Source organism: Thunnus albacares, chromosome 5 (assembly GCF_914725855.1).
Source record: "Thunnus albacares chromosome 5, fThuAlb1.1, whole genome shotgun sequence".
NCBI classification, from domain to species: Eukaryota; Metazoa; Chordata; class Actinopteri; order Scombriformes; family Scombridae; genus Thunnus; species Thunnus albacares.
The window spans coordinates 16,147,590-16,289,031 of record NC_058110.1 but is presented as its reverse complement, the minus strand read 5'-3'; the positions used below and the strand labels follow the sequence as shown (position 1 = coordinate 16,289,031).

General features: G+C 39.6%; 12 protein-coding genes and 1 long non-coding RNA gene across 20 annotated transcripts in view; 8 read left to right on the top strand and 5 right to left on the bottom strand.

Moving 5' to 3' along the window:
• Positions 1–1,789, bottom strand: part of amigo1 (adhesion molecule with Ig-like domain 1) — an 8,079-nt gene extending 6,290 nt beyond the window's left edge. Inside the window, exon 1 of the mRNA XM_044352582.1 lies at positions 1,692–1,789. The gene's annotated coding sequence lies outside the window, so the exon portion shown is untranslated. The remainder of the gene's footprint in view (positions 1–1,691) is intronic.
• Positions 1,790–15,716: 13,927 nt separating this feature from the next.
• On the top strand, positions 15,717–18,632 carry LOC122983042. Its single transcript, XR_006403582.1, has 3 exons — positions 15,717–15,774; positions 17,422–17,529; positions 17,659–18,632. It is a non-coding gene; the product is annotated as an uncharacterized LOC122983042 (long non-coding RNA).
• Positions 18,633–22,774: 4,142 nt separating this feature from the next.
• gpr61 (G protein-coupled receptor 61) lies at positions 22,775–29,273 on the top strand. Its single transcript, XM_044352021.1, has 2 exons — positions 22,775–22,978; positions 25,149–29,273. The coding sequence occupies exon 2, from the start codon at positions 25,397–25,399 to the stop codon at positions 26,813–26,815; it is 1,419 nt and encodes a 472-aa protein (XP_044207956.1). The 5' UTR covers positions 22,775–22,978; positions 25,149–25,396; the 3' UTR covers positions 26,816–29,273.
• Positions 29,274–31,677: 2,404 nt separating this feature from the next.
• Positions 31,678–49,971, top strand: gnai3 (guanine nucleotide binding protein (G protein), alpha inhibiting activity polypeptide 3). The gene is made up of 9 exons (XM_044351217.1): positions 31,678–32,302; positions 40,954–40,996; positions 41,518–41,659; positions 41,784–41,941; positions 43,984–44,112; positions 45,234–45,363; positions 45,483–45,636; positions 47,090–47,297; positions 48,269–49,971. The coding sequence occupies exons 1-8, from the start codon at positions 32,185–32,187 to the stop codon at positions 47,278–47,280; spliced, it is 1,065 nt and encodes a 354-aa protein (XP_044207152.1). The 5' UTR covers positions 31,678–32,184; the 3' UTR covers positions 47,281–47,297; positions 48,269–49,971.
• Positions 49,972–50,794: 823 nt separating this feature from the next.
• On the bottom strand, positions 50,795–58,386 carry gnat2 (guanine nucleotide binding protein (G protein), alpha transducing activity polypeptide 2). Its single transcript, XM_044351219.1, has 9 exons — positions 57,910–58,386; positions 54,287–54,329; positions 53,564–53,705; positions 53,282–53,439; positions 52,992–53,120; positions 52,774–52,903; positions 52,529–52,682; positions 51,959–52,170; positions 50,795–51,558 (listed from the first exon to the last, which is right to left on the bottom strand). Exons 1-8 carry the CDS (start codon positions 58,013–58,015, stop codon positions 51,980–51,982), a joined length of 1,053 nt encoding a protein of 350 aa, XP_044207154.1. The 5' UTR covers positions 58,016–58,386; the 3' UTR covers positions 50,795–51,558; positions 51,959–51,979.
• Positions 58,387–67,718: 9,332 nt separating this feature from the next.
• On the top strand, positions 67,719–90,447 carry ampd2b (adenosine monophosphate deaminase 2b). Of its 5 annotated transcripts, none has more exons than XM_044352676.1 (19): positions 67,851–67,909; positions 74,783–74,919; positions 79,393–79,517; positions 79,633–79,763; positions 79,868–79,936; positions 80,036–80,135; positions 80,310–80,508; positions 80,938–81,079; positions 81,236–81,325; positions 81,542–81,671; positions 81,761–81,955; positions 82,093–82,224; positions 82,350–82,513; positions 84,267–84,393; positions 84,492–84,655; positions 85,634–85,754; positions 86,022–86,195; positions 87,868–87,978; positions 88,105–90,447. In XM_044352676.1, exons 3-19 carry the CDS (start codon positions 79,488–79,490, stop codon positions 88,318–88,320), a joined length of 2,295 nt encoding a protein of 764 aa, XP_044208611.1. In that variant the 5' UTR covers positions 67,851–67,909; positions 74,783–74,919; positions 79,393–79,487; the 3' UTR covers positions 88,321–90,447. The 5 variants fall into 5 exon arrangements, with proteins under 5 accessions (XP_044208608.1, XP_044208611.1, XP_044208609.1 ...); XM_044352674.1 differs by lacking the exon at positions 67,851–67,909 and adding an exon at positions 74,458–74,564; XM_044352675.1 differs by lacking the exon at positions 67,851–67,909 and adding an exon at positions 74,599–74,617.
• A 2,004-nt stretch (positions 90,448–92,451) lies between these two features.
• Positions 92,452–96,298, top strand: LOC122983010 (glutathione S-transferase Mu 4-like). The gene is made up of 8 exons (XM_044352688.1): positions 92,452–92,607; positions 93,879–93,954; positions 94,049–94,113; positions 94,203–94,284; positions 94,509–94,606; positions 94,692–94,787; positions 95,562–95,672; positions 95,873–96,298. The coding sequence occupies exons 1-8, from the start codon at positions 92,572–92,574 to the stop codon at positions 95,966–95,968; spliced, it is 660 nt and encodes a 219-aa protein (XP_044208623.1). The 5' UTR covers positions 92,452–92,571; the 3' UTR covers positions 95,969–96,298.
• A 145-nt stretch (positions 96,299–96,443) lies between these two features.
• On the bottom strand, positions 96,444–105,360 carry eps8l3b (EPS8-like 3b). 2 transcript variants are annotated; one of them, XM_044352683.1, is made up of 21 exons: positions 105,216–105,356; positions 105,053–105,105; positions 104,529–104,640; positions 104,131–104,246; positions 103,963–104,027; positions 103,717–103,875; positions 102,989–103,138; positions 102,701–102,786; positions 102,447–102,586; positions 102,113–102,243; positions 101,821–101,956; positions 101,599–101,669; positions 101,439–101,513; positions 101,165–101,310; positions 98,869–99,073; positions 98,481–98,524; positions 98,254–98,347; positions 97,324–97,437; positions 97,143–97,231; positions 96,902–97,034; positions 96,444–96,805 (listed from the first exon to the last, which is right to left on the bottom strand). In XM_044352683.1, exons 3-21 carry the CDS (start codon positions 104,564–104,566, stop codon positions 96,764–96,766), a joined length of 2,034 nt encoding a protein of 677 aa, XP_044208618.1. In that variant the 5' UTR covers positions 104,567–104,640; positions 105,053–105,105; positions 105,216–105,356; the 3' UTR covers positions 96,444–96,763. The 2 variants fall into 2 exon arrangements, with proteins under 2 accessions (XP_044208618.1, XP_044208619.1); XM_044352684.1 differs by lacking the exons at positions 96,444–96,805; positions 96,902–97,034; positions 97,143–97,231 and having other exon boundaries at positions 97,349–97,437; positions 98,254–98,352; positions 98,478–98,524; positions 105,216–105,360.
• A 355-nt stretch (positions 105,361–105,715) lies between these two features.
• Positions 105,716–110,827, bottom strand: atp5pb (ATP synthase peripheral stalk-membrane subunit b). The gene is made up of 7 exons (XM_044352687.1): positions 110,701–110,827; positions 109,225–109,261; positions 108,954–109,099; positions 108,188–108,351; positions 107,833–107,958; positions 106,854–107,033; positions 105,716–105,974 (listed from the first exon to the last, which is right to left on the bottom strand). The coding sequence occupies exons 1-7, from the start codon at positions 110,726–110,728 to the stop codon at positions 105,897–105,899; spliced, it is 759 nt and encodes a 252-aa protein (XP_044208622.1). The 5' UTR covers positions 110,729–110,827; the 3' UTR covers positions 105,716–105,896.
• Positions 110,828–112,337: 1,510 nt separating this feature from the next.
• Positions 112,338–118,897, top strand: LOC122983007 (TRAF3-interacting JNK-activating modulator). The gene is made up of 14 exons (XM_044352685.1): positions 112,338–112,504; positions 113,438–113,887; positions 113,985–114,126; positions 114,228–114,312; positions 114,419–114,446; positions 114,560–114,589; positions 115,189–115,284; positions 116,022–116,093; positions 116,338–116,478; positions 116,652–116,789; positions 116,872–117,007; positions 117,178–117,326; positions 117,795–117,911; positions 118,212–118,897. The coding sequence occupies exons 2-14, from the start codon at positions 113,471–113,473 to the stop codon at positions 118,410–118,412; spliced, it is 1,752 nt and encodes a 583-aa protein (XP_044208620.1). The 5' UTR covers positions 112,338–112,504; positions 113,438–113,470; the 3' UTR covers positions 118,413–118,897.
• Positions 118,898–120,245: 1,348 nt separating this feature from the next.
• On the top strand, positions 120,246–122,644 carry dnase1l1l (deoxyribonuclease I-like 1-like). The gene is made up of 9 exons (XM_044352686.1): positions 120,246–120,403; positions 120,511–120,670; positions 120,771–120,859; positions 120,970–121,056; positions 121,146–121,267; positions 121,621–121,733; positions 121,848–122,005; positions 122,196–122,292; positions 122,388–122,644. Exons 2-9 carry the CDS (start codon positions 120,530–120,532, stop codon positions 122,466–122,468), a joined length of 888 nt encoding a protein of 295 aa, XP_044208621.1. The 5' UTR covers positions 120,246–120,403; positions 120,511–120,529; the 3' UTR covers positions 122,469–122,644.
• A 64-nt stretch (positions 122,645–122,708) lies between these two features.
• Positions 122,709–126,612, top strand: LOC122983005. 3 transcript variants are annotated; one of them, XM_044352681.1, is made up of 7 exons: positions 122,709–122,841; positions 123,068–123,110; positions 123,218–125,002; positions 125,106–125,172; positions 125,251–125,320; positions 126,019–126,237; positions 126,316–126,612. In XM_044352681.1, exons 2-7 carry the CDS (start codon positions 123,068–123,070, stop codon positions 126,436–126,438), a joined length of 2,307 nt encoding a protein of 768 aa, XP_044208616.1. In that variant the 5' UTR covers positions 122,709–122,841; the 3' UTR covers positions 126,439–126,612. The 3 variants fall into 3 exon arrangements, with proteins under 3 accessions (XP_044208616.1, XP_044208617.1, XP_044208613.1); XM_044352682.1 differs by having other exon boundaries at positions 122,934–123,110; positions 126,118–126,237; XM_044352678.1 differs by having other exon boundaries at positions 122,934–123,110.
• Positions 126,613–132,606: 5,994 nt separating this feature from the next.
• si:ch211-150o23.3 lies at positions 132,607–139,861 on the bottom strand. Its single transcript, XM_044351551.1, has 8 exons — positions 139,392–139,861; positions 137,977–138,015; positions 137,574–137,882; positions 136,469–136,777; positions 135,455–135,769; positions 135,094–135,243; positions 134,912–134,984; positions 132,607–133,237 (listed from the first exon to the last, which is right to left on the bottom strand). Exons 1-7 carry the CDS (start codon positions 139,420–139,422, stop codon positions 134,941–134,943), a joined length of 1,197 nt encoding a protein of 398 aa, XP_044207486.1. The 5' UTR covers positions 139,423–139,861; the 3' UTR covers positions 132,607–133,237; positions 134,912–134,940.
• Positions 139,862–141,442: the final 1,581 nt, after the last annotated feature.

Sequence of the window (141,442 nt, the reverse complement as noted above, 5' to 3'; positions counted from 1 at the left end):
TAGAAAGCAGAAGCGTTTTGAGGGTTCATAAAATGGTATGGATGAAGATCAAAAAGTAAATATCATAGTTTAGATAATCATCATCATCATTATTATTAATCTATTATTATCTACTCTTCCAATGATCAGTGATTATGTTATTGATCTTATCCAACATCCTAATAGCCAGATTGACACGAACTGTGTAGTGCACTTTTATGCTCCCAGGAGGAAAAACATTAGGTGACCCCATGACCTTTCCCATTGTATCACCATTACTGTAGGTCAAATTATAAATCTTCATATCCTGAACCCTCACCCGTACAGACACAATAGTTCTTGTAATGCTCTAAACTTGGGTGAATATGATTTAAAATGCTTCTCATGTGTCCTGAACCAGCACATCTTCTGGTCTGATATAAAGGCAGCATATAGCAGTTCATCATAGCAGTTTCACAATCAACCGTATGTTAAAATTATTTTCCAGAATTTATGTGAATGTGTAATGTATAGATTTTTGGCATGTCATGGTGGATGTTCTTATATGCTCTCCTAAGACGCATATTCCACTTACATGTGGCTGAATGTGGCCCTACAAAGCTGTCACACATTTTCTCTCTTTCTTACACCCCATCATCACTGTACCATCTGACAGCTGAATATGTTAACAATCACTACATGTCCTGAATGCTGCTACTACTCCTATTTTGTCACCACACACGTAGGTTCCTATTCATTAAAGTGGATTATCTTTTGTTTATTAATTATTCTGGTGCCAAGAACGAGTAACATATTTATTGTTAGATTATGTGACTGATAAATTGGTGATTTTGGATGCGTTGGAGACTTTGCTTGTGCTCTCATTGTCATGTATTTAGGCCTCGTGACTGAAACAGACAATGCAGAATTTGAAAGCTTGATTATTCTGGTTTCTAAATAATGTCAAGTGTGACAGTGATATCATTGTGTGTGCAGGGCCTTCAAAGGCGAAGAGACATAAACAACTCCTTATATTATTGCTTTGGGTATTAAGTAGTTGATTAGCCTGGATTACATGTACAGACAGTCCCAACCTGTCCAGCTTTCCAACAACGACTTCCTCATCCAGCTCTTGCCATTCTTGCTCACTGTGCAGACTCTGTTTATGTATTTGATTAGGTCTGTTTATGAGTGCCAACTGAGCTGGGGAAACCTTGTCATTTTTTACTCAAGTGAATCCACCCACATGCTGCTTTTTGAGATTTTTTTTGGGTTTTCCTCAATTCACAGATCTGCTGCAGCGAGCCTGGCTTTGGCAACGCTGCGAGAGCCTGTGAATGCCAATAAGCTGCTGCACCCATGTAGCCTCCTACTCAGAATGCCACAAGAAATCATGTAATAAAGATTAGCAACAAGGGACACAAGATCATTGTTATGTCTTCTGAATTATTGTGTGATTACAGAATGATATATTAATGGATGCAACTCTCATCTGAGAAATTTGACATGTGCCAAGATATCTCACCAGGTGATGAGCTCCATGGCATCCCTGTAATTAGAATCTGGGAATATTGAATTTCAAATTACATCTTGTGTCACCTTCTCTTAACTGTCTATTCATGTTTCCTCTTTCGCTGATCTGAACCAAGTTTAAACTCATTTGACCAAGAGCAGATTTATGCTTGGAAGAAAATGCCAAACCACATGGGAAATTGTGACCTTCTGTGACTTACCGTGACTTCAAATGTCACTTAGATTTCATCAGTTTTGCAGACAATGAGTCCATCTGTTGGTTTCTATGGTGCAAGTCCTGGATCCCACCTGCGTGAGACAGATAAGCTCAGCATATTATTGCAGAAACTCTGTTGGAGATGGATTTGCTTTAAAAAAGATATGCTTTGGCAGGTGAAACAAACAGATTTGAAGCAGACTGAACTGCAGGCAGATATCCCTTCATGATTTGTTTTAACAATATTCAGCGCCAAATAAATTCTCCTGACACAAGATAAATTCTCTGACAGAGCTTTCGTTTGTTTCAAGGTAAAAAAAACAAAACAAAAACAAAAAAAACTGTAAACTTGCTCATTTGTTGGACTCTGACTTGAGTTAAGAAATAAAGTGGGACAAAAATGGACTAATATGATATTAATTCTCCGAGATGTGTTCCATTAATTATGTAAATATACCAGCTGGAGACGTCTCTTTTTTACTGGGCCTTGAGTCAAATGCCAGGAAATTGAGGAAGGAACCAGTGTGACTGAACATAGTGTGAGACCTCTGTCTGACCAGAGCATTGTAGGTCTGTGCCTCTTGTGAGATGGAGCTGAAAGTGATTAATGCTCTGTTCACTCTACTTCCTGCTGTGATAGGGATAGTGTTGCCTGGCAACTGCCTGCGGCCTTTCGTTGACTGTTTTGGCTCCGTGGCAAATCTGAGGTGGCCTCGCCTCCTCTTGCTCTTCTCTGTCTACCTGCTCAGATGGGGTTTCGAGCACAGATCAATGTCTCCATCTCTGCAAATCGACTTCTGGAGAATCAGTGCCTCTCCATGAGCACAGGGACTGACAGACCAACACCAGTTATCAAATGTACTTTCCCATTTCTTCATTTGTCAGCATATATTACAATATTTTAAAATGTTACAGTGCCTTTCTCTGCTAAGCTGTAGGTCAAAGCAGGAATAAATCCCCAACTATGTATAAATCATTAAGTGGCGGTAGCATTGTTAAGTGACTCTTAAAACAAGCACTTCAGCAGCCAGGAAGCCATTTCTTTCACCCGAGATGACCTGATCATATTTCACAAATGATAGCGTATAGTTACAATAGATTCAGCACTCTGAAAGCTATCGACCTCATTCTTTGCCTGTGAGGATTATCAGCTCAATCTCTTCATCTTTGAATCCTGATCAGACTGATGTAAATGATGTTTACATTCAGCAGGCTCTTTCTGCGCTTCACCTGGCTTCTCTGCTGACATGGTAAACACACACACTCTTGTCTCCAAGCTGACTGGTTTACACAACACACACATGATTGGATGCAACTAGACTCCATGCCGGCTGCACACATTAGACCTGCAGCTGGGAACACAACGATTTATTTTTGCCCATATGTGGTTACTCTCTTATTGTATTATTTTTTAAATTTAAATTAACTGTAAAATACTGAATGGTTTGTGAGCCCACATGATGATGAATCTCCAACTACACATTAAAAACAGCTTCCAGATAAATTTATGGCTCATTCTCTCACTTGAAGGTGTTAAAGGACAGGTTCACAATGTTTAAAGTCTGTCTTAAAACAACAGCCAGGTGCCCATATGAACACAAAAGAGGGCATTTTCACTAAAAAGACTATTACTCTGGAAGATATTAATTTGATTTGACTAATTTAGACTACTGAAACCTCATATTAGCTTCAGATAAACTTGGAATACATTTCTACACCGAACGAGGAATGTAGATTTTGTCCCCCATCATTTACATTGAAAGCACATTAGAGAAGGAACAACCAGTATGAACAGGAACAATGATTACAGCAAGAAAAACCTGTCTCAGTGTTCATATGGGCACCTGACTGTTGTTTTAAGACATATTGTGAACCTGTCCTTTAATAGGCCGAGGTGTAATTTAGTTCTTACAGTACGTGTGGTGTTAATCATCCAGGTAAAATACTAGGACAGCTTGTACCAAAGAGACTGTTAACAATGTTCTTGATCTAAAGATATCAGTCAAATACTAGTGTGTCTGACGCAAGTAACTGACTAAGTGAGGTGTTTAGCTCATTAGGGGTCAAGTTGCCCTTCTTGCAGTCTTACTTCCCTCCGGCTGAGACATGCGGATACATGGTCCCAACAGCAAATGTAAAGGCCTAAAGAGCAAACACATTTCACTGTAATCTTTGTTTAGCCTGCATCTGGACTGTTCTTGGTTACCATGGCAACACTTTCAGTTTTGTGTTTGATCAGAAATGTGGGGATGAGACAAGGTCACTCAACAATAATATCTAAGAGAAAAAAAGCCCACATTGATGGCACATGCTTCAATAAAAGCAAATCTGTTTGTAATCTAATCTTTTGCACGTCTTGTCCTCCCATTGCTTAGCAACAGGCCGTGCTTCAGCCATGTGCGCCTCGACAGCGGGGACCACTACTCTAAATCATGGAGAAAGGGCTGCAGGTGTCAGCCTACACTGAGGCGCTGTGAGCATTAACAATGGATGTACTCAGGCGGCAGGGCACACATTGTTTTCACTCTCTAATTAAAGCTGTCACTAATGCAGTTACAAGCCTTGCTGTAATAACTGGGCATAATTACCTTTGTCAGGTGAAACTGTCAAGCCAAGGACCCATTACGGATCTATTTAAAGCTATATATGGGAAATATTAAATCTCCAACTGAGCTGTAAAGACAGACAAAACAAAGCATATAATTTTGTTTTGTTGATATTCTGAATGGAGAGAGAGATATTGGAAGACACGCATTTCCCAGTCTGTATGTCTAATACCTGTTAATCCATTCCTCAGGGCAAAGATAAAGGAGTTGATGCATGCTGGCTGTTCCCGGAGGAAACAGATGATTCTCTACTAATTAACTGTGTGGGAAAACAACGCTAATCCTCTGTCTTTGCAATAAGAGCCATGCCCCTGCCCTCGGCCAATAAGATGAGGTCCCCTGGAGAAGGCAGAGTCGGTGACTCATTGCCTTGAAAATGTTTGGCTTGCTGTGTCAGAAACAAGGTATTTAGCTTGTTGAACATGATAAGGATGTATGTGCTGCTGGTTAAAAATTACCGCAGCAGTTTTTAGCCTACACATCTTGTTTTAAAGCCCTCAGCCTAATGTGCCTCTGTGTTTTCTCTACATGTTCAGTTTTTGACTCATTGTCTCTCATAACTCCCTGCTCTAGGACCATTTTGGGAGCGTGTCAGAGAGGTGCGGCAGGCGAGGCATTAGCAGCAGCAGCAGCAGTGAACACAGAGCCTGTTACTTGGCAGAGAGGACTTCCCGTCCCTCACAAATGACTGAGATTGAGTACAACCCGGAGTCCCTCTTGTTATCTTTGCTAAGAGCCCATCAAGTCAGAGTGGACAGGTTAAAATGCTGACCTGCAGGGCTTGTTTACTGAGCACTTGGCTTTTCCTTTTTTTTTTCCTCCTCACTTTCCACTTTTCAGTGCCTGTTTCTGTGGCCACTAGTGGCACATCAAGCCTGGATGAGGAGGTCTTCTCTACAGCTCTCCAGTCAAACGGCAATGATTGTGCTCCAGGGGAGACAGAAAATTGCATCTGAGTTTTGGAGTGGATTGCTGTAATGAGGCTGAGAGGAGAGAGCATGCATGGGAAGTAACAGGATGCACTTCTGAATATCTTTTCCTACCAGAAGATTATGGTGCCATATCGAGATGCAAATGTGTCTTGATTTTAAAAACCAGAAGCAGAGTATTATCATTAGAAATGTGCTACAGTAGTACAATGAATTATGAATGTACTGCTCAAATAACAGAATGTAAAATGGACGCTTTCATCCGATGTACGTGAATGCAATCCACTTAATGGCAGATCATTTTCTCTAAAACCTCAGAGAGCTAAATACGGAAACATTACATTAGAATGGGCTATATGATATAGGAAGGGAGTGTAATTGAGAGTCTGAGTGGCTATACCTCTGGAGTCAGAAAAGATTAAGGAGCCTGAAAACATAAATCTGCTGCACCCTCGCATGAAATGCTGATGAACTGTTCTCCGAACCATAAAGCAAATGGATGGATTGTGGATAGGATGGGGAGTGGTGTTTGCAAGGCCTTGAGGGAGCACGGCAGGGAGGAGAGGAGATGCAGGGCTAAAAGGGGAGCTCATTGATGGGAGGGTGACAGAGTGAGAAGGAGTTGGACGGAATGTCCTGTGGCTTTTCTGAGACAAGTGTCCTGTTGCATCACTGGATCAGGGGCCTTTATGTGCCTTTATTTATTCAGCTCGGGGCTGTGAATAATGGAGCGCACTAGGGAGGTTCCTCTTCAGCGGAGGTGAAGACACCGGCAGCTGAGGGGGAATCAATTCTCTATTTTTGCTCGTACAGTATGTGTGTGTCCGCTGGCCAGACTGGTCGCTTGTGCTTTTGCTATTGTAATTGATTTACACCTCTTCGATTAACGGACACGTAGACGCTCTCTGCTGCTTCTAAAATTAGCCGTCACTCTCAAGGCGCTCAGGCACACCTTCTCGATTCCCATCATTAGCTCGTTGACTATTATCAGATACTGGGATGAGGTCATCTCCCCCGTCGCTTCCTCTCATTCCCCTGAACTCTGGCCTTCACAGTGCCAGCCAAAACAAAACCTGACAGCCTGGATTGCATAAGACACATGCTTCACGCATGAATGTACTGCAGTGGCTCCAAAATGAGTAAGAGGATTTTAGAAACAGATTTTCTGCTCCCCCCTTTTCTAATCAACCCTCTTTCTTTTCTATCCTGCCAGCGTGTGGTTTGGTCAGTCCCACGATGCAATAGTGGGACGTCAGCCCAAAAAGCCAAGTCAGCAGGACAGAGCGAGACAGACAGACACACCTGTGTTGAGCTGGAACTGGCCTTTGCAGTTGTTATATAAAGGCTGCTGATGCCCGTGGCAGTATATGATGTGGGAATGAATGAGTCAGTCACTTTGGGGCCTGGAGGATGTATCTATTATTCAGGTGCAGGTTTGCCCTCAGGTGCTCTCCCATGTGCCCATTATCTAGCCAAGACTGGACACTCACTCAGCAGGTACAGAGATGCTGCCTGTGAATGAGCATCAGAGGTGAAAGAGCTCAGTGTGGCAGTGCAGCACGCCTCCAGTGTCACAAAGTTCATTTTCAAGAGTCAGAAATTGTTACACAGACAGAAAAAAATCATGAAATTTAAGAGATTCAAGTTTGTGATGCTCAATTTAAAAAATAAACCAGTATAGGCCTTTTTCCCGGCAGACATTTTGACTTGTGAATGTAGGAAAAGCACAGGTTTTACTAATAACATTAACAACGTCTCTTCTCTGTTCAAGTGTCCCAGTAAGTCATGACAGTGTGACAGTGAGCCAGCACGCACAATACCACGACCCCGAAACTGAAGCAGCTAAATGGATTTCAGCCATCATTCATTTTATTATTTACAACTGTGTTTTCTACTGTGAAATGCAAAAATGTCTTCCATGAAAAAAACCTGTTAGTCCTTTATTTAAACAGTGTTAAGATCTCTTTTTCAAGAGAACCTGTGTGCAAGACAACAAGAACAAAGACAAGCGAACAAAATTCAAACCCTGACTTTTCTCCAATTGATTCTCATCTGAAACTAAACACACACTCCCTTTCTATTTCTAGCTAAGGAAAATACATTAGTGAATATTGATCTTTACAAACTGAATCATCTTTGGCCTTAACTCTAGAAGACTAAAAGTAATCTTGTGTTTTAATTCAAGCTGAAATGGTAATATGTGAGATATAGTTGAATGAAATTAAATACTAACATTATGCATGTTTTCTTATTCAGTGTGATTGATACTGTGATATTTTAATAAGCTGTACGTACAGTTCCAACAATGTCTGGCTTGTGTGTGTGTGTGTGTGTGTGTGTGCGCAGGTGCTGATATTATCCAGAAGACCAAAGACAGACAGAGGTTACGTAAACCAATCATTGCCACTCATTCTGTGGGTTCTGTATTGTTTTCCTGTTCCAGTTAGTATCTTATACAGTTGATATGGTGAACTTATTTACACATCCAGCAGCAACATGAGAATTCATCTGAAGTTTTTCTGTCCACCTTGCAAATATACTTTGTTTAGTGCTTGTAGGTCGGGTATAGTGGGCTTTTAGGGAGCTTTTAAGTTAAAACAACTGCCTGCTGCACCTGGAAACGACGCTGGTGAGAGTGGAGTGAGTGAATCAGAACAGTAGTTTCAGGTCATAAAACCAAAACAAAGAGTCAAAAAATAGTACAAGTCTTTGTAGAGCTGAGATTAACTGCAGAGTCGGAGTTGGGTGATCATTCTCTGTGGGTTTGTCACTACCAGCGACACCTTTCACATTACATGTATTCATGTGATCCATTGTTAATATAAAGATATCAAATAGAGCATCTTTAAGAACATTTTTGAATGCAGGACTTTGACTTTCAACAGAATATTTTAACACTGTTGTGTTGTTACTTTTATGTGAATACTTATTCCTCTTTTGTTCCACTATTTTGTACTTTTCCCACTGATTAAATTAAGATTTCTTTGGCCTATGGAGGCACCGGGTGACTCATTTGCAAAGCAACAATGCAACTACAACCCTGGTACCGTCAGATTTGGTGCCTGACATCTGTGTCATGATAATGGCTATCCAGGGTCCAGGGGCATCCTACACACCGCAACCAAAACAACCGCAATCAAGAGGAAAAAGCTCAGTGTTCTGGGGAATCACGGGAGCGAAAGAACCACTGTAAATTAAACAGATTTGTATCGTGCTTGTGTCAGTCTGTAATAATCTTCTGCTTTGGGAACAGCCTTGTGGTGAGCTTTAAGGGATTTAAAAGGCTCTGCTTCTCTTGCTGTTGCCTCCATTAATCACAGCCCTCTGCTCTCTGTAGTGTGTGGACGTTTTCTGGGAAACAGGGTTTAATGCGGGGTCATTATTACAATTCCATCCCGTTTCTGCTGTCAGTGTCACAGAGCTGTGTGCTGTTTGACAAGGATAAATAATACTCTTCCTCTTACACAAACACACAGTAAAAAAAAAAAAAATAATGATAATAATCATGTTTCTTATCTGTCCCCTTTATAACCTCATTAGTGGATTTCCTCTTGAGTTCATTTTTATATCCATTTCAGCCATAAGCACAGAAAGAAAATGTCCCTTAGTTTGCTTATGTTGTCAAAAATATTTGTCCTTTCCCTTATCTGCTCTCCTGCTAATGAATACATCGTCCTATATTTATGCTCCAGTCCCTGAATACTATATTATTGTGTTATTAACTTTGTTGTCGATGCCAAGGCTGTAATCTCATTTGAAAGGTCTTTGGTTAAGCTCCATTTTTAATAATTTGTTGTTTTTTAAAAATACTACACTGAATACTAATACAGTATAATGCACATGGTGCCCTGAAGGATATAACCGGCCAATTAAAAATTGAAAATTATATTGCAGTTTTATTTCAGCATCATGATCGATCGTATATAACATTATCATTCTGACAGAAAGAAGGTCATTGATCATGTGAAAAAAGGAACATGTATGTAGTTACACAGGTGATACGTCTCACTTGTTCCAGGTTGTAACCACAAGGGGAAAAAGTGTTTCTCAATGCTTTTTGTTTCTTTTATTAATGGATGATGGTTGGTGTTTTTTTGTGAATTCATAATATGTACAAGCATATTTCTTAATTCCATAAATGACCTGAGGAAGACCATTTGTGGTTGAAACATTGTGTCCATGTAGAATAAGAGTTTGGAGCAAGAAATGTGTCTTTTTCTGTAGATTGTTGTTGCTCAGAACCTGCAAAGATTTTGTGGATGTGTGCCTCCTGCTTGATTATATAAATGGACGGCATTGAGCTAAAGAAAGAGTTTGACATTTTGTGAAATACTCTCATTTGCTATCAAGCGGAGCGTTAGATGAGAAGACCATTACCACTCTCATGAGTGTCTGTAAAAATATACGGCTTCAGCTTGCAGCCAGTTAGATTAGCTCAGCACAAAGACTGGAAACAAGCAGTTAATAACATGTAAATCTTGTGCATCTGCTGTTGTGGCAGAAGTCAAAATGTGTTGCAGTTTGTTGAACCACTGTGTTTTGAGTCTGAATGCCCGACTAGCTTGAAGGCAGCTTGGCTGATTTTCAGTTTGTCACCCTTGTGAATGCTGACAGCTGGCTTGCATTATTAACCGTGCAGCATCTCCTGGATTTAACAACATCACCCCTCCTCCTCCTCCTCCTCCTCCTCCTCCTCTTCCTCCTCCTCCTCGTCCCGCCTGCAGGACTGCAGACTCTCTGGCTCTAATGAGGACAGAGGACAATGTAAAAGATTGCAGTGGAGAGAAACGACTCAGATGAGGGATGAAGAGTAAAGAAGATACCGTACATACTGTATCATCCTCAGCCGGCCCTGATAATGTTAATTTCAGACGCATCAGAGGAGCTGGTTTATGTTGGACAGACCAGAAGCAGCACTTTGTGTCCCGAGCCACTGATTGAGCTGCCTTTGATTTGATTTGACTTGACTGGGTCAAAAGCTCACAACTTGTTCTACAGACACAGCAAGTTGTTTGTGTCAGTGTTTCACTTTTGCAGACCTCTGGCATTTATAATGTTCTCATAAATATGTATGTCATGACTATTTCTGTCACCTCATGTTCAGTTGGAAAGTTAGTGTGAGTGATGCTTTTTCATCAGCTGTCAAACTAGAGAGAATGGGTTGAACAGTGTGAGCCGGTGAGAGGTTACCACACAATAACTATCTCAATAATCACTCTGTGGCCTTTTGGCCATTTTAAAATGGATTAACTTCATTTAACATCCTTGCATCAAACAATATTACCATATAAATTAAAATTTAAGAGAGGGTAGATCACTGCAATGGAAGTAATTTAAATAATTTCTCTTTACTTTCAGAAATTTAAGATTTTAAATGTCAATTTTAGGATGATTAATTTGTTAAGATTGTTTTTTTCATAATCTTGGGAACCTCAAGCTCAAAGAAATAATTCACAGAAAGAAAAGAAAATATTCACACGGAATTTTTTTAAAAACTATTGGATGGATTGCTATGAAATTTTGCACAGACATTAATGGTTCCCAGAGGATGAATTCTTCTGACTTGGGTGATCCCCTGAGTTTTCTTCTAGTGCCACCAAGAGGTTAACATTAGTAGTTTTGAGTGAAATGTCTGAACAGCTGTTGGATGGGTTGTTGTTCCTGTCCCCCTCAGGGCCATCATCAGATCAACATTTTTAATTTGCCATCACTCTTAGTCACCCATCATTCCTCAGCTGTATTTTGAGTTTAGTGCTAATTAACAAATGTTTGCGCACTAACATGCTAAACTATAATGGCAAACATGGTAAACAATACACCCGCTAAACACATGAGCTAAATGCTAACACACAGCTGTACCAGTACAGCCTCGGAGCCACTAGCGTGGCTGGAGACTCTCAGTCTTGTTTTAGTGTAGCTAATATAAGAATAATCCCATCTAATCCAGTCTTTCTGTTCATGTTCTCTGGAAGTTGTTTTTTTATTGTGTTTCTGGAGTAAAATATAACTTAGTCACAATTTCTTAGACATTAAATAGATATTAGATAGATTTTCTGCTTTTCTGTCAGGGAGTAGCAGGAGCTGGTGGACCCAAATGCAGGATACTGTAGGTAAAGCAAGGCTGAAGTATAACTTCACTCTGAAGCCCATGCAGGTAAAACAAAAGCTGGCTGATCTGAGCTAAACAGAATACAGCACAAGACTGAAGAAACACAACAGACTGAACAGCGGACCCAACAAGACTGAACTGAAAACCAGGACTTAAATACAAACTGAACTAATGAAACAACAGGGAAAAGGTGGCAAGACACAAGGGCAGGCTGGGTGCTGATTGGCCGGGGAGGACACAGGGAGCAGGGCAAGTGTGAAAGGAAGAGCAGGCTGAGAAAAACAAGAAAAAACACAAAAGGCAATAGCTGCTCTGGACTGAGGACACATCAAAAACAGAACTTAATCCATAAGCCAAAGTCCACAATATAACCATTCACAATCCTCTTGATATCTAAACTGTAATTCATTAAACCGTCTTGGAATTACATAAATATAACTTGAATATGCACATATCACATTGAGCAAATAAACTGGTATTACGTTACCAACCTAGGAACCTTAACTAGAAACATAAAGTGGTCTGCATATTAAGGCTGCATGTAACATAAATTGGACTGACAGACAACTGTTGCTCTGAGTTATAGTTCATTTTTGTACTTATTTCCAATGAGAGTCAATAAGGAAAACAGTTTCTCAAGTGGTCCTTAAATATAACCTGCAACCTCTTATCCTTCCCACTCTAGTCTTGGGCAGAAGAGCCTGAGGGCATCTGGTGGACTAGTGGAGGGACATAGAGTCAGACTGTGACATAACCATGACATTTTCTGCCCTGCTATGATGCTGCTGGACTGCTAATTTTCAAACACAAGGCCTTTCAGCTGCATTTTTGTCGTCCATTTCACACAACAAATGAGCCTCTATTTTAATCAAAAGAGCTGTCTACAGGCTGTGTAACAGCTCACATTATATGCTCATGATATACACATGTAGGCATGACCAGAAGCTTATTTGAAAAGCTGCCTGTGTAGACAAGCCTTAAGCCATCAGAGGGAGATTTTTATTATCATCACTCCCCAACCTCCCAATCTCTGTAGGTTTGGTGTTTGTTTGCAGGTCGAAGGTCAGAGACCAGATGTTATATCAACTCTGTAAATATTCTGTGATATATTTTAAATTATTCCATCAATTGGCTAACTAAAATAGATTTAATCATTGGTTGCACAACCACTGTTTGTCCAACAGTGCTTCATGTTACTAAATACAGTATGCACAAATGTCAAAATAATCTCAGGGGACTTTTTTAAAGGAATGAGCTCATTTGTTATGTAACTACACATTTTCTCTGACGAGAATAATCCTCTTTATGAAAAATAAAAATTGCAGATTACGCCCACTCCCATAATATCAAAATGGGTGAACTAAAAAACTGAAAGGTGGACTAAATGAAGATTCAAGCGGACTCAACTGTGCTGTGATTTAGGGCGGATCCTCACTGAGAGGAAATGCACTTCCGTGAAAAGCTCTGAGTGCTAATATTTATAGTGGATACTAATGTTACATCTAATACTGCTGAGCTCAAGCTCACTTACTGATGTGAGCAAGGAAGGGAAAGATGGTCCAAAATGAAAATGCAAATATGTCTTTCTCATTAGTGAAGAAGAGATCTGTGATAGATGAGTAACCCAGGATGGGGCTGTGATGCATGGAGTAACTCTCCTGAGATCCCTGGCCTTGGTTCTACTTGATGATGCAGCCATTAATCAAGTGACTGACTGGTTTCTATGAAAAATTGCACTGCAGCTGTGTGACATCTTGAGTTTGCTGTTTGTATTTTGAATTACTTCAAAGTTTTGCTATCGTCACACAAGGCGTTGTTACAGCAAGAGACTGAAATACCAACAGCCGAATATTGAATTGTCATTACTGTTTGAAAAACAATCAGTAAGACAAGAACAAGGAGAAGTTCTCTGCTGGGTCAAAGTCTAATTAGTGTAGCTTAGCCTAGCATAAAGACAGAAAAACGGGGGGAAACAGCTAGCCTGGTTCTGTCCAAAGGTAACAAAATCTGCCCACTATCACCTCTAAAGCTCACTAATTAACATATTACATCTTGTTTGTTCAATCCGTATAAAAACTTAAGTATAAATTGTGGTTTTTCATGGGTTATGTGCCAGACTTTTTCTTGCAGCCTGCCTTCTTGGCCATGCGGAGTGACTCCAAGACAGTGACAGCTGGTTAGCTTAGACTGGCAGTAGCTTTACATATAACTTCCAGCCAGAAAATATTTCCCAAAATGTCAAACTATTTTTTAAAAACATGACAATTTCTGAACACCCCAAGTAAAACATGCTTTTAATGTAAATATATGGGTTTCTGACCATGGCTGACGATTTTCTATATTTTTATTATTGTCAACAAATCTCATAGCTAGCTTGTTATGCTATATATCACAACCTCTTGACTCTGTCCTAAAGTTCTGTGAGAAATTTACAATGTTGTACAAAGAGGTTGTGTTATATAGCACAACAAGCACATGACGCTATGTAAACAGAACAGCGTTCCAGCACATGCTCAGTGGCGTCTGTCGTGCACAGAACTACTCTCCTGAGACTGAAAATGTGATCACTGTTATTAGTCTTTGAAGCTGTTTCTAAGCAGACTAATGTTCCCAAAACTCTTCGGGATGAAGGAACATGTCGCTCAGTGCACCAGTGTGGCTTATTGACATGTTTTTAATAGTTTTTGGACAACAACGGACGTGTAAGGCACAGAGGAATATGATACATCAGGCTTAGATATACACACAATACTTCTAAGTAGCTCAGTTTATTGGTGGTTTGGCTCTGAATGTGAGATTTATTGACAAAAGGAAGCTTCTTTATCCTTTAAATAAAGGATTTCTTAACTTATTCATAGATTCATAGATTCATAGATTCATTTTTCAAAATGTGTTTGTAACACACCTTGAATGATTTAATGGAACCACACTGTTCTGGTGTCATTTTGTTTTATAATAGGCTATACCAACAACAGTGTGGGTGATTTTTTGAAAACAAATGTAGGTGTGTTAAAGGGTTTTCTTACAGGCAGAGGAATCATTCCTCCCCATTAGTATGTACACATGGTGGACAAAATAACAGGAACACCTTATCTTATGCAATCCAACACAACACAGGAAACTACAGCCTCAGGAATCTCTTTGATACAGCTCCAACAAAAACAGAACATTATGCAACAAGTTTCACAGCGGTGGTGTTTCTGCTGGAGCTGATGTATTAAATTGAATTGTACTGTACAGGTAATCATGTCACTATGTCCCCCACCTGTTTTTGGTCCACCAGGACGATTTGTGTGGTTTGGAGCTGCGTGTCCTAACAGAAGAGGTCATATCTTGCTGCAATGCAAAACTGCTAAATCCCTGAAGACTATCTGTGACACAAACATGGACATCTCACTTCATTGCACCACCTGCTAGATGCTCAAATCTAACTGAATATTCTTATTCATGGATGCTGTCACCTCTGGAGAGTCCCCAAATGTTTTAGCATTCGAGACTCTTTATTTACTTTTATGTGTATGATGATGATATGGTGTTCTTACATCTACTGATAAGTCATTCAGTTTGGAGTTTTTACGATAAACCTAAAAAACAGAAACTCAAAGGGGAATCATGATGTTCTCACAATAAAAAGTGTAACACTGAAAAGAGTCATCGAGCATCTGTGGGCTTGAGGCGATGGTGCGTTGTATTTTTCCAGTCAGTTATTAAGAAATAGAAAGATAGACGTGACTTATAACTTAAATCTGAACATGCAGATACAAGATATAGCATATTATATTAGCCATGAAGAATAATGCTGTAAATTTAGCAGCAAGAACTCAGACTCAAATGTTTGCAAAAGGCCATATCATCAGCATTTTTTTATATACTTTTATCACAGTCTTGGCTTCTCTTTTTGAGTTTCAGTGTTGTTATGTGTCCCCAGGCAGACAGTGGCCTGAAAGCGTCTGCACTCATCAGTGACTCAGTGTGTGCAGAGCGTGACAGTGCCAACCTGAAGCCAACAGGGAGTGCTAATTGTGCCTGTTTGGACTCCAATGCACGACTCTGGGAAATCAGTACTCTGTGGCTTCCTACAGAGGGCGGGCTGTCCCATTGTTTAAGTTAACTCTAAAAAAAAGGTAGATTCAGTTGTGCAAACTCAAATCTTTACTGTATCTGAATACCTGTTTCTTTAAATGATCTTTAATGTGTTTTTGGGTGTTTAATGGGTCTGAAATGATCAGGTGTTGTTTCATCAGTGCTGCAGACTAAATATTTGAAGCCAGGCAGGAAAGAACACAGTGTTTCTCTTACAATATGTTACATGCTCTAATAACTCTGAAGGAGTTAGTGGAGCATTTAGATCAACATTTGGTCACACTCTTTCTCTCCATCTCTGCAGATCTAAACAGACTGCCTCCCCTCACCACCTCCCCCGCCCCTCCTCTCCAACACACTGTAAGAAATCTATTTTGAGTCACTGCCCTTTTACAAACTCCTTGCAGCTACACCTGTATGAATAATAATTAATTTATTTGCGATTAGCAGTATAGCTGAAATATGTGAGGATGCACAACTTTGCTCCGAGGGCTTTATCAGCTCAGATAAGTGTGCGTGCCCTCCCCCGTCTGGCGAGATGTACGATTGGGTGTTAGTAATCAGTCTGATGTGACCTCCCAGGTGGATGTTGTTCTCTTAGGTACCGTGGGAGGATAAAACTGGAGCAAAGCTGATTTAACTCTGGTCAGATACTGGCTACCCACATGTTTTATACATGTTGACTACAAAGCATCACAGATAATGATGCAAACATCTAAATATATATATAAAAACAATAATATAATATTAACAATATGTGACATTAATCGTTTTTGCCATCAATTTGCTTTTGATAATAATATACATACTCACTTGCTGGTATGAACAATCATGAGTGTGTCAGTGAAGTCCTGACAAAATGTCTGAGTGAAACAATTCAGCTCTGTTTGAAATAATGCAAAAGGAGTTTTCAGATGAAGTTATCCTTGATCTCTTCTTGCTTGAACATTGACTTTTATATGCCTGCATGAGTGTGTGCACAAAGCTTGACTGCATCCTACGTCAAACTAAGGTGCACCGACAGACAAACAGATCCAAATGTTGTTTTCTCCTCACCTCCATCTTGCTTTTCTGCCTTTTGCCTAAGACATATTCATCTTAAAAATTGAAGGATTTTCCCTTTACTATTGATTAACTCATTTCTAGTGTTCCAGCTCTGTTTCCTGCAGTGAATGCACTTGGATGAGAACAAACATTTCAGTGTGAAACAGACATTGAATGAACATCATGATGACATAGCTGTGCAACTGTATAAATAACTAAAGGTCATTAAATGTCTGCCCTGTGATCATGAATCAGTGGGCTTTATGTGCAGAATAAGGATATTTTCTGAGATTTCAGGCTTGTTAAATGTGAGAGCTCCCCCTACTGGTGAAATCTGAGACCACAACAGAGAGCAATATTAGATCAGCAGTTGTAATTGAGCATAAATCAGCCCCAGTTCAGTTCAGTTAAATGGAGAAAAGGAAACTGAGAGAAATCACCATTCCACTGTGGTTGCAAAACACACTGAACAGTTCTCGTAATGGCTGATAATGTGTGTCGTGTGTATGAGAGTGTGTGTATTTGTGTGTGCTGATGTACTTTTGTTATCTCCTGTGGGTGTATAGGAGGGATGGTGATGTGGTGGGGGGTTGAAGGTGGGGGGTGTGGTTGGTATCTGCTATTTCCAACAATTATTCAACACCTCAGACACGAGTGCAGTCACAGGACACACACACACACACACACACACACACACACACACACACACACACACACACACACACACACACACAGAGCAGATTGAACCTGAGGAGCAGAGCATTAACAAACACAAACAAAGACTCTTCTATATTCATTTCCTTCTTCAAAATGGCTCAATAGTATCGCAAACATCACATCTTGTATTATCATACATAAAATTCTGAGGGTGTTATTCATCATTTTGTGCCTTACTCCCCCTAACATGGTTTACTCCTAAAACATATTTCAGGGAAAATATCTGATACCGTCTTTTTCCTACAGATCATATGAGAGACTGCAGCCTCTCAGCAGCAGCCTGATCATCAAACTATCCTCGCTACAAAATGCACCCAAAACAACTGTGTGAGAGACAAAGCAGGCTCATGTCAGGTAGCCTTTGTTGATATGAACAGTGACACAGTAATTGGATCAATAAATGATCATGTGCTTAATTTACCAATTGATTTATCAGTAAAAAGAAGCAATGACTCATGAACTAATCAGGGTTTTTGTTCTCAGGCATGAGGAGCTGCTCTTCTACTGATGAATGAATCCCTCAGGAAATACACTGTAAGGCTGCATGAAAGAGAGATGTCACATACTGATGTGTCCATTCATGCAAATCCTCAGGGAGGAATAAACAATTTTCAAAGCACCGGTTGACACAAGAAAACCAAAAATAAATCCCATGTAATGTAATTTAGATTGAAAAAAGAAGATATTCACAGTAAAATATAGTAACATGAAAAAAAATGAATTGACAAATACAACAGCTGCCTCCATGCATCAAAAGGTTACTTCTTATGTCCACAGCACATTGTTATTAAATCATCTCATTTGGCACTAACAGTATGATTCACAGAGAAGAAAGAGAAACACTGGACCAACCTGTTTACAACCTGTTTTAATCCCAAAATGAGATACTCGAGCGAATGAGATATTATGTTACAATTTAAGGAAAAAACACAAAATTACTCTCAGTCCTTTTCTGTTCCTCGAGAAGAATGGATAACATGACACTCTACTGTAAAACTACCTCATATCTCTACTCTTATTCAAATGGTAGGGCAGGGATCGATCCAATAATTACTAAACCTGAGACATTTTAGTCTGCTACTGCTTTTGATGCCAATTAGGTTGTGTATTGTAAGAAGGGTAGGTGTAATAAACCGTAGCTTCAGCCTCCAACTTTTCAGTCTGTAGAAAATCTTCTATGTTGTGTTATTGTGTTGTATTGTTGAAGGTAACGGCATATTTTATTGTATCTTTTTCCAAATTGTTTGTGTAACTACTCAAAAAATTTAATTTCATTAGATTTCCCATATATATACACAGATCTTAACAGATTGAATTCAGGTATCACAATAGACACGTTTTAATGGAATGATTGCAAACATTTAAAAGCATTATTGTGTTTTTATGACTCGTCTTCAGCTGCAACTAACTAATGTTTTCATTTTCGATTAACACGTTGATTGTTTTTTTGATTAATAGTTTAGTCTCTCAAAACTCAAAATAAAAAAGTGTTAACGTCTTTAAAATCAAGGTCATTCTTTCTCAACAAAGATATTCCAATAAATATCTAATATGTAAAATAATATAAAACACAAACAAGCAGTAAATCACATTTGAGAAGCTGGAACCACAAAATATTTTCACTTGATTAAACAACTGTGATGATTATCAATTATCAAAACTGACGAGGGTTAATTTTCTGTGAAAATAGATAAATCAACATAGTCTTTCATCTCAGAACCATCCACACTGATCCCAGAAGAAAAGAATTCGTCCACCATCAAACAGTTTCGCCAAATAAACCTTCTGAACATGTGTTGGAGCAAAGACTTGCAAAGTATGTGAAACAAAACCACTTCATTGATACGACAATCCAAAAGGCTGTCATAGCAGGCTTCTCATGATGCCTTAAACATACCAGCGTCATATGGCATCAAATCCAGACTGCTAAGAAAGAAGGAAAGGATCCGCATGTCTTGTTCCTTGACCTGGCCAACACCGATGGATCAGTTCCTCATTCCCTACTGTGTACTGCTTTTGAGTTCTTTCAGGTGCCTGCAACAATAACAAATCTGCTAAAACCCTTTTGTCTCACAATATCAGACTTCACCACAGCTTGGCAACAATTGGAAATAGGCATCATGGCAGAGTGCACCATCTCCCCATTGGCCTTCTGATAATGGCAATGGAGCTCCTTAACAGAGCCTCAAAATGGGTTGCTGGGAGGACGATGGCTACAGTTTGGTCAGTGGTTACCACTAATACAAGCTTATATGGATGATAAAACAACACTGATGACAACCATACCCTGCACCAAAAGACTTCTGAGAAAGCTTAATCGAAACATCACATGGGCGAGGATGAAGATAAAGTCCAGGAAGTGCAGAAGCATCTCCGATGTCAAAGTTCAAGTCACGAATCAAAGATTTCATATTGACAGAACAACTGTCCCAACTGTTTCAGAAATGGCAGTGAAGAGCTGGGGCTAAGGGTATGATGCAAAATTCAAGGACACCAAGCAGTTTGAACAACTCAAAAAGGATCCTATCATGTACATAGCTCGCATCAACAGGACCTTGCTGCCAGGAAAACTCAAGCTGTAGTGCTTCCAATTTAGCATACTCCCAAGACTCATGTGGTCTCTAACTATGTATGAATCCCGATCAAAAAAGTGTAAAAGCTGGAAAGAGTGATCAGCACACATATGCAAGCAGTGGCTTGGACTTAAGCAAGTCCAAGCCACTGCTTAAGCCCTGTTGGACTGTACAGGAACGGCAAATTGGAATTACCAATTGAAAGTCTTGTGGAAGAATTCAAATGCACCAAGGAAAGGTTGGTCATGACAAACCCATCTGAAACCTGCAGTGTGCTAAGTCTGCTCTTCACTTCAGGGATGTGGTTGGCTAAGTCCAACATGGGAGAGCCAGTCCCGGGTCTTACCAACAGCTCCTCAATGGCACAAACATCAACAAACATCAGTGCAGAAGAGACGGCTCGTGGTGAGAAGACAGGAGGAGGCAGAGCAACATGCCAAGGCTGTCTCAATGGCCAAGCAGGGCCAATGGACTAACTGAGAGAGCCTGGAAAAGAGGAAACTCAGCTGGCATGACATCTGGGAGATGGAGGGATCTCAGCTAAGTTTTGTCATCAGAGCCACTTATGACCTCCTACCCACACCCCAGAACCTGAAGCAGTGGTGGAGAGAAGACCCCACTTGCTCCCTTTGGCAAGCACCTGCATCACTGAGGCACATTTTAACAGGATGCACTGTGAGCCTCACCCATGGGCATTATACTTGGCAGCATAGAGACAGAGCACAATGTGTCATACTCTGAAGACCACGTCCAACGGATGGGAAAACAATAATATAATATGCAACCAAGGGCTGAAACACTAACAAAATGCCTGTAGCTAGCTAGAAACATTAGATTTCAGCATGTCAAAGGATTATTTTAGCACCATATGTCTACCAGAGAGGAAAAGGTAGTTTATAGCATATGCTGAAACCTGTTAGATTGTATATGCTAAGATGCAATACATGAATGCAAGGGCTAACATGACTCTACAGTAGAGATAGCACAACTGTATAGCAAACTCCACCACATAACAGGCTGGTATGACACTTTTCACAACTGATATGGTGACTACAGTTTGCACACACAAAGACATGCAATAATTTCCCATTTAGGCTCTTTTTACAGTTAGCATTTCAGCTGAATGCTGAATTGTTTTCCCCTCCGGGATGGGCAGGACTTAATTGCGCTCTGTCTCTATAACCAAGTTCTCAGTCAGCTGGCATCGATCTTGGAACAGGGGCGAACCACCACAAATGCTTTCCCACAAACATCGGCAGGAAATGTCCACATCACACCATTTGTACCAGCAGACCAACTGCCAGAGCACCATATAACATCAAAGGATGCAAGCATTCTGCAGGCTGCTCAGGTTTGGAAAATGGATGTGGACTTGGGAAAAAAAGCTTGTGTTTCCCCCCAGACATTGTGGCTACAACACTCTGGCCAGACATGGTCCTGGTCCACAACAGCCAAGCTGGCATATGTTGTGGAACTGACAGTACCGTGGGAAGATGGTGTTGAAGAAGCTTATGAGAGGAAAATACTCTGAACTGGCGATTGAAGCTGCCCAGAATGGCTGGAAGACCAAAATTTTCCTTGTAGAAGTGGGACACAGGGGATTTGTTGTTACATCTACGATCTATTGAGAAAAATGAGGGTGAGGGGTTGCTCCCACCAACAAGCAATCAAGTCCTTGTCAAATGCAGCAGGAAAAAGCAGCAATTGGCTTTGGATTAAAGGAAAGACAACAACTGGGCTGCAAGTTGAAGATAGGAGGATATGGAAATGAGGGGCGTGTGCCTAGGGCTCCAGGTATCACCGTTGAGCCCTCTGGGGATGTTGTGGGCTTATCAATAAAACGTCAAAGAAGGAGGGTGCCCACCTGAGGACCCCAATGATGTACCTAATCTTCCTTTCACCACTCCAATCCCACTACCAACATCAAGAGTGCTGCTTTACCACATAGACTGAAACATCAAGTCCTATTAGCTCTACTGCTCTGTTCATGTTGGTTGTCTGACTTCACCTTTATAATTTCTTATTCTGGTTGTGTTGCTGTCTTGTTGTAAATGTTATTTGCTCTCAAGTATTTTAAAAAAGACAACTTGATATCAAATTACCAGATTAAATAATACTAAAAAACAGAATACTCTATATTTTAAAAAATATCCTCAAATGGAGTTCAGACTTTGTTAAAACCTACATGTGAATTGCATAATCCATTAGATCCTTCATCTCACACACTCAAGTAGTAAACAAACTCATTCCTCTGGGCAGGAAATAGTTGACTTTGTGTAATATGTATGTTGTGTGGGCCGGGCTTTTGTAAATGTTAATCTCAGCTCATTAACATTAACCACTGGGATTCTTTTCCTCTCTGCAAATCAGTAATCCAGCCTCGTGAGAGGGCTTTTGCCGGATTGTGCATCGACGGAGATCTTGGTGAGCTGAGCATAAGGAGACAGAGAATTAGAGAAATGCTGATCCCAGGGGCAAAGGTGATTTCCTAATTATTGAGTACTTCAGCGCCTGTTAGGAGGACCTGAAGTGACCTGCGGTGAGATTAGTGGAGGAGAGAGTTTGGAAGGGTGAAAAGGATCCTTCCATGAGGAGCCCAGAGGCAGTGAGGCACTAAGACCCAGTGGAGAGCAGTGAGTCTGGGTGCTGCCTGCCCACCCGCCGCCTGCCTGTCTGCTCTGCACGGCTCTGCAGTTGCCCTGGGTGCGTGCTAGAGCCACTACATGTGTGTATGAAAGTGTGTGAGAGGTAGAAGAGAGTGTGTGTTTGCCTTCCACCCTTTGTGCATCACAGGCTGTGAGACAGGAGCCTTCTCTGTTTTTTTTTTGTTTTTTTTTGCTCCATCTCTCTCTTCTGCTCCTGTTCTGCCTCTCCCACCTGGATCGAAGACCTGGCTGTAGGAGAGCTGAGAGGAGGGAGGTGTGTGTTGTGTGTTTGAAGGGATGGGGAGGGAGGGAGGTGGTGGGAGGGGGCGGTCAGCTTGTGAACAGGGAGGGTTGGGTGGGAGGTGATGACGAGATGAAAGGGGCCAGGTGAGGAGGAGACACAGGAGTGTCCCTCTCCTCTCCCCCCCACCCCCCCTCCTCTCCCTCTCTGTGTGACGTGGTGTGTGTGTGTGTGGTGTGTCAGTGTGTGTTTGCTGTGTGTGTGGGAGAGAGAGCGAAACAGGTCGGCTTTCCTTCGGCAGACTGTGAACCTGCACAGGAGGAAGCAGCCCTCTCCAGACTGAGGTATGTCACCGACTTATCATCACACACATCTCCACACATACCTGCTCTGTTAACAGAGTGTGTGGGGAGCTGCGTGTGTGTGTTTTTTTGGGGGGGGTGGGGGGAGGTGGGGTGAAAGTTAAGATGCTGGAAAGGTAGGACAGGGGTGAAATCTGACTCAAGAGGATGAGATTAGGACCAGTGTTTTCTTTTATCATATCACACATCCGATTATATTTGTGTATTTATGTAAAAGAACAAAATAGATGCCTCGTTTCACTTGTGTTAATCCAAAATCTTGCTTGTCACTTGTTTGTTGTTCAACACGAGCTCTCCGGCTGCTGAGCAGTGAAAGTGCTTTGTAATGAAAGGCACAGTTGAACAACAGGCTAGTTTTCTCCTCGCAGTAAACACCATGTCATGTGCATATGATAGGGTCATATGGTTTCCAGTCGGCAGCTGGGGAGATTCTGCCGCAACCATTTATTCTAGCTCTGTGTGAATTTTTCACACAGAGCTAGAGACAGGGTTCAAACACATATTGTAAAACTCTTACTGATTTGATTACTTTAAATGGGAGGCCATGCTGCATGTGAGCCACTAGGTCCCTATTTCCTGCTCATATTATTTGAGTCGTTCTATTTGTGGTTTAGATTTAATAAAAATGACACTTTCAAAAAATTGCAAATTTCCCCACTGTGGGACTAATAAAGGATTATCTTGTTTTATTATCTTAAAACAGCTTCCTGGCCACAATTAACCAATTTGGATGCTTTTTTATTAGATTTTCTAAATGTGAAATAAAAGGCCCATTGAGAGACTAGACTGCTTCACTTCTGAGGGGTTATGGTAGTAATGTGTTTCTTTTGCAGCAAGAATTTCAATTTTGGTGGTCTTTAGAGCAACACAGAGCACCACCAAGTACAAAAAATCAATGCTGATTAGACTAAGATTCTCCAGAGGGTTGCTCCACGGTAGTTTCTACAGTACATCATAGTTGAGACGTTGTTTATAGATTATTTAATTGGGCTGAAGGTGACTGTAACCCTTTGACCTATTCAGTAAAGGCCACCTACCTAAACCTGCGCCTGTCAGGTGATTGTTGTGCTCGATGTGCGTACGTGGGCAGGAAAAGAACAGACGCCTTGCAGGGATGAAGCTTGTCACACTTTTGAAATGGAAAACTTGCACATGTAGGCGTGAAGCATATGGAAATGTACCAAAGACTTGGTGCTCGTTCCACGGCTTTTACAACGTGCGGGGTTGTGTCCAGGTGAGGTTGTGACAGTAAACACAGCGCAGGGCCTCTTCATTACTCCGCTGGTCACACAAACACTTGTGCTCTGCCACCATTTATTTTTCTGATAATTTAATGTAGCTTCATGGTTTTCATTCAGAGTGAGAAGTTTTTTTTTACAACAACAAAATATTAATCATTGTAATGCAGAGTCCAAATCATTCAGTCTTATTTCTTCAGTGTTCAAATTGTATTTTCCTACAACTGATAAAATAATCATAGGAAGCTTAACTTTTTCATGTAATGAGGAGTAATAATATGCGAAATGTTTATCAATCTTTTCTTCCCATCACTCCAGACAGCAGGGAGCTCTGTAATGCTGAGTTTTGCAGTTTATCTCATCATCCAGTTTGCTTCTTGACTCTGTTAACGGGGACATATGGTCCACGCTGTGCTTTAAGCTTCTCCCTGGGGCACTGGCTGCCCTGAAAACACACATCTGAGGATGCAGATGTCAAATATGTAGCAAAAATATGACTCTGGTTACAAGTGAATACAGACTACATCAAATCTGACGGTTTTATAGCTAGCCAAAGGATCATGGCAACAGAAATAATGCCATGTATTACATACTGTAGTTCTGCATCTGAAAGATTTTTTATCATTTTGATTTTATAAGTGAGAAATATCTCATTGCTTACAGATCCTCTGTTTTGAATTCATTTGGTTTGTCTTTTGATGAGTTACCTTTAGTAAAGTTTAATCATTTTAGTGACCTACATATATTATACAACTTACAATCTACAAAAAACTACTATGTTAGTGTTAGTCAAACGCAAGAGCATGTTGTGAAAACTAAAACAAATGCTTTCCCTCAGTGTACAAGTCACTAAAAAGTCTATTTTAAAACGTGAGCCTACTTTAAACAGAAATATTTCTTTCGATTTCTTTCAGATTTTTCCAGTTGAAGGTCACATCGGAGAGTCTACAAGATAAAAGTTACTCTATCTTCAAGGAACTGAAACCTCCTGAGATCGTCTGCAGAGCTCTAGGCTAAAGTCTACGGGGTCAGGGCCTGTTCAGCTCCAGTTGCCATGGCAGACACCACCGCCTGAGCTTCTCGGTGACACCCTACGACAGGGGAGGATGGGTGATGGGCCCGTGAAATTCAGCGGACTCTCTCCTCCTTATCCCATCCTCTCATGGAGCGCCCTGTCACACCGAGCCCCTCCTGGAACACTTCTCTCTCCAGCGTCTCCTCATTCCCACTCTCACTGCACTCGAATGCCTCCAACGTGACCTCGCCGATCACAAGCATCCGAGGCGGGATCAATCTGAACCAGTCCTTAGCGCTGTGTGCTATGCTCATCATGGACATGCTGGCAGTGGTGGGGAACTTGGCCGTGATGATTGTCATCACCAAAACGCCGCAGCTGCGTAAGTTTGCCTTCGTGTTCCACCTCTGTCTGGTGGACCTGCTAGCAGCGCTGGTGTTGATGCCTCTGGGGATGCTGTCAGACCGATTCCTGGTGGATGAGGCGCTGTGTCGGAGCTACCTCTGCTTGAGTGTGTGTCTAGTGAGTGCTGCCATCCTCACCATATGTGCCATCAACGTGGAACGCTACTACTACATCATCCATCCCATGCGCCATGAGGTGAAGATGACAGTGGGCGTGGTGGTGATGGTACTGGTGGGAGTCTGGATTAAAGCTGTTGTCATGTCAGTGCTGCCTCTACTGGGATGGCTGCTCCAGGGGAACCAGACTCTGGGGACTCCGTCAGTCCTCACTCCCGGTCAGAGACACTGCTCCCTTCACTGGACGGGAGGCTGGACCACACGTCTGCTTTTCATGGTCTTCTTTACATTCATATATTTTCTGTGCCCCATGTTGATCATTCTGGTGGTCTATTGCAATATGTTCAAGGTGGCCCGAGTAGCAGCCATGCAGCACGGCCCCCTTCCCACTTGGATGGACACGCCGCGACAGCGGTCTGAGTCCATCAGCAGCCACTCCACCATGGCAGCCAGCCTCGGAGGAACTGGTGCCCGCACCACCCCTCAGAGGACCTTCAGCGGCGGGAAGGCCGCAGTAGTCCTGGTGGCAGTCGGAGGCCAATTCCTCTGCTGCTGGCTGCCATATTTCTCTTTCCATCTCTACTCAGCTGTGGTGTCTACCTCTCCTGCCTCGCTGGCCCAGCTGGAGGACGTGGTCACATGGATTGGCTATTTCTGCTTCACCTCCAACCCCTTCTTCTACGGCTGCCTGAACCGGCAGATTCGTGAGGAGTTGGGTCGCCACCTGACCTGCCTCTTCAAGCGGGCTGGGCCCGGCGAAGGGGAGCAGCTGCCCAGCCGTGAGGCCTCAATTGAGGAGAACTTTTTGCAGTTCCTTCAGGGCACTGGGTGCAATCTGGATCCCTGCAACTCTCACAGCAGAGCGAGCCCAGAGGAGCCAGAAACTGAAGGCCTTCAGGAATCAGCTGTTCAGCAGAACACGCCAGCTGACTTCCACATCCCGGGGCAGATCCTTGAGGAAACCTCAGAGTTCATACAGCGGCAGCAGCTGAACAATGAGCTACATGTATCAGAGAACTGCTGCAAAACTGTACCAGAGCTGTAGCCGCCTCTCATGTACTGTCTCTTTTTGCCATCTAATAATCCAAGTAATATATTAGTTTTATTCATATTTTCTAAAATTAGTTGAATTAATACATTCCTTGTTCATGCTACAACAGTGCTTTTAAGCTAAAAATCCAGTGAACTGCAAAACATGGTATTTGAAGAATTTAAGTTATGTAGCTTTTCAGAAAAAGAGCAGATTATATCGTGTGCATCATCTCATTCACATCCCCAGCAGTCATGATGCTGCAGCATTACATGTTTTGAGAGCCATACAGTGTCAGGTTGTTTTCTGTGTGATGTCAGCAGATGGACGCTTAACCGTTGTTGTGAAGTGACAAAAATCACATAAACATAAAGATGTGCTGAACCTTTATGTGGAATACAGTTTTCACAGATTATGAAAAACTATGAGCCATCAAAAAATAATCGAAACTGAAGAAAGAAAAGACATATTCTCCATCGGATATAAGGAGATAATTTTCAGACCATACTTTATTTCATCTGCATTTTCCTTCCCTGGATTCAGGTTTTGGGAAAAATGTTCCCTCATTTTTTGTTATTTAAGACTTGAAGAAGCCCCTCGACAATCAGTTGTTCAAACTGACTCTATGGCCAGACAGATGTTTCATTAGTTCATCACCACCGAAGTGTTATTAGCATGTAGAACTGCCTGCTGGAAGAAAAACTTGAGGAGGCGGTAAAAGTAAAGCCTGTCAGTTACTGTAGCCGTATCAAAGTGTATTTATTCCACTCACACCTCCTCATGCAACCAAGAAATTAATGCAAAAATGTTGTTTTCTTCAGTAAGAAGGAATTCATTTTCACAGCCATTAAAAAAAAATCTCTCTGTTTGAAATATTCATTGTGTTGAATAGGATCGTTTCACAGCTGGTGCTGCTGGTGGTATTTATAATAAACAGGCTGACACACCAGTGTATTTTTAACCATTTTCCAGGAACATTATTATCATGTTTATCTGTTCTTAGTCTTGTGATTATCACCTCCTCACCAAAATCATCTCACACTGGTAGACTCGTGATTTCACCCCCTTCTGCTCAAAGACAAACATTGTGACTGGTTTAATTGTATGACAGTGATGGTGTTAAGGATTAAGCTTTGTAAAAACATCGGCTACAGCACATTAAAACTGTCAGTTTTGTTGGAATAAGGCTCTATATGGATAGATTTAGACTTTGCAAGCAGTCCCCATTATCCTGTGATGTCTGTGCTGCTTACAGGTAAACACGGGAGCGGTGCGAGTGCTCTTGTGTTTGTGCTATAAACAACCAGGCTTGTTGTGGCTACACAGCGCACAGGTGTGACAATGCTTACACATGGCAAGCTTTGCCTTTGGCCTCATTTAGCAGACAAATGGAAGACACTGGCGATACTTTCTCTGATCTCAGGTGGAATACAAACAGTTTGCACAAGTCACACAAACAGTGACAAATGTTCCAAAGAAAATTACAAGGCACAAATCTCTTACTAAACATTTTTTTTGTCTCTTTTTATACTCGCTCTCTCTTGCTGCCTTCATCTATTTTGGACTGCCTCATACCGGACTGTTGGCATGATCACAAGACACTCAACACAAGGCGCACGGGGGAAGATTCATATTTTGCTGGGAGTCAGAACAAAAAAAGGTCCCTTTGTCAAGGGGAGACATAATGTTCTTCATTTTCTTGTAAAGTGACGTTGTTGCTGGCTGTTTTTTCAGATGGAGTAGTCATGTCGTCTTGTTTTAAAATTTGTGTCTTTTGCATCAAAAGATGGTGCAGTAAGGCAGGGCCCCAAATAAAACCAAGAACAACAGTGAGCACAAGACAAAATCACTGCCATGATCCTCAATGTTGTACAATTTGTACATATTTATAATTTGTTACTAGCAGTAGTGTGAAAACTACAAAATACAGTATCATATGATTCATTATTTTACAATTTTATGTGACATAATAACATAAAACTGCCTTGATTTATTACACTAGCGTACAGGAACAAGATAATCTGAGATCTTCCTCATGGAGCCCAATTGATCATTTCCTCTTTGTGGTACAACGTTGTAATAAATTCAGTGATATTTAACACAGTTTGGGGTCATTACAAAGCCCCTTATTTTCAGAGTGCATCAATCTACCATTCAATCAGCTGGATTTCTGTTACCGTAGCAGCAAAATTGCCCCGACCAATCTGATTAAATGCTTCAGGCTCTATTTCTGCCACCATCTGTTGATTACGAGGAAGACGAAATAAGCTGTTCTGAAGGTGAATGTCAGATTATATTCCCCGGACATTTGTTCACTACAGTTTTTTGTTCATTGTAAATCATCAATACAAGTCAATATTCTCATTTTCCTCTCTGTATCTCTTTTGTTCTTGAGCTGAAAAGACTGTTTGGATTGTTTTTTTTTCCCCTTGTTAAGATTTCCCTGTGTATTGGTTACCCATCAGTTGAAATGATTAAAGACAGCAAGAAGATTAACTCGAGTGTGGTGGTTGCTGTCGTAGTTACACACATTTCTGATCAATAACCACATCTATGACATGATCAATCCCCTAAATCATCTCTCTCTCTCTTTCTCTCTCCTGCCCTCTAGCTGCCTCCTTCTTTCTGCTTCTCTGTGTGTCCTTGCACATGTGTGTGTTTGTGTGTGTGTGATCGGGGGTGGGGGGTGGGTGGGGTTGCAGCATCACAGAGGTGAAATGAAGCACTAAGAACAGGATCAAAGAGGAGTGACATTTGGAGGGAAGGCAGGCTGCAGAGGCTCGTCATCGGGGTGGGATGTTGTGTATGACACTGTTACGCTCCATAAGCAAACACACACCTCACAATGACCCGACGTAATTAAGACCCCAACTCACACGCTGAAGGCACAAAAACATTGAGGACTCTTCTCAGTAAGTGCACTAAAGAGATGAATCCAGGCCATTGCTTCAAATCTAATTCTTAAATCTACTTCTTTCTCTGAGACAATTGAGCAAAGAGAAGGATTTCAAGACTATTTCTATTTGAATTGAGCAAATTAATACCAGGAAAATGCCCCTTTGTTTACATATTTAGTATTTCCACAATGTAATGCACATCTGAAGGGTGTTTTGGAACTAAAATTTCAGTTTTGACATGTATTTGTAGTTGCAGTTGTTTTGTTTTTTGTTTTATTTACCAAAAACATCTAGGCACAGATTCCATCATCGCCTGAGGCTCATCCTCTATTCCCTGATTATCCTAGTTTTCTTACCCTCTCCTGTGCTGCTCCCCAACGGACAGAGTGACTCATAGCTTTCATGTTGAGCTGTGGAGGGCGCCTCCCGCAGCGCAGAGAAACAGTTCAAACAGCCCGACCTTTGTGACAGGCTACAACAAACCCAGTGAAAGTGCTCAAGGACAGATCATGTCACTTTAGAGGGCCACTGGTTGCATTAATTCAGTCCCTAATAAACACCTAAAACAGACAGCTGTGTATCATTTGAGAGGCTTGTGGTTGCCAGAACAGCAACAGTGGTACCAAGAAACTAGGAAAACATGTTTATCTGTGAGTATGGAGGCTGTCTGAGGTGGAAACTCTCACTCGCTGGATCAGAGATGAACTAAATCACATGAATTTCTCACTTACTTCCAAATCCTGACTTCTCTGAGCTGTTGCCTTGGTAACCTGCACTGATAACAATGCTGAGGAGTTTGGTTGGCAGGAGGAGCAGGAGCTGTTCAGGCAAAAGGATAAAGTTATACATCACTGTTATAAGTACAGAGATGCCAAAGTGAGGACTAGAGACCTTCAAGGGCTTCTGATATAGACTATTAATTAATGAGCCATTAATATCAATGCAAGTTGTAAATAACTTTCCAGGTCATGGAGTCGGTGCTCTGAATCTACAACTTAGGTACTAAATTACTCATTACTAATTTAAATATGACTTATGTATAATATGATTTATATTTATATTATCTTTGGTTGCATCATCAATCAGAAAGCTGTATCAATTGTACAAATAAGACACTAAACTACTTCAACATGATTGGCAGGTGTAGAAGGTCACCAAACCTGTTGAAGCTGCATCGAAACAATTCACTTTGTGAAAATACAATAATGTTAAAATGCAAAGTTAATAAAGTTGATCTAGAATTACCTGCTGCTAAACTTTCCAAACAAAAACTAACATTATTTGTTCAATTATGTTCACCGACATTCATTTTAACCTGCAGAGTTTATATTCTAACATAAATACTGATGAGGTTAATCCATACCGTGGGCCAGCAAAGAAAATAATCCAGTAATCTCTTGTTGTTTTTGATGTTTGTTTGTTTGTTTTTAAATGCAATTGATTTTATTCATATGGCTCCATACTATGATCGACTGAAAGTTATGATTCACCCACCTTGAAGCTGCCACTAATCCGATATAATTTATAGTTTGTAATTACAGGCGACCATGCAGGAACAAAAAAGGGGGTTAAAACTGCAAAAATATATAATAATATATATATAATATATAATTTAATTTGACCTCTTGACTGTAGAAAAGTGTCGTTTATGGCTTTGTATGTTGTCATTAACAGCCCTGTAGATTTAATGCATTTTATTCACACCTGCAGTTGTGTTGTGAATCCACTGGAGACGCTCTCACACCACTCAAACTCCTGATACTGTAAATGAATGTTTACTGCAGAGCAAACATGCACAAGTATCTTCATCTCGTTTTAAACTACATAATAACTCAGTTCACAGAGGCTTTGGGAGGATATATTGATTTGTGCACAAATTTGAGCAATATTTGAGCTACACAGACAGAAATAACATATCTGGTAGTTTAGAGTCGACTACATTTCCCATCAGGCCTGTGCGGCGCATCAATTTTCCTTTTCCAGTACCGTTTTCTTGGTTTACAGCTGGATCAGCTGGATGAACGCGCGACTGCGCAGCAGCCAGTCTCATGGGGAAAATCCGGTGATTATTACTGAGCATTTTCTCTCAAAACGCTGGACTAAGCGCCTGGTTTTTCAAATAACTTTACACAGAAACTGTTTGTTTTCTTCTTTTTACGCTTTTGTTCTTCTAACTGCGGATAAGTTAGATTACATACATTTTTATAAACATCTACTTGGGGAGATTTTTCCGTATAAATCCCAGAAGTGAATCACCTGGGCAGACAGGAGTGTTGGACTGGAGCTGTGTGAGTTCAGCATCAGACTGTGGGGTTTAGTGGGACAGACGAGCCTCCGGTGCCAACGCCTTTCCCCCTCTCTCCGCTTCTCCCCCGGCTGGGAAACTTCAGCTCACACCGACCCAAGAGCTGTTTGACGGCGTTTCCCTTCAACTCATGAGCTGCTGAAACCTCGATCCGACACTAAAAAAGTTGTTCGAAGGCAAAAATGGGCTGCACGATCAGCGCCGAGGACAAAGCTGCGGTGGAGAGGAGTAAAATGATTGACAAAAACCTGCGAGAAGACAGAGATAAGTCCTCCAGAGAAGTGAAACTGCTTTTACTCGGTAGGAATTATGTTACTGGCTCTTTTTTTTTGTTTGTTTACATGCATGAAATCAGTTTCATTCATCATCACCAGGATTTGTGTGCTTTAAACTTTCTCATACACATAGTCTTAAAACACTCCTCCTCCTCCTCATTCTGTTGGTTTCATGCAGCTGTGGCTCATCATTTCTCCACTGACAGAACTTGCAGAAGTAAACCAGATGTTGGTGGTGAGAAAGCAACTGCAACTTATGCAGAAGGCAACTTAGGACTTGTTGAAAGGTAGAAAGTACCTCAGTTCAGAGGAGACTGTTTGTTGACAAGTGTCACTTATCAACAAGCACGTTGTAACTCCTGCAGGCCTGTTTCACCTCAGTGTTTAAACTTTACAGCAGCAGGGAAATGCTGCCCCTGTTCTGGGTCAACACTAAGAAAATAGACATAAATGCTTTTACAGTATCTGTGTTGGAGTTGGCAGTATCAATAGTATATTAACTGATGGGATATTTAATTCTTACACATACATGTGTGATTTTTATGCCTCCATGCCAGCGACAGCCATTATGCTTTCAGGTTGTCCGTCCCATTCTCGTGAACGTGGTATCAAAGGAACGCCTGCAAGGACTTTTATTACATCTGGCACAAACGTCCATTTGGACTCAAGGATGAACTGATTAGATTTTTGTGGTCAAAGGTCAAAGGGCAAGGTCACTGTGACATCATAATGTCCTTATTTTCTGGCCATTATTCAACACCATAACTCAGGCACAGAAGGAGATATTATGACCATATTTCACATTTGGTCGGATAATGAATTGGTGACACTAATCTTGGTTCCCACCTTGAAACTGTGGTGATTGTAAAGATCTTCTGTGCTGCCAGGTTGAAGATGTATGTACAGCATCCATGTCTTGAATTTGTTGTTTCTTTGCAGCAACATCCACATCTGAAGCATCTTATACTGTCACGGCTACAACTTAACGTTCTATCAGATTCAGTTTTATTGGCCAAACATGTGAACACATACAAGGAAAATACACTAAATACCTTTTATTAAATTCCTGAATTTATGAGTCTGTACAGACATGAAAGTAAACTACAACTTGACTGGTCGGCGGAGACGTACAACTGCAAGGTGGTATTTCTAGTTCTTATTGTACCTCAACATATTGTTCATCACAATACAGCCTGACTGATGTTTCATTATTGATTGATCTGATGATTATTTTCTGTTTTAGTCAATGAATCATTAAAATGTCAGAAAATAGCATGAAAGCCCAACTTGATGTCCTCAAATAACTTGTTTTTACTGACCAACAAGATCTTCAGTTTGTCATCACATCAGTCAAAGAAAAGCAGCATTTTTGAAAAATGACTGACAATACATTCAAAATTTTTGCGAATTAAGTTTTTGAGAGTTTTCAGGTTTTCACATCTGCCACATCTTTAGTTATTTACTTTAACATTTAGAATTTGTGTGTTTTTATTTGAAGCATTTAGCTGTTAAACTAAATTTAAGGCAGTTCAGTTTTGCTGGAACAAATTTTAAATCAGATAAATGACATTAATGACTTCTTGGATCAGTGTCATGCATTAAGTGTGCAGATTTCAGCACTTTCTCATGCTTCCACTGACCAACGACTGATGTAAATGCATTGCCAACCTGTATACTGACACACACACACAGACACACACAGTGGTACTGACACTCCGGGTGTGGACTGCACAGACGTGCCAGGGGGATTAAATGCTCCGAGTTCAGCAGCACTCAACATTTTTACACTCTCTGCACATTAGCAGGATCCTCGAGCAGAAATGTCCTGAACCAGCTTTCTAAAAGAAGTTAAACTCTAAATCCAATTTGTTTACACAATATGTTCAGTTAAATGAAACATTTCTGGAACAAAATCCCATGACACCACAGAGCCTCATTAAAATGTTCACTCTGCTGGTCTGGCCCAGCTCCAGTTTGTGATGTTAGAGAACATCCTCAGAAAAACTACTGTGTGAGAAAAAGCTGAGTGAGCTTCGTGAGGTGACATCACAAGTGTCAGAGCACCAACAATGACCAACAATTATCAAAACTTTTGAAAATTGGGTGACTTTTGCATGCTGATGCACCTGAAAAAGAAATTATAAGATCCCACTGTGTTAAGGACACAAACAACACCAACGGAGAGTAAACCACAAAAACGCTTCTTCTAATCTCGAGAGGCCATAATCTAAAGTCTGTGATTTTCTGACGATCAATGAAAAAGTCAATAATACTGTACGTGAGACTCCTTCCTGCTGTAGGGAGGGCAGCGTCAGTCAGTCCACCACTTTGGTCCAGACTGAAATATGTCAACAACTATTGATAAATAGTGCAATAGAAGCTTACTGTGTGGTCGCCTCAGGATGAATTGTTATAAATTTGGTGACCGTCATCTGGTAAATATTTTAATTTGTCCAAAACTTCAGTTTAGGGCTGCAACTAATGATTAGCACTTTCATTATAGATTAATGTGTGAATTATTTGTTTAATTAATCAATCAGTCATCTGGTTTACAAAATGTCAGAAAATGGTGAAAAATATTGATCACTATTCCCCAAAGCCCCACCTTATATACACAAATGTCTTCTTTAGTCCCAACCAACAGTCCACAACCCAAAGATATTTATTTTACTATCATATAACATTAAATAAACCAGAAAATATTCACATTTGAGAATCAGAGAATTGGAAATGCCCCAAAATGACTCAGAACGATTAATCGATTATCAAATAGTTGGCACTTAATGATTAGTAATTAACTAACTTCATTGCAGCTCTACTTGGGTTTATAACTAAATACCTGCAAAATTAATGATATTCCCATCAGCCTCAGCTGTAGTCTGTGTTTGGTGCTGATTGGCTGGTGAACATGGTAAACATTATACCTGCTTAGCATCAGCATGTTAGCATGTTGATGTTAGTATTTAGCTCAAAGCACCCTGTGTTTAAATACAGCCTTTACATGTTGTCACCCCGTGAATTCATGGACACATATCAGCTTTTATAGTTGTAAAACTGACATTTAATCCTGTTGGTCTGCTAGCCGCTAGCATTTTGTCAAGACTGGAACCAGAATTTCCATTATTGGTGGAAGTTGCATTACGTTACAAGAACACGTCTACTTCCTTGCAATCCTCCCTTTTTACCAGAAGAAGAGACAGACTAAAAATACTCTTTGACTAGTTCATCCCGTAATCATAAAAAAAAAGCAAGTTAAAGTTACAAAAAGAATCATAAAAAATTCCCCAAACAGCTTGCGTAACTTCAGCTATTTGCTGCAGCCAAAATGATAGAGTGTGAACTGTAGAAGCTGATTGTACTCATACAGTTTTGTCATGTAAGTTCACTGCCCTTGACCTTGTGATGGAGGCATTGCTTTTTCACACAAAATGATACTATGAAGATAAACAGACATCTGGTGCTGCTGAAATGTTGTATGTGGTTTTAAGAGATTGGTGAATCAATCACAGTTAAAAATAAACTATGCATCGACTGACTTTAAGTATGTGGAGTCCTCACTCAGGTGTTTTCATTTTGTTCTGTAACATAATCTCACACAATCTGATTAGACAGAAACATGACTAAGAACTTCATGAAATGAATCATTCATTCTCAGGAATTACCATGAAGTGAAATACATAATGCACTGATAGCATCCCAGCAAACACTGAGATGTTGAATGACCATCATTTGAACGTCCAATCAAGACGTCCTGTTATGGTTTAAAAATAGCTCCAAAATGAAAGTTGTGCCAACGTCCAGGATGTTGGACCTGGTCATCAGTTGGACATCCTTCCTGTTTGCGTCCCAACAACGTCAAAATATGTCTGTTATACATCGTAACAATGTGTCACATACAAGATAATCCTGATAATAAATGATATATAGACAAACACACAGCAAACACATCAAGTATCTTATTTAATACAAGATAGATGCATCATTTCTACACAAATACACTGAGTCACACAGACACACTGCTCTCAACCAATTAATGAATAAAAAAAACAAAATTGGACCAAATATTGATAAGAAGGAGAAATTGACACTTACACATTCATATCCGTATTCCAAATATGTGCACAAGTCCGCTAAACAACAATTTGACCCGAATGTCATGATTTGCGTGTCATGTCCATGTTGCTGTTTTTGCCAAGGACATGACATCACCGTCCGAACAATGTTTGCTGGGATATGATGCGCAGGGGGTGGCGCCTCAACAAGTTGCATCATCATAATTGATCGTGAAAAATCTCCACGACAGGCTTATTTCCTCATAGTGGAATGTTTTTTATCACCTCTGAACTCTTCTTATTTAATCAATCAGTCATGATGTGTCAAATGGAGAAATGATTTAGCTGACTATGAGCACTGAGGAGCATTATTATTGTCATACATCTTTTATTTGATATGGAGGGATGAGTGTAAAGTGTTACAGGCCCCTGAAATACATTTTGTTATCTTGAAGACTACCATGTTGTAAATCTTACACAAGTTTAAAATTCCCTAGAGAGATTTAAAATTAATCTTCCACAGAAATCCCACTTAAAGCTGATTTATATCTCAACAGGAATCACTATAACAGGAACTTCAGTATATTAAGACTCACAGTTGTGGATCAAGACTAACATGATTTCCACGCTTTGCAAATCTCCAGATATGGGATGGATTTATTTCTTCTTTAACAGCTTTCCTGCTTATTTTCCTTATCGTTTGTGATCTGGATCACATTCCTGATGGAGGCATTATTCCTACAATAGATGTGCTGCTTTCCTATTAGCAGGTTTTCCTTTCTGTTTGCAGTGATTTATTCTTGATCTAGAAGATATGACAGAACAAAACCATGCCAGTAAGCTTACTTCAGACTATTTCAGAGCTGCTAGTAACCACAAGTATGTAGTGATTTTTATCAGTCTGTTTCCACTGATCTGTTCATTGATTGTTGTGTGGAAGACAAGATATTTTAAGTAGCTGAGCCCTGATTGTGCCGACAGAAGTAAAACTTGAAATAGATTTCACATGAAGTCACATAGAAGTGGTTGAGAGGACACAGATGAATCCCACCACTGACTAACTGATCTCTGAGGATTAACTTCAGGCTGATTCGTGTGATGGTGCAAAACTACAATGCAGGCTAAAATCTCATTGTATGGAAACACTCATTTTCTAGTTCTGACCGCAGAGTCGAAGGGGAAGCAGTTTTTCCAGGCAGTGCCCTCCACTCCCTGTCTGTGCCGGGACAAGAGAGTTATAGGGGAAAAACAAAGAGGAGTTCGGGTGCTGTTCTTTATAGCGAACCACAAAGCTGGAGAGCCAGCGCACCCTTCCAATGAAAATGGTCTCCTTTTTGACCACAAATAGTGATTTATAAAATATCTGCATTTGAAATTCTTATTAAATGAGGCTTGGTTTGGAGTCTGAGTCCCACATGGGTTTGGACGACTCTGTGAATGCCTGTGTAAAGTTGGTTTGTGAGCTGGCGGGAGGCCACGGTTGATAATCAGCCAAAAAATGCCGTGAATGAGACAATTGGTGACTGACAGAACTGAGGAGAGGGATCAACACAATTTGTCCTCTCCTCCCTGTCTGTGTGAGCGGGCGTAAATCTCTTTTGCTGGTGACAGCTTAACCAAAGAATTCATGGATTTAATTCTTGTTGGCCGGCCGTCCGAACATATTACTCAACTGTAAGCCTCCTTGACAAAATTCATCTGTTCTGAAAGGATTCCTAACTGGCATCGGGAATGTGCCTCGCCACATTTTGGGGGAACAACTATATTAAGACAAAGTTTGCCCTTATTTTAAAATATTCCTCCATCAAGACTTTAATTCCGGGCTGTTTTAAGAAAAAAAGCTGCCATCCATATTTCAAATTCCAGCGCCGTAAAACTTCTTCATCCTGCGGTCGTTCATAATTACTGTGATTATATTAAGCAAAAGGAGGTTCGACTGCCAGTGTAAACTCACCCCAGATGTTTATGGAAATAATTTCTCACCGGTTGTCTGAGTTTGACATCAAATGTTTGATGTGCACACACGCTTTGACGCTTGTTTAATTAAACTCCAGCTATGAAAAATTGCTGACTCCAGGGCGAAGGAATGGGCGACACAAGGGGCAAAGTGAGCCCGCCACCACTGAGAGCTGGGTCCAAATCCATGCACTGATACATCTGGCTTGAGTGTGTATTCAATCGTTGATCTGTTAAAGGGGCATTTTGTGACTTTCTGTTATTTTTATACAGTTACAATGTATGATGTTGGATATCTGTGTTGAACACGTTCAAAGGTCCAAAACCTGTGGTGAATGTATGTAAAAGCCGCTGCTTCAGTCTACTCTAAACGCTTCTTCTGCAACCTAAACTATAAAACCTTTACCTCGTCCTCATCAGATTGTTCGCTTGTTCCCGCAAATGGCCGTGCGCCCCGTAGCCTTTGTTGCTAAGGTCGTTCCATGGGTTGTTCACGTTGTCAACGGGCATATTTCGGATTGGATTCGGGCTTGAACATCTACAAACGTATTTGAGAAATTGACATTTCAAATAAAGAACAACAAAAAGAAGTGAGAGCTAACCAATCAGAACAGAGTGGATCATCAGGAGGAGGTCTTGAAGAGACAGGAGCTAAAACAGCTCGTTTCAGATAGAGGCTGAACTGAGGGGCTGCATAAAGCCCCTCAGTTTGAGAGTTTTTGAACTGTATATCATGCAAACATATTCCAGTGGAGCCCAAGAATATAAATATATTGGAAATGTGCATATGTCCCCTTTAAGAGAGCTAGATTCAGCACAGCGAGTCAACCTTGCTGCCAATTTATCCAAGGGACCAACAATGGTACTGCAGCCCGAAAAGCATTTTCTCCACAGGCCGTTATCATAAAGATACATCTGCTCATCTGTTGACAGGATACCTCAAACAGCAAACAAGATCAATTAATTAGTGAACAGCCCCCCCCGTGCACAGCCAGTACTTTCAATCAGATGCTGGTTGTTTGCATATATATATGCAACATATTATATTTTTGAAAATCAAAATTAACCACCGCACACTGATATATTTTATTGTGACTTTATTAGGAGCGAACAACGCGTTTTGCCTGTAGCTTCTTCGAGTTTGCTTTCTTTTTTGAGCAAACCCGGAGAAGCTACAGGTGAAACGTGTTGTTTGCTACTAATAATATCACAGTAAAGTCATATCAGTATTCGGTGGTTAATTAGGATTTTCAAGGTCAATTAATTAATTAATAATATCTGTTTGTTCGAACCAGCAGACGGTTAGCTTAGCTCAGCATAAAGACTGGAAGTGGGGGGAAACAACTTGCCTGGCTCTGTCCAAAAGTAAAAAAATCCGCCCACCAGCACCTCTAAAGCTCACTGACTGACACGTTTTATCTTGTTTATTTAATCTGTAGATATTATCTTTGGGCTTTGGACTCATCTGTCTCTGGGGAGACAAAATAAACGATCTAAAGATGTCACCTTTGGCTTTAGGAAATTTACAGGCATTTTTCACTGTTTTCTACAAAACAATTAATTGATTAAGAAAATAATCTGCAGATCAATCAATAATGATAATAATGACATTAGTTGCAGCCCTATAGTACATGTACTGTTCAATTCCAATAAACACAATTGTTCACACCAGTGTCACTGCTGTAGCGACTCGTTATGATATGAAAGAGACGAACCTTTCTGATCAATGTCACAGAGGGGCATGAAGGTTGTTTTAATTGTTCTTTTGTCATACAGATCTACAAAAAAACACAAATACAGATATTTTAAAGACATGGTAAATCTGAAAAAGGCCGTCGATGTTACATCTAAGAGTTGTCTTTCGGTGCTGGTTGGGTTTGGGTCGGCGAGCCAGTTGGTGTGTTTGTTATTTTGGGGGGGCTTCAGATTGCTGACAGACTCTTTGGATCATTTGTGGTGTTTTTATGCCCTCTGTGCTCTCTAACGCCCAGAACAGCATGATATCTGGGATTGTCTCTGGAAAAACACTGGCTCAGCCAGAAGCATGACAACTGTTTCCTGTTTGGCTGATTAGTGTAGAAATACTGTAAAGGTTCCTCATGTGAAGTCATTTTCCCACTTATTATTGCAATACCCTTCATAACATTTGTTCCAGTCATCAGTTCATCTTTTGTGCAGAAGCGCACTGTTGAGAAAGATTTCAAAGCTCTCACTTCCTAAAGAGACCATTTCCCACGATGCTCTCTGTGCTTCGGGCTGTGGTAGTTTATACACTGTTGTATGTGTTGGGCAAGCAGCTAGAATATGATCCCTCCACATGACACTGATGTCCATGTGTCTTCCTATGGGCAACGAGAAATTAGTTTTATTTCTCATAATTCTGATAATACGCTTGTATGCAGGGGAGTGCTTCATGACCGTACAAACTCCCTCAGGCTCCACTTAAATGTCTGCCATTGAAATTCATCACAAGGCTCCTTTTTTTGGGCTTTTTGACGCAAACATACTGCACACTGTATGATGTGTGATTAACTTAGATCAAATTAAGTTCAACCCTTATGAAAAGCTGGATTGATCCGCCGTCGAGAGGATTCTGAAACTGTGAGATATTATGTGGCTGCTGTCGTTCCTGATGTGGTTGCATATAACTACTGTCCATCTTTTTCAGGTGCTGGCGAATCTGGGAAAAGCACGATAGTAAAGCAGATGAAGTAAGTTACAGCTTATAACTCATTTCTGATAACAGTGCACATGGCATGATATCAAGCCGCTACATCCTGTAAGAAACATTCACCCTATTTTTGTCTTAATTTGACGAAACACAGTTCCACTCGCTCACTCCCACTTTCAGCCGCAGCCCTGTTGTCAGAGGTTAATAGTGCAGTGAGAGCTGTAATCACAAACAGGGTTCATCTTTGTGGAAATGCTGTAGAAGCAGAGTAGGAGCCTCATTTTGCTCCACTCAGGCAGAGGAGGAAGCTCCCTTTTACACAACATGTTAAACAAAGGCCGCAGAGGCCAGTCGTAGCCTGGCAGGACCTGAATAGACTCCCCCATTTCCCACATTAGGCAAGCTGCATGCTCACTGAAGCTCAAATTCCAGCACTAATGACAGTGTTGCATGAAAAATCTTCAAATTTGTAATATGTCCCACATTTGTGAGAGCAATTGTTCACACCGTCATATTTATCTGAACTCTAAAAGCCTGTTTGGACTTTGTTTTCTGTGTCAGAATCATTCATGAAGATGGCTACTCAGAAGAGGAGTGCAAACAGTACAAGGTGGTGGTGTACAGCAACACCATCCAGTCCATCATGGCCATCATCAGGGCGATGGGACGGTTAAAGATAGATTTTGGAGATGCTGCGCGGGCGGTAAGCTAACCACACTTAAACATGACTTCCACAGAGCCACATTCTGGTAGTTAGGTACGCTTTAAGAAATGAATCACCACAGGAAGTTGTTTAAAATGACAGAAATGATTGTGTTTGTTTCCAGGACGATGCCCGCCAGCTGTTTGCCCTGGCGAGCTCGGCGGAGGAAGGGACGCTGTCGGCAGAGCTGACAAGCGTGATTCAGAGGTTGTGGAGCGATACTGGAGTTCAGGCATGCTTCGATCGATCGCGAGAGTATCAGCTCAACGACTCTGCTGCATAGTGAGGACTTCTTGTTGACTGTTTCTTTTGACTTCTCTACATACAGACACCCGTAAACTTAACAAAGTGCCGACTACAAGCTTATTACACGAGTCATATGTACATTGAAAGAGTTATTGTTTGCTGCCTCCTGTCCATAATGGTCCCTTCCTAGTGCTGCGCCAATGCAAGTGATGAAGATCCACAGTCCTCATTCTGTTAAAAAATTCTCTTCAAAGTTGAAATTTAACGACCTTTAAGAACATTTAAGCATTCCCTAACTTCTTTCAACACAATCAGCAGACAGTAACAACACAACTACACAAACAAGGAACAAGGAATTAATAAAAACAGTTACAGAATCATAAAAAACATCAGATAATAAAGCTTTAAAATCTCCAAGAAGAATGTAAGACTCAAGTTTGAGGGCAGTTTGCAGTTCATTCTTAAAGCCAGTTCTGCCAACATTGGTGCGTACATGAAGGATATCTGAGGTTAATTAATTACTGGATCGTTTACTGTAGTTACTAGATTTAAATGAGAGAAGAGATGTGAGGTAGTTTGGAAGCTTTATAGTAGAGCTTTATAGATGAATAACATGAGATGGTTTCTCCTTTTTGACTGTAAGGAAGGCTGCTGTAACATTTTTAATTAAAAACTCATCAAAGCAACCCCTCCTTAGGTCCGTCCATCAAGAGTCTCTCGTCTTCCCTCGCTTCTCTCTTTCCACATTTCGTCAACTGTCTAATAAAGGCATAAAATCACCAAAAAATACTAAACAAATACTCATAAAAATTCCTCCTTTGTGTTGCCATCCCTTCGTTGCAGCTACACAGTACTGTCCAGGGAAACACAAGGAGGGAATTTTGTAATAATAAAACGTAACTAAGATGACTCAGACTGCTGAAACCTCAAATTAGCTCCAGCTGAACTTCAGATTCTACACAGAACGAGGACTGAGGGTTTTGTCACATTAGGATCTTTTTACAGCCAGTATGGACTGGAAGAATGATCAGAGCGACCAGTAACTCTTTTAATGCACGGTTTATGATAAAATAGGCTTAAATCTCTTCTTTAAGCAGGGATTCAAGATAAAAAAACATCTTAGTTTATTTTGTCTTCAAAAATAAGAGTTTTCAAACTCAACTTGCTTATCTCATTTTCTGAAAATTCCTGGCAGAAGTGAAACTGCTTTAACGACCTGTAGTGAAATTTGAAATTTCGTCATCGGGCTTTGAGCTGGTACTCCGTAAGACATTGTTTTGTAATCATGTTTTCCTCATCACAGGGAGGATGACAACTGTTAGAGAGAGTTTCTGTAATATTTCCACAGGAGGACAGAAGGAGGGGCAAGATGTGTCTTGTTCTTCAAGGTCTTGTGTCAGCTTGTAAAGCTGATTGCATTCCTGAAAAGGGAGAAAGTCGAAGGAGAAACTGACAGCTGGAAAATGTTTCTATCCACTTACAGCTGCTTAGATATCACTTCATTTGACAAAATGGTTTCAGTTTGTTATGATAGTCAACCACTGGATAAAACTGTCTGATGGAGTTAAGTGAAAAAATGCAAACAAAGCCATTTGAGCTAAATATAGTCCAGGCTTGTATTACCCATCAGACACGGATAAAGCCCCTGATTTTCTGTTTCTGTAGCGTTTATATCACATTCACCCTGAAAGAAAGTAGCTCAGTGTGAAGGACATGTTCTTTGTTTTGAAAACAGCCGAGGTGTCGTGGCTCCTGGTGCTCTTTGTCCACACTACTAGACGGGAGGAACCAGTGGAGTTAGTCTGTTTTTACTCAACCCACAAGGAGCCAGTGTTTATCATCCACCAAAATATGAGCCCATATTTAGTATCATTCTGTTGAGTCCTTGGATGTCTGTGTGTAGAACAAGCCCTCCACTTCACAAGACAAAAGTGTCCAAAAAAACATGTCGCTTTGCTGTATTGTGACTTTTTCATGTATTAAAAGCCTGATAATCCTCTGGAATTTATTAAAATCACACGTCATATTTACATTGGATCTGGGATCGTTTTCACAAACTTGTGTTTCCTGTCTCTCAGCTACCTGAATGACTTGGACCGGATCTGCCAGCCGAACTACGTCCCGACTCAGCAGGACGTGCTGCGTACACGTGTGAAGACCACTGGCATCGTGGAAACTCACTTCACCTTCAAAAATCTCTACTTCAAGTTAGTATAGTTGTATTGTACTTCCTCATAAAGGCGCCCTGGCCTCAGGTGTGCTGTTTGTGCCATAAAAATAACTTATTAAGCTTTACTGGCAGTCGCAGCCAGCACTGGTTTATTGTATCGGTCAACAGTGAGATGTCCTCATTATAAACTTAACTCAGTGTTTCCCAAACTGGGGGTCTGGGTCCTTCAAGGAGGTTTCAAGGTGCGGTAGGAAACAAGAAACAACAAATTAAGCTGCACAAAATATTTATTTTTTTGACTTTTTCTACTCTTTTCCTGTTTGTTTTTTGTCTTGTGAAATACCAGGTTTACTTCTCCAGGCCTTTGAGATGTTGTCAGACTAAACTGTTTGGGAAATATAATATAAAGGAACAGTCCGTCCCTCGTCTGCAATAGCTCAACATAGAAAAAAGGGTCCATGTTGTTCGTCTCATTTTGTTTGTCATAATGTTTATCATTTATGGTATCATATTGATTTTTGCAGTGGGGTCACAGCAGATTTCACTTCTGTGCAGCTTTGTTAGTTGTCTCATGTTGCTTTGAAAAATTGCACATCAAAGTGCTGATTTTCAAACCTCTTTCGTAACCGCCAAATGCTGCCGACTGGCATTCAGCCTAATATGACCCACCCCTGTAGCAGTTAATGTAATTACATTGCTTCAGTCCTTTTACATTATTCTGTCTAGCTCCTGTACTTATAAATATTGGTGAAACATTAACTGTAATAGCCTCCCTGGCCTGCCTTTGTAACCCCATAAAAAAAACACACGTTCAGGGATCTGGAAATGTGTAATCACTGAATTGGTGTTGAAGCACACAGCGTTCTGTCATTTCATCTGTGTGTCGGTTAAACAGCTCAGTATAGATTCATTTTGCCTCAAAGGGCCTCAGGTGGAGTTAGAGGCAGCAGACACAAACATGAGATTACAGAGTGAGGTCACCAGCCTGCTCTGTGTGTGTGTGTGTGTGTGTGTGTGTGTGTGTTTGTGTGTTTGTGTGTTTGTGCTCTTGCCCTGGATTTTTAAGAGGAAGCTCATCCTCATAAAACTCTAAAATTAAAATGACATTAAAATGAGACTGTGTATTTATTCATGCTGCTGCTATGTCTCTGTCTCCAGGATGTTTGATGTCGGGGGTCAGCGTTCGGAGAGGAAGAAGTGGATTCATTGTTTTGAGGGAGTCACATCTATCATTTTTTGCGTAGCGCTTAGCGACTACGACCTCGTTTTGGCCGAGGATGAGGAGATGGTGAGTATAGCTTTGTTCCTCTTAGTGCATCTAAATATATCAGAGACAGAAGATTTTCCCTTTTCTTTTGAAAAATGGGATTGAAGTTACGGGTAAGTTGTCATCTGCTCTTTCCTCAGAACCGGATGCACGAGAGCATGAAGCTTTTCGACTCCATCTGCAACAACAAGTGGTTCACGCTCACCTCCATCATCCTCTTCCTCAACAAGAAGGACCTGTTTGAGGAGAAGATCAGCAAGAGTCCGCTCACTATCTGCTACCCCGAGTACTCCGGTGAGACAAACTTATCGAACAGACCAAAATGTCGTAAACTAACAAATATTCTAGAAAGCAGTGAGACAGTATGTGGGAGTTTCCTCCGACGCACCTGTCACATACTGATGTGTGCAGAGACTTTTTTTTTAAATTTTGAGGAAGTTTGTGTATCAGCAGTTTATCGAAGTTTATAATTATTTCTCTTTCTGTTGTATTTACTTTCTGGAAATGTATAATTATGCTTTTGATTTATTTCAATTAACTAAGAGTTTCACGATCGTTACGGCTCATATTGTTTGCAGATAGGATAGGACTATAGGATTTAGTTTCTGCAGCACAGCGAGCATGTTTATAATCATATACATTCTCTACACAGTAAACCAGATGCAGCCTAACTTGCCAGCATTTTGTCTAAAGTCTAAACAATTTACTGTAGCGCATTTTTTCCCTGTCAGTTTTATTAACCCAAGCTGTTCTAATGTCCATGATGGATTATGACAGTTGCATCTATTTATAGATCAGAAAGGATTATGTCACAGTTCATCATTTTCAACTTGTTAGAGAAAAAAAAAAGGAAAATATATTTCGTATTGGAAGGAAACAACAACACTAACAAATTACCTGAAAACAATAAAAACTCCTAAATTAAGAAAAGTCTTGACAATATACAGACTCAGTGAACACAGACTAGACATAGAAAAGGGTCGACATAGACAGAGCCGGAGGAGGACTCCCAGTGTGACAGACGACAGGTAGAGACAGAGCTACACTTTCTCACCTCGTGTCCAAAGTTAAACAGCTTTAAGGGAGAAATATTTCCCAAATATAAACAAAATATATAATGAATTTGAATCCAAAACAGACATTCAGAAACTCCCCTATTTACTGAGAGAAATCCCCAAATGTGAAATGACTGCAGTAAAATTCATCTGTTCATGACAACAACCAGTAGAAACTCAGATGAAAATAGAAAATGATCTCTGTGGCTGTTGTTGTTTGTTTGTTTACTCATACACCTGCCAAGTATATTGATTTACTTAATGATTGAATTCTGTTATCATTTATTTACATCAAAACAAGATCCATTGATAACTTAATTGTGATAATAATCACAATTAGTATTATTGTTGTTATTATTTGTCCTTTTAATGATTATTTCTTGCTAATATAAACACACACACACACACACACACACACACACACACACACACACACACACACACGTTTACTTAGGTCACTTTTGGGGACATTATATAGACTTACATTAATTTCTTACCCTAAAAGTGATTCACTGGCAGAGAACAGAGAAAAAGTTTGTTTGTAGCAGCAGGAAATCAGCTAAACGTGGTCACAGATTAATCTCATCTTTTGTTTAACCCACATTGTTAAAAATAAAAAGAGCTTTTTTTTTCCAGAGATCATGTAAATCATAACCAGCATCTTTCTATAACTAAGCTTTTATGTCCTGTAGGCGGTGACTCGTACGAAGAGACGGCAGCTTATATCCAGTGCCAGTTTGAAGACTTAAATAAACGAAAGGACACCAAGGAGATCTACACCCACTTCACTTGTGCCACAGACACCAAGAATGTGCAGTTTGTGTTCGACGCGGTCACTGATGTCATCATCAAGATCAACCTGAGGGAGATCGGGCTCTACTGAATCTCCAGGCCCTGCAGGTCAGCACATCCACTTTCACCTGAGAGATGTTTGAAATGTTGAAATAAATTTGTTGTGTTGCCATCTTCTTACATTTCTTACATATTGTCATGATTTGTTGTCGATCTGACCTTTTATAACCAAACCACTACTACAAATGTTACTCCTACTGGAGGAACTAACTCCTCCACAGCAGAGTCGACAGTAACATTATTTTAACTTTCAGCCATGTTTGTTGCTCCTGTATGTAATCATGACGTAAATATCATTACAGCATTTTGAGACACACTGTAGCATGTCCATGTACGTTTTACTTTAACAGCGTATGATGAATTGTATAAATTACATTTTTAGGGGCTTTTTATTCTTTATTTATTTACTATGCCTCCTATTAGTTAATTATTTCCTGTCGCCATAGGTTTTTTTTTTTAATTTAGAAAAGAACAACTGACTTGAGAAGAACATTTTGAGCCCCAGCACAACAGCACAAAAGTAAAAAGAAGAGAATAAAACAAAACCCAAACCCACCTTTTAATAACAATAATAGCACACATTTACCCTCCACCCCCCCCAACCAATGTCCCCTACAGACTTTTCCCATGTGAACACAAACATTTAAAAGTTCTTGCAAACACAGACCTACGAATACACATTCAAAAAAGAAAACGGACAAACAAAAATAAACTGTGGCTCAGATATTTGTATTTATGGACCAGGCGTCATTACTGTTTATTCCTCAAAAATAGACCTTAAAAGACGAGGCTGGGAAGCGGTTTAGTGCAAAAACATGAAAAACATGGAGAGTAGCGGCGGGCAGGCGGAGAACTGGATGTAGAACGCTGGTGGACTCATGTCACACCGATATTAGAAGATCTCTTTTGAACTAAGAGGCTTCAAATAAGTAATCAGAGGGTTCCTATGATACTAAAAATGATTTCAAGCTCCACATAACGTTAGTCATCATAAGTTTTAATGATCATTTTCCTTGCAGGTGTCAGGAGGAGAACCGGGACTTCGGGGCTGGCACATCTTGTCTGCAGAGGGCGAATTGGAAAGTAGGTGTTACTAAGGACTGAGCAGGTGGCCATGCTGCGTGCAGGACCAATAAATTCCACAATTTGGGGGACTTGCTACCATGATCACTTTTGTCTTAATAGATTTCACGATGCAGAGCATACTGGGAGGATATAATTAGTGAGGGAATCTTGAGATTTACATCGCTGAGGGGCCGGCAGGTGAAGGCCCCTCCAGTATCTCTCAAATCCAGCTGACACATTTATAAAATTTGTCTGCCATATGCACAAGGACCAAAGGAGACTGGCTGTTCATCAAATCCATTTCTGCATTTTACAGTTTAACAGCTGACATGTAAATCCAGTTCACTTTTGTTTTGTGTTGCATCTTCTCATAGCTGTAAGCCTGTATCACATTGCATTTACTGAATATTTGCATTTGTTATATTTTATTTGAATTTTTTTGAGTTGCGATTATATAGTATTTCCACTTTTGAATGTGTGAATGCCGTAACTTATGTATAGAAAAACGTTTTGTGTGAGCAGTTTTGATGTATATAACGTAACCTGTTGGGTCTGGGGATTATTTAGCAACACAGCTGTCTACATAGTTATTTTAATTTTAACTACACCACCTTGTATTGATTGAACAATATTTTTATACTTAAGAGACATCACTGCAAATCAATTTGTGAAGGGATTTTCTGATTTTTCTGTTTTTCTTTCCATAGGAGTTTAAATATGACTAATATTATTCACTTTCGATATAGAAGCCTCCCTTTTTTTCAAGGTATTTTTTTTTTATTCCTATGGATACCAGTAAATAAACAAAAACACACAAACATGCAAAGTGGGATAGTAGTTTGATATAGCCAGAGGTTGTATTTGTGTCCTTTGGCCGTAGCTGAGGAAGTCTGTTGTGGATACTGTATATACCGTAGTGGAGCTCAGTTTGGGTTAGATCAGTCACTTCCTGCACGGAGAAGGCCTGGTAGCTGACATTTACATACCACTTTAAATCTCTGCATTTGTATTGGTTCATTTTAACGTCATTAAATGATGGCACAAAGCTGTCTCCCCTTTGTTCTGTTTTTAAATGCCAAACCAATATCTTACCACAGGCAGCACCGAACAGTTGAAATCCACTATGACGATTTATAAAAACATCTCACTCAAACAGTACAAGGAGGTAATTTTAGGTAATTTTTGGGGGAAACTAATTTTTTTAGACTTAAGGGACACATCTGTATGTTTTAGCTGAGGGCCCAGCATGCCCCAGCTCACCAGTATGACCTTATTGACTTATATGTTGCCTCTGTAGTAAAACTACATGCAAGTTAAATACGTGAGTCGTCACAAAATTAATTCAAACTATAATCAATCTACAAGTCAACATGAGAGCATGTGGGGACAGTTTATCAAATGCAACAAAACCTTTGAGCCTAAAATCCTCATTTCATGCATGTTTATTGAAATCTTTCATCTTTTAAAAAGGGTAAGTAATTTCCTGAAACAGCTGGGTTCTGATGTTTTTTAGCGAACGTCTTTCAAACAGGAATATGTCGTCTATTTGGGGACTGTGTGTATTTTTAGCTGCAGATTGGTTGCACGTATTGAAGGCAGCAGGACGTTGTATGTGGAAAAATAAACGCCACCGTCTGTGTTCATCGTAATGAAGGAGTGCTGGCTCACTGATGTGTTTCTAATAGGTTTTGGACAACAACAATGGAGCTGAATGGCACAGAGGAATAGGCTATGTAAAGTAAAGCATTGGCTACACATGAAATACTTGTTAGTAGGATCAATTAATTGTTAGTTTTGGTCTCATCATGGGACTTGTTGACAGTAAGAAAAAGGCCGCTGACAGTTTTCTCCAGCTGATTTAACAGAATGTGTGTACTTTCTGTATAAAAGGCTCAAAAGCACACGTCTTATAAGGATAAAACTTCATGTTTTCACAGTTAAAATTTTGACAGATGGAAAGGCTAATGAACCGCTCTGAGAAGAAGCCTGATGTTATGAACAGAATGACAATGATAATGGATTTCTACTTTGTCCTGGCGTTTACTCGCTGGTGATAGAAATCACCAAAACTGAGAACATGCAACTTTAAAAATGTAAACAGAGGAAGCTCTACTTCTCGCTCAAATCTCATAATATAAATCCTCTCTAGTGATATAAATCTGCTCCACACACTGATTCCACTTTTAGTTCTGTCCTTGCTCGCCGCCTCATGAATCACTCACAATCTTTAAATCTCAACTCGCAGATTAATTACCGCTTTAATTTGTTTTGCTCTCTCAATGGGTTTATTGTTAATGAACTTCCATACGCTTCCATTTCCCTTCTGATAAAAACAGGGAACTTATATAACAGCAACATTGTCTCCAACAAACAGCCCACGGCAATCCCCCAGCGCTGACAGCCCCGTTTCCCCTAATTCGATATACATAATTCAGTGAATGACTGAGTGTGATTCTGCAGCAAAGACACAGAGACACAAGTGAAGTTAATGCATCTTTATTTCATGCCTCTACATTTCATAAGAAAGGACAAACTCAGTAGATTTTCATTCCCTTTTCATAATAAAGCATCATCCCTCTAATGTTTCCCTCACTCTTGTATTTCATATAGATTTATGAATTATTTATCTTTCAAAATATATTGAATTATCTACTCTTATGTACAAAGTTTCTCTACCATGTTTGACCTTCAGAAATTTATTCATCACATTAAAATGTTAAGTGAGTTGAATACATTAACACTATTTAGATTAGATACATGTACAATTTGGTTTGCAATCTGGATACACTGCAAGCACTGGGAATATCTGAGATATTTACTCAGGAACTTTTTACAGTTTTTATAATCAAGACACAGAGACTACTGTACTCAAAAAGAACAACAAGGTTGCAATGTTGCTATTCAAAATATTAATATTTTCTCCCGGATTTATTGTTTTGCACCAGAAGCTTCTGGTGTGGAACGAATGCTGTACTCAAGAAAATCTGAAGAATCTTAAAACTTGTAGAAACCTGTATGTCCACAACAATGATCTGGTGACTTTGATGGTTGTGTCAGCCCAGCTGGACGTGCGCTGTGTTGCAGGGATGTACTGTTGAAGATGGTGGTGTGCTAGGAGCAGTCAAGGACCGGGACTTGGCATGGAAGCGATGGCATGAGCGCAACAAACTGAGGATCCTCTGCTCCATCAGTACACTTCTCAGTTAATGCCAATATGTGAGGGGTTAAGGTAGGAAAGGGAGTTCTGCAAAGTAGAGGAAAATAAGAAATCAACATTAACATTTTTGCTAGATTAAGGGCTACATCATCTGCAGGTTGCAAGGTTCAAACTATTTCTAACTTGTCCTGCGGCTTGAAAAGGAACTGATTGAGACATTTAATCACAAGTCACTACAGGGAACGTTTTTTGCTTCTCATTATCTTCCTCATTCTTAGCAGCAACAAAGCAACTAAATTCTCTGTGTGGCTTGAGTTTGTGTTAGCTCGTCTTATGGCCAGAAGTTGTTGCTTGGCAACACAGGACAGCCAGATATGATTCGCTGTGTGAGGTTTAAATTGAATTGCCAAGAGGTCTGCCTCATCTGGACCCCATTACTCTGTATCAACAAAGTCCCTGGGAGAGATGTGATGTGGTCACCACGTACCTCTTTTCACTCTGGAGCTGCTTAGAAAAGACCGCAATCTTTAAGGTTTTCTTTGATGATGATGTCTGTCACAGCGTTGAACACAATCTCGACGTTCTTTGTGTCTGTGGCACAGGTCAAGTGGGAGTAGATTTCTTTCACACCCTTCTTCATGTTCAGTTCCAAGAACTGCAACTTGATGTAGTTGCTGGCGTCATCGTACGTGTTGGGGCCTAAAAGGAAATGAAATGTAGGGAGATGGGAGCAGATTTATGAGAAGGTTCATGAAACCCGGATCATCATCGATCCCTCTGTGCATGATGGGAATCACTGTGTCGATAAACTGACATTCTAATATAATTACTTGCAACACATAATTTAATTTAGGGGAATAACACTGAGGCTCAAACTGTCTTTTTATTTTGTCACAAGTAAATATGTTGTAGTTATGTTCATTCTAGTGCTGATCGGTTGGCTTTCAAATGAATCCTAACTATGACTTGTTGGCAGCTGACTGATCTACTTTCACCGCATGCCTGACAGATGTGGTGTCATGCTCTGACTGTGTATTTAGTCTAAGCAGGGTCTTACCGTCATAGTCTGGGAAGCAGATACTCAGATGAACTTTCTTGATCTTCTCCTCAAAGAGATCCTTCTTGTTGAGGAAAAGTACGATGGAGGTCAGTGCAAAGAATCTGTGGTTACAGATACTGTTGAATAGATGGAGGGACTCGTGCATGCGGTTCTGAAAAGGTCAGAGAGGAACCGGGTCAGTTAGTAGCTGACATGTCTGTCTTCAAATCCTTTACAGTCGGGTAACGGGGGTCCCAACTCACCACTTCATCGTCCTCTACGAGCACCATGTCGTATGCGCTGAGAGCTCCGCAGAAGATGATGCAGGTCACACCCTCGAAACAATGGATCCACTTCTTTCTCTCTGACCTCTGGCCGCCCACATCGAACATCCTGTTCACAACACAAAGTCAGAGCAAAGTCAGTCGGCGTCTTTCTTCAGTGTGAAGAAAGAAGTGAAGACAGACTTTTGTTCACTAACCTGAAGTGCAACTCTTTGCAGGAGAACTGTTCTTCAATGATACCAGTTGTTTTGACTCGAGATCGCAGCACATCCTGCTCGGTGGGGAGGTAGTCTGGCTTGCAGATTCTGTCCATTTCATTGAGGTAGCTGATGATGTCAGAACAAACAGTACAGCAATCAGGCTTCAGATATGAAATCATCTTTATCCACAAACACTAATAGACTCTTCCCTGCACCTGCTGTAAACTAGCTGCCTGTTTAGTTTTACACCACAACATTATCACTCCCAGTAGGAGACGCAGACTCACTAGCCAGCGGAGTCGTTGAGTTGGTACTCAGCAGCTCTGTCAAAGCCGGCCTGCACACCAGAGTCTTTCCACAGCTTCTTGATGACATCAGCCAGCTCATTAGGCATTGTGCCTTCCTCAATGGAGTCTGACAAGTTCTGCAGCTTCTGTGCATCCTCCTGTGGTTTCATGCACACAGAACAAAGATCCATCAGCAATGTCACAGTATCTTAACTGTTAATAGTAGGATGAAAATGACAAATTAGGCATGTGACTAATGAACATGTTGGTGTAATATGAGACCTGTCCACTAGGCGAGCCAAAATCAACGCCCAGCATCTCCATGCCTCTGATGATAGCCAGAGCAGACTGCAGGATGTTGCCATAGATGATTGCTCTAAACTCCATTTGTTCCTCTTTTGTGTAACCTCCTTGATGCAGAATCCTGTACACAAGTAAAAGAGTAGTGAGGAAAGTGTTTTAGTTAAAAGACTAAAATTTTAAAAAAAGCTTTGTCAAACTTAGTTACATTAAGCCTCTCCTTGGCTGAGCCAGTGGGTAATTTATATAGCATATAGAAAATAGTTACTGTAGGTAATTTCTGGAACTATTTGACTCCCATACAAATAAAATAGAAATACTATAATTCAGTTCACACTATATATAAATATAAATAACCTGGATATATACATAATCATCAAGTCACAGTGCCACCTTGTGGTGAGAGTCTTATCTCACTCAGCTCAGTATAACTAACTGCACAAAACAAGTGCTGACAAATCAGAGTAAGCGGATGTTTGCCCTGTTGACCTTTGTGAAAGGCTTCACTGCAAGTGAAACAGACAAAGACGGGGGAGGTTTAGGCTGCTGCCTGTATGCTGACCAATGAGATTAAAGAATCCTTCTGTTGCACTGTGATTGCTCGCCACTGACACGGTGTGAATGACACACACACACAAAAAAAAGATTTTACCACTAATTTTAGATTAATTAGTCCATAAGTTAAACTCCTGTGGGTTTACTTACTTCATTTGTTTTACGATGGTGCTCTTTCCTGACTCACCAGCACCTGGAAGAGAAGACAAAGTTCAGCACTAGCACCAAAACCTGCGTTTCTCTCCAACATGCCATCAAGTAGACACAAACTTTAAACCATAAACAGCCAAAGAATGTGCTTTGATGATGCAGTCAAAGGAGCAGTCTGGCCAAAACAGAAAAGATCATGCTGCCTGTTCTGTGGATAGTTTCACAGTGATTTTCTGCTGTTTGAAGACATCTGCCCTCACCACAAGGGAGCAAAGCTCAATTTGGTTTGTGGAATGAGTTACATTTAAAAAGAAAAGAAAAAAAAACCTCTCACATTGCTGCCTGATGTAATCCACAAACCTCACTGTGAACACTCTCATATGTATGTGCATGTGTCCACATAAATGTACGTATGTAGAGTTGTACAGAATTGAGTGTTCATTTGTTGCACGTGCCCACATTTAAATTGGTTTAAAATATAATAATGACGCATGTAAACAAGGAACTGCACAATTTACAGTCATAAAACATAAACAGACAGAAAGATACTGTATACTAGACAGCACACACACAGAATATATACAGTATGTTACAGTAGATGTGACAGTGAAGCCTGTAACAGACAACAGCTGATAGAGTTAAGAAAGACAGGGTTGTCTGTGGCAGAGGAGAGTAAAACTGCTGAGATTGTAACATTTATTTCTGTTAATGAGCCACATTTGCAGCTGGTCTGTGAAAAGATGACGTGCTCTGAAGTGATCTGGCTCTCATTTCTATATGAAGCCTTGTAATGCTTTAATAGAGAACTCTAAATTGGCTAAAGGCTCTGCTAATAGGAACATAATCTACTCACAACACTCATGGCTTTTTTTTTTTATCTTGTTGACCTTCTGTAAGATAATAATGTCAGATTATCAGCAGGTTTTTTTGTACATTGAGCACCTCACAAACCACAAAGCTGTCAGACAAAACTTTGACAATCTGGCAACCTGTGTAAGAGGAGAAACATGTTGTATTGCAGGCGGACGAGTCTCTTGCTCACTGTAAGCTAACTCAGGCCAGAAGGAATTTATCACGTCACAGAGCAACCAAAGCTGCCTGTCCTGTACTCTCTGAAGCCACATTAAGCTGCGTTCACAGACTTACTGCTTGAGCGTTTTAAGACTTCAAGCCTTGACTTCTGTGCCCTCATCAAGCTCTCTCAGGCAGAAAAACCAGCAGCGCTTACTGAATCAGTAACAGGTTTATTTAGCTAATTTGCAGTGAGGTGATAAAGGTACAGTGACAGTATGAAGTTTGGTTTTCATCAGCTGTGTTTTAGTGAAGAGTGTCTTTATTATTTTTATTTATGCTCATTAGCTGAATGTGCCTGTAGGCTTTACAGCGACATTAAATCTCTATATTGATGTTTATCCTGCGGACGATACTTGGTTGATGTTTTTGCAGGATCTACAACAGATGATTAAGGTGTTTGTGACGAGCCCCAGTAACGAACCCCATGAAAATACAGAGTTTAACTAATTGAAATGATGCAAATTTTGCAGACAAACATTTTTTTCACTTGTAATTATATGATGTATTTAAACTATGGAACCATCTCAGTTAATGCAGACTGAGAATATTCATTTTGTTGTTTCAGAGATTTGGGACCTACAGGAGGAAGACTTGCAGAGTGACAGTTTTTTAGTGCTTTATAGCTGACTACATTTATATTCAAAGAGTACAAAGGTTTATTAAGAGACATAAAACTTTTAGACACCTGCACACAAGGATCACTGGCATCAGCTGTAAATATTAGATGAAAACCTGCAGAGGTTTGTTCCTCTACAGCTTTATTGAGTCAGTTCGTCTAATCTAATGGAGGTAAATGTTAAGTCTCAAAGTGTTTTACACAGATCAGAATAATGCAGTGTTGTGAGGGGGAAAAACATCCATAAGGTAATCTACAGGGTTTTTTGTGTTGTTTTTAAAGTAAATGGTAACATTATGTATATATTAAATACTTGATTTCCAACATGTATCTCCAGTGCAAAGAGGGCACAGTACCATTCGTACAGTAAAAATAAAGTAGTTAATTTTTTTCATCTGATTTTCATTTGACAATAATATTCTTTTTTCATTTTTGTATCTATAATTTCACAAAATATAATCTGTTACATAAAATCAGTATCAATCGAGTAGCTTTATTTCTTAATCCTCTCTTCGTCTAACATTGTCTCCCAGATTTTTAAGCAAAATATTCACTGGTATTATGATAAATGTCGCTGTTAGCAATCACATTACTGTTAGTGACAACGTTAGTGATAATAAAACTCATTTTATACTTTTATGTGCAAGTCGAGGGATCAACAGAGACCTCACCAAGTAGATCTGCACTAAACCAGTTAGCTAATCGGATTGACATATCGCTGCTGTGCTGTGATTTGTTTAGACCAAAGATCTTTTAAGCACCAATGTCCTTCCATAAGAATTGAAAAGTCATCCTTATTTTTAAGGTGCAGCCAAGATAATATAAACACATTTTACTACCACTTTTTTGAATTAATGTATGTGTCAATTTTTTTTTTTAAGTTTGCAATGCTTTCATGTTTGAAGCCTTTTAGAGATTGATAGAAGTTCTGCAAATTCTTGAAAATAGCTCTGATAATGCTAAAAATCCAACTTTTAGCTGAGCAAGATCATGTCTGTGCTGTATTTTATATTGTGCAAGTAGTTAACAATTTCTTAATAAGCAGTTAAATTTCAATTTTTTAATTTAAATTAAAATTTTTATTTATATAGCACCAAATCATAACAAAAGTTATCTCAGGCCACTTTTCAAATAGAGCAGGTCAAGACCGTACTCTTTAATTTACAGGTTAAATCTATCACTAATGTTTTGTTTTTAATATATTTTCAAATTAAGAAAGTTATTGTTTTACTGTTTGATTTTTAAAAATTTATTTTCACATTTTATAGAAAGGAATTCTTTACTCTGTTAACTGCTCGCCTTGCAGCTTTATCTCTGCTGCCTTTACTTTACTCTCTAAGCTCTGAGCTCAAACAGTCCTCCCATCTTTCCAATAAATTAATGTAGGGTTTTATCTAGAAACAAGTCACCTGCACAGCCTGTAAATCCTCTCAGCACGCCATATCTTACATCTAACTAAGCAGTGAACAGATGTGCCAGAGCAGTTTAGCACCACCTCAGATTTAAGGAATATGCAACAAATTAAAATGAGACGTCCTTCATTATCTGATGATTACACGGTTATGAATTTCTCAGTTGCACAGTCTGTGACATAAATTAATTTCCATCCTGACATTTAGAGTCAGTTGTTTACATTCCAGGAAAGCTGACTAAAGCAAAAGTAAGTCATGTTTGTTTGTTTTTTTTATCTGTGCATGTTATCCTTCAGTTACACCTGTCGACTGTTGGTTGACTATAAGATGTTTGTTCTACTCTGCAGTCCTGAACCTCCACAGAAGTTTTGTTTAGTCAGAGATGGAAAGCTAAAAGTTAGATCTATACATTTCTGAATCTTTTGAAGCTACATACTGTCATCTGAGCACTTTTGCATCACCTGCAGCCTGGGACAAAAAGGAAAACTTTGTGCAACAAGACTATTTATGAGTCCACTTACCAAGCAGTAATAGCTTGACTGTTTTAGAGTCCTTATCAGCATCTTCTTGGAGTTGTTTTTCCAACTCCTTGGACTTTTTGTCCTCTGCGCTTGCTCCCGCACCCATGCTTTCTTCCTCCAGCGACTCAAGATCCTCAAGGATGGAAATTTTGACGGTTCTCTGTGAGCAGCTGCAGAGAATCTGGGTGCAGCACTAATCGTGCTGAAAGGTGATTTCCAAGCGGAAGGGGATTGGGAGGGAGGTGCTTGACCCTTCCTGGCTTTGTTGGCCTCTTTTCGATTAGATGATCAGATGGGACTCTCTCAAGGATCAAGTCAATTCAGCAGCTCTGCCCAGCAGAGATCCACCCTTTAATTCCCTCTGCTTAAACCCTGATTTAGGAGGTGCCTCTTCCTGATTGGCCAGTCAATCCAATTAGCCTAATAAGGGCAATAGTGAATGATGTAAAGAAAAGGAAAAAAAGGAACACACTCACATACTTCATCTCAGTGATACTGATATGAACAGTTCTTCAATATGGGGTTTATTGATTTGATTGCACATATACACAAAATATACATTCACAGGAACACTTGTGCAGTCTAACACAATCCAATACAACAGTTCTGCCATAAATTGTATATTTTAGCTTTAGCTTTTATATTTTCAGTTTTTGTTGACATTGTCAGAAAAGGTGATAATTCTACTTTATGTTTATTATTATTAAGGTCCCAGTAGGTGGTGGTGCCTCAATAACAAACATAAAGTAGAATTATCACCTTTCTGACAATATCAACAAAAACTGAAAATGTATAAACTTACTAAATGCAGAATTTATGGCATAACTGTTGTACTGTATTGCATTAGACTGCACAGGTGACTTTGATAAAGTGTCTGGTGAGTGTGTGCTCATATTGTACAACATGGGGTGTAAATATGCAGAAGATAAACACTATATTGTGGTCTCACTCTCTGTGTGTTTCTTCTTCTACACCTGTGATACATTTAGTACAACGGTTCACTCTGTATTTCCTGTCATCATAGAGTCTGTCAGTCTGTTGGTGTATGTATGATTATGACCATTTTTGAATATTTGACAACACCTGAGTGGGTTCAAATCAGTTTGAATAAAAGTGTGCTTTTGGACTCTGGGTTTTTTCTTCCGTATTGTATTTGCTGCCTGCTGGACTTTTGACTCTTGACACTGTCAGTCACATGGACAGAGCAGGGAGGGAGGAATTAAGGTCTCATAAACTTCTTATAGTTAAGACGTTTAAATCCCAGGTGGTGTGGTGCCCGCTAAATAAAGCAACTGTCACTGCATCACAGGGCCTCGGCAATAACATGATCTAAAGGTGTTTCTCAAGTTACATAACCTGCATCGATTTGATTTGGATTCAACATACTTTAAACCATCTCAAAATTATTCATGTTTTCTGTCAGTCAGAGTCGAGGTTGGATTGGAGCAGTAGATCTGTGAACCAGTCAGCCTCATGCGGGTGATGCGTGGAGGTCAGTGGGCCTTGCCTTCAGGACTGTAAGGTTCCCGCCCAACGTGTTAGAGGACTTATAATGAGATGCTGTACTTGAGGTTACTAATTCAGTCAGAAGATAAGTTGCCGCTCTGTATTTCGGCCAGCAAATTGTGTCAGAAGCCTACAGAGTGCTGTTTGATTTAATTAGGTAACGTCAGTGGCCCCAAAATAAGAAAGCTGATTTTGCACGTGTAGCAGATGTATCAGATGGCTTTCATGCATGCGCAGTAGTAATTAGGTTTTTTATGTTACAATGTTTTTATGTTTGCTATAATGATGGTACAGTATATTAGATTAACTTTATTATTTACCCAGATGGAAATTGGTTTGCAGTGTGTGCACAAAATGTAACATACACAATAAAAACGTACACATTAAGAATGAAAGATCTGCAGCAGTATTAAGACGTTGTACACACATGAGTTAAGGTACACAAAACTACACAGAACACATCCTGTAGTGCTTATTATGTACAAAGAGAAGAGTACAATGTGAGAAAAAACAAAACACATGTGAGGAAATGATTGATCATTTTTGATGAATGTGTATTTAAAGATATTTAAAATAATTTTAATTAAGAGAGGAGCTTAACAGTGGAGGGAAGGACACAGAAGTTTGGCTTATTTTGTGTTTTTGTAGAAAAATGTGTTTATGCTCAGTATAGTTTAGTATTGACAAAAGTATTGTTGTGGTAATAAAAGTCAGGAATTAAACCTGTTATTGAAGTATTATCACTGGTGAGTAGAGCAGCAATGATTAGTCGATTAATCAATTATTTGTTATCTATTAAATTAATCAACAAATATTTTGATAATTGATTTAAGTCATTTTTAAGAAGAAAATGTCTAAATTCTCTGATTCCAGCTTCTCAAATGTGAATATTTTCTGGTTTCTTTAGTCTTCTATGACAGTAAACTGAATCTTTTGGTTTTGGACAAAACAAGACTTTTGAAGATGTGACTGTGAGCTCTGGGAACCAATAACCAACATTTTTCACTGACATTCTTTTTGATTAATCAAGAAAATAACCAACAGATTAATCGATAATAAAGAAATTCATTAATGACAGCCCTGGTATGGAAACATTTGAATGATACTCAGCTCTAGTTCACAGTTGAAGTTTGTTTGGCTGCTGATGTCAGTAAAGTTCATCATCAGATCAGCTGATTGAACAGAGAGGCTTCTAAAAATAAAAGCGTTGGCTGCAATACACTAAACTAAAATAAACTAGACTAAACTCTGCTTGACCTTGAAAAAGTGCTTGATGCAGAAATGAGGGTGAGATCATGTTACTCTATTATTAACACCAGACTCAGAACAGTTGAAAATAATAAAGCAAAGCAAAACTTTATTCATTCCAGGTGGAAACACAATGTGCTTCACAGAGCGGGAAGTTTCAGCCACAAAAAATGATGTAAATAAAATACTAAATAAAACATCAGACACAAGTAAACACAACATATAAATAGCAAAATTTAGACCAGCGGCCTCGACTTAAAAGAGGCAAAATGTCAGGTGACAAATGAAGCCAGAGTCACATCTGTTTGCTCATAAATTGCCTCAGAAAAGTGTCATGGTGCTGTGAAGTTTTACACTGCATGACTGTCACTGTACTGAGGGCTGGAAATGTTTTTTGTCTGCGATGTTTTGAAGCTGTCGTCCTTCTCTTAACCAGACTCTTTAAAAACCTCTTTAATTTCAATATGGTAGAAGAAGCAGGTCACCACTTGGCTGTGATGATTTCCACTGATTGCTTTTCAGCTCCTGCTGCGTTAACTGACTTATTAATAAGGATGATTTTATTTTATTTATACTACTTCAAGTCTTTATTGCTTCAATACATGGAGGTGGTATTAACACAACCTGTGTGTTATGTGACTGCAAAGGACATCTGCTGTTTATGACATTAATTAGTTTAATTGGCATCCTGATTCTTGTATTTGTGTTTGAAGTTTCACCGTGATTATGGTGCAAATTATCTGTGTAATGAAATCACTGGTGTGTTTGTTCAACTTTAGCAGTGCATCAACAGTAGTACAATCTGTTAATAGGGCTTCAGTTTTGGAAACACACCTGGCAGCTGTGGGTATCTATATCACCCCATGTAGCTTTTTCATCAAATAACATCTTATAAACACAGACTGTTCAGCCTAAACAAGATGGCAATAACTGGATTCTTACTTTACTTTAATGGTCCCATATGTTTATAACCTTCTCTGTGAGTTTATTGAAAGGCATTTTTAACAGAATTGTCCATCCTTCAGCTAGTCAGACAGTCACAGATCCAATTTAGTGATGTTAAGATTGTAAAAACAGAAAAAAATACTATTTCAGGATTATAGCACTGCCTTCAAATGATGTCAAATCCATTTAAAATCTTTGTGTCATGTTTTAAAAGGTGCAAATGGAGCAAATTCAATCCCATCTGGGGAAAACTACATCTACACAGTTTCACTTTAGACCCTAAACAAACTTTGTAGACATAAAAAACAACTGAAAGCAAAGTTAGACATTCATGCCGTATCCACAGTCACTGCATTAAGAAACAAAGATCACTTTCTCTTTCTCACTGTGTCACCCTCAGCATCATGTCGGAGCCCAGTTCTGACCTGAGACACTGAGCCTCACGCTCACGTCACTCTGCCTAAGCATGTAGTGCTAATTGCCTGGGGCAGGGCGCTTGAGGCCTAAATCCCCCAGCGCTTCCAAGCAAGCTAATTGCAGTAGCACATCTACTGATGACGGCCAATCCCATTAGGCTGTGGATGGCGTAGCTCCGCTTTGTGCTCAGTCCCTACGTCTCTGATCTGTTGACGAGATTACCCGCAGAGCCTCAGATCAACCCGTGAGGCGGAGGCTTAACACATGATGGTCGTCTTTTTGGGCAGTGGGTGCAGTAGGGAGCAGGGAAACATGTGTAGCCTAAATATTGTTTTTATGGTGCAGAAAGGATGAATGAGGATGCAAGATTCTTCACGTTAATTTGTCAAAGTAGGTCAAGCTGGAGTCTTATTGATGCTTCAGTCACATCATAGTGAAATACACACTTTATCATGAATCTAAACTCATCATATTAATGTCACAAATACACAAGAAAGAGCAGTTTTTCCTGCTTATATCTGGAGTTTCAGTGCGATTGGACTGTAGAGCCTCCTTGAAGAAGCATATAAACAAACAAATTATGTAGGCAGGTACACAGGAAGGCTGATAATAGAGCAGATAGATAATAAAGATCTATTCAAATTCAATCACCTGACATGAACAAACCAGCAGAGGCCATTCGTGTTTGATCATTTTTACTTTCCTCAGTGTGTGTGTGTGTGTGTGGGCCTGTCAGAGGCTGCTTTCGGGGACAAATTTCTGACTTCAAAACAAGTTAATTGGGGAATGCTTTTACAATTGTCAAAAAAGTCAAGTCCCAATTGGTAAAACATGGATTTTTGGGTCAGTGGTTATGGTTTGGGTAAGTCTCCAGGAAATGAAAGTAAGTCTATTTAATGTCCCCAAAAGTGACCTATGACAACACGTGTGTGTGTGTGTGTGTGTGTGTGTGTGTGTGTGTGTGTGTGTGTGTGTGTGTGTGTGTGTGTGTGTGTGTGTGTGTGTGGTGATGATACTCTTTAAATTCACTTCAGGCTCCATTACAGAAAGTTCCCACCCACTGATGAGCTCATGCGGTTTAGTCTACAAGCTATTCTACAAGTCTGCAGAATAAATAGGTTTACTCCCACGAATGACGCAAGGAGAACCTGGGTGACACCATACTGTAGCAATTACACACAAGATGTTGTGATACTTGCCGGTAATCCTCTTGCACAAGCATCTTGCACCTCCATCATATATAGTAACTAACTATGTGAAATTACACAGGATGACAAAGCATAGTCACTTTCACAAAGATCATAAAAGGTATTTTTTATACAATAATTTACTGTCTTTTTCTTTATTTTGTAAGATTTTATCTTAATTTTCCAAATATATACCAACCTACATCATATAAAACCACCAATTTATTTTCTTACATAGGAACTATGAACAACCCATGTGTGTAAATATCTAAATAATGACCTTTCATGAACAAAGAAAACAGCAAGTTTTTATATTGTTTCTGTGATTTACTTTTAGTTATGCATCATACAGATGAACTGAACCTTTTTTTTAACTCATTAATGTTTGTAGATTTTGATTTGAGTGAATTTCCTCAGTAATGCTAAAGCTAAAATCAAGAGACAAAATTAAAAAGATAAGAAGTCGATGACAATGAGACAAACCGAAATATACAAGTACTGAGATAAAGGAATAAAAAGCAACTAGAAGCCAAAAGTTATGTTAAAAGTAATCAAGTTTTAGGGTGGAAAACATATTCATTTTTCTGTTGAACCATGTCAAATGCAAAAATGTATATTTAGCATTAACAACACTGCAAAACACATGACGTGACATGATGGCTTTTTGTTTTTGGCCCTTCTGGCTTTCCATACACTTTTCACAATGTCTCAATGTCAAGTCCTGGGTTCAACTTCTTGTTTTCGTCTGGCCTCCTTCCTCCAGGTTCCTTCCACAAACCCAAAAAAAAACCAACTCATTTAAATATTTGTCTGTGCGTGTCTGTTATTTATTGGCGACCTGTGCTGTCTGCCTAGTGCATTCTGGGATACTCAGCCTTCCTGTGACAGCAAAAAAACAACGTAATTCTCCTAATACTCCCGTCAATGGTTGCATGTATAGATGTGTCTTTGCCACAGGAGGAAGTTGTGTGTCCAAGGTCAACATATATTTTCCACCAGCGTAACAGGGATTAACCACAGACAGATTAACTTTAGAGGCAACAAGTGAAAAGAAGTCAGGGTGGATTTAAGACGATTTTATTCACGGATACAAATTCCGCCAGTCTCCATTCATCTGCTCGCTCCTCCATCACTGTCTGACACGGCATCATTTTGACTGTCGGCAGCCCTCCAGTGAAATTCAGAGCAGCCAGTATGTTCACCAACACGTCCATCTGTTCCAAAAATGTCCTCAGGAAAGAGGGTGTTGTCGCATGACAGCTTCATCTCTTCTGCAAAACAGGCTCTGGATTCCCCAACGTTGTTTACTACGAGTATTTACTGTGGTCCCACTCACTGACCATGTTTTTGGTTTCCACAAACATTATACTGTTACATCAGTTTGACAATATATTGGATCAATACTGGCCACTGTCCAGCGGGAGAGAAAACAGATAATTATTCTTCTTTGGTAGTTAAAGCCTCATTAAGAGGCAGTCATGTATCCCAGAGATTTTCCTGTCATCGAATCAGTATCACATAACAAAACAGCCTTTTCTGTCCATTTCTTTTTCTTTCCTTTAATGTGATTTTGTTGGAAATAAACAAGTGGATGTCTGCATATAGAGAGGTCCGGGAATGTATTTTTAAGATTTTCACAGCAATCTTTACAGCATTTTTGAAACAGGATCGTACAACTTCTTCAATGCTGTGACTAACAGTCACTCATGGCTTCTAGTTGAGTCGTCTAATGCTGGGATGTTTGTGAACATAGTCATAGATGTTTTGGATGTGTGTGGTTGTGGACGTGCATGTGGATGTGAGAATGTATGTTTTTATTTTATATTTGTGCTTTTTATTTGTGTGTCCTTGAATGTCTTTGGCACAAAGATACTGAAATTATTTGGCAATACTGTAATAACAAAGATTGTTTAGAGACGGAATTAAACAGTTTTCACATTTTCTGTTAAATGTTCAGAAATACATATTGTTACAGCTGTATGTGTTTCCTGGGTTTTTTGTCCCTTTCCTCTCCTGTCTGTTGCTCCGCCCAGGTCTTCTACATCTAATCAGTCCACAATGAGGTGCACCTGGTCCAGGAAAGGAAGGGTTAAACGCTCCAGGTTCCTGTTGCAGAGAGATGCTTCTTGTTTGTGGACTGCTGGTTTTGCCTCTCAGCCTGGGATTTTACTTTATTTGGTGTTTATGTTGTATTTTGATTGTTTTATAGTAGTTATTTAGTGTCTTGGTTGTTTTATTAATAAATCTCATGGTTTGGGTGTTTTAAAAGGTGTTAGTTAGAGTTTTAAAGGTGTAACAATATTTATTTTTAAGTTTTCTATGAAACCTTTTTCTTTTTTCTTTATATTTTGCCCATTTATCTGATTTCCAGTCCTTATGTCGCTTTTAGGTAAGAAATGATCTTATTGGTCTTGTTTGATCATTCCGGACGTTAATCAATAAGTAATTCCTGACATTGTTATCGGGATAAATGTTGATTCTATCAGGTCATATCATATGTGCCTTTTCAAGGTTTATAATATTTTATAGATTTTGGTCTTTGTTGTTGTAAACACGCCTTTATTTGCCTCTGGGAGCTTTATGCTACTATTTTAATGATTTGACTCGCTCTTACAGACTGACTACAGACTGATTTACAGACTGATTTACAGACTGCAGTATGTTGTTGTGCTGCAGTCAGTTTCATTTCCCCTCAATTACCACATGATGGCGCTGGCTCCACACACCACTGCTGCAAAGCTCCTCTCTGTACTTCATTATTAATCAGTTCCTCATTTTTACTGCATGTGTTTATACATATTTATTTGTTTTATTAGCCGGGAGGAGAAACTAACATTTTTATGTTGTATGTGATATCAGGACTGAATAGATTATGATGATGATGATGGTTACCATAGTGGCATCAGCTCCTCTCTGTGCTCATAAAAACATTGTTATGTAAAGCCCATAGTTCAGCTGCAGTGTGTCTCTGGAGTGATGAATGAATTTTTACACATCCTGCAGTGACGTCATGTAAATCTTGACTATTACTGAGTCCTTTAATTGTACCACAAATATCCCTTTTAGTTCTGTTTATACCTAAAGATTTGTTTTGGCAGTATGTTTGGTTCACTGACTCTTTTATATGATTACAATGATTTGAAGTCTTGCTGGTCTCTCTTCTTCTTCTCTTTAATCCTCTTTGCCCTCTGAGATTTTGCAACCCAGCGAGTTGTTTTCCAGTCCAATCCTCCTCACCGCAGGCTGCTGTGTCTCTATCTCTCATCTCACAGACGTATGAGAGGTTGAAGTCACAATTATCAAATGATAAAAAATTAAATGTCATGAGAAAGCTTCATTCGTCATTCAAGATGAGGCCTACAGAAATATTTAAAGGACAGAAACTGAGGTGATTGTCAGGTGATTTTGGCATTTAGACTGAGTTTTTTTTTATTACAGACTGAAAATAATTACAGCTGAAATGATTAGTTGATTCATCAAGCAGTCAATCGTCAGAAAATTATAAATGTCAAACATTGGCTGGTTCCAGATTGTCAGATGTGAAGATTTGTCACTTTTCTTTGTCTTATGTGACAGTAAACTGAATGTCTTTGTGTTTTGGACAAATCAAACAATTTGAAGACGTCACACTGAGCTTCAGGAAATTGCAATTGTGAAAAACTATGATTTTTTTTGTTGTTGTACTATTTACAGATATTTTATTGACCAAACAATTGATCAATAATGAAAATAATTGTTATTTGCAGCCCTAAAAGTAATATATACACTAAAGACGAAACAAAAAGTACAAATTACAAATCTGCAACCTAAACGTCACTTGATTTTAAGTTGTATCATAACATTTTCAAGTTCACATTTTCATTAAGGCAACTTTTGTCAGTTAATATTTGCTACTTGTCCTCTTCTATGTGATAATAGAAGATGATGAAGATGGTTTTGTTTTTCATCAAATTAATTTAAAACGTACAATTTTTTATTTACATGCTTGATTTTCATTCAAAGCATAAACTGCATTATTTTTATTTTTATTTCAAAACATTTTTGTCACATTTATTTGCAGCATTTAGTTTTACTTTCATTTCTACGGTAATCACAACTTTTCTCCCCATTGGTTTGCCTACACATAGATTTGTGGTTGTCACGGCAACAGCGCAGGCTAGAGCTGCTCTGTGTGTGTGTGTGTGTGTGTGTGTGTGTGTGTGTGTGTGTCTGTGTGTGTGTGTGTGTGTGTGTATCTTTTGTATTCTGCACGTGTTTGCGCGTGGCCCCCAGCCTCCATCAGTGCCGCAGCTCGGGCACGGGAGTCTTTCGGGGGGGGCGGGGCCTGTTTCGCTGCAGAGGGATGCTCCGCAGCCCCACGCTGGACCAACCAGTCTGGAAATCCCTGCTCACAGGCACGTAGCACACACACACACACACTCAAGCATCTGTGCTACATCCCTCCTCCTCCTCCTCCTCCTCCTCCTCTCCTCCTTCATCTTCTCCTCCTCTCTCACTCTTGTAGCGGCTCTCCGACGCTCCGTCCTCCGCAGCTCTGACTCACTCCGCTCTCCTTCTCCCATCCGCGCCAAGCTGAACCGCTCGACCCGGAAACATGTCCTCCAACCTGCCCCCCGGGACCACCGCAGCCGGGGGCAAAAACAAGCCCCTCTCCCCCTTCAGGAAGCGAGGCAGCCTGCAGTACACAGCCAGCACAGGTGAGTGGAGGGAACCTGGGGCTGGAGAGGGGGGTCGATCTGAGGTGCTGGTCCTGAAACATAAACTGAGCTCATGGCTCAGGACTGTGTATCTTTGTGTGAATTCTTACTTCTTTTTTTGGAACAATTTAATATTTATTTTTGATTTCTGATTATTTCAGTGTTCAGAGCAGCAGTGACAGAAAAGGATGAATTACTTTTTGTCTGGAGTAGTTTGGGGAAATGCGAACCTGTTGATTAGCAGAGGATGCTCTCTCTGGAGCATTTGTACGTGCTGGCTTCTAGTGTTTACTTTCATCCCTCGTTTTCAGATTTATTTTTAAAAATGACACAGCATGCATACATAAAATCTGTTGTATCAGCCTTATTTTCAACATGAATTTGCCTCTGCTGCATGAAAACATTCCCATGTTGCATAACTCGTTGCTGTCGGGTGAAAACTCATATTCTGTTAGTTTTCAGGTTCCTACATGAGCTGATGACCCTTTGGTTTGTGACAACCTTTCAACACATATTGCATAAGGTGAAAAAATGCGAGCTACACCTGAAAATATGACTTTTTATGTGTATGTGGTGTACTGGCTTTTCCCTGTTTTTCATTCAGCCTGATGGTTGTAGCCTATGTGGCCCAGAGAGAATATGTAGGTTGGTACCTCAGGACTTGATCCCCTGCTGAATGAGAGGATTAGCCTCCACTCTCATGTATGCACACACTGGCCTTTCATCCAAACTACAAAGAATGAAAAATGACCGTATGACGAAATACCAGCCATTTAAAACACCCCTCCTTCTGTTCATTCAGTGTCATCTCTCAAACTAGTCGTGTTTTTCTATGAAATGTGCAACTGCTTCATCAGTTTCATACATAATATCATGCAAATGGGGATATTTTTAAACAGCAGCACAGAAACATCAATGTCTTCATGTCATGTATCATATTCAGCCTTTGTGGTTGATATATTTCATTAAGCAAGAAAATAATTCAATGTGCAAAAACTGTGGTGAGATAAATCCCTCTTTTCAAGAATTTTCCTAGACATGAATATTAATATCTAGAAACAAGACCTGTTGAGAAAGATCAGTGCGTTTGTTTCTTGATATCTTGTTAGTTTATTAGTATTGGAAGCAGATCATATACCCTCCCCCTATTGGCAGATTTGTTTATAATATTAGAATTGCAGACAACGCCTTGAAATAATTGAAATAATCTGTAGATTTATCTTTAAAACTCTCCCTCACCCATTTCACGTCTCCACTGGGGGACATGTACGACTGACAGTGACACACTGTGACGTTACAGTGACTTTCGAGGTAGCCAGATTTTTAACCCCGACAGTAAATACAACAGCTGGAAGTCTGAGTGATTCACCAACCTCTCCTTTACTTCAGCATGTTCTCTGTGACGACCCTCATTTACTGCTCGAAGCTGACAGCAGCGATTATGAAAATCACTCTGGAGTCTCAGAGTGGAGGAAATAAATAGTCTCTGCAAGGAAGAGAGCTGGTCTCGGCTTTTATATTCGACAAGATCTTTTTTTTTTCTCTTCTTGATGTAGAGGAAAGGCGGCTTGTGCACAGATTCTGTTCTGGAGCCTCCAGGGTTTCACTTAGAAAGTCTCTGCAGACGCACAATAAGATAACAGTCACATTTTGTGTTGTTAATGCATCCAGGGAACCATCTGAGTAAGCAAAGATGACATTTACATGAGGTGACTCATCTTCTTTTGTATTTTGTGAAGGGCACTAATCTAGTTGGGGGCAGATTGAACAGTGCAGTCCGTGTAAATAGTAACACGTGCAGTGAAAACAGGCTGCAGATACATGATTGTATTGGAGGGGCTATTTGAATAATTGCCAGTGTCACGTCTTTAAATGCACAATGAATCTTTAATAAGGTTATTGTTGAATCTGCTGGAGTCACTAACAACAACATCATACATTATAGATTGTCTGCTTAACAACAAATAATTTGACACTTAGCGTGCTGGAGGAGCTTTAGTCTATTAGATTGTTTAAACTGAGAATCAATCCAATCTAATAAGCTCTCTGCCAATCAATCAGCACAGCAGAGTAAAAAAGACAGCTGCAGCAGTATCTAATCAGTCACATATTTAAAGGTATTGCACCTGCTATACACATAATACGCTGCTCCATGTCTATCAGACAGCCTTGTGCTCTCTTGTGTGCTTATTGTGTGAAGAGCTGAGGCGTAGCGTTAGCGTCCATATTTAGCTCATTATTACAGGGTTCGTGGACTGAACTCGGCGGAGAGAGGCAGTGGGTGAATCACTCCTCTAGCTGTGAAAAAGGTAGTTCTGAGATTTGTGTGCCACCCACTCACCAGTTAGCCTGTTCTGTGCCTCGTGCTGTTTTTCACTTGTTGAACCACTAAAATCAACACAAGTGAAAATACAAGAACTTTATGTAGCAGCAGATATTTGCTGTGTGATTAAAGCTTTGAACTGAAATGACATAAACAGACATTATGATATTCAGTAATAGCAAAAACACACACACACTCAATTATAATTATAATAATTATGTAGCAGCTTTAAAAACACATTTATATGAAAACAGACAAAGACTCACAAGAGCACATAAAGTACATGATAAACATAGTTAACAAGAGTAAAATACTGTATATATACTGTATGTTGTTTCTTTGATACTTGAGCGTTATTTAGATCTACTCCAGACATGTTTTGAGGACATAAAGTTAAAGTTACTAAATTCAGAATCTATGAATATCTAAATACTGTTCATTTCAAAAATTGGACACAAGATGTCTCCTTCTCCACTGAAAAGTCTCAGTGTTTGTGCACTGGAGACTTCAAGTTTCCACATCATGCTCGTCTAAGTTTCATACTGGCCCTCGATCGGCTCCAAACTAGCTGTGATGTCAACTAGTTTGGACAAATCATCCTTGTAGGCCCGCCGCTTTAACTCGGGCAAAGAGAAAACAGCTTTCTAGTGTCAAACTGCACGTACATCATTCTGCACAGTGAAGCTCAAACATCAAACCGAAGGAACAGTAGAAAAACATATAAGTAAAAGTACAGTAGTGATACCACAATATGAAAATACTCTATTACAAGTGAAAGTCTGAAGTAAAAGTACAAAAGTACTATCAAAGAAAGCACTGAAAATATCATAATAAAAAGTACTCATTATGCAGCAGAACGGTACCTGTTGATGTCATTTTATTATAGATTATATCAATTGATTATTATTATATTAATATGTAAGAAGCTTTTCAGTGTTGTTGCTGGTTGAGATGGAGCTAATTTGACTAGTTCATATACTGTTTAATCTGAAGCAGTGCTTTATATCTTGTTATTTAATGTAAAGTTACTATAGTTGGCAGATAAATATAGACATACGTAGATAGTGCAGTAAAAAGTACAATATTTCACTCTAAAATGTAGTGAAATGAAAGTGTACAGTAATACTACACCAACATGCTGTAAAAGATTAAATAACTAGGTTGCTTTTTCAACGTGGTTCAACATACAGCAGGCTGATGATGGACCTCTGAACACATTGTACTTCGCCCACATCTTGTTCACGCCTCCTTCGGTTGTGTCACGCCTTGAGATCATTACAGGTCAGCACATGTCGGGGTCTGTGTGGAGAACAAATACAGTAATGACAGGAAACAGACCCTGTAGGTTAAATGTTAAGCCCCTGTCACTCCTCACTGTAACGCAATCTGTACAAGTAATATCTCAATTTGTAATTAATGATTTACCAAGCGTCAGGACCCCCACCCATCAGTTGCCTAACACACCTTCATCTGATAACCTTCAGTCAGTTACTCTTCATGTGTATCTGCAGTTTCGTGTCAGAGGTCTTGTGGACTCGTGCCCTGTGTTTGGGACCACCTCTTTGTTGTATTGTTGCTCCTACCTGATGGTGCTGTGATGCAGTAGATATACTGTAGTGATACCTGATGCCTGTTTGCAACACATCGACCTGTGAAGGGCCAGAATCTTGTTTGAAAGGTACAGTTTATGATGATGCTTCAGACTGTTGTTTTGACATATTATTAAATTAAAGAAAATATCTAGTGGCTGAAATATTGTTGTGTTTTTGTTTATTGGGTCCCTTTGGAAAGAATTATTGTACTTTTTGTGCTACTTTACAGATAAAAATGCTTCATACAAAACGCGATCATCTTATAAAATGATGCACTACTATAGATAACAATGCACAATTTCATATAAATATACTAAATAAAATTATCTCTCAGAATGCTATTTACATGTGAACATATATCAATAATAATCCAATCATATAACATAGTGTTTATAATAATATTAAGTTGAAAGGGGGCTTTCTGCTTGGTGAGTGCTTTTACTTTTGATACTTTAAATATATTTTGCTGAAATACTTTTGTACTTTTGTGAATGCAGGACTTTTAAGTGTTTTTATAATTGAGGTCTTGTTGTTTGTTCTTCGGTAAAGGTCTGTGTGCTTCTTCCAGCGCTACTTTTATTACATTAATGAATTCAGGTTAGATTAATGTCTTGCCTCTAGAGTTTCATTCGGTCCTTGATGTAATGCTTCACATCATGGTGAGCTGTTGTTGATTTGATGAAGCTGCATGTATGTGTGAGTGTGTGTGTGTGTGTGTGTGTGTGTGTGTGTGTATGTGTGTGTGTGTGTGTGTGTGTGTGTGTGTGTGTGTGTGAGTGTGTGTGTGTATGTGTGTGTGTGTGTGTGTGTGAGTGTGTGTGTGCGTGTGTGTGTGTGTGTGTGTGTGTGTGTGTTTGTGTGTGTGTGTGTGTTTCTGTGTGATACAGCTTTGGACCATCAGAGGGAGCCTGGTCTGAATAAATGCAGCGTCACTGACCAATCAATGAACAGTAATCTTGTTTGTTGTGCTCCTCTCGGGGCCACCACAATAATTTGATTAGTGCTCTTGAAAGCAATTTTGGCTTTGAGTGCCTTGATTAAAAAAAAAACAAAAAAACCCCACAACAATTTAACCTTGAGAGGCAGAGTGGTAATTTGTTAGTAGTCAGATTGTATTTGACTCTCTCGAGTGTTTCTTTGTCCAGTTTGTCAGCTGTGCTTTTCAAACGGCTTCAGTCTAAGAGTCAATCTTATATGTTTTATATGCAGCATGTTGTCCTGACTGTCAGGGTGTTTTAGCTGCCGTTTTATGTTTGCATTGTATTTTCATACAGTTGTATAGATAACACCACAACTAATGTAATATTTACTCCTGTAACTAAAACCTACAGCACCCAGATGTTTTAGGGAGTTATTCTGCCTTTTTTTTTTAGAAATCATACTCATGACACATATTTAAAGATAGAAACAAACTAGCACATTGTTAGTTTTGGTCTTTTCATGAGATTTGTTGAAAATAACAAAAACATAGAGTATCACCCGCCTTATCCTTTAAAAGAAAGGTAAGAAAACAGCACAAAGTACACTTAACTAAGATTCTGTGTTATGCTTACAAAAAGGTAAAGATTTCTTATTCAGTCAACTTGAGTTGAACTCTAGACAGTATTGAGCAAGAGAAGATAAGATAGGCAGCACAAACACTTCATACACACTGATGTTGATTGAGCTAAACGCCTCTTTTACTCTTTGGTTGGAAATTAATGAAATTAAATCTTTGGTAACAACAGATCCAATCACCATGACTTTGTGTATGAAGCTTATAACACTTTCTCAGATCATTTGAACACCCATTAATGGCATTTTGTCAAATCTTTCTTGACTTAATTAAAGGTCCGAATCCTCATTTGGTGGATAAATTGGATAAATGTCTCATCGTCTGCCAGGATTGGAAGTTTTTTTTTCTAGGTCTCATTAAAATTCAAATGCACGGAGAGTAAAGTGCAGCCCAATAAAACCTCAATGAAACATTCACATTTTTCAGTACATTTTATTCTTTTCAAGCAGGCAGCCGTTGCTGTTATCCAGAGCAAATTTACATTCAGTGCAACAGTATAATAGAGAGACATGACTGCAGGGAAATGTTCACACAACGAAGGATTTCACAAACTCTTATCGTTCAGTTCACTGAGTTATTAATGTGTTATTTCATCCTTGGAGCGTACACACAGTTCTGTGTTTATAGCATGGGAAAGTATGTTCCAGAAATTACTGCTGCAACCATAATGGGGACAACGTGCTGTCCCTTTAATTTCACTCATGTGAGAGGAGATGGAGGCAAGCTCTCGTTTATTAGACAGTCATCTCCCTCAGACCGCTGCTATTCAGCTTGTGAAAAGACCATGACATCTCAAACCTTACTGCTGAGACAGCACCATTTTAGTCACACACACACACACACACACACACAGACGACACAAACATCCCGAACACATGGTCCCCTCAGCAAAACACAGCGAGGAGGGTGAAGCAGACAGGAGGGGGGTGCTGTAAGAGAGAGTCACAGCAGGCTGCACTGTGGAGGATCCACATCCGCCGGTGATGTACGTTGTCTCCCCCCCCTCCTCCTCTCTCTCCTGTGGTACGTTCCAGATAGATGTCAGGGGCATTTAAATGAGGAGGATCAGCTCCAGAGGCAGCTAGTGCAGCGACAGCTGGCCTGAACCAGGAGGCAGACAGAGCAGAGGGGGGTCACACACTGGGATGTGAGGGGGAGTTCATGGATCTGCTGGACCAGCTCTTTGTATGTATGAGAGGGACAGATTAAGGGAACAGTGGAGATGACTGTTTGACTCTGTGAGTGTGTGTGTGTGTTTACGTGAGAGCAAACAGTATGTGTGTGCGTTTTTGCTAGTTTTGTCATTTGACTGAGTGTTTGAAGTGTTTCTTTCTTGTTTCCTTCTCTTTCTCTCTCTCTCTCTCCCTCCCTCCAATCATGTTTAACCCATCTTGAAAGGACAGCAGACGCCATCCTGGGCCATTTGCTGTTTGGCATGCTCCATCTCCCTGCCAGGACAGCCTCTCTCTCCTCTCTCTCTGTCTCTCTCTCCTCTCTCGGCCCTGCTAGCTGCTGGTTAACGCAGGCTCTGAGGAGACAGGTACGCTCCGATACCCTCATCCCGTGCAAAAGCACAAATAACGCTCTCCTCTAACCCTCCCCCTCTCCCTTTTTCCTTTTCCCTCTTTCACACTCACCGCCACTCTTATCTGCCTGTCCCTTGACGGCTTTGTGTAATAGCCCTGAGCAGCGCTGTCCTTAGTGTGCTGAGGAGAATGTGTGTCGATTGATTGTCCCATAAACTAGCTTTCTCATGTCTTTTGGAGATGGCGTGAAGATGCAACTGTGCACGGAGAGGATCTATAAATTGTGCTGACTACACCTGCAAACTGTGGCATCTGGTGGAAACGCTTGTTTTTTTTTTAAGGCTAGAGGGCATTCTGCCTTTATATTTTTAGTTTTTCTTTATGGTGAGAGAAAGAAAGCTGAGAGCAGTGACGGAAACACAGGAAGGAAGTTTCTGCTAGAATCCAAGCATCAGCCTGCAGGAATACAGTTCACACAGCTGCAGAGACTCAACCATCTCTGGGCAGAGAAAGACTTTGATTACACATCTTTAGAAACGTCAGCTGTTTGATGCAGAGGCAGTGAGAGATGCTGGAAGAGTCAGCATCCTTTAGAGGAGCACTGAGGGCCAATAGATCCTGCTGCATTATCCAAGCGATGCATGTGTTTGTCTTTTGGACAAGAGACTCACTATTATATATGTTATATTGTATTTTTACTGCATTGTGTGTCTAAAACATTCTTGTGAAAAACCAGAGCATAAGAGAACTTATGCTTATGATTTTATAGATCTTTTAATTGTGGAAGCCAAAAAATATTTTGGCACTATGTAGCCTAATGAACCTTGATGGTTTTTTGGCATCAATCAAAATGTGCCCAAAGCACAGAGTATCGAAAATTGTCAGTCAGTGAAAGTCAGCATGAAATGTCTGATAAGATTTATTATCTTGTTTCTTTAATCTTTAATATAGTTTGTGAATTAAATTAAAATTTGGCCAGTTTTAGACTATTTTATTTAGGCAACATTCTTATGCAGTATGACACCATTTTTACATTTCAGAACTTTGATTTCTTTGGTGGTTTTGTTGGAAAAGATATTCATATCCCTCAAAGTAAGACACTGAAAAAAGTATTGTTTTTGTATCGGGATGGAAAGTAAAGTTGGCGTATCAGCACAGGTTTCGAAAAAACATTCAAACTATACACAGCCATACTAAAACTTATGAAAATGCACCTACAACACAGTGTTGTTTATATCCTTCGTTCCCCAGTTTTCCTGCTTTCTCAGCAGCTCCGACACACGTGAGCTGTGAGCGTATACGACATTTGCCACAGACACTGTGAGTCATTGGCATTTCTTTTGGGCTGAATACCAAATCTGCATAGTCAACAGGAGCAGGTACACAGCAGCTGATGATGCAAGGCTCGCTTGATGGTAGAGACAGTGAGGGAGGGGGGGAGAGGTAAAATCTCTGCATATTTAAGTATATTCGTCCAGAGATCCTTTGTTTTCACTGAGAAGTTAAAAAAGTGAGAGAGAAAAATACACAGCGCTGTGGATGAAGTTTCACAGGATGTTTCTTGACCCCTGAACTCTCATTCCCCTGTGGCCTGTAAGCTTCAAATGACTTTCCACTTGTCATCTCATCGCCGCAGACCTTTTGCACCGCATCATCCGGTTTGAGTCGGACTGGATGGGACGCTCCATACTCTTCCTTTGCTGCTGAAATATGCATGCAGTGGAAGTCCAATCGGCAAGTTGATACTATTTGACCTCGTTTTCAGGCTTTGTGGCAATATGGAAGGAACAATGAGCTGTGGAAGATTCAACATGTTTTTATATTAGACCCCCTGTAGCGCCTGGGGACAGTTTACAGTCTGTTTCATGTTGTGAGTCCCTCATGCTGCTTTCCTCCTGCTCCTCTTAGATCAATAAAAGCTTGAGCCGACCTGATTATGTAGTAAACAGTATGTTGAAGTGAAACATGGCTTAATTTCTGAGTGGTTCGCTCTCCGACTGTGGGGGGATGAGTTGTTACGCAACCATAGATGCAACTGATCCAAATATAGCAGCCATTAGGGGATTAGCTCCGGGTCCTGTAGGCTTGGCTTTACTATGGCCCAGCCTGCTTGGATGTCTTTGCCGCTGGTCGCGTACCGTCCTCCACGCCACTGTCCATTGTTATCACATTAAATTGATATACTGCAAATCAATGCAGAGATAACATCTGAGCTGGCCATAACGTTACACAGACGTGTCCCTTCCTACCATCAGAGGAGCATATGTCTGTGGCTTAACTTTGTAGACTTTGTGGCTGCGATTGGAGGAGTTTAGCATCACAGCATGTGCAGTGTTCTTATTTTATTGACTCAGGCTTTCTTTAGATAGAAGGAAATATTTCAATGCACCAGTTTTTCTATAACATTAAATAGTGATGACTAGAGCTGCAATGATTAGTTGATTCATCGACAAGTCGATTGACAGACTATTTTGATAAAGACGTAGTTGTTTTGAGTCATTTTTTAAGCACAAAATGCTGTTTTTCTGGTTCCAGCTTCTTACATTCATATTGCATATTTAACACAAACAGATAATCTGCTTTATCAGGATTGTGTGTATCTGCAGTTTGATCACATTTGATTGACAACATAAGCAAACATCCCACCAGCTGTCATCATATTATGTCACTAACATTATAACATTGGTTCGGTGCGATTCAAATCTTTTTCACCAATCAAAGCTCTCAGTTGAGAATAATGAAAAGTCGCAGCTACAAAGTTTCTTTCGATCATCGTTGACAAGAACTTGAGTTGGGCAGAACAAATTGATTATGTTAGTAAAAAAGTGACTAAATGTGTTGGAAAGACATGTTACGATGTGAACAAACACTGTCTTCATACCCTTCAATCTGTTGTTAGTTTTCATACCATTCATGTTCCTTTTCCAAAAACGGTTTACTATCTCATCAAACCGTTCAAATTCTTGCTCCACATTGGCTCCATTACTCTAGAAACTTATTACTATTTATATGAATGTTTTTCTAAATATGATATTTTATATTCCAAAGATTTTTTCATTATTTAAGCCCATTTGGTCTTTGCTCTTCTCCTTACACATTCATTTCCATCATTACATTTTTTGCGTTATCTGGATTTGAACTCAGACTCAGAACTTGAGTATTCAGCCCTAGAAAGGTCAAAGCATGAACACACTTGATTATTTATACACTTAAGAAGTTTGTGTTCCCCTCAAGTATCAAGTATTGCTTAAGTATTTTAATTATACCAGAGACACTCATCTATGTTTTGACGTTGCTGCCTCGTGCTGCAGGCAAACTTGTCCTGCGTGTTGAGTAGGATGTGTTGATTGGACGGTGTTGAGCAGAAGGTGATAAACATGTGGTGGTTGTAGTCTAGCCAATGATTACACCATCACCTCTTCTCGCTTTTACGTCTCTCTCTCTGCTTTTATACCTTAAATGAAGCTTTTTGTTGGCTCGTTTAATTGGCCTCTCTGATCTCCTTAAATTAATCCGACTCTTAATAAAACTGAAGCACAGAAGAGTACAAAGACAATACAGTTTTATTGTCAGACAGCAGGTATCATACACTGTACCCTCTATGACCTTCTTGTGCGTGTCTGGTAAATGCTGACGGACAACAGAGCGGCTGTCACTCCAGCACACACAGGATGAAATATTCAGCAGGATGATGAATATTTCAGTGGCAGGTGCATCGTTTCAAGAGATTAATATCATTGCAACACACTACTAAATATACACCTGGATGGGGTCACAGCAGTGAAGGTATTCTCTCTCCTCTCTGTTTCTGTTTCTCACTGGCGAGCTTCTCTTGTTTTCCCTATCGCTGTTAACAACCTTCTCTCCAAGCGTCTACGCACAGCTGTCTTTTTCCGTCTTCCCCCCCGTTTTCTCTTCTGGCCTTTCCATGACAACTGGGTTTGTATAAAACTTGCAATGGCAACAATGGAGGGTATTAGCCAGTGTACTTGCTGATGGGCTCTCTCCACCTGAATGGTCCATTGTGTCTTGAGGCACAAACAGCCGCTGAGCTCAGACCTCCACTGTTGTGTAAAGGCCTTCATGGCAGAGGAACAACAAGCTTTGCAGACTGTTTAGGGTCGCTGTGAGTTAGTTATATGTTAAAGGAATTGAGAATCATAGAGAAAATACACACAGCGAGCTCACTGAGACAGTTTAGCTGATTCATATTTATGTCCAGCCCACTTTTTCCATGCTGGCTAAAAAGAGGAGAAATTTGCTATTTTTGTCGAGGTTGATAAGCTCATTAATAGTTAATAGGACACAACTGTTGCATCTTTTCAAACTGAAATGGGTTTCTGAAATGAGGAATTATGTCAGAAGATACTGTGTGGTTCTTCAAAAAAAGTTTTAGTCTATTATAGGAGAGAAATCCCTCAATACTTGGTAAGATGCATAATTTGTTCCCTCGTTTTACAGCTTTCCCTCCCCCTCTTTATCTGCAGTTGATCTCCGTGGTGCCCGCCACCTCCTCACTTCCCAGCATTCCTTGCCTGGGATCCCCGTCTCCTTGAAGCAATCCATTGACCTGCGTACATCCATGGACGGGAAGTACAAGGAGATTGCTGAGGTCAGTGCTCAGTGACTGTGCACAATTATAACTTAAGATTTATTTTAAACATACTTGTGGCCGGATGTATAAACTTTGATAATGTTGTCTAAACTGCATGTGTGTCTGTGTGAAGGAGCTTTTCTCTCGCAGCCTGGCAGAGAGTGAGATGCGCAGCGCCCCCTATGAATTTCCAGAGGACAGCCCCATTGAACAGCTGGAGGAGAGACGTCAGCGTCTTGAGCGACAGATCAGCCAGGATGTCAAGTAAGCAGGAGAAAGGACGTTGTTGGTTAACACACATGTGACTGTGTTTTCAGTCAGACTCTGCTCTGATGATCCCAAAGTGAGCTCAGCCTCTCTGTCCTCAGGTTTGAACCCGACATCCTGCTGCGAGCCAAACAGGAGTTCATGAAGACTGACAGTGCCACAGATCTGGAGTGAGTGTGTCCCCTGCCTCTAGGCGACGTCTGATGATGATCTCATTATCTCAAACTGCCAGAATAGTAAAAAATATTTGTTTACTGATCTGCCGTTAGATACATGAAGGAGCAGAGCCAAACTCCTGACCTGCCGAGAGAGCTGGTTCCAGAGAGAGAGTACCAGCGGGTCACTATTTCTGGAGAGGAGAAATGTGGGGTAAGTCAGAGTGGTCGCTGCTGTGATGCAGGGAGGACCGGTAGAAAAGCGAGAACAAGTGTTTATTAATATAAACGCTTCTCACTGGATTTATTTTGTGTTTCTCATGGTTAAATAACACCTCCTCTCCTTTTCTTTCCTTATTCCCTTTTGTTCTATTGTTCTTCTATCAAGGTCCCCTTCACAGATCTGCTGGATGCTGCCAAATGTGTGGTGAAGGCCCTGTTCATAAGACAGAAGTACATGGGTCTGTCGCTGCAGAGCTTCTGCAGGACCACCGCTCGTTACCTGCAGGAGCTCAGTGAGAGACCCCTGGACTTAGATATCTATGAGGAGGAGTTCCCAGAGACAGCAGAGACCACAGTAATTGCAGGTATACACACACATGTACAAAGTAGCCTACAATCATATACTGCACACTAGAAACATTTATATATAACCAACAAAATATGATCCTGATCCTGATTTGTGCTCAATGAATTTGAGCTCTGAAAACTAGTGATGGGCATTTGTTTCTGTTTCCTGCCATTTTATATGCTAAATGTTTAATCAATTAATCTAATGATTGATTTCTTTACTCAAAAAGGATAAATAATCTGATGTTAATATGGCAACAAGTCATGTCCAGTGTCATGTGTGGTACTCCCACATTAAGACATAACAGGTCACACCCAGAGATTTCACCATCCATCTGTTCCACACCCCTGAACAGGCTGTCGCAACATGCAGGCTGTCAAAATGAGACCTTAGCTGCATGTGCGTTCCCACCTTGTTCACAGTGCAACGTACTGTCTTCTCTCAGATGCCACAGTGCACCCACCTGTTTCTAAAACGCACCCCTATGTGAACCGGGACCCTGCCAGCATGCCCCCTGATATGGGTTACGGCTGCAAGATGGTGGGCGGTGTCATGCATGTGTACACGACGAGGAACATAATGGAAAAGTGAGATATTTTTAATGAATCACTTGCATGCGAGCATGTTTTATCTTCCAGTCCTTGATGTGGAAGGATGCCTGAGCCAAGTCTGTTTTTAGACTCAGTTCACACATTTCGCTGGCAGCAGAGAGTCTTCTGCTGAAGTTTTCATGTTGCTAACAGGAGCACAGAGCTGGACCTGCCGTATCCAGACCTGCAGGAATACATCGCTGATATGAACGTCATGATGGCCCTCATTATCAACGGACCAGTGTATGTTTTCCTCATGTTTGAACACTGTAACACTGTATATGCATTTCAGATTTAACTTGAAATGACGATATTTGACAGGTCAAATGGTCTAACACCAGTCATGTTGGTTTCTTGCGTCCTGTTTGAAGCATCTAGTTAAAAAAATGCAAGCAAAACAGAGAAGTTCATTTTTAGAATATCTCACAAAGTTTTTGTTTTTGGTTCTTGTCACCACAGAAAATCCTTCTGCTACCGGCGTCTGCAGTATCTTAGCTCCAAGTTCCAGATGCACATCCTTCTGAATGAGATGAAAGAACTGGCAGCGCAGAAGAAAGTCCCACATCGAGACTTCTACAATATCCGCAAGGTAACTTGAGAGCCGTTCCGACTTTGCCTGATCAAAATTATTCTCCATAATCCAGAGCCAGAGTCCACTATCTAATTTTTGTTTTACAGGTCGACACACATATCCACGCTTCGTCCTGTATGAACCAGAAGCATCTTCTGCGTTTTATCAAAAGAGCCATGAAGAAATATCCTGCAGAGATTGTGCATGTGGAAAGAGGAAAGGGTCAGACGCTCATGGAGGTGTTTGAGAGCATGAACCTCACAGCCTTTGACCTGAGTGTGGACACCCTGGACATGCATGCAGTAAGTTAGGTTCCTGAAGGATCAGTGAAGAGCGCCCTGGATGTACCTTCAAGGCTGAAATGTCAAATAGTGATTCAACTAGACATCAGCTCAGTAAATAAGAGATTGTGACACAGTGTTCCAACTTATCTTTGCAGGACCGTAACACTTTCCATCGCTTTGACAAATTCAATGCCAAATACAATCCCATTGGCGAGTCCATCCTGAGAGAGATCTTCATCAAAACGGACAACCACATCGAGGGGAAATACTTTGGTCACATTATTAAGGTGCTCACTGAATGCATAAACAATCACACTTGCACCTTTAATGCTGCCATTCACATTCATGCCTGCAGAATGACTGTGTGAGGCACCTGCGCCCTCTGCTGACTGTTTGTGGCACTGCTTCTCAGGAGGTTATGGCTGACCTGGAGGAGAGCAAGTACCAGAACGTGGAGCTGAGGCTGTCAATCTATGGGCGCTCCAGAGACGAGTGGGACAAACTGGCCAAGTGGGCTGTCAAACATCAGGTCTACTCAAACAATGTGCGCTGGCTCGTGCAAGTGCCGCGACTTTTGTGAGTAACTCCAGTGGTGGAAAATACCAAAGTACATAATACTTTGTCATTTCAGAGAGAAATATTGTACTTTTTTGCTCTGCTAACATTTATTTAGTATAGTAAATAGTTACTTTCCTTATTAGAATTTTAGATATAAAACCTACAAAATATGCAGCATTGTTATAAATTATATAAATATAAACTACCTCATTGACTATTAAGGACTATTAAGTTATTATAATTTGCTCTACCTCCACCAGTCACATAAAAATGCTGCATCCATGTTAATGTATTCAACAATGATGCATAATATTATAAAAGTATAATATACATAATCAGATTTTCCTAATTTTCCATTCTTCATAATGACTTTTATGTTTTTTTTCATTTTTAGCAGATAATACTTTAGTACTTTTACTTAAGTACAATTTTGAATGTTGGACTTTTACTTGGGGTATTTTTACACAGTGGTGTTGCTACTTTTACTTAAGTAAAGAATCAGAATACTTCTAACAGTGAGTAACTCTCATTGAGGTTTACAAACAGCCACATCAACTGCTGATCATTATGAAAGTATCTGTAGTATACACAGTGGTGGAAAGTAACTAAGTACATTTACTTAAGTACTGTACTTGAGTACAGTTATGAGGTACTTTGCTATTTCCATGTGATGCTACTTTATAGTACTACTCCACTACATTTCAGAGGTAAATATTGTACTTTCTACTCCACTACATTTATTTGACAGCTTTAGTCACTTTTCAGATGAAGATTTGACACAATGTACAATATAACAAGCTTTTAAAATACAACACATTGTTAAAGATGAAACCAGTGATTTCCAACCTTTTTGGCTTTTGATGTCTTACAAAAAGCAGTGTGTAGTCAGGGTCATATTTCAGATGTCTATGAGTTGTTAACAGGTCCACCAAATAGCAATTTTTCCTTCTAAATTTCTCACATGGTTTAATTTCAGTAAATGTTGAAATGATCCAATATTTCTCCAAAAACCAAAGATTAGAGAAAAAGTCCAAAAACTGAAAACATTTTTTTATGTATTTTTGTATCAGAACTTTGTTTTTTCTTCTTTCCTCTTGCATTTATCATCTCATGACCCCTCTATCCTCTATCTTGTGACTGGATTTCACAAAGAGGAATTGTCTTTCAGAGCTTTATTCCTGAATCACATTCGTATGCATACGAGACTCTAAGTCTGGATTAGACAGATACCAAGAAAGAAGTCAAACATGTGCACTTATAGTCACAGCCACGCATGCCACAGACAGTACTGGAGCATAAACCCCTCAACTACACAAGCTTGACAGTTTAAATTGTACAACAGTCGATCCTTTGTTCATCACTTATCAGTGTTTCTTCCTGGAGGAGTTCTGCCTCCACATTAGTCTGCTGGGAACTGAAAGTTACAGGTCGAATCACACAGTTTGCTTCTGATAATATTTCTGCACTTTCTCACACAAGGTTTATGCAAGTGAAAGGTTTAGTCTGCACATGCACATCTAAGCATAAAACTGGTGGATCATTAAACAGTGTATAATTAAGAATATAAAAGTGCCATTACAAAAATATTTTTTCATGTAGGACTTTTACTTGTAATGGAGTATTGTTACACTGCTGTATTTCTTCTTGAGTAAAAGATCTGAGTACTTCTTCCACCACTGAGTATACGTGAGTAAAATAAGCAGTAGATGACTTTTCATTTGTTAATTATCTCATAACTGACCCCTGATATGTATTTGTTCTCTTTTCAAAGTGATGTCTACCACACGAAGAGACAGCTGTCCAACTTCCAAGAGATGCTGGAGAACATCTTCATGCCTCTGTTTGAAGTTACAGTCAACCCCGGCAGCCATCCAGAGTTGCACCTCTTCCTTCAGCACGTACGACGTCTTTGCTGCAGAGTAATGCGTTTGATTATTCACATGTGGCCACAACACTCATAGGGTTTAATGATTCTGCTCTCGTTTCCCTCACACAGGTTGTGGGGTTTGACAGTGTGGATGACGAGTCGAAACCAGAGCAACATATCTTCAACCTGGACAGTCCGCTGCCAGTCAACTGGACCGAGGAGGACAACCCGCCCTACTCCTACTACCTCTATTATATGTATGCAAACATGACTGTTCTGAATCACCTGCGCAGGTATGTGACCACATCTCATTTCAACTGGATGCCACAATATGCTATTTGTTACTGCCAACAGTCTCTGATTGTAATATTTTGTGTTTACAGCAAATACAGAAAGAAAGAGCAGCAGTGATTCAGGGAGATTAAAACTAGCCGGCACTACTTTTTACTCTCTTATTAGATTTTTTTCAGACTCAATGAATAGTCTTAAAAAACAATGAAAAGCATAAAGTTTTGTGAAGAAATTGATATCTCTTTCATGTTTTTAAACCTCTGTAATATGACACAAAAGTCTAAACATGTATTAACCTTGCTGCAAAGGACACAAAGGCCTGCTGCCCCAAGAGAGGAGTTTCATTGGCACAACGAGATTTTTGTTAATTATTTAATGACAAAGAAGCATTGACATCTGTTCATCCCACAGACACAAATCCACTTTTAAAATATGTTAACGTTGTTAAGGTTTAACTTTAAAACTTTAAATTTCAGCATCTCACACAGTGGAAACAATTTCAATACAATCTCACATTTAGATATGCCAGTTTTTCCTTATTCAGTTCCTAGTTGTCATCACATTTAGCCACCAGCTACTGTATAAAACATAATAAATAAAAAAGTGACCAAATACATTATGAAAGAAACAGTTATTAGAGACTGAGAGAATGTATGACGTGTAAATAGTTTTAGTATGGGATGGATTGAATATCCTTATTGCATGAACAGGGTCATCACAGGACTAAAAAGTCTCACTTGTGAACACTTACCGAAGCCAGTTGTCCCAACTCAACTTTAATTCAATTACATAAAATCAGAAAACAAAAACTTTTATTACAAGTACAGTTTGTGCAAATGAAGTCATCCTCTGCCTTTATCTGTCACCTGTTTTATATGAGTTACTAGGAAACCTACTTTAGATGTTCATTGATGAAAACTGTACTTTGCTGACCTCCAAGCAAAGCTGAAATTCAGCTTCACCCTCCTTTATGGTTGCAGGCAGCGGGGGTTTCACACACTTGTACTACGTCCTCATTGTGGCGAGGCGGGGCCGATCCATCACCTGGTGTCTGGTTTCATGCTGTCGGAGAACATCTCCCACGGGTTGCTGCTCAGGAAGGTGTGACCTCAATATCACAACAGATGCTTCACATTACACACAGAGAGGAGAGAGAGAGAGGAGAGCTTATCCCTCCGACAGTTTGAGAGGAATTATTAATTTAGGAGAAGTTGTTCCAGCCTCAGCTCATCTTGATCATCTAGAGTCGTACTTTAGTAATAATTTTGTTACTTTAGACGCTCATGGCAAAGCAGAGCTGCAGTGTTAATGCACTCGTGGTGTACTGCTTATTTATAACACACAACATTATGCCTCGTGTGTCCCCAGGCTCCTGTGCTCCAGTATCTGTACTACTTGGCTCAGATAGGCATCGCCATGTCTCCCCTCAGCAATAACAGCCTGTTCCTCAGCTACCATCGCAACCCTCTACCAGAGTACCTGTCCAGAGGCCTGATGGTCTCTCTGTCTACAGATGACCCGCTGCAGTTTCACTTCACCAAGGTCAGTGCACACAGCCAGTCAAACATTTGTAGCATCCTGCATTTTAGAGTTTAGATTTCCTGTAAATTAGGTCTTAATCCTCTAAGAAGTGAAAATAAGGAATATTGTATAATTGTAACCATATAATAGTTGTACAAAGGAAAAGCTACATGTACGTGTGAAGTGGGAAAACAGACTGTTTTCATTTCATTAGACCTGGTGCATGTCTAATCAGAAATGCCCTACATCTTAATCGCTTTAATTAGGCGCGTGAAGTACACACAGATGCTGCGTAATTGTATTGCATTTAATGCTGGCATTACATCTACGTGTTTTTGAGTATACTGGCTTAATTGGTTGACCTTTCCTACACACCTGCCTTTGATAAATCTCTATAAACAGATATCTGCATATAAATGCAGAATCTCTTTGCAACGGGACAGGATTTTGGTACCGGAAGTGTTCTGGTTTCTGTTTGTAGTCCGAATAGTATTGATCAATCACGTTTGAGCGTCTTTGGTTGCATGCAGGTAAACAGTCCGTGTGGAGAGTAAAAGAGGCAGAACATATTGGCTGAAATTCAATCTCAGAACCCATCAGCTATCAGATTTAGCTTTTTATTATCTTTTTTAAATGTATTCATCTGCATTCATATACATATGTCTGTTTATAGAAATTAGCCAAAATGCCGTCTGAAGCATCTCAAGTTGCTAATCAGACTGTAAACAATAACCGGCGCACGGAAGAGGAAGTCTTGGCCCGGATATCCACTGGATAAACCGGAAGCCCTGAGATATTAGCCGTTGCCCCCAGAGGCTAAATCTTTGTCAGACAGATAGCCGATGTGTTCTGAGACTGATTAAGCATTAATCAGGGGTCCCACTGGGGCTTGACATTTAAAAGGTCCTTAAACACAAAGGATTATAACACTGACTGTTAGATAATGAGGCAAGCTGTTATTAACCTGCAGAATGAAAGATTTACTTACACAGACATAAAGATGGATCTATCTTTAAGACTTTGAATTAATGCTATAATCCTTCATTAAATGAAACCCCATTTTTTCAGCAATAGCTGCTCAATGTCTATAATTGCTTCCCTGTTTGGTAGTTTTAATTTTTACTGGCAGTTTCCCCTTTCTCACTTCAGATTCAGAAAGCATATTCATGTACAAGGGATTCACATGTCAAGACAAAATCTGGAGCATTTTGTTTGGGTGTGCAGATACACACAAACAGATACACAGGTTACTCTTCTTCTATTGCGTTGTGCATATGTCATTTCAGCGGCACCTGTGTTATTAAAACACACTTGCTGTCACCAACAGAAACTTCGGGTATTATCAAATCAACCAGGACTGAAATAATATGGTTTATATCTTTAAACTATAAAGAGGTATTCAAAAATGGTCCGGTAGACACATTGTATGTTATAAACATGTAGACAGTTCAGTTACAAGACACATATGTTGTCTGTCATTGGTGTCAATTAAAATGATCAAAATCTTTAACATCCCCAATAAAAATTGTCACTTTAAACTTCCACCATCCCCTTGTTTACTAGCTGTAACATATTTACAGTGAAGTTACATCTTAGTTGCTTAACATTTAATCAGAAATGCTCTGGTGTCTTAGAAAACATTCAGCTTGCAGTGTATGTTTAATCTATATATATATCTTTTTGCTCTGTTCAGGAGCCGTTGATGGAAGAGTACAGCATCGCTGCTCAGGTGTGGAAGCTGAGTTCCTGTGATATGTGTGAGCTGGCGAGAAACAGCGTGCTGATGAGCGGATTCTCTCATAAGGTATCAATTACCTTAACTATCAATTATCATTATAGCACATTACACATTATCCAATTTTACTGTCTACAGTGATACCTGTTCCAGGCATTCTGCAGACAGTTTAACTTTACTCCTCTTCTGGATCAGGTGAAGAGCAACTGGCTTGGCCCAAACTACATCAAGGAGGGACAGGAGAGCAATGACATCAGGCGCACCAACGTTCCTGACATCCGTGTGGCGTACCGGTACGAGACCATGTGTGAGGAGTTGAATTTAATCACACAGGCGATCCGCACAGATGAGCTGGAGACCATCGAGGAGGAGGGCAGTCTGTGTATGGCGGCTGTGCAGGGAGAGAAGTGAACACGCCGCACAACACAACACAACAAAATTCTCACTACATTCCCTGTTTTCACATTGGGACTTTGTACAGATTTGCATATGAACATATCACACCTGTGAAAGGAGAAAAGCTTTGTTACAAAGAGATTATGAGAGTCGCCACTGTGGCGAGAGGACCTACAATCTGTGTACATGAGGTGTTTACTTCCTTCTTCAGTTTCTTTGAGTTATTCTTTGTTAAATCTGTCGCAGTGATTTCAAGATGTCTCTTGATCTATTTATTTTTAAATGATTATATTTTCATGGTTTGTGGCCAGATTTCTGTCAATGTCTCTGTACAAAGTCTGTATTTCATGTAGAAAGCCTGGTACAATTCTCACCTTCAAAATGTTACCTATCAATACAACTTACACACTGGATCCCACAGTGACCGATTAAAGAAGACAATCAGGAACAATTTTGCAAAGTAAAGAGCCTGTTACTGCTTGCAGGGCCGTAGCTAACATTTAGGACACTGAGGTCATGTACTTGGTATCTTTTCTGGCAGTTTGAGGGTTTTGTTACCGTAGTTTTGAGGCGTCATTATCTAACAGTCAGTTTTTATAGACTCCACATATTTAAAGTCCAGATGAAACAGTATTTTGAGATTATCTAACTTCTGCATCGTGACGTATTTTCAAGTGAAACAGGATAGACAGGCTGGACATAACATTGGGAGGAATTTGAAACGTTGAATGTAGAAAAGTTGGCGTGTCATAATGAAGTTGACGATTGATTGATGGGTGGATGTCATGACATTATTGGTTGGTTCAAGCCTACGTAAGCACACGTCATATTTTGCTTTACAGGAAGAAAACATGATTGGATTTTGATATAAGAATAAAAAAAGGAATGGATTTTTTTGGGGGCATATATTGTTAAATAGGTGCACAATATGACCGAGGATGTGATCTCAAAGGGTTAATTTTTCATTTCATCTCGACTTTAAATTTGACTACAAAATAAATAAACAAATGCACAGAGTAGAGAACAACATTTAGACCTTCATTTTGGGGGAAAAAACGGCAACACTTTATTTTATGGTCCTAGAAAGTTTCCTGTGCAGAACTACATAACCTGGTATTCATTTTAGGGGGAAGATCTGAGATAGTTATTAGTTAGTTGTTAGTAGTTGTTGATTTCCAGATAAATTTCCTTGTAAGTACTCCTCAATTTAAATAAAACTTGCAGAAAATATAAATGAACAGCTAACTGAATATATGAAGTATAAATAATCCAAATAATAAAAAGAGAATGTATTATTTATTTAGAGACTTTCTTTTTGGTATTGGGGGGGTGACAGCGGTATTTCTAACATCCTGGCTACGGCCCTGATTATTTACCAAATCACCAACTTTTGCAGCAGAATCTGTGAACATGTTACTGCAAAAACCTTCAAAGAATATTTTAGTCCCATTAGAAACACTACATGAATTGTTTTTGTCTGTTAGTTTGCATTTTAAACTGTAATTAACCACAGGACAATACCTCATGCTGTATAACTGGTTGATCTTCAGTATTCCTGCTACTGGCAGTTATATTAATTACATGTTTCCTACAGCTGCTCCTTGTGATATTCTTACTGTTTATTTTTCTTTTACAGTCTTTACAGTGATTCAGTAGGGTTGCATGAAGGCATGTCACTATCGTTTCTGGTGTGCAGTAATGCTACTAAGTTGTAGCGTCTGATTATACTAACTCTTACTTTGTGACATTGTTTCTACTGAGTCTGAACTTTAACTCCTGATACCATCTGACCTTTACACGTATATATTTGAAATACGTACATTGCTGACTACAGTGAATAATGCATGATCTGTTCCAGTTTTATGTAATTTTACTCCTTGCACAACTTCAACCGGTGCCGTGAATCACAAAAAAACTTCCACCAGTGCCAAAGTCATGAGTAAAACATTTTTTCAGAGAACTTAAAGTCAACTAAACTGATGAACCTTTTTGAAACTCCTGCCTTGTCCTGATGTTATCAGGAGGACGACTTGTTGCTACTCAAAAGCAATGTGTGTGCTCCCTCGTGATTCTATGTGTTGTTTGTGAAATATTATTTAATGACATCTGTGTCTATGAAAAATAAATGTTGTTCACACTGGAGTGCTTGCCTCCCTTCAGTTTACAGATCTCAGAAAGGAAATGTCTTCTGAAACTTAAAACTGTAGATTACAAAAGTGATAAAGACATAAAGAGTGAGAAAAAAATCAAAATATTAATAATTTATGAAGATAATGAGGTTCAGTAGTTGCTCATTAGTAGGGGCTTTGTGGAAATATGAGCGAAGTGAAACAAAGAGGGCATTGTGTGGTGTTTCCATATTCAGCTCATTACTCTCAGATGTGGGTCAAACTGAGCAGTAAGTTCATGTTTTTAAAATTAAAGAATTGAGTTTTTGTGCAGGGATTAAGAGTCTGTGGTAGTGCTGAAACAGGAGGTCTAATAACTGATTAACAGGAGGTAATTGATGATAATTATTCGAATTTTCCAAATCATTTAAAAATGCCCAGAATTTAATTGTTGGTTAAAGCTACTAAAATGTGAAAATTATGCACTTCTGTAATTGTATCATTTTAAAGTGAATAACAAAGATTTATTTTCATTATTGATAAGACTGAGTAGACAAATTTAGCTCACTTTTGTCATTATATTTGACATGTTACTCACTAGAACAATTGAAAAATGATTGTTGATAATGAAAATATTTTGTTTGCAATTAACATATAATAATGTCTGTTTTCATCAAAAACAGCCTTTCTGTTACTTAATACTGTACTAGTACTTTTTAATGTCTTGTGTATTTTGACAACCTCTTTCCGGAGCTTTCAACTGCGACACATGGTTTTAAAAAGAGCAATGTTAGCAGATCGATCTCCATTGACAACTGAATGAGCTCCATTTGCTGACGAAGACCATTTGATACATTTGAAAGCTCCAGAAAAAACTAGTAAAAGGACTTTGAGTTGGTATTGTTTTGTCAAACTGGCATTTCCAAGGTTAAAATGAACTTTCAGCCTTATCTCTATAACTTTTTGAGGAAGCAGGCGATTGCACAATGATCTCTCCTTCAAATTTTTCAGATGTTTTGTTGCCTAACTTGTTTATGTCAAAGATTTATACAGTAAAACCCTACATAATTCTTGCAGTAAACCTATACTGGATCCAGTTGGAAATTTGAGGAGGGATGCCATCCCCCTTGTTAGCAAAATGACTGAAATGCATCCCCCTTGTTAACCTGCCCTCCATCCCCTAGTAGCAGAGAGAGTGCAGGGACAGAGGGGATGTTTAGTTGAATATATTAGTGTAGTCTGCCTGACTCATTGATCCTTTATCTGACTGAGGTTTGTGCAAGTTAGAATCAATGGCCCTGACCATGGCTCTGAAATATCAGTAGCCTAACTGTGCTGTGTATTGATAAATCCATGGCACTGTCCGTGGTGCCCAAATAGTGGACGGATTTGTAATTGTGCCTTTTTCTCTCAGTCCTGCCATTCTGACAGTTTCATCTAAGATCTATAATATTCTCTAAACTATATACTATAAATGCGTGGTTCTTAAACTTTTTCATGTCAAGGACCCCTAAACTAACACAAATTAGACCACAGACCCCCATCCGATAAGATTTTTCCCCAGGGTCCCCCATCTAATCCGATGCTTTTATTTGTTTTATTACAGAAAGTGTATGAAACCCATGACCAAAATAGTCATACATTCTGTCACTGTGTTACTTATGGATAAACTTATTAAAATAAATTAATAATAATCTATAATCTATAAATACTCAGTTCCATACTATATTGTAGTAGCCTATATACTCTATAGAGTAGTGTTACTTTTATGATCAAAGTGACTAGTAGCAACATGTAGTGTTGCTCATTAACTGACTGTGTCATTCTTTCATTGTTTCTCAGCGTCCTGGAAAAGTTGCAGCCTCAACATGACTGGCAAAAAACGTGACACGATAAGACTGGGTGTGAATTGTTTGCATTTTTACCGTATATAAAGAAATGCATTGAAAGTCAAATACCATGTTCGTGCAAACAAAAGAACCGGCTCAGGGTGTCTGTGCGCCCGGTTCACCCCGCCCAACTCCACCGCCCCCTTCACCTCCACCGCCCCCCTCACTGGCTGCAGAAAGAGAGCAGCCGACCCCTGCTTGCTTCTCAGTCTCTGTCGCCGCTGTGAAAATCGTCGTCGGCCACATTTGCTCTCAGAAAGTGATTCAAAATGACAATGAAACTGGCTTATTGGGATATTCGTGGGGTAAGTTCATTGCAAATAAACTCGCTGGTTTTGCTGGAGTCACCGACCGTTGCTTTTAAAACTCTTTGTATTTACCACCTAACCTTACTGGTGTTTAAGTATTTAATGCGTAACGTTAATGTGTTTTACAATCATTTAAAATGTAGTGTTTACTGAGCGTCGCTCGGTGAAATGTTATGTAACTGCGAAATAGCCGGGCGGCACGTGTTTAAACTGTTAACATCATATAGAGACGCTAGTAACGACTTCAAATATAGCTACTACAGCTAATGTAACGTTAACCGTTAGCGGTTATCGTACGTGTGCTACTGTTTTTACTGTTTTAGCTGCAATCCCAGAATGAGCGACGGTAAAAGTGCTGTAAAGTCAGGAGCGAGATACCTGTTTTAAATGTGCTTATTCATTGAGTAGCAAATTATGTAAAATGGCAGAAAGAGGTGATTTTAACACCGTATCTCAATCGGTCACCGATCATTACAGACCGCTGCACACACACAGTTAAATTACTACTGAAGGTAAAGGTTGAAGTCTTTTAAATGGTTAACTACACTGCCTTGCATAATAAACCCCCATACACCCCCTCTGGTCTTTTCCACATTTTGTCATGTGGCAACCTAAAATTAAAATGGATTTCATTGGGGTTGTACCAGGTAATGGACCAACACAAAATAATCCATAATTTTGAAGCTGGGAGGGATTTTTATTTACAAATAAAAAATCTGAAAAATGTTGAGTACATATGTATTCACCCCCTTTGCTGTGAAACTTCATCAATCGTAAACTGAATATCGATTATTGATGTTGGATGGGACAAAATTAGACATTGTTGAGGACGTTTCCTCAGGCTTTGAGAAACAGTGATCGTCATTTGATTAAGTCAAATGATTAAGTCGTTATTGAGAAAATAACTGAAAGATTAATCGATGATGAAAATATTTGCGGTGCTCGTTCTTTGTAAAAATGCATTCTTCTGTTTAACCAAAGCAAATGTGAGGCTTCAGAAGGCAGAGTTAGACAAATGAACATCGTCCTAAGTTGCAGTTTTATTAGTTTTCTAAAGAATATCTCACTGACGAGACAATAACTTTGGAATGATGTACATCTGTCCTTAAAATCCTCATAAAAAAATAAATTCAGGGTTAATATGAGTTATCTGTAAGTCATCACAAGGGGAAAACAACTGTGCAATGTCCACATGTACACTGCGGACCTTTTTTAATGTGTTTTTTAAAAGCTGTAAAATCAACAACCTCTCCCATCTCTTATATCAGCTTGCCCAGCCAATCCGCCTGCTGATGGAGTACACTGGCACCAAGTATGAAGACAAGTTTTATGTCTGTGGTGAAGGTAAATATCACTTGTTCAATCAACAGATAAACAAGCACAAGCTTCCATATAACACACTTTCTTCATTCATGTAACCCTCTTTTCTCTCACACAGCTCCCAACTTTGATAAGAGCTGCTGGTTTGATGAAAAACCAAACCTTGGAATGGACTTTCCCAATGTGAGTGAGTTTAACATGTTAATATTGATTTAATTGTAAAGCGGGCAAGTTTAAAACATCAACTAATTGTGATTAATGTCTCACCATAGCTGCCCTACTTGGAGGATGGAGACAGAAAGATAGTGCAGAGCAACGCTATCCTGAGATACATCGCTCGTAAGCACAATATGTGTAAGTATAGTGTGTTTTTAATGTATTCTGCTCCTTTTCTTCAATAAATGGTGCATATATTATTTTTTTAATGCACTTAAGTATTTTTATGTGAACATCAGTGGTTGCGTTTTATGGTCTCCTTTAAATAAAGGGACCATAATTATACAGAAATTCCAGGTTTCAGATGTAGTATCATAAGTCTTCATTTCCTGAGAGTCTCAATAGATCTCATTTGATCACAGGTGGAGAGACCGAGGACGAGAAGGTTCGTGTCGACATCATGGAGAACCAGGCCATGGACTTCAGAAACGGCTTTGTGAGGTTGTGCTACGCAGACTTTGTGAGTAACAAGTTAATTGTTAACTTTAATTAAATCATAAAGCTATTAAACTCCACTAATGTCACCCTCGTTTCTCTGACATCAGGACAGGATAAAGCCAGGCTACCTTGAGATGCTGCCAGGCGTACTGAAGCAGTTCTCAAATTTCTTGGGCGACAGGAAGTGGTTTGCTGGTGACAAGGTATTTCACCTCTCAAACATGTTGGACACAGTCCATTTTTAAAAGTTTTTAAAGCTGAAAATTACACACATTTGACATATTATGGCCTTATAAAGCTGATATGACAAACATGTTAGTAGACATTTACACAAGGAGCAACAATAGCATTCACATTTGGAGTCGTGTTTTGCGGAAAATAACTGTCTTTAGCTGCTAAATGCTCCATTATGTTTAGTCCCTAATGTTGTACATCAGTTGTTTGGTGCTGGGCAGGTAGTGTTCAGTAGATTTGTCAAAGCTTTTTTTCTTAAAACAGCTTCCTGATGTTGCTAGAAATGTGTTTAATTAGCTGACGAGGTGAGACTGAAGTAAACTGTGAATTTGCAGGCCAGAAATCCAAAACAAAGAGCTAAAACAGGTCATAAACCTCCACAGCGAGCTACCAGCGACCCCTTCATTACATGTAGGGTTGCAACTAATGATTATTTTCATTATCGATTAATATACCTATTATTTAATTGATTAATCCATTGTTTGTGTGGCTTGTAAATTAGGAAGAGTGTCCATTCCAAGTTGCCAGTGATCATTGTTGCTCATAAAAACCAGTGAATTTTTGCTCCAGAAATTGCTGAAATGATTATTCGATCATCAAAATCATTGCTGATTAATTGGACTAATCGACTCACATATTTATGTCATTTGACTGACATAAATATAAAACTATTGATTAGTTCTAGTTTGAGCTTTTATTTTGCTTTCAACATATTTGGTTAATATCACGTTTCTTTACAACAGATCACTTTTGTGGACTTCCTTATGTACGAGCTACTGGATCAACACAGGATGTTTCTTCCCACATGTCTGGATGACTTCAAGAACCTCAAAGATTTTTTAGACCGTTTTGAGGTGAGAACAGTTTGTCAGACACACAGAACATCCTACAATTACCACCAGAAGTTATAGACAGGAAATGAAAAGTCCTGCACTCAAGTATCTTGTTTTTTTTCCTCTGCGTTGTTGTGACTGTCTGATGTCTGTGAGTAAATGATGTGTATGTGGAGTTGTTCCTGTTTTTAATGACTTGGTATAATATGATATCATCACAGGCTCTGGAGAAGATTGCTGCCTACATGAAGTCAAACAGATTCATGAAGACTCCTGTCAACAACAAGATGGCCAAATGGGGAAACAAGAAAGAGTAAAGAACAACATATAAAACATTAGAGAAGTTATAGAAAAGTCACAAATGCAACTGAGTCAGTAACTTGTAAATTCAGGACTAGAGAAAAGTTTTCCTGTACCATATTTGTCTTTTTATAAACTGTTGTTTGTCCTTAAATCATGTTATACCCCCAAAACATTTACATGTCGACTCTAAAACCAGTTTTAGTTCCACCATAATTGTATACAAAAAGTAGCAAGTTTGTACTGATATTATGAAGAAACTTTAATTTGACTTAAAGCACTTAATTTACTTGTAACATTTGAAACATTTTTTTTGACAGATTAAAGTAAATCTTGTTCTGACTGTACTGTTTCTCTCTATTTGGGACTCAATTTCAACACCGATTTCTGTACAATAAATGACATTTAAGAATGAATTAAGAGAAAATATAATGTAGGATATAAGTTAATGCAGCAGGAGAGAATGTAGTTATAAAAACGAAAATATGTTTGATTGAACAAAGGTCTACATACATTTTTATTTAACTGCAGTTCAGAAAACTATACACAATTTACTTGAAATAATTAGAGGAACTATAAGTTATATTACAGTTAAAATTAATTTCTAATTCAATTTGCTGCTGGTGATAAATTTTACTACATATAGTAATTAGTAGTAATTCACTAAGAAATCAGCACTTGATGCAGTTTCATTTATATCATCAACACAAGATAATTTATGACATAATTAATTAGACAAAAAAATCCAGATCTTGATCTCGATGAAATTCAAGAGAAAAGAAACTGAAGGCGTTGAGCAGTGACGTTGATCTTTAGTAGCGGCTGGTGTACGGGCCTGGCGGCTCACTGGCAAGCTGTAGGGAACAGGGTGAAAGATCACTGATGTGTTGCAGTCAGGTGGGTGGGTGTGTGTGTGTGTGTGGGCGCACATCACATGGTACAATACTTACAGCAATGGCTGTCTTAACAGCCTGAAGCTGGAAGAAGACTTTGCCTCCCTCTTCTGGACAAACAGTCCTTATTTCATCCTTCGTCATCCCCAGAAGCAGCTGACCAGTCAGCACTCCGAGGCTGGTGACAGTGCTGCTCAAGAAAAACAATATTTTACCTCATCATCCAGTACATGACAAACACATTTACAGTACAAACATCTCTTATGTCCCTTGTCTCCCTGTGGATCATATCACTCACATTTTGGAGAAACCTCTGTACTCCAGCCAGGCTCTGACCTCTGCCGATGTGGAGGTCATGTCCAGAGTCACGGGGCCACGAGAGTCTCGCTGTGAGGTGGAGGTAAAGGAATAAAATGTCACTTGAAAAATCTGTTAAATACTCCTCTCAGCAGAGCTACAGTTTGTGTCACGTAGCTCACCAGATCGTTTATGGGCCCTGCGCTGTTCATCGGCTCCAGAACATTCTGAGGAACGTTGCCTTCCTCGCCACGAGTGTTACGTACGAGCCACCACTGCTTTGATTTCTGAATCACCTGTAAAAAGTCCAGGAAAAGAAGCAAACATCTCAACTACTGACGGTAACAACAGCTCCAATGTGTGTGACAGCTATGATTGCGATTGTGGTAAATATACAAACAGGTTTAATTTGAGTGTGTAAGATTTATCAGATGTCGGCTGGACTCCGTCATCAGGTGGAAGCATTTCAGAAGCAGCTTATTTTTACCGCCAGATTTAGTGTTTTGTTGTATTTTTCTGCCTGTCACAGAATTTGAACTCTTTATCTATTGGAAATTTAAAATTATAGGCAATAAATTAACCTCTAAAGAGAAAGCACCAATATTAACACTCAATGATGTATATTTCATTGGTAATGATCTATGGCCTACAATTGTACATCTGGTGGACATAATGACACGTTGGCCACAAAGGTTGAAAAGACTCAGCTGTTGTGATGGGTGTAACATCTGTAGTCTGTTTTTCTTTCTTCTGGAGTAGAAAAGCTTCTTTTACATTTTTCTAATTGGTTCATTACAGTTAAGTCAAGTGGACTTTAGGACTTTAGTTTGGCAACCACCATAAAACATCAGAGATTATCAGTGGGGGGTGTCAAGAGCAAATCCAAGTGAATCCAACAGAAACTTCAGGTCCTGTTCGCTTTTGACTGGTTTAAAGTCTGAACCATTAACTGCTCCAGACATGCCAATGTGCAACATCTGAGAGCAAACCACTGAAAATCATATATATTTAGAAGTACAAGCACTTGTACTGTTGCACTGAGCAAATTAGTGTAACAATCAACCCTCACTTGGACAAATATAAAGATGATACTTGTATTTTTGTCTTCTCACCTCAACGACTTCTCCCTTCATGATGCTGAGCTCTCGGTTGTTCCTGGCCATGAAGTCATAAATGACACGCATCGGCAGGGGTGGCTCAGTGGAGCTGAAACAGCACACGCACGTTTAGTTACAACATCGCACATGACCAGAATAAATACACAGCGAGCACAGATTAAAGAAATGTTTGCCACAAATATGATCATAAACCACATTCACTGCAGTGTAATAATGCTTACCGGGATAGCGGTGGTGCACCCCCCCACTGACTGTTGCCAACAGGCTGTAGAAGACAAAATCATATAATTAAATAAATACATCACTGGCTTGTGATAATGGCCTCACTGGAGATGTTAGTTGTCTCATTTTGCTTTGAAAACTTGCATATTAAAAGGTACCGATTGCCAGATGGTGGCAGTGATTATAACTGCGATTAAAAGATCCTTAATCACAAACTCTTGACAGTTACCACATGGGGAAACTAATTTAACAGCTGTGTTGTTGTGGCAGGTTTCTAATCTCATTACTACAACATAAATACAGCACCAGACATATTACTGTCGCAATGACAGCCATTTGTTGAATCTCTAAATTAAAGGTGAGTTATTGTGTCACGTGGTTTTATACCTCTTGCATCCCTCTGGGCGGGTAACTCTGACTGTCGTTTATTTGTCCGTTGGGTCGGTCAGGCGGGAAGCGCTGGCTGTTGCTCCTGCTCATTGGACCGTTCCGGTAAGGGAGCGGGGAAGGCAGGCGTGGCGGTGCGGGAGGCTGCCAGCCATCGTAAAACTCGGGAATGTAAGGTGGGACATCATCATCCGGCCATCTTGATCTGTGAATTGACAGGAGGGCAGAAAACTGACAAGTAAGTCAAAATAGAAAAGGAACAGACATTTTGTTCACACACACACTTCTCCATATGAACATTGAAAGAGGTTTTCCTCGCTGTAATTATTCCTCTTGTCCATACTGACTATTAGAAGACCCCCTTCCAATGCGTTTTCAGTGATGGGGACAAAATCCACAGTCCTCATTTTGATCAAACATGTATGTAAATGTTGAATGTTGAATCTAAAGTTAATATGAAGCTTCAGACGTCTGAGTGAGTCAAATAAAGTGGATATCTTCCACATTTACAGTGACTTTTTAGCATCAAATTCCCTCTCTGTGTTTCCCTGTTGAGCTGCAGTGGAAGGATTGTAACAAAAACAGGAAAATTTGGCACTAAGAACACAGTAACTTTGAAAGATATCATCTTCATTTGACTAATTGTGATGGCTGATATTAGCTTCAGACAAACTTTTAAATACATTTTTGCACAGAAGGAGGACTGTGGATTTTGGCCTCCATCACTGACATTGTAAGTGCATTATGAAGGGATCTTCTAATGGTTAGTATGAACAGGAGGAATGATTACAGCAAGAAACACTATTTCATAGTTTATTTGGACATCTGAATATTGTTTTATTTTTTAATATCACTTTCTATCAAGGCACCTTTATAAGAGGTTTGGAAACTGGAATAAATGAATAGTTCAAGATTTTGGGAAATACGCTTATTTACTTTTCTGGCGAGAGTTAGATGATACCGCTCTCATGTCTGGACGATAAATATTATGGGTAAATGCTAGATTGGATCAGCTGGAGGGATGAACTGTCGTGAGTGCAGTTAGGGTTAAGGGTTAAGGTTAGGGTTAACGTACAAATCGCACAATAGTTTCACAAATTGTCCCTCCGGCTGCTCTAATCTAGCACCAACCTGAGTCAGAAGACATTACGATGTTACCACAAGACTGGAAGCAAGGAGACAACAGCTAACCTGTCCAAAGATAACACCTCTAAAACTCACTGATTGACTAATTATTTTTTATAGATGTTTAATCAAAATAAAAAAAACAAAGTTTAAAAATGTTACAGTGTTAGAGGGTTTCATGCTGGAGTATTTCCTGATCAGGCAGAATGACTTAATCAGTCCACTGGTTGCCTGGCAATGACCTCCTGATAGTCATCAGATTGCTTTTTTAACCTTTGGACAGAACCAGGCTAGCTGTTTCCCCCTGTTTAACTTAAGTGAATGACAGAAAGTGAATAAGTGCATTCTCCAAAACTTACTTCTTAAAGGGCTTATTAATTATTATTAATAAATAGTTTACTAATTCTGTATTGATCAGCAAGAACTTTTTAAAAATAATTTTTGGGTTGCCAGGTTTGTGAAAAAAATTCTTTGACTGATGTTTATCCTTTCTCTAATGTAGCTATAAATGTTGGGGGTACATTGATCAATGGGTTTCTCTTCTGTTAGTATGTTATTAATAAAGGTTTTTTTTTTACAAGTCTTTAGTTGTAAATGTAAATAAATGGATTCTAGTCCAGATTCTCAACAGCTTCTTCCCACAAATTAGGTGTTGATCCACTGAAGAACTTCACAAGTGTCCTGCTGGAGGAGGATAAACATCAACATGGCAACCCAAACGCTATATTTGTAAATTGCTTTATTAATGGTTTATAACTGTTCTATAAAGCATTAGCAAATTCATTAACCACTAGTTAATAAAATTTATGTATTGATTTATTTATTAGTATTTGAAATGAATATATCATTCACAGCATTTCCTGGTTTTCCAATGTCAAACTTTGAGTTCTCAAGTACAAATTACCATTTTAAAACTGAAATTAGCAGTAATTTCAGATTTAACTGTAAAAAAAATTCTACATTTTTTTCTACATGTTTTCCATGTTTTTTTTTCTTTATGTCATGCATTAACTCGGACCTTTCTTTACATATCAACAAACAGACACACTACTCCCCATGTGAGGGTGTGTCAGGACAGTAACAGGTGCACTTACAATTGGAGGGCTGTATACCAGAAGGTTAAAAGCTTTATAAAAGGATTAAGGTGTGAGGATTGTAAAAGCCGCCCTACCTGGGGACATTCCAGCAGTCTCCCAGAGACCTCCACATTTGGTCCTCATTCGGGTCAACGACCTGAGCCAGCAACCGCATGGCCATCTCTGTCAGCAGGGGAGAGAGCACAGTGGGAGGCAGGTCTGCAGGATACTGAGGCAAGATCTGTGGGGAAAAAATGGAGGATTATTCACTGTCACAACTGAAAAATATGAATTCACTTAGTGTAGCAGCCAAAAACTGTAATCTAGATTCAGCCAGTCAAAAATAAAAATAAGTTCAGAAGAGCTCACCGAGCCTAAACTACTAAAGAAGATGTGGACAAAGTCAGGAGCACTGGGATTGGTCAGTTCCCCATCCAGCTGACCCTGTAATATAAAAAACACTGTTTTTAAGTCACTGCGCAAACCACTCTGGTCAATATGAAATATGTAGGGACATTTAAGTGTTTACCAGCAGATTGAATCCATATTTGATTTTCTGAAGATAGGCGTAATATTCCTCCAAAGGTGGCAGACTGACAGCTGTTAAAGATAAGATAATGTCAAATATTAATTAGACACGAATATCTACGTTATCAGTATGTCTGTAGTCCTGTAGGAGGCTATTCAGATAATGCAGATAATTACTGCTATTACATGTGCCCACAGAAGATAAACTGGAACAAGATATTACCATTTCGTTTAGATTTTTTCCTCTGAAACAGCTTTTTGTTTTTGCTCTTGTCTTCTTGCTGTGAAGGTGCGTTTGATGCAGCCGACACTTTGTCCATGAAGATCTCCATATCATTTAAAATGTGGTTTAAAATGTCCTGTGAAAAGCATGGGACAAAACATATTATATATACACATAATAAAACATATTCAGTGGCACATGGGAGCTTTCAGAACAAATAAACTAATTAATAACATAATGTTCATGATAATTAAATTATTACAAATATAGACAGTTTAATTGCAGCACTGACCGTGTTCCTCGCAGTGTCTGTCTGCTCTGGTGGCAGAGCGAGCTCTGGGCTACTCTGTAGTTCATGAAGATCAGGATAGTTCAGTAGTTCTTCTTCTTGTGGGGTGAAGACCCGTGGAGGAGGCATATTTTCTAAATGGAAACCAAGAAAAGACTTTGTATGTAAATACTGATTTGACTGCACTTGTTGTTGACACAATATAAAACACACCGGAAAGAGTTTATTGCTGAACTCGGCTTATTTGTGGAGAAAACATCCATAAACTGTTGTAGCAGTCACTTCTAGGATGAGAGATGTTTTTCATGTGTTTCCAATGGATCAGTCCAAGCTTTACCTGGTTCTCTGTTGTTGCCCCACTGCGGGGCCAGGTGGTCCGGTGGTGGCGGGTTCCTTTCTTGCTGCATAGGATGAGGTCCAGCCTGTCGGAAACTTGAACCTGAAGTATGTTGCCCTATGATATTCTCAAGATTACTCCTGTAAACATCAACAGAAACAAATGGACAGCAGTTAAATCATTTTACTGGTTGATTTCTCAGCTCATCCTAATGACTGTTTGGACTTTATTTGTAAGTTTTGAGCTGTATGTACCTGATGTCTGGCTGCTCCCTGCGTGGTTCCACATGATCACCTCCTTTTTTGATGATCTTATCCAGATCGCTCTTGATGAGCTCCGCCTGGTAAAAACAGACATGCTTTGAATCTAACTCCCACATGACCACAGCAAAAAGCTACATCACTGTTATGAAATACTGAGGCTGCCCTCGAGTTTACACTTCAATATAACAAACACATCTCCTCTTTCTCTGGAGGCTTTCAGAAAGTCGTAGCAGGTCCAAGTTAAGAGATCACTGAGGTTTCTGGTGAAATGCGACTCACCCCTGTCTCCTCACACTGGAACATGAAGACCTGATGGATGCGTTTGCTGCGTTCCTGCACAGTTATTGTCAGCAGAGAGTTGTAGGCGCAGCTGTCCAACACAGCTTTGGTTTTTTGGATGCTACTCAAAGGCAGCAACTCCAGCTCTGCCTTTAAAATCATATTGAACGGGACAAAAAACGGGTTTATGAAAGTAAATGTGAGAATACACACAGTTAAACATGAATACACAAAGCTTCAACATACAGTACCAGTCAGGAAAATGCTTTGACTGGTACTGTTTACAGAAAAGTGGAGCGAGGAGCCTGAAAAAAATGGTGATGAAACTGAGAATAAATGTGCTGCAGATTTATTCAGTACTGAATGAAAATGAATGCAGATAATATAATGAAAAATAAAGGAGTTAAAAGACTTACTGCTTTGAATTTAATCTCTTTTTGTATACTGTAAAGCTTATTGAACTCTGTAAGGACCCTCATGATTTTTCCCTTCATCTACACACTGAGCATTATGTTTGGAGTATCTCATATTTTTGTGAATACACACAACTAAGCAGAACTCTTTTCTAGAAAAGATCATAGTTAAAACAGTTGTGGTTGTGCATTTTCACATGATGCTTTACTCACAGCCCCTGGAACAATCAAATATGGTCGTCATGTTTGGGTATAGTATCTAGCACCAAATTTAAAAGTTGTCTTCACGTGTTTTAGCTAGAAACGACTACTAACTTTGGTCTCAATGTCACTGAGCATCAAATATCCTCCCTGAACCTCCATGATCATCTGCTGGGGCCACAAACGACCTTTGGCATCCAGCCTCTTCAGCTTGGCCACACAGTCGTCCATCGTCCTCATCTCCTGGCCGTCCAGCTCACAGGTGAACAGATGCTGTGGGGTCAATGTGGAGAGTCATGAATGAAGAGAGCTATAGGTTGTACTGTGTGTCTCCATAATGTAGATTTCATACTCACTTACCTCCACTCTGACTTGAAAGTTGTCAGAATTTCTGTTCAGCGACTCAGAGTACTCCTTTCTCTGCACTGATGAAAAGAACGTGTCATTAAAAGAGAGAAACACATTTTGTTATCACTAAAATGAAAATATAATCAGACAGGAGGTGTTTTTTTTAATGTCTGAACATACTGTATATGGATCTGCCACTGGGCCTGGACATGTTGTTTCTCTGCAGTGGAGCACCCTTGAGGTCATCCTGTTGGAAACCCCGCCTCTGCTGAGGGAGGTCCTCGTGTGAGAAACCCCTGCAGCATAATAAAAGAGTACTTCTCAAACTGGAGAAATGGGGCTCATTGATGGGCTGTCGCCAGCCTGGGACACTACATGTTAATATAATAATAGGCAGCAGAACAGTGGTTTGAAGATAAATGATTTACAGTCAAGCTCAAATGAGATGCACGGTTACCACAACACAATAGAGCTTTATCTTGACAACGTGTGTGGAGTGTTGTAAAAATCTTATATTTGTGCTGAAAGGTTTAACCATATTGATATGAGTGACTAAACATGAAAATAAAATGACTGACCCTGGGGAATAAGAGAAGGGAGCGCTGTTTCCAAACATTTTCCAAATACAAAATGTCTGAGAATGAAATCTCTGGATTGGCAAGAATCACTCAGAAGCCACTTCACGCCAACCTGTAAGAATATGATTCAGCAAAGTAACACCTCATTACTTATTCTTCATATTATACCAGGACAGATGATTGTTTAGATACTCTCTTGACATAATGTACAAAGTATTTGTTCACCCAGTTTAGCTAATTCAGGATTTAGGCAGCTTCAAATGCCAAGAGGAACATTACAAAGCACTTAAAGTGAAATGCTCAGTTAATGGCTTACATAATATATTATAATTCAAGGTTTAAATTAACAAACACTTAATTATTAATCCGTCTTGGAGGCTTTACCTCTAGACTGGATTTAGGTCAGTATAAAAGGAGTTTTGAAGCTGATCAAACACCTGCCCTTATTCGACAAGATGTGAAAGAATACAAACTTTACTTCTATGTATTTTACATTAAAGGCTTAACTTCAATCTGTCACGTACCTCCTGGATTGAGTGAAGAATATAAGAGGAGCTTTTCCTGTCAACAATCCTTTCTGGAAAAGCAAACACATTTCCATATCTAAGCAGGATATAACGCCTCCACCACTCAGGATGTTATTTTACCTCCTTAAATTATAACCTCAGTCGTTTCTTTATGCATTACCTGTCAGCTCTGCTTCAGTGTCATTGTTCCTTTCCTTCAAACAGATTTTCTACTGAGGCCAGTCATAGCAGAAAGCACCTGTTCCTCACACAGCTTACAGAGAAAATTCCCTTGACTTCCTGCTCGAAAGCACCAGGATCAAAGTGCAACAATCTGATGGGAGTGACGAAGGAGGAGGGTGGGTCTGACATGTCATTTAGAGGATAAGTGTTTGAGGTATGGTGGAGAACAGCAATCTCTGGCTCATTATGAGTCCAAAGGTTCAGGAATGCTTCACAGTATCTCCTTCAGAGTGATCAAAGGTCTCAAGTGCTCCAGAAGAGGCTCTTCAGCAACTTTGGCAAGCGTAATCTATCGTGGTCATAAAAATGGTGACGTTAAGTACGTTCCACATACGTTCAAACCTAACGTCACTGAGAAAAATAAAGGCAAAGGTTAAACAAGCTGTTCAAAGAAATGAAGAAAACGTTGCTTCAAGTGAAAAAACACAAACCAGCCAGTTGAAGTTGAATAAGAGAACCATTTATTTTACCATCAGCTGACGTGTAAATACTGTACACACCCATAATATTGACAGAGACGATCTTTAAAGAGGAAACAGTTTATTCTGTAAAGAAAAGTGGGCGTCTCGTCTTGGGAGAATGAGTTGGGGACTAGAGCCTTCTCTGAAGACTTGACGGTTTATGCTGTAGCTTTGGCCTGAGTGGTCTTGGCCAGAGCCTTCAGGTCTGTGATGCACTTGGCGATGCTCTCCTTCTCCTGAAAAACAACAAACACACAAACATCGACGACTTACTTACAAGACAATTCAAACAGTAGTGGCTCAGAAAAAAACCTAATCGTCATTTCAACATTTCCACAATAAAGATAAAATGTTTTTTTTGTAATTATACTTCCTTTCCTGGAAGAAAAAAAACTGAACAAATAAGGTTCAGAGTTTGGTACTAATGTTATACAATATTTCTCTACAAAAATATTTTTCCCCCTTAGCAAAAGAAGCAGCCGTACAACTTTTCCTAAACAAAGTTTTGATTTAAATTGGGAACTATCTGACTACAGAATAATCAAACAACACATCTAACCAGACATTTGAACAAACTTTCAGTACTCATTACATTTACCAAACAACTATTGAGGTTTGATACCAAGCTGTAACAGTGAAACGTCCAATCACAGCCTTTAACTAAATCTACCTCAAGAGACACAAGCTGAAGGTTTTCGACCTATAATAATTGAAAATCTGTGGGTGGATCTTAAAAGAGCTGTGCATACAAGACGGCCCAAGAATATTGCAGAACTAGAAGACTTTTGCAAGGAAGAATTGGAGAAAATCCCAAATACAAGAACTGAAAGACACTTAGCTGGCTACAAAAAAAAATTTGCAAGCTGAAATATCAGCCAGAGGAGTGTTACCAAGTACATGTACATGCCACAATGATGTTTTTATTTTGTTCAATTCGTGACATAAAAAGTATCTATGCATTAATGTTTGCTGAAAATATTGTGTTTTGTGTCCCATAGAGAGGCTGTGTTACATCTTTTCAATTACAAAATCATCAAATTTGTCAACAGGTGCCCAAATTGATAAACATCACTTAGCTGGAGGCTCCAACAGTCCGACAGAAAAAAACAACTGACCTGCTGAGGAGTGATGCTGCCAACGACGCTCTTCTCCACCCAGTTGATCATGTGCTCCTGAGCCATCCGGTGGTGGAGCTCCTGCAGGGCGACCTGGTAGTCCAAGCGCCTCTTCACCTCATTGGTCACCATGTGTAGCCTCTCTCTGTAGTTGGTCTCCAACAGCATGGCCACGTTGTTCTGAGAGGGGATGAGAGCAGTCACCACGTCACATAAGTGGACATTAAATGGATGTCTCCTGCATCTTCAGCCTACAACAAAACTTTACCTCATCGATGCTCAGGTTGCAAAGATTTTTGTTTATTTCATAATCAACATAAACAAGTTAACTGAAGTCATGCTGGGATGTTTAATGCCTTTATTAGACAACAACAACAGGAGAGGTAATGAATGACATGCAACTAATGTCCCGAGATGTATGCAAACCAGGGATGTTACAGTTCAAGGTCAGCGAATTAACCCCTAACCCTGTGCTTTCAATATTTCATATACACTCTCAACTTTGTCTTTGAGTGACCAGGGAGACATACAGCTCCAAACAAAGCCACTTATTAAAGACCTTTAAACAGAATAAGGTCCAGGCTTAATTCAGACATATATATTTTCTGAACAAACTGACGACAGCTTAATAGAGAAGCAACTGTAACTCTGCTTTTTAATGATAAAACTGGAACCTTGAACATGTAGTTATTTTGACTGTGTGGTTAAATGTAGATAAGATTTCCTCCCAGCATCACAGCCTCCCCCTGACGTAGCAGGTTTCTTTGGTCACTCCGTGATGTTGTTGCAATTTCTGCTGGTGGCCAGCAGAGGTCGATAAATATAATTTATTGACCTCTGCTGGCCTCCAAATCCTGGAGGTGAACGTGGAAGACTACAGGGGAACTATCAGCTTCAAGTGTGCCTTACTGTGTAAATATGAAGCAGTACATTATGAACAGTTAAGATATGAGAAAATAAAAATATCATAGCAGCTCACTCTCTTAGCATCGAAGAGCATTGATCTTCCCTCTGCTCTCCATTGCTCCTTCTTCTCGTCCTCGATGGCCTGAGTCAGGCTGGACATGGCCAGGTCTTTCACCTCCTGAGCCTTGGCCACTTTGTCCTGTAAACACACACACACAAACGCACACAGTGATTATAGGGCGCTTGCAAAGGTTTTGCACAAAGACGACCAGTAATTTTGACCAAAAGCTTGCAGCTGGATCACAAAATTATCCATCTATGACTCTGAACAATAACCTTTCTCCAATCTGTGCAGTCTTTTTCAAGAATCTTGTTATTAGCCAGAATAAAAAGATGAAAATCAAATCCATATCAGAGCACCAGCCTACCTCGTTCAGTTTGTCAGCAAAAGCTGCAACACTTGGACCGAATTTCTTGACACCATAGATGATGACAGCGCCAATGGAGGCGGCAGCTAAGGTCTCATGGTTGACAACATAGATTTCCTTGGAAAGCATGTAGACAAGGAGGCCAGTGCCCAGCATGTAGGGTCCTAGTGGAAATGATGACAATTTATAAATACAGCGAGATACAACGCATATAAAAAACACACCAACAATAACTCTGGTGGGATCTGGTCCTAAATCACTCAGCTCTGTCTCTGGGCTTCTAACAAGAGCATAATGGATTTATATTTATGACAGAGACACAGTTGTAACTGAAGATACAGTTGTAACTTTATTTCTATGTCTAAACCTACTACAGACATTAATATGCACAGCAGGCCTGCAAACACAAAGTGTTAATGTCGCACACAAAGCTCTTGACAGAACATGTCGACTTTTGGTTGAGAGATTGATGTCTAATGAACAACAAGCCTTTTTTATTTTTTTCATTGTACCATAACCATGAGTCAAGTAAAACCATTTATGAAGAATTCTGAGTTGACACATTTAGTGGCTTCATACCGGATATTAAACTAAGAACATATGAAGTTTTCTCTGTTTATAAATTTGTGTTTGCGCTAACCAGGATGAATAAGAACTGTTTTTGGTGATGTTGTAATGGTGAAATTGTTATTTTACGTCAGTGATGGATAACAGAGTTTTTTTTTTTTTTTAGATTAAGTCTTGCTTCTGGTTAAAGCCTACTGACCTGTGACTCCAGTTTTGGGGTACAGGAGCTGGAAAAGCTCCTCTGGGATGATCCCATGACGGACTTTGCCTCCCTTCTCTGGCAGAGGGGGCACTGGGGCCAGGCTCTGGGACGATGTGTGCAGGGAGCGAGAGGCCTGGACCAGGCTGTGGGAGACAACACTGTCAGCTAAAGCTCCGAGAGGCACAGCAGTCATATAATGTATAATTATTGTTATATAAATGTGTCATTATGCTAGTAACAAATACAATGAATACAACTAGACACTTACCCAGCTCCAAGGGGGCCGCTGCCTTTCAGGGCATTGGCTGCAAACAACAAAACACAGAATTACATAAACACAGATACACGATGCAACTAACTAACCAGCTACTCATTTTCATTCTTTGTTAATCTGTTGATAAAAGGATGGGTTCACAATTTTTCAAGTCTTTTCAAGGTGCTCAAATGAATAGTGAAACATGTTTTTCTTGCATAATCATTCCTCCTGTTCATACTGACCATTAGAAGATCCCTTCATAATGCACTTACAAGTGATGGAACACAAAATCCACAGTCCTCTTTCTGTGCAAAAATGTATTTGAAACAGTATCTGAAGCTGATATGAAGCTTCCATGAGTCAAATCAAGTTGATATCTTCCAACTAGTTAGTATTTTTAGTATCAAAGTCCCTCATTTTGTTGCTATACTTCCACCACAGCTCAACAAGTAAACACTATCTGAGGAAACACAAAGAGGGAATTTGATGCTAAAAAGACTGTAAATGTGGCAGATATCCACTTGATATGACTAACTCAGACTGCCGAAGTCTCATATAAGCTTCAGATCAACGTTTTAATGCATTTTTGTACAAAATGACTGTATGGACACAATGTGGATTTTGGCCTCCATCACTTACATTGAAAGGACATTTGAAGGGGATCTTTCAATAGCAAGTATGAACAGGAGGAATGATTCCAGTGAGGAAAACCTCTTTCAGTGTTCATATGGACACTTGACTGATGTTATAAGACAGACTTGAAAAAATTGTGAACCTATCCTTTAAATCTGTTGATTAAACATGATTCAACAAAAAATGACGGTTATAACCTTCATGAAGGGAGCAAAAACTGCACACCTCCTTTCTCACGTGTACCTCATTAACTGGTAACTGGGTGTGTTTCATTTTACTGAGACACAAGTAAACAAAAACCCAGTTACAGGTTGAGGTTGTTCATTAATGGCAACGTAATATCAATGACCAGTCTGGTAGCAATATTTCTAGCTTAAAATGAACTACCAATGATGGCATTAAAATAAAAAAACACCCTTTTGGTGGACTAGCATTGTGAAGACAGTGTTGTTTGTCCTTACTAGAAACACAATGTGCACAAAGTCAATGCTAAGTTAGCTGTCAAAAAGGTGACATTTGCAGACGTGTAGCGCTAACGTTAGCTAATGTAGCTTCAGTCTGCTAGTTATCGTCACCTAACGCTAACTCAGCTGTAGTTAATGATGTCTGAAGAGGCTACACAATCAATAACTGTCGCCACAAATATATACATGCACGAAACTAATGAGTTTCAGAGCAGACATGTACGCTAGCTACATACAGCTAGCGTTAGCACGTCGCTCATTCAATGTGCGGCCTTCACTTTACCCTTCAGCTTCACATTCACTTAAAACTTTAATGTATCTTGCTTGACAGTTCAGTAATGCCAGAGCTAAGTTGGTTTATTAACCACCAAAAAACTACACTACTGCCTACCTGAAACAATGACGAGCCTGGACAGCATGTTTGAAGAAGTTGTTGCTACAGCGGGCACCCTACTTTCGGCCTCTTCGTGCCCTTCTGCAAAGAACAGCAAGGATGGCGGACACACGAGAAATCCTCCTGAAATATCGCGAGATTTACAGCTCAGTTTTTTTTAATGGTTTGAGCGTCGTTGGGTCATAGATGGGTTAAAGGATAAGACCACTAGATGGTGCTGCACGTAAAGATTCACCTTATCACTGTGCTGATGATGAATTTGGATTAATAGAGATAATTAACACGTTAATTGGGTGCATTTGAGGTTATATATTATGCTAAGATCCAGATTTGGTTAATTAATCTTGAATATTCACAAGACTTTCATCAAAAATAACACTTGTTGAATTGTTGTGAATGTCAAAATACCAGTGATGGAAAGTAACTGAGTGCATTTACTTAAGTACTGTACTTAGGTACAATTCAGAGGTACTTGTACTTTACTTCAGTATTTCCATGTGATGCTACTTTATACTTCCACTCTGCTACATTTCAATAGGGAAATATTGTACTTTCTACTCCACTACATTTATTTGACAGCTTTAGTTACTTTTCAGATGAAGATTCGACACAATGGATAATATGACACGCTTTTAAAATACAACACATTGTTAAAGATGAAACCAGGGGTTTCCAACCTTTTTGGCTTTTGACGTCCTACAAAAAGCAGTGTGTAGTCGGGGTCACATTTCAGATGTCTATGAGTTGGTAACAGCTCTACTAAATAGTGATTTTTCCATCTAAACTTCTCACGTGGTTTCATTTCAATAAATGTTCAAATGATCCAATATTTCACCAAAAATCAAAGATTAGAGAAAAAGTCCAAAACTGATTTACAGATTTGTGTATCAGAACTTTATTTTTTTTTCTTTCCTCTCCCATTAATCATCTCACGACCCCTCAGATTTATCTGATGACCCTTTGGAGGGGCCCAACCCCTAGGTTGGGAACCACTGGACTAAACTAGCTAACTGTATATAAAGTACTTGAAACTAGCTCCACCTGCAGCAGCTACAACAGTAACATGCTGCTCTAACACTGATGCTTCAGTATTAATAATCTAATGATGTCATTTATGATAATATATCAGTCAGAGGGACCAAACCACTACTTTTACTTAAATACTTTAAGTATATTTTGCTGCCAATACTTATGTACTTTTACTTACGTAAATGGAGCATTTTTACATTGCTGTATTGATACTTTTACTTAAGTAAAGGATCTGAATACTTCTTCCACCACTAATAACACACAAACATGCACATGCACCACCAGCTAATGATAAAGCTGTTGATGTTCTGTATAGTTTCTTATACACTTTGTATATCTTTAACATTAACCCATTTTAATAATGAAACGAGACTGCTATTAAAAAAAAACAACTTGAAATTTCCAAGAGGCAACCACACAAACTGCACATCTCTCTTTCTCTCTCTCTCTTTCTCTCTCGCTCTCTCTCTCTCTCTCTCTCCCAAGTGGTGTGTTTTATCCCAGACTGCATGCAGGGGGAATTGGCCGGGTCTGTCTGTAATCTTGGGGCCCACCCGTGTATGGCATCAGTTTGGTACGAGTGGCTGGTGAGATAGAGGAACATATGACGCTGTGGTTCTCTTCACTTCCTGTAAAATTATGCTCAACAGAAACAGCTACATGTGAAACACAGACAAAACCTCCGGACACTATTTCAGAAGAGTGAGAAAATGGATGACTGCCTAACCACCTCATGAAAAGTTTTCCCCCACTGAATGAAATGGCGTAGTCGGTAAGCTTTATCACAGTTTCTGCTTATTAAGCAACATTCTTTCTTTGCATTATCTTGTACATTTTCCCTCCACAGCCTCAATCAACAGTGATCAGGGCCTCGTCTGTCTGTGTTTGATAAGTATAGTAGTCTGTGTTAAAGGAAAGTTCTAACAAAATACAACAACAATGCAACTACTGCAACATTTAGTGTAACATATAGCCTACTATTACCACTGCTACTAGTACTTTTACACTAGTATTTCTGGAGATACTACTACTGCAGCTTCTTCCACTGCAATGGACACACATGGTTCACAGAGAAAATGTATTTCTGAGCTACACGGGGCATCTTTATATACTGTTAAGACTCTACATTTGTCATAAGTCGAGTCTATTAGATAGAGAGTAGAGAGATGACAGGAAATGAAGGAGAGATCGAGACGGGGAATTACATACAACAAAGATGCCCGGCTAGATTTGAACCGGGGTTGTTGAAGTTCATGGCCGGTGCCTCAACTCCAACACCAGGGAGCCTCAATGATTTGCATTTTATGTTATTTTATGCATATTGCTCACACACTTTCCGATCACAAGCTGGTGATACAGATCACTAATTTTCTTTCTTTTATTTTGTTTAAGCAGGTAAAATTCTCTTGAGATAAAAATATCAGGACAGTATTTAAGAAATGTTTATTTATACAAGCTAAATATGAAGGAATATTTCAAACATTTACAGTGTTTTCTGTAAATATGAATCAACATTTTGAGACCTAAAAAAGACAACGGAGCAAAATTGTTGTATAATTTATCTTCAGATGTATCATCTGAACCATCATTCTGCCACCCGCAGTGCTTAGAAATCCTATTTTTAAGCACAAATAACAATTTTCCACCTCAATTGTTTATGTGCTGTATGTCTCATATTCCATTTCCTGAAACATTGTCATTGTAGGCTCGAGGAACTGTAACAGCCCGATGAGCTGCCATGGACGCCCTGGTTGTCAGTGGAATACCGCTCTCCTCTGTGAAAGACTTTGATCAGAAAGTGGAGATCAGAGCGGAGAAACATGAACACCTACGAGGACGTAACAATGCGACTTCATGTCGGAGCCCTACGAGAGAATTTAACACAAAACTGATAAAGAAAGAACTGAAGGAAAAGAGGCATCAGGAATTTCTGAGGAGGAGGTCAGTGAGTCCAGACCCGTATGCTGCAAAGTCTACAAACTCTTCCTCGAGAAGAAAACCTTCAAAGACATTTCCAATGAAGCATTACAGTTCAGTCAGCAAATCAGAGACGTTGCATACAAACATCCAAAATATTCCCACCGCTAATGGACATCCAGTGATGATTTCAACATCAAACAGCAGCGTAACTGAAGGAGCAGGCACCAGTAAATGGGTAAATACGAAATCTTTTGATACTATTTGCAGTAGAGTATCACCAGATCTGTATTTCATAATTCTGCATCTTCTTTTCTCTTCTCTCATTTCTTCAGGCTTCATTATGGTTAGAACCGGTGACACTGAGGCCTGAGAACGGCTACGCAAGGAAGCAAGTATCTGCCTCCCTAACAGTGACGAGGGAATCAAACCAGAACAAGATGAAAAGCACAGATAAAAGAGAGAATAGTATAAATGGTAAAAGTCTTGCCAATTACAGAAAGCTTTGACATGAAACTGTGAAATTATCTTTGATTTTTCATACAAATAATTCTGTTTTTTTTTCTTTTCTTTCAAAGCCCAAAAGACGAGCACCAAATCATTCATTCAAACTGAAAAGTTTCAACAAAAAAAGATCCTGCGAGACGCCAGCATGCAGACAGAGTGAGTGTGACCTGAATCTCCTTTGATCGTCTGTCGTTAAATGTCAAATTTCACATCATTGTTTTGTTTGAATGAATTAATGAAAATGATATTTTCCCCCATACAGCTCTGGACTTATCACTGTCAAGGAATCTGTGAGTTTCAAACAGCGGCTTTTTTTCAATGGTGCTGATTTTAATTACAGATTAGCAAAATAATATTTAACAACTTGAACTGATTTTCTTGTCTCTCATCTCTGAAATAATAGGACATTCAGCGGATAGCCGACTACTTGCAGGTAAACAAACCAGTTATTTTCAAAGTCCATCCTGAGTTGTGTTTTGTTCCTTGTTTATAGTGAGATAATGTAATTTTGACACATAAATCAACACGTTTCCTCATACAAATCAAAATTTGAATTCATTAGCATTAATACTGTTGCTCAGTAGTTTTACTGATGCAGTCTTACTTGGTCTGGTTTGACCTGTAGCTTTTGGTGACTCATGTTAGTGGATGTCACCAAACTACGTACTGATTGATGCCTCTCATGGTGTGTATTTTACTGTATTTATATTTTTGTATTATTTATATAGTATTTTTATATTTTTATGTACTCTTTAATGTCTTCTGTTTGCTGGTGTTGTTTAACCACCTGTCTGGCACTTGTGGTTACAGTGGCTGTTATTCATCAAAACTTCGATAGATTTGCTTCGTTTAGCCAAAAATAAAAAGTAACTGCTCTCCTTTCACCCACTACATGAGCTGATAACTTATTAAGCAGCATTAGCATCATATAAAGTTGACACCTGAACAGAAAATGCTGACTGTTTTTAAATACATTCAGTATTTGTACGTTGTTGTAGCTTTATCTCTCTTCTGCTCTGTGTTTTCTGTCAGGAGGCCCTCTGGAGAGAAGACACAGTGAAGAAGAAGCTGGCAGCCCTCCAGGAGAGAACGTCAAACCTCATGAACTCCTCGAGCAAAATATGGACAGTAAGACTCTTCTTCTGTGTGCACAGGCCTGTCTGGCTGTTTACTTAAATCAAACACACGTCCAGTGTTTTACTGTTACCGTTTCCAAATAGCAGACACATATTTCTCATTTTATAAGGTTATGTTGTTGTTGTTGTTGTTGTTGTTGTTGTTGTCTTTAGTTCTCTGGTTGATATTAGACTGAAAATGTTTTCGTCACAGTGGAGTTCACAGTAAATGAAGGCTGCTGCTACCTCAGGAAGGCCTATGCAGTCTGTGGTTTGGAGCTTCCTGCTTCCGCACTAACCTACACTGCATAGGACGAGTGCAAGCTGTCATTCTTATGCAGGAAGGGCGTGTTAGTCAGTAACCATTATAGGTGCTATGCATCCTCATTAGCTCTCTTTCAGCTACGCTAGCTGTATTGAATGAAGAGAAAATATTGGTATTTCCTCTTTTTGTTTTTTTGTAATTTCGGTTTGAGGATCTAGAAGTTTATTTAGTTTTAATTGTTTATGCTTTAAATCTATAAAAGTTTCTTTTTTATACCAGGTATGTTATCATTAGGCAACGTATATGTTATTTCCACACTATAACTGTCTTTTTTGAGGCTCACTGATGCTACAAGTTCCCTTTGTGCATGAGTGCGTGCAGACAGTGATAGAGCACGCTGTCACAGATTTTAGTGCATGAACCATTAATTTTCCATCTGCAGGTTACAGCGTGACAGCCAGTCATTTCCTCTCTAACCCACACAGGCTCGCTGCAGTGAAGACCTGCTGAGAAACAAGATCAAGGCTCTGGAGGCGCAACTACAAGTCTGCCTGCAGGTAAGAAACAGCAGCTGTTGGTGTAAAAAAAAACAACCACTGAGTGTTTTTTTTATCATGTAGTCTTTGTTTGCAACAACTCCAAAACATTAATTCCTTTCTAAAACAGTCAAACTCCTCTACACTTTCACTCTGTCATGCAGCGATAGTAGCAGTGTCTACTGAGCGTGCCTCCATAGTTTGGGTTTCCATTTCACCCCGTAAGCATTTGTGGGTTTAACTCAGCAGTGTTGTGTCCTTACAGAAGTTTCCCAAGGATGGAATGAAGAAACTGGTGTTACAGATGGAAAAGCAGAAACTGATGTATGAAGAGAAAGCTCTGGTCGCCCTGCAGAAGGTCACACAGGAGAAAACTGAGGCGCTCACAAAGGCAGAGACAATGCAGGTCAAACATTTAGCTTTTAATCTAAATGATATACAGCAACTTTATTTTCAATTTGACTAAGGAGACTCAGGAGAGAGACACAACATCACTGTCACTGACTTATTTTAGCTTTCTGGTGATACTGACATATCAAAAAGCTGAATCTTGAAGATACTTTGTATTTTTGCCACCAGGATGCGCTAATTACAGAAAAGGCAGAGGCAAAGAGGTGGCAGAGCCTTTATGAGGAGCTGAAGCTGAGCTCTGCACAACTCAGGGAGCATCAACACCTCAGTAATGAACAGCTGCAACAGCTGCACAGCCAAATTGAGGTACAGCATTATGTGGTATAATGTGGATCAGGTTAGAGGTTTTAATATAAATGGTTGTGAAAAACATGCGTGTCTTGTGCAGCTGTCCAGGACCAGAGAGGCTGAGCTGGAGAAGGAAGTGAGGTCACTAAGACACGAGAAGAAGGAGCTACATTACAACATTGGCCTACTGGAAGAGGAAAACCAGGTTTTAAGAGAGGAGATCCAGCACCTTAGAGGTTAGTCATGCTTTTTTTTTCTGTGAATCTTTTGTGAAGGTCAAAGTGAAGCCACTGTCGTCCTTTATCTGGGAATAATGCTGAAACGAAACACTTCATACTCTGAGTAGCAGTTAAAATTCCGCAAAGACAACATGGGTCATTTATTTGCAATGCTTTCTGTTTCCTAGATGGCAGCAATGAGATCCAGGATTTCATGATGCAGGACAGTCTGACGTCAGAGGAAGCAGAGCCTTTACGACTGACGGTGAAGAGAGACTCTCAGGTGGAGGAGCAGCTCCGTCACACTCAGGAGAAACTCCAACGAAAGGAGAGAGAGGTAAAGAGGAGATCTAGGCACACCTATATATACACCTATGTATACTGTAACATTCACAACCATGATGGTCTCATTTGGTTCAGAGCGTCCTGGTAATCAATAAAGTGCTACAGATAATCAGACATTAATGAATCCACACTAGATGAGGCATAAATATGACAAACTTTCTCATTATCAGATATTTTGCAAAGAATGATGCATAATATCCTTTTTTTTATTTACAAGAAATCATCCAAAATGATGTATCCAAAATGTAAAATGTTATATTTTGGTAAAAGTTTGTATTTCAGGGATATTTTTAGAAAAATCTGAACTTAACTTCAGAAATATTTGGCATTTTTATCTTGTTGAAAAATGCATTTCTAAAAATCTCAGGCACTGTAAATGTGTTTTAAATGGGTTGAGGCCAAATATGATCAACTGTACAAACATTTCCCCTCCATATGGTGTGTGTGTGTGTGTTCACAGTGTGAGGAGCTGCAGACGGAGCTGCATGTTATGGAGCAGGAATGTCAGTCCAGCCAGGCCCGGCTGTCGCAGTGCAGGGAAGAGCTCCGGCAGCTCAGCCACCGCCGCAGGAGACCGGTGAGCAGTGTGTGTGTGTGAGTGTGTGTGTGTGTGTGTGAGGAGGGGGGCTTAAGGGGAGGTGAGACTTGATGTCCTTGCTAATACTCAAATGCTCTCATTTGCACTTACATCGTAAACTTCCTGCACCAATTTATCTTTTCTACTTTATGACATTTCTATTTTGAGATCTTTGCTGCAGTGATCACCTGATCAGCTGCAACACAACATCAGCAATAAAGATTCTTATCACTATTGTGTATATTTCTATATAAAACTGTATATATTTCCTTTCACTCAGACATTTCCTTCTCTGTTTAGGCTCGGTGTGGCTCCTGGTGGAGGCTGTTTGTGTTCTTCCTTCTACTCCTCGCTGTTGCAGGAGTTGTCATGTTGTGGCTGTGGCATCCGCCTTTCAGGGAACAAGTCGAGGACCTTTACTCAGATATAGAGACACGCATCGACAGCTATCTCATGGAAATGGCCTCTCCTCGATACTCAGGCTGTTTTAGACCAATATGATTGTGTCACTGCTCAGGGATATTCTTTTAGTTGTTGTTGCTTTTGTTTTACATTTTAAAGATGTTTTGCTAGGGTGTAGTTTGTTGATATTTTTGTATTTCTTATCATTTTAGACTTGGAATTCAAAGTGAGTGTGATGTGAGATAATGTTGTGTTGAGCTGGATGTACTGTACATGTTTGCAAGTTCAAATACAAGAGAACACCTCCAAGTGTGTAAAATGCAGTAATGTTTGTTTGTGATTCAACAATGAAAACATGCAGAAAGCAAAGCACCTCACTAGTCGTGTGACTTTAATGACACTGAAGATGACAAGAAAATGTTTTTGAGTGGATAATATCAACAGAATAGTTGATGAGTGGAAAATAAGCTGTTTCCTTTGTACTGTAAACTGCTTATTTAGTCAACAGCATCACCTTGAATTATTAAAAAAGACATTAAAAAATGTAAAAATCTATTTAAAATAAAGACAAAACATTGAAGTAATTATTTCAGCTGTTGTGGTGATGGGATTAACATTAGTGCATTGTTGGCAGTTGTTTTAGAGTCTGTGCAAACAATCAAAGAGCCATTAGAGTTTTATATTAAAAGACATAAAAACTATTGTTACCAACAAATGTTACTGTTTGTCCAGTTGAGATTCAGTTAAGTGAAGAAAACTTTTATATCAAACTGTGTCACTAGTTAAGAGTCTTACTGGTTTAGGTTTCATTTCAGATACTTTAGTGGACAGTTTCTTTAATGGTATCTTTGATGCTGCATCTCTAACAAGGAAACACAAACTGACACTCAAGAGACATAATTTCCTGTTTCACTTTTACAATAGTACCACTTATTAGTGACAAACAATGACCAACATTTAGAGCCCTTTGGGTGAGAGCTCATCCTGCTCATTGATTAAACGGTTACATAATAAACCTGCATGCCACTAGACTCCTGATGAGCAATACAGTGTTTAAAATAACACCAAGTCCCCAATTAGTGTAGTTTCCATATCAACATACTGCAAATTGGTTAATGAAATGTGTTCAAGAGAAATGTGGTTTAAATGGTTTGAAGCACATCTGTGTCCGACCTGCTTCAACTATTTTATATAAGAACTTCCGTACAGTTATAAACGTATAAATCGTCTCTGTTTTCATTTGTCACATATGCAACAAACACATTCTGTAAATAATGGCAGTGAAACACTTTTAGTTGTATCTCGGTCCACTATATAGGGTAATGATATTAAAATGACTGGAGTAATAAAACTTAGATCAGAGACAAAATAAATGACAAAAGCAGAAGTGAACAAAAACAAGAAAAAAAACTTTACATTTGCATTACATTGTATTCATTAAGTGTGCCAATACTGATTTATATGTTAATCAGTACTGCATAAGCAATACATTTCACGAGCATTACTACACACTTGCCACCATATTACTTGTTCAGGTCGTCCCATACTAGATCATCTTTATACATAATACAGTGCAAGAATACAAACAAAACAGTTTTGTATATTTGGGTATCAATATATTAAAATAATTTTCACTGCAGATATCAGATGCATCATTCTGTGATGGAGAACCATCTGCTCTACAGTCAGTGATGTGATGGCACTGTGTGGTAACTACCAGCTGTTTACGTCTGTGCTAAACTGACTGAATGATTTATGGTAAATTCTACACAAATGTTCATGAAACTGACAGACATGACACACGGCGTCATCTATTGTCTGATTACACTCAAACTTAGAGACAAAACACACTCAAAGCTGAACTCTCTGAGTGAGATGGAGCCATTGTTTATTGTATTCAGTGGTTTTAACTGTTCCAGATAGAGCTCCATTCTCAACAGGCACTGACGCAGCACATCCACCACACATGATCTGCAGCCCCTGTCTTTCACCCAGGTTTACCTGCATGTTCCCCAAATAGACCGCAGGTCATTGAAGAGATGGATCTTTGCTGGACTGAGGTCAGTCTCCTGGTGAAACTGGCGCTGAAGGTAAGAGGCTGCCAAGTATGTACTGTGCCTTCAGGTTTTTGTACAATGTTTCCCAACATGACAAAGGGGATCTTGCCAAACTCTTTTGACCAAACTTTTACTTACAGAGTGGTAATCCTGTGCAAGATGAGGACTGCAGTTCTGCTGTTTGTTGTGGGGCTGTGTGTGCTGAACGTCACACTTTCCTTGAAAATCTGCGCTTTCAATGTTCAGAGCTTCGGCGAATCAAAGGCAAACAATAAGAAGGTTATGGGGATTCTACAAAAGGTAGAATCACAGTTGTATGTGTACAAAATGATACATGACAGCAACATCCATAAAAAACTAGACAGCTGATGAATCTTTTTATGTTTGTTTTGCTCCCAAGATTCTTTCTCGGTGTGACTTGTGTCTCATTCAGGAGGTACGAGACTCTAAAGGAGAAGCAATCCGAGCCTTGGTTAAAGATCTTAACAGGTACATGCTTTTGTCATTATCATCATTATCATTATCTGTCACATCCACAGCATCCATAACATGAACAACTTTAACTGTAATGTTACATCATTTATGATTTTTGTTACCAGGTTTGACAAATCAAACTCATATTCTTATGTGGAAAGCGAGAGGCTGGGGAGGAAGACCTACAAGGAGCAGTATGTCTACATTTACAGGTAACACATATCAAACATAATGCGTTTCTGTAAACGGTCAGTTCAGCGTCATCCTCAACGTCCTCTTCATCTTCTCTCATCATCTCCAGGAACAATGTTCTGAAGATCAAAGAGCAGTATCAGTATCCTAAACTAGAGGCAGAGGGGACCAATGAAACGGATGTTTTCTCCAGAGAGCCTTTCATCGTTCGCTTTCACTCCCCCACAACATGTAAGATGAGCTGAAAGACATGTAGTATCCTGGTTATCCATGTTCTGTGCATGCAAACATCATATCCTGGTTTCAGGAACCTGAATAACCTCTTATGCTAATTTTGAGAAACCTGGATATGCCAACAGGAATAAAACATCTTATCCAGGTTTCTAATTATTCTCTGTCATGTGTGCAGGTGAGTAAAGGAGAAACCTGCACCTACACTGACAGAAACCTGGATAATATCTGAATTATGTCCTTATGATCAATGCAAACGTCATATCCGAATAGCATCAAAACCAGGATAAGACTGGGACACTCGAGAGCATGTCTTCACCAAAGATGTCTTGTAACTGTCTTGTGTTTCTCAGTGGTGAAGGATTTCATCCTGATTGGCCAGCACACATGTCCCAAAACTGCCATGAAGGAGATGGATGAACTTTATACTGTCTTCAGAGAAATTTACAAGAAGTGGAAGACTGATGTAGGTTGAACCACATCCTTATCACCATCATCAATGGTTTCTCATTTATGATGAAATTTGTGAGTAATTTCAATCTGTTGAATTTCCCCTTTTTGCTTCTTTTGATTCACCCAGAACGTGATGATCCTGGGGGACCTCAACGCCGGCTGCAACTATGTCACCATCAAGGGCTGGAGAGCTGTGCGCTTGAGAAGTGATCCTAAATTTCGCTGGTTAATTGGAGATGAGCAAGACACTACTGTCCGTGAAAAGACACACTGTGCATATGACAGGTCGGTGACTGCTGAAAACTGAATTACTGGGATTAATCTTATTATTCCTGTGCAGTGTGAGTGTTGTATACATACTCTGTTATAATGATGACACATTTTTCACATGATATCACCCTACGTGGACTTTTTTCTGCAGACAGGATTATGTCTTACAGAGACAGTTTGGTTTTAATTTTTCATCCCAAAACAGGATCATTGTCCATGGACGGGAGATTATTTCCAGTATAGTGCCAGGTTCAGCTCAACCGTTCAACTTTAAAGAGAGTTTCCATCTCACAGAGGAGGAGGTAAACATGTCAAAAACGTACCTTTCTTTAGAAACTACAAGTTCAGGTTTATACGTGACATGGACATTAACCTTGTTCTTTTGGTGGCACCACAGGCTCTAGAAGTGAGCGATCATTTTCCTGTAGAAGTCGACCTGAAGCCCAACCACCGCTACCTCCTCCGCCATGAACTGTAGACCGCTCAGGACCATCAACAACATACCAGGACTTCAAGGACTTTTTAGATTCAACTGTAGTTTTACTTGATTTTAGCTGCAAAAATAAATTAAAGTGCCTAACAGAATATTTTATATTGACTCTAACTCATCATAAAAGTAGCACTGCTCTCACCAATAAAACATGAGTTACTTAAGCACAGAGGAACTGCCTGTTTGACTGCTGGAGTTTATATTGTGCGTCTGAAACCAAAACCACATCAAAGCTGACATCATTACTTTAGCTCATGAAGGTACGTTCCTGCAGCAACAGAGAACACAGAACATCACTTTTTGTTATTGCACCTTTCAGAGAGACTTCCTGATCACCTTTTTGATCTGCTTCAGTTTTACGGTAGGCTTACATAAAGTAGATGTTTAGAGTCATATATTTCACCAAAAATGTATTGCTTATAGAGTGCGATTTATGTGCCGTCTGTCTGACAGGAAGCCACTTGCAGCGGTAACAGATGAGACTTACTTCATGCGCTCTTCCTTTCCGAGAGAAGAGATTATCTGTGGCAATGCAGTAATGTTTGTCTTGATATAACTAAGAACTATTGCTTTGTCTATTTGCAAAGATGGAACAAAGTTTTGCTGATCTTCTTTCTGATGCATTTGCAGGTAAGAAATGTAGTCTGTATTTTTTTTTTCTTTTTTCATGTAATTGCAGTGTTTGGTTTTTTTACTATTGATAAGTTTTTAATCAGCAAATAATGATGTTGTTACAGAGACATCTGTTCCATCGTTCCCTGATGGAGATTTGGACTTTGAGAATTTAAATTTTGATGAAAAGTTTGATGAAGACAAGATAGGCATCTCTCATGAAAACTTGCCAACAAAGGAAGTCAGAGCCCTGCACCAGGAAGCAACTGGTGACACAGTTTTGTCAAGCAAAGCAACTTTAGATATATGCATGGCTGAAAATGTTGATGAAGAGCTGTCTGATGCCAAGGAGGATTTTCAAGGTGCAGGAGTCATGAGCGTGGACAAAACGCCAGAGGAGGAGTACACAAGCTCGGATGGGGAATCCGAAGAGGAAGGTTCTGTCTCTGGAGGGGATGAAGATGATGAAGAAGAGGATAAGGGGACGGGAGAGAGGCCAGGGGATTTGCTGATGTCGGTTCACTGTGGTGACGAGTTCCACGATGGTAATAAAGAGGACAGGATCTTTGCTGAGGGACAACCTCTGGCTCCGGAGAGTACTGAAAACCCTCAAGTTAGAAACGAGGAGCAAGGTGAGAGTGATGAGGAGGTGTCCTACTTTGAGAGTGTCCCTGGACGTGGCAGTGAGGTGATAATAAAAGGTGATGAGATTGAAGAGGATGAGCAAGAGGGAGAGGAAAAGAAGCAAGATTCGTCTGATTCTGAGTGTGAGGTCATGAAAATTGAACAAGAGCAACATTTTCTTGCTCAGTGCTTTGAGCAGGAGGTTGAAAATCCTTACAGAGATGAGCCAGCAAAAGCCACTTTGGAGTTTCCAGATTTATCAGTGGAAAATCTGCAGGATCTCATTGCTGAAGTTGACACTGAAGAAAATGTGGAGAAAATGAAAGATTTCTCAGGGGAGGAGCACCAAGAGGCAGGGGAAAGCTTTGCAGATTATCCCTCAGACTTTTCTTCATGCGAATATGTAGAAGATGGAGACAAAAATCAAGAAAATTATCAGTTAAATGCTTCATCATGTGCATCCGGCCTCAGTTCAAATGCAAAGCAGAGCACCGGCCTGGAAAGAGCAGTGACAGATGTAACATGGACAGAAAAAGCTGAGGACACTGATGAGGAGGGAGATGGGTATCTGTACAGCAGAGATTTAGAGATGGATGCTGATAGGTTCAGGGGCCAGGGTGAGGCAAGTGGAGAAAAAATAGAGTATGTGGAGCGCGTGATAGGCGATGCAGCAGTGACAGGGTGTGATGATGGAAGTGAGACGAGTGAGAGTGACTCCTACAGCTCCAGTGACGATGAGGTCCGAGTGAGGAGAAGTGATGAGGAATTCTCATATAACATGAGTCTACAAGATCCCGAAAACAACAAGCAACTGGAGGACACTCGTCTTTACAGTGGGAGCAGTGCAGAGTTCTCCAGGTGGAGCGTCTCTGAGGACCATCACGTCAGGCATTACTACGACAGACCAGATTCAGCAGCTTTCAACGTTAGCTGGGACCTCAACGTCTTAACAGCTGACTCCCCTCTTTTTCAAGACCTGCTAACCAAAGAGGACACAGACGGAGCGGAAATACTGTCTTCAGATTTGACTCAGTGTCCTGCAGAAGACGTCAACAACTACTCAGCAGTTCAGAGAGAGGGTGCTACAACCACAAGCCCTTCTAACCAGGGATCCCTGGATGACAGCTTCTTCTTCAACACTGAACTTGAAGCCTCTGGGATCTCTGAGCTGGGACAATTAGGAGATGACGAGTACGAAGACGACAGGAACTGGGAACAAGAACAGGAGAGAATCAAGGCTTTCTACAGGTTTTACGATGATAGCAACGGGGAGAATGGAAGAGAGGGTGAGTGTACATGAGATAGGTGTAGTCTTCATTAGGTTACAGAGTAATTCTCAAAGTGTTTTTATTCCAAAATTCATCTGTTTCCATTTGTGCATTTTTTTAGGGAGGCAGATAAAAGTGCAGTTTTGTACAGATCCATTGTCTGAAGTCATTCACTATGAAACTGAAAGGTAAGGAGAATTCCTAATATAGATTTTCTTGAATAATAATTACAACCAAAAAACTGCGTCTGCTTCCTGCATCCTCAGCAGCGACAGAGATTCACTCAGCAGCTCTACAGAGGGGGAGGAGGACCTGAACTCTGCAGAAACAACTGAGGTAAGAATAGGATCATTTGCATGTGGACACATATGTGCACACGTGGAAACACACACACACACACACACACACACACTTCATTGTTTAACTGCGGTCTGTAACTAGAACAAATGGAAAAGGGAGGGGCGGCAGATCAATACCACTGCTTAACAACCCCTGCTTTAATACAACAACACATTACAAACTTGTTAATTACAGACTCTTAACAGAAAAAGGGTTCACTCAATGTCTGTGTCAGAGCACATCACAGCGTAGCACAAGTATTTTCTAATACAAACTTAATGAGCAAAAACAAGAATGTTGGTGAAGCTGATTAATTTCACCAAAATGCCACGATGTCGGGGGCCATCAAGTGGGATGAACTAAATTAGCCGCCAGCTAGTGTTAGCGCTACTTTTAAGTAAAATTATACATTTTATAAAACGGTGGACAGAGACAGAAATACATCTCGCCCATGACAAGAGAAAGTAACTAAGAGACATACAGAAACAAGGGGTCTGTCAAAACATGCTCATAACAGCTATTTTTTTCCCTAGCAGAACAACCGTCTGGGTCGTTAGCTGATGGCTAACGGCTGCTTGTACTGTGAAGGCACATAAATGTGCTTAGGCTTAAAGTTAGGGTTAGGTAAAAGCTAAGGTTAGTGTACAAATCTTGCAAGAGTTTGGCAAATCATCTCTCTGACTGCTCCAATCTAGCACCAATCCATGGCATATATGCGTGGTGGGACGGGTGAGGGGGACCCAAGATGTACCCCCCCTACCAACGGGCCTGCTGCTTTGTCTTTGCCCACGCAGGAATTGAGGGAGCCTGACAACACCCCGCAAGTGGAACCAGCTTGTGATCCCTCAAACTTTCAGCTACCAGAGAGTGCACCAGATCTCAGCAACACACAGATTTGCACCAGAAAACACAAGGTGTGTACTCACTGACTGTTACTGAACATTCACCTTGTTCATTATTTTACCTCTCTGACTTGTCCTTTGTTCCCACAGTGTCTCAACATGCTGAAGCTGACACTGAAGATGGGTCTGGTGATACTGATGGGACTGCTGATGTTCTGGTTGGCCACAGACCAGGCCGACTGGCTCAGCCAAGTTGACTTCTTTGAGGGCTAAAGCTAATTTTTGGTCATTAAAACTTGTTTATATGCTTACAAATGATGAAAGAAAAAAAAAGACAATATTGAATTGTAAAAATACATTGTAAAGTGATAGAGACTGAAAGTTGTGACCTGACATCTGTAATATGCAATTTTGTGTTAAATAAATATCTATCTTTGTTAAAAATCATGCTGCCTTTTTTGTATGAACTGTACATAAGTCATGTTCTCACTTTTATGTAAGATAAAGGTTTTATATACAAAAAAATATGATAAATGTATGCAAAGTTACAGATAAAACTGCAACAGTAGGCTATGTATAGGGTTTACACTGAGGTCCACTTTGACCAGGTACAACATTTAAATGCTGGTTACAAGTTAATGCATCAGTAATAATAATAGAATCATGTAATGTCAATAATAATATGACATTCTGCATAATGACTACTTATTTTTCATACTGTGAGTAAATTTAACTGATAATACTTTTACTTTTGTGCAATTTTGAAGGAAGAACTTTTACTTGTATTTTTTTTTTAGACTTTATCATAACACATTCAGTTTCATCAAAGTCCAAATGTTCACCATTGTGAACTGAAATTATAATCAAGTGTTATAACAGGAAATACAAAATTGACAAACAAGGACAATAACAATAAAAAATAATAATAATAATGATAAATACAGTAAATAGATACATTAAAGTAAAATAAAGGCAACTCTATATGTTTTCAAAAATGTAATTACAATAATCGATGGTACATATACTCTTTTTGTTTTGAAGAGATTTTAGATAGTTCAAAATATATGTGAAATCATGAAGGAACAGAGAAAATATTGGTAATTTCTTTGAAAAACGACATTTGTGAATAAAAAACGTACCTATTATAATCATCACATAACAATGAAAAACAATTTCAGGGTCTTTACATTCAAAATATATTATAACATCTTTAAAAGAAAGTTCCACCACTAGTAGTATTAATATTAACATTTACATGAACTTTACTATCATTAAGTAATATTATCATGAGCCTGCTGGGGGCGCTGCGTCGCTTCTGGAAACAAACCTAATTAAAAGAAAGAAACCATAAAAGGAAAAAGTTGGAGGAAAATGAAACTCCTTTTCTCCTGTTTTTAAAAGGGGCCCTGAAGACAATCAATGAAAATATCTGATGACCTTTAGAAAAACTAAGGAAGAGTGCAGATTTATTATTATTACGATTGTTATTGAGTAGTTTTTTTATTTATTTATTTTCTATTATTATTTACGTTATTATATTATTATTTTATATAATTTATTTTTCTTATCTAATATGCCCTGCATGGTAAGAGGAGTGTATTGTAGTTGGTTTCTATGTCATGTTTGTAAATGAATCCTTTTCAATAAAAAAAATTTTAAAAATAAAAAAAAAGAAGAATTTGTCAAAAGGAAGCGGAAATTACGTATAATTTGAGTGAGGGTGCGAATGCTCTTTATGGTTGGTTCAACAAACAAGGGCGGGGTTCAGTCTGCATGTTTCCAAGCTACCGTTCACCCTTTTTTTTCCTAGGATGGCAAAATAATGACCCGCCCTGCTCTGCCTCTGATTGGCTAATACTCGTGGCCTTCGATGGTTGGATTGGCTAGATTTAAGCATGATGAGTGAGATTGGTTAAAGTTAGGATAAGAATATCAGGGTAAGCCAATCAGAGGCAGAGTAGGGCGGGTGCGTACTTCGCTATCTTAGGGAAAAAAAAACCGCGTTCGACTCTCGACTCCACAGAGGATCGTCCCGCGCGACGAAACGAGCTTCCGGTCTTTATCGGAGGAGGAGGAGTCATGGTTGTTATCATTTTCAGTAACTGAAACTGTGTACCACTCAACCGAAACAAGAACTTTAGAAAACAGCCAAACACATAAATAGAAACGACCAATAAATCCAGTTTTCAACATGTCCGCGCTGAGCAGTAAGTCCGCGCAGGAGATAAGCGACCTGCTCGACGAATACGGGATCAAACATGGTCCAGTGGTCGGTGAGTCGCACAGATTGAATTGTTAACTTTGAATCAACGTGCCTGCCAGCTAACTACACGGGCCTTACCTCTATACAGCTGTAGTAGTGTTTGCTTTTCTGTGGTTTTGTGTCCATCTTTGTTCACTGTGCGACCCTCACTGTGTTCAGAGTCCACCAGAAGTCTGTATGAGAGGAAGCTGAAAGAAGCCATGGCTAAAGGAAAACGACCTAAACAATCACCTGATAAAACCTTCTACAGAGAAGAGGGTAACTTTTATTTCACACTTTTCATCATGTTTCTGTACTGTAGCTTCATTTTATTATACATTACACTAAACTAGGAGTTTAGTTTTGGGCTTCAGGAGGTTGTTGGCCTCTTGAGAGAGACAGATTAAAATAAGGATGGTCAAAATCTGTGCCCAGATGTAACTATATCTGCAACGATAATTCGATTAACTGATTAGTTGTCAACTGTTAAATTAATCGCCAACTATTGTGATAATCGATGAATTGTTCGAGTCATTTTTTGGAAAGAAATGTCCCACTTCCCTGATTCCTACACTGGGAAATGCATAGCATCTTTCATTAGTACCTCCACTTTCAATTTCTGTAAATCTCAAACTGAAAATGAGACTTGAGCTTCATGTGCAAAGTCTGTGGAGTATCCCTTTAAAGGCAGGGAATATATCGGAGGTATTTAATAATCTACATTTATGACTGTTATATTGAGCCATTATAACATAATACATTCTACAATTTTCATCCATGATAAGATAAAAGAAGATAACTTTCCATCACGATGATACAACAGGATTCTGAATCAAACTCAGAAAAACTTAAAAAATTAAAGATAGTAAAGATAAACGCAATGTTAGCTCACTGGCTAACCCTTGGACAAGCTCCAGTTTGTCACTGACAGTCTTGACCTGTTGACAACACAACAACATAGCCACCTCTTCAGCTCTATGACTATCAGCACACAACACAGTCCTGTTTAATTCAGTCTTGGCAATGAACTCCTGTGCTGCCATTGCAGGAAAGACTGTAATGGAAATGTACACATGCCTTGGTATTTATCTGAATGTTTGTGCTTTCATTGCAGAGGAGGAAGTCACCTATGTTCACAGGACACCTGTAAGTATCTTTGCACACACTGCCAGACTGCTTTTGCTCTATTTATCTGCATTACTTGAGTGGAAAGATGCACACAAAGAAAACTTGACCACAACAAATATCCTGATGATGAAAATGATCATCCAATGTAGAGCTTTCCTTTCCTTTTGTTTTACTCTCATCAGCAGGCAGCTGTTTAGTGTAAAAACTTGAACAACCTGCTGTGCACTACCTGCCCAGCACCAAACAGCAGACACACGAAGTTAGCGACTAGCTGGTGAACACAGCGGAGCATTTAGCAGCGAAAGAGAAAACTAATCAGCCTGTAATTCCATATTGGTGCATAACTATCATCGTGATGTCATTCATGTCCACTGTTGTTCCCTCAGCCTGATCACCTGCTTGGGGAGCTGCAGTAAAAAAATTGCTATTAGCCACTAAACTTATATCTTCAATGACCAATTTCTGACAACAAAACAGTACATATTTTAGTCATGTTTGTCTCAGAGTGCTTCACAATCTCTACAACATACAAATAGATACTCTTATTAAGGAAGGCAACTCATAGAAGGCCAGAGATGCAAACATACTAATGTTAAGTGCAGTTGGACCTATAGTTGTACATATTTTTTAAATGAACATTATTGTAACATTTCATTGCTTATAACCTCTCTGTTTCTTATTCTGCAGTTCAGGAGTGACGGTTCGGGAGATCGGTCAGTTCTCTTACAAATCCTCTACTGTTACATCTAATAATTCATCACTAGTCTTTTTCTTTCAGTTGATAAAATACAAATCAGTCTGAATTATTTATTACTTTTTTCTTATTTTCTATCTAGTGGGACTTACATGAGGTCAAGACCGGAGTCTTCTGAGAGGGAGTTTGATCATGAGTAAGTTGTACAGTAATTATACAAACTGTTGTTGTCATCTCAGTTGGTAGTAGAACACAAATCCTTCACATATGTACTTTTTTTTTTATGTCGCTCTCTACAGGACGTTCTACTCAAGCTACTCGAGGTCAAAGCCTGATTACAGTGGAAGGGATTTTGTTGACGAGTAAGTGTATTTATAGTCAAAGAATATAATCAAGTGTAAAAGGGTCAAATTTGCTTTCTTTCTTTAATGTACTATGATGCAAATTTCAGATTTTAAGAACCACCTCTATCACACACACAGTATCTCAGATCAGATTTCAATTTTATTTGGATTTATCTGGATGGATGCTGCATCTTACAACCTCATTACAATGTTTTTCAAGTCACACTACAATAATATTTAATTGTGACGTGTGATATAAACGTGTGACCAGATGAACAGTGGCGCCCAACTGTGACTTAACCAACATTATACTAGTTTAAACAAAAAAGAGTTTTAAGTCCCGACAAGGTCACATTTGGTTGATGCTAGTTTGTGACGGACACTGTTTTAATCATGTGGTGCAGCATTATAATTTTTCTTCTTCCTTTTCAGACCCTACGTGTACGACACACCGTCCACTTACAGAAACTCCTATGTGAAATCGACGCCCCCGAAATCTGGTCAAGGCGCTGTGAAGGCACCCGAGTCGTCTCGCCTCATCCCGCTCTGGGTTCAGTTTGTGTTCTTCCTGGCTGTGGCAGTTTTCCTCTACTTAGTTTTCTCCAATATGGAGTCAAATGAATCCATGAAAGGAATAGAATGATTTCTTTTTAAGTTCAGGCTCAGTTTACAGGGCTGTTCTACCTTATTATGCATTTTAACTGAAGGAATGTATTTTGGTTAATGACTTCATTTAGACATTCTGAAATTGTGGTTTATGCTTTATATTTGTGCACTATGTTTGCAGTTTATTTGCTTCCTTATGATTTAGTACATAATCGTCGCCCACCTTTGGCACAGCAGTACTACTAGAATAGATGGAAGACTTTTAAAAGGATATTTCAGTCAAAAACACACACAGAACTGTTCCTTCCTCTCACCTGGGCAGCTCTGATCTGTTGAGGTTTGGAGATACCGTCCCGAGCTCATCACAGCACAGTTTTTTAAATATAACACCACAGTTGTATATAAAATATCCACAGATCTCGATGTGGGCAATTTATGTGGATTACCATGATTAATCGTCTCAGATTTATAAAGAGACATTAGGATGTTGATTGTGGTTTTAATTTTTGGCACAAAAACACCAGTCAACTCAGTTTTATATACATGGTGAGCTTCAGCCAATTATATCCAAGCCTCCGCAGGTCAGTTCTTAACCCATATCATACAATTCATGAGTAGGATATATCCTATAATTTCACATCAAAATTGGACATCATCGATTTATTCATTGTTCAAATTTGTGATAAGGGATTTTAACTTTAACACTAAAAAGACGAACAGAATTCATATCCATATCTTGGAAGTGTGTATAGTTGCAACAGATTGCTTCAGCATCCCCAAATTTTCCTATTTTTCAGTGTTGTAGAACTTTTAATAAGGTTGTCAAACAATCTATGATTCAATGTATATTTGTTAATATAATGATTGACCAAATCCTGGTACTTTATATAAACTTTGAGGAAAACAGAGCTTCCTTTCTACGGTTGTCAGGAATAATTAGATTCTAGTACTGTAACGCAAGTGCCTCAGTGGTTTTGTAGAACAATTGGGATGTATTAATGTTTAATCAGTGTTTTGTTAGCAGTTGAGGAAAAATTTTATCCTGAATAAAAATATGAAACTGCACCGTTTATACAGGCTGTAATACCATACCACCAGATATCATACATTTGTACCACATTAGCCAACATTTTCATCCCATACTGTGTGATGTGTTTTTTTTGTACCATTGTTTCATAATACAAAATATAAAAGAGCTTGTATATGTAAACCTTTTAAGCATCAAGTGATTTATTCAGGAGCAAAAAACCATAAATGTTTAAATAATGATTGGTGGTACAAGAACAAAGGAACCGTGTTATCCATTATGATGAAGCTTTTTCCTCTTGTATAGTTTGATATGATGCTATAAACCTTCAGTACATGCAGTAATATCTGTAGATCGTCAAACTTAATTTTCTGACACAAAACTCACTGAACCCAGAAGCTCCAACAACAGCAGCATTTTAATCAATGAAAGCTTCTATTTACACACTTAAAGTGCAGTAATGTACATATGGTAAATGACATAAGATGCATAGTAGTTAGGGTTAGACTTAAAATACAAAAACATCCTGAAATCCTTTAACTATTGTTGATGTGTGGAAGCAAGTACACAATAAGCTAGTGGAGCCCGTCGTCCTGTTACCTGTTAATAAATAAAAACTGTGTTTTTATACAGCATATACAAAGACCTGAGGAACCCATGTCACAGTTTCCCAGTTAGGCTTTTAGTATTAGCTTTCCACTGCACACATCAGGGGTCACAGCCGAGACTGACTGAATCTAAAGTCTAGCTTGAACCGAGACTGACTTCAACCAGGCTATTGTTTGTGCTGTATATACTGTACTGTACAGTATCCATCGTCTCCCAGCAGAATCTGGTACACCATGCAGTCTTTAACAGGTCTATGTTAATGTCCAGTAAAAACATCCAGACTGTACTGAACTGGTTCCTCCTGCTGCCTTCTCCAAGTTTGTGGATCGCTGACCGAGCTGTCTGGTTCTTTTTTACGTCTCCTGCTGCCTGAATCCACAAAGGACACAGTCTGAGCCTCCTGACGGTCCACTCGTGTAATTCTGCAACACAGAACGCTCCACTTCAGTTCACTACCCACGGCCACAATGAAGAATATGGACACAGACAATAAAAAGTCAAATATTACACAGTGCCTTTAAAAAGTATTCACCCCACCTTGGAAGTTTTCATGTGTTATTGTTTCATGACATTGAATCAAAGTAGATCTAATGTGATTTTTTGTTGTTTTTTGGACACTGATTGACAGAAGACCCTATAATGTCAAAGTTAAGACAGAACACAAACTGATCTAAATGATAAATGTTAGCATATGCATTCTTTCTCTAACAGGACACCTAAATCATCACTGGTGCAGCCAACTGGTTTTAGAAGTCACATAATTGTTGCTGCCCTTGGGGTCCATTTTTAGTAGTAGTGTAGTATTCCTTTGAATTATTTTGCTGATGATACACAAATCTATCTGCCTATAAAAACAAAAAGTAAAGATTGAACATAGCCCTTGCTGAACTGCTGGATATCAGAACTTGGATGGATTTAAATGTTTTCAATCTTAATGAAAATAAGATTGAGATCATTATGTTTGGCCGACCTCACCTATTAGATGACTGATGGTTCTCTTGGCCCTTTAGTTTCTTACAATCGATCTTTTGTTAAGAATCTTGGTGTGATTTTTGACAGCTCCTTAAAATTTGAAGGATAGATTAGTTCAGGTGTCAAAATTAGCTTTTCTCTGTTAAGACTTTTAGCCAAGGTAAAGACCCATCTCTGTCCCAAAGATTTTGAGAGTTGTTCATGCTTTTATTACCTCTCGGTTAGACTATTGTATTTCTTTGTATGTCGGTGTAGAACAGTCGTCTCTTCATCATCTGCAGTTCACATAACACCAGTATAGCCTTTCACCACTGGCTTTCTGTCTGTTTCAGGATTGATTTTACGAATTTATTGCCTGTTTTTAAGGTTTTAAATGGGCTGGTGCCTCCTTACCTAGCAGAACTCTTGCATCATCATACTCCAGTTAGAGCACAGAGGTCAACCAACCAGATGCTCTTGGTTGTTCTGAGATCCAGGCACAAAAATAGAGGCGACCGAGCCTTCGTGTTGGCTGCCCCTAATCTCTGGAGCAGCTTACTTATTCGCATGAGAACTACTCAGACTAGAAACTTTTAAATCGCTGCTGAAGACCCACCTATTCTTGTTGGCATTCAATTCCAGTTGAGCTTGACACCTTGACTTCTTCTCCTATTGTGCCGCAATTCTTTTATTATTATTATGTTTATTGTTTTTCCTTTTATTCTATTTGTTTTTTACATTTATATTTATTTATTTTGGTTTTCAGCACTTTGTCAACTATGGCTGTTTCAAATTGGCTATACAAATAAATTTTGACTTGACTTGACATAATTAGTTAAATGGATATCATGTCTGTGTGTAGTTCAGGGATTTCAGTTCATTTTAACATAAATGCACGTATATATCTGGAAGGTCCAGCTTTTAGTGAGTCAGTGTCGTGGCAAACCCTTAACCATGGAGACAAAGGAGCACTCCAACGACTCTGCGAAAAGGTGACTGAAAAGCACAATTTAGGGGATGGATACAAAAAAATATGAAACTCCCTCAATTTATTGTTTTAAAACAATAAAACATGAAAACCTTTAAGAGGATAAACACTGTTGGCATTGTACAGTAATGTGTGCAAGAATCATGACCTTCCATACCTTTACTTATCTGTTGCCTGCGTACCCCATCATAGCTTGTTAATAGATAAGGCAACATAAGTGTTGTCCACACCTGTAGATGGAAACACATGTGTAACACCAGGTACATGAACAGGATGCTTCCTAAAAATCACGTCTTTGTCTAAAGCTTTAAGGCTCCTGGTGGAAAAAGAAAAACCTACAGGTTCTGGTCTCTCGCTCCAGTTCAGAGGGCTTCTTCTCTTTGTTACGCAGCACTTTGGCCACGATAATAATGATGATGACAGCTACAACAAACGTCAGGCCAGACACAAGCCAGCTGATCACCATTGGACTCAGTATCGGATCTGGGTCTGAGGGTGAGAGGAGTTATATGTAGTTACATACAGGATGGGTTTTCATAGATGGAACTTCATCCGCTGCTTCGACTAACTGATGAGCATTTTTTTGCAGCTCAAGTAAGTTAAAAGCGAGATGCACAAAAAAAGCATGAACACTAAAGATGTAAAAAAACATAATTAATATATTTTGGTACAGTATGATATTGTGTATTATAATTTTCACCTCTGATGGCTATAGGCAGGGGCTGGCTTTCTCTGGAGACAAAAGTGCGTCCGCCCAGCTGGACCCGATACAGGCAGTAGTAGTAGCCCTCGTTGGAGCTCTGGGCGCTGGGGAAGGTGAAAGTGACAGACGGGGTGAGGGCCGGCAGAGACTGACGCACTGTGCCGTTGGAGCGGATGAGACGCAGCTGGAAGGAGCCCCCAGGGTACTGCTGCAGGGTGGAGCAGGTGATGTTAAAACTGTGGCCTTTAATGACGGAACCAACCGGGGCCTCGGAGGACGTGTTGTACCAGTGTTGGGGAGTCAGGAGTTCCACTGTGATCAGCGAAAAACAAGAATTCAATAGGTCATTCAAGGTCATACAGAATTACTACAATTTTCCTTCTAATCCTTATATGTTATCATAAAATATTATTAAATATGCCAGTAGAGTTAGAGCCATTTCTGATTACTCTGTGATTACTTTTGCTAATTAATAACCAGTGAGAATCAGAAATTAACAAACTAAAAAGAGTATCAGGTGAAAAATGCCATTATATGCAAAATGTGCACTTGCCAATACAAATTATTGATATACAAAACTGAAACAAATGGATCAAAATTAGTACCAATTGTACGCAGCTACAATGAAACAAAAAGTGAATTCACAGTAGCAGTGAAAATACAAATGTGTAACAAAATAGCGTAAGCTCAAAGATCCTAGCTTTTTCTACCAGCTTTTTAGATCTTTAAACATCACTTCATCATCAAAAGTCAAGATTAGAAGGAACTTTCATATCAAAACCAAAGATGTTTGCGTGCTGTGAGTTGAGACTCAATAAAATGCAACCAAACTTGATTCCAGGCAAGGCGATTACCAGAAATTAAAATCAAATCAAATTGGCGTAAACTCAATGGGTTCAGTCAGGCAGAGAATCAAACTTAAACCAGTATAGATTGCACAACACAACAATGTGCTATGGGAATGGTTGGTGGTGGAGTCAGTATGGATTACACAATGCAATCATGACTCACCCACAGTGATGTTGATGGAGTTGCTGGGTGGAGAGCTGTGCAGCTGAGAAGGAGAGATGCCCTTGATCCTGTACCGACAGCTGTAACTGCCCTGGTGGAAAGTCTCTATGTCGGACAGTGTCAGCTCCACTCTGATCTGGCTCTGGTCTACCCTCTGTGTAACCAGCGGCGTGGATACTCCATGCTTGTACAAGTGGAAGTCGCTGAGGTGGTTACCCAGCAGAACACTGCAGCTGAAGCGCACAGCCTCCCCGGGAGAGAACACAGTGTGAGGTGACAGCAGGGTGAGGGTGGGCATTAAAAGGGTACCTGTGAATAAAGACAGGTTCATCACTGTAAGCTACATGCCTCGGTGTCCTAGGTGTTTTGGATAAACAGTATCTACGTTATTTGGTGTTTAAAGCCTCTCTCACACATAGTTCCCGGTAAATTTCTGGATTAACCTTTCAGGCACCACTAGTGATTTTCACTATTCACACATGAAGCTACGTTCAGGAACATTTCCATCTCGCACCTTTTCACACGTGCCATTGCAAAGCTGGAATAGATGGGGCAAGGGACAGTCCAGCAGATGGCGGTAATACAACAATTATGGATGCCAACCTCCATAAAACTCAACAGAAGAAGAAGATTTGGGGAGGAGGGGGGGCATCTCTTATCATTTTCAGGAACATGGTGGGTGAGGAGCTGTTTGGTGTCAGTGTTCTTGTAATGTATTTAATAATCAACAAGTTTGTGAACATTACCTGTGCGAGCATTGGCAAGGTCACAGATTCAAATACGTCGTCAGCGGGGTCTTGCGATTGCTTCGCTCCCTCCTCACAATGTTACTGCTTTCCTTCACAACACTAGGTTGTTCTAGGTCTTGAGGTGGGAAATTGGCAGTACAGATTTCCCCGAGTACCGATACCTGCCCCCATTCAAACATGACCCCACACAGGAAATGTTCCTGAACACTTCAGGTACCAACTGTATGTGTGAAAGGGGCTTAACTCAAAGATTAAGTATCCTGAAAAAAGTATTTGCATCAGTATACATGTATGTTTAACTGGTCAATAGCTATAACAGCTGTATAAATCAACACAGCAGTAATCAGGAGTCTCACCTGAGCATTTCACCCCTGCATCATTCTCATGGGTGCAGTGGGGGTTACTGTGGAGGACGACAGCACAGCGTGTCAGACTAGACTCATGTCCAGAGCACTGGACATGCCGAAGGAAGATCTCTCCACTGCCTGCACCAAATGCTGCATTGTGAAGGGCAGCTTCAGCTAAGCCACATCCCAGATCCAGGCACACCACATAAGCCTCACGGAGGTCCCAGCCATGGTCGCAAACCGTCCCCCACTTGTTATGGCGGAGTAACTCAACTCTGCCAGAACACTTGCTCTCCCCACCCACTAGTCTAATCCCCTCTGTGGATCAGAAAAAAATGACTTAGCGACTGCAGGTACAGGAATGGCTGCAGATTTTACAGATGGAGCGAGATTATATCAATCCCAGGCTTACCAAAAGCGGTAACTTTATCCCACAGAACACCTAACAGACCTGTGAGGAAAACATGGATTATTGTCAGGCAAACACAGATTAAAATCCATACAAAATTTCATAAATGGCAAATATTAACACTCAGTTGCCAGTTTAGTAACTACACTTAACACTAGCTAAAACTAATGTAGTCTAACACAAAAGCCCAACAATAAATCCTTCCATTAGGGTTATATTAGTCAACGTTTGCTGAAACTGCTTATTGCTCATAAAAAGCTCATACAAATCAGAACATTTCAGGTGCTAATGCAAGAAATTCATGTAAAGGTATTGAGACTATCATTTCCACAGTAATAACTGAGGGTAGGAAAAGAGTGTTTGTATCTGTTGATTCTGGCTAGAGGCAGTCTGAAAATGGAGCCAGAGGGCAAGACATAGAGGTCTGGATGCAAGGGAGGTGAGCTCTCTGACAGGATGGACTTGGACTGTGCTTTTTTAAATAATTGTCTTTAATGGAGGTCAGGCAGATTGCTTAAATGAGCTCTAGTGAATTTACTGCTTACTTTAATCAACCAGTTTAATGATTTTCTTTTTTTTTTTTTTTTGTTCAACATTAAGAGAGCTGAACTAACATACAAGAAAATGTCAGGACACTTACAATGTCATTAAAGTTCTGTCAACCTGAAACTTGGCCAACTGCCTCAGACACAAAAGACGCTGCTGGCTTTTCTTTTTTTTTTTGAAAAACATATTTTGTTTTGCTCAAATAACAATTTGTGGTCAATTATGGTGCCTGAGTATTTGACACACTCCACCACTTCTACACTCTGGCTCTATTGATTACAGTGCTGACAGGACTTGATGCATGACGCCTAAAATCAATGCAGCTAACAGTTTGCTATATCAATAGACTAAATAGCATAACAGCTCTCAGTATAACACAATACAGCTAAACACCACCACATACTCCAAACCCTTAACATGATCGTACATTTGAATCCACACCTCTCTAAAAGAAACACTGAAGATAACATTCATGGAGTTTTTATTGAAGAGTTGTTATATTAAGACTGATTTAATCTTAGCTAATACACTGGCAACTGAGTGTATATTACACGATATTACGCAATATTTACAGTAAACCGACAGCTCCATAAATAAGAAACATGGATCTCGTGATGTTAATTTAAGACAGTTAACAGTTAGCTACAAGTTTGTCATAATGACAAGATTCTAGCTAGCTAGTTCAGACATTATTATGAGATTAATGCTACATTAAGGGAGCCTAGTTTTTGTTTTCCTTTGGTGAATGCAATGTAACTTACAAACCAATGCAATGATGCTAACTAAAGCTCAAATAATTGCTTGTCACGTTGCATAATCGAGGGGAAACATAAGCTACCTAGCTTAGCGTTAGCCAGCCGTTATTAGCTCACCCGTTAACAGGATATGGAGGAATTTCAGCATCGTTCCCTTCACCCTTCCATCACACGTTCCGCTGTTGTCGTGGTGATGATGCTGACAGCCGTTGAAAGCCAGTAACCGCACAACGCATCAGCTAGTTTGTGTGCTGGCTGCCTGAACTGAGAGCTAACGGCTAGGCAACTTTAACCAACTGACCCGGACGGCGCGGCTGTAAGTTGGTTAAAAGACATTATCGAGAGGATTTAAGTTATGCTAATTCATGGATAAGTCGGGAGTGGAGTTCAGGTGAGGCTGCAGCTGGTGAGTCCAGGTGGCTGTCACTGTTAAAATGATGTCTGGACAAAACTGTCGGGATAACGTTGGGTCAGGGCGCCGTCCTCACGTCAACAGCCAGGGAGTTTATCCCGGTGCTGAGCCGTTCTCCCTGCGGCAGGCAGAGGTCACCATAAACCGCAGCGCTGCGTTTTAAACCCATTAAACTCTCTCTTTATGGAGGAGGGTCTCTACTGTAAGCGGGGGCGTAGCTTAAAAATCATGCGCCCCACAGAGGCAGAGTGGTGTATTTTAAAGGATAAGTTCACTTTTTTTTTTAAGTCTGTCTTAAAACAACAGTCAGTTGCCCAAATGAACACTGAAATGTTTTTTTTCTTGCCATAATACTGGCCATTAGCAGATCCCTTCATAATGCACTTGACAGGACTCTCTAGAGCCAGTATATTGTTTGTCCATCCTGGGCTACTGTAGAAACATGGCGGTGCTACATGGTGGGCTCTATGGAAGACAACCATGACCCACTCCCTATGTAGATATAAAGGTCTCATTCTAAGCTAATGAAAAAAAAAATTCTTGTTTTCAGGTGATTATACACTAATTAAAACATACTTATGAATATTATATTCCATTTTTTCTCAGTCCGTTCACTAGATGCCACTAAATTCCACACACTGTACCTTTAAATACATTTTTGCACTAAATGTCTGTGTGGACACAATGTGGATTTTGACCCCATCACTTATATTGAGAACACAATTGAAGGAGATCTTTTAATAGTCGATATGAACAGGAGGAATGATTACAGTGAGGAAAACCTCTTTCAGTGTTCATTTGGGCATCTGACTATTGTTTTAAAACAGACTTGAAAAAATTGTGAACCTATACTTTAAATCTGTATAGGTATCCAACGAACAAACTTCTAAAGAAATGTAGAAATGGCATCTTTGATTATTGTGGATGTTGTGATATTAGAACATTTAACTATACTTTAATTAGTGTGATTAATCAAATTGCTACACAGCAAATCTGTTGCCAGGTATTATTCCAGCATAGAAAAACTGTGTATGCTACCACTTTCTTACTAATCACCTTCTATAAAGGAGTTATAAGTTGTAACTAATGACTTTATTAATTGTTAATAAATCATTTTCCACTGCTTTAGATATCAGTTATAAGCCATTAAGATATCATATGTATATATTGGGTTGCAAGGTTGTGAAGTATCCCTCTGGCTGGTGTTTATTCTTTTCCAGAATTGGGCTTTTAGCTCTTTATCAGAAAACTACTCCACTGGACAAATGGATCTCTGACCTTCTGGAAAAGAGCTGCAGAACATCTGGAATGTAAACATTTATTAACAACTTATTAACATTTATAACTGCAGTCTGTAGTCTTGCTGGATTGTAGTAAAAAGAATTAGACCCATTAAACTTTATTAATGAGGAGAAACAAACAACCCCAAACTTGTCCTTATTATCGACTTATAATTAATCTTTGAAGCAGTAGTTTTTTTTTTTATATTAAGCATCAATAAAGCCATATTTATACCTTGTAAACACTTTTTAAGGGGTGTGTATTAGAAAGTGGTGCTGTACATACATTTCACAGAAAGTGGGAGGAATGGAGGATCGATAGGGGACCAGCAGCTTCAAAATGACATGGACTTTCATCACTATTGTAGCCATGACTCAAATACCCACACTATTCAGAAACCCAACATCAACATGAGGTATTTCGTAATTTGTACCCTGCTCCATGTGACAACTCCTGCTGCAGTCTTCCCACTTAA

Bases quoted from the DNA above. Each gene is read 5' to 3' on its own strand.
- eps8l3b (XM_044352683.1), bottom strand. From the start codon at position 104,566: ATGTTTGGAAACAGCGCTCCCTTCTCTTATTCCCCAGG. The intron at 103,876-103,962 runs GTAAGTGAGTAT...TTGACCCCACAG, and splicing joins ACTTTCAAGTCAGAGTGGAG to CATCTGTTCACCTGTGAGCT. The intron at 96,806-96,901 runs GTAAGTATTGTA...TGTTCCCTACAG, and splicing joins CTGTTAAGACAGCCATTGCT to CTTGCCAGTGAGCCGCCAGG.
- gnat2 (XM_044351219.1), bottom strand. From the start codon at position 58,015: ATGGGTGCGGGAGCAAGCGCAGAGGACAAAAAGTCCAAGGAGTTGGAA. The intron at 54,330-57,909 runs GTAAGTGGACTC...CTTCTCTTCCAG, and splicing joins AGTCAAGCTATTACTGCTTG to GTGCTGGTGAGTCAGGAAAG. The intron at 53,706-54,286 runs GTAAGTAAACCC...ACTTGTGTACAG, and splicing joins ACCATCGTAAAACAAATGAA to GATTCTGCATCAAGGAGGTT.
- gnai3 (XM_044351217.1), top strand. From the start codon at position 32,185: ATGGGCTGCACGATCAGCGCCGAGGACAAAGCTGCGGTGGAGAGGAGT. The intron at 40,997-41,517 runs GTAAGTTACAGC...TTTCTGTGTCAG, and splicing joins ACGATAGTAAAGCAGATGAA to AATCATTCATGAAGATGGCT. The intron at 44,113-45,233 runs GTTAGTATAGTT...CTCTGTCTCCAG, and splicing joins TTCAAAAATCTCTACTTCAA to GATGTTTGATGTCGGGGGTC.
- LOC122983007 (XM_044352685.1), top strand. From the start codon at position 113,471: ATGGACGCCCTGGTTGTCAGTGGAATACCGCTCTCCTCTGTGAAAGAC. The intron at 114,590-115,188 runs GTAAACAAACCA...GTTTTCTGTCAG, and splicing joins GGATAGCCGACTACTTGCAG to GAGGCCCTCTGGAGAGAAGA. The intron at 117,327-117,794 runs GTAAAGAGGAGA...GTGTGTTCACAG, and splicing joins TCCAACGAAAGGAGAGAGAG to TGTGAGGAGCTGCAGACGGA.
- gpr61 (XM_044352021.1), top strand. From the start codon at position 25,397: ATGGAGCGCCCTGTCACACCGAGCCCCTCCTGGAACACTTCTCTCTCC.
- si:ch211-150o23.3 (XM_044351551.1), bottom strand. From the start codon at position 139,422: ATGCTGAAATTCCTCCATATCCTGTTAACGG. The intron at 135,244-135,454 runs GTGAAAATTATA...TCTCACCCTCAG, and splicing joins CCTGCCTATAGCCATCAGAG to ACCCAGATCCGATACTGAGT. The intron at 134,985-135,093 runs GTAGGTTTTTCT...TTCCATCTACAG, and splicing joins GGAGCGAGAGACCAGAACCT to GTGTGGACAACACTTATGTT.
- LOC122983005 (XM_044352681.1), top strand. From the start codon at position 123,068: ATGGAACAAAGTTTTGCTGATCTTCTTTCTGATGCATTTGCAG. The intron at 123,111-123,217 runs GTAAGAAATGTA...ATGTTGTTACAG, and splicing joins TCTTTCTGATGCATTTGCAG to AGACATCTGTTCCATCGTTC. The intron at 126,238-126,315 runs GTGTGTACTCAC...TTGTTCCCACAG, and splicing joins TTTGCACCAGAAAACACAAG to TGTCTCAACATGCTGAAGCT.
- atp5pb (XM_044352687.1), bottom strand. From the start codon at position 110,728: ATGCTGTCCAGGCTCGTCATTGTTTCAG. The intron at 107,959-108,187 runs GTAGGCTGGTGC...GTGTGTTTACAG, and splicing joins TTGCTGACAAACTGAACGAG to GACAAAGTGGCCAAGGCTCA. The intron at 107,034-107,832 runs GTGAGCTGCTAT...ATCCCCTCTCAG, and splicing joins TGCTCTTCGATGCTAAGAGA to AACAACGTGGCCATGCTGTT.
- LOC122983010 (XM_044352688.1), top strand. From the start codon at position 92,572: ATGACAATGAAACTGGCTTATTGGGATATTCGTGGG. The intron at 92,608-93,878 runs GTAAGTTCATTG...CTCTTATATCAG, and splicing joins CTTATTGGGATATTCGTGGG to CTTGCCCAGCCAATCCGCCT. The intron at 94,285-94,508 runs GTAAGTATAGTG...ATTTGATCACAG, and splicing joins CGCTCGTAAGCACAATATGT to GTGGAGAGACCGAGGACGAG.
- ampd2b (XM_044352673.1), top strand. From the start codon at position 67,807: ATGTCCTCCAACCTGCCCCCCGGGACCACCGCAGCCGGGGGCAAAAAC. The intron at 80,509-80,937 runs GTATACACACAC...GTCTTCTCTCAG, and splicing joins AGAGACCACAGTAATTGCAG to ATGCCACAGTGCACCCACCT. The intron at 87,979-88,104 runs GTATCAATTACC...CTTCTGGATCAG, and splicing joins TGAGCGGATTCTCTCATAAG to GTGAAGAGCAACTGGCTTGG.
- dnase1l1l (XM_044352686.1), top strand. From the start codon at position 120,530: ATGAGGACTGCAGTTCTGCTGTTTGTTGTGGGGCTGTGTGTGCTGAAC. The intron at 120,671-120,770 runs GTAGAATCACAG...TTTGCTCCCAAG, and splicing joins TTATGGGGATTCTACAAAAG to ATTCTTTCTCGGTGTGACTT. The intron at 122,293-122,387 runs GTAAACATGTCA...GTGGCACCACAG, and splicing joins TCCATCTCACAGAGGAGGAG to GCTCTAGAAGTGAGCGATCA.